The 144179-nt window shown below is 37.2% G+C and overlaps 9 protein-coding genes across 10 annotated transcripts; 6 read left to right on the top strand and 3 right to left on the bottom strand.

The window, feature by feature from the left end:
• Positions 1-59737: 59737 nt before the first annotated feature.
• LOC129251322 (E3 SUMO-protein ligase ZBED1-like) lies at positions 59738-61761 on the bottom strand. The gene is made up of 3 exons (XM_054890688.1): positions 61713-61761; positions 60027-61639; positions 59738-59962 (listed from the first exon to the last, which is right to left on the bottom strand). The coding sequence occupies exons 1-3, from the start codon at positions 61744-61746 to the stop codon at positions 59738-59740; spliced, it is 1872 nt and encodes a 623-aa protein (XP_054746663.1). The 5' UTR covers positions 61747-61761.
• Positions 61762-96489: 34728 nt separating this feature from the next.
• LOC129251261 (ATP synthase subunit beta, mitochondrial-like) lies at positions 96490-98669 on the top strand. Its single transcript, XM_054890623.1, has 4 exons — positions 96490-96655; positions 96935-96990; positions 97051-97309; positions 97370-98669. The coding sequence occupies exons 1-4, from the start codon at positions 96601-96603 to the stop codon at positions 98509-98511; spliced, it is 1512 nt and encodes a 503-aa protein (XP_054746598.1). The 5' UTR covers positions 96490-96600; the 3' UTR covers positions 98512-98669.
• A 130-nt stretch (positions 98670-98799) lies between these two features.
• LOC129251262 (uncharacterized) lies at positions 98800-99901 on the top strand. The gene is made up of 2 exons (XM_054890624.1): positions 98800-99131; positions 99203-99901. The coding sequence occupies exons 1-2, from the start codon at positions 98976-98978 to the stop codon at positions 99500-99502; spliced, it is 456 nt and encodes a 151-aa protein (XP_054746599.1). The 5' UTR covers positions 98800-98975; the 3' UTR covers positions 99503-99901.
• A 618-nt stretch (positions 99902-100519) lies between these two features.
• Positions 100520-101582, bottom strand: LOC129251323 (putative nuclease HARBI1). The gene is made up of 4 exons (XM_054890689.1): positions 101279-101582; positions 100905-101224; positions 100745-100848; positions 100520-100672 (listed from the first exon to the last, which is right to left on the bottom strand). Exons 1-4 carry the CDS (start codon positions 101389-101391, stop codon positions 100520-100522), a joined length of 690 nt encoding a protein of 229 aa, XP_054746664.1. The 5' UTR covers positions 101392-101582.
• Positions 101583-102143: 561 nt separating this feature from the next.
• On the top strand, positions 102144-102670 carry LOC129251324 (putative nuclease HARBI1). Its single transcript, XM_054890690.1, has 3 exons — positions 102144-102285; positions 102342-102445; positions 102518-102670. Exons 1-3 carry the CDS (start codon positions 102144-102146, stop codon positions 102668-102670), a joined length of 399 nt encoding a protein of 132 aa, XP_054746665.1.
• A 60-nt stretch (positions 102671-102730) lies between these two features.
• On the top strand, positions 102731-103173 carry LOC129251386 (uncharacterized). Its single transcript, XM_054890784.1, has 2 exons — positions 102731-102851; positions 102913-103173. Exons 1-2 carry the CDS (start codon positions 102740-102742, stop codon positions 103161-103163), a joined length of 363 nt encoding a protein of 120 aa, XP_054746759.1. The 5' UTR covers positions 102731-102739; the 3' UTR covers positions 103164-103173.
• Positions 103174-103287: 114 nt separating this feature from the next.
• LOC129251335 (uncharacterized) lies at positions 103288-104427 on the bottom strand. Its single transcript, XM_054890699.1, has 3 exons — positions 104307-104427; positions 104059-104248; positions 103288-103987 (listed from the first exon to the last, which is right to left on the bottom strand). Coding segments are annotated over exons 1-3 (492 nt in total). The 5' UTR covers positions 104309-104427; the 3' UTR covers positions 103288-103687.
• Positions 104428-106652: 2225 nt separating this feature from the next.
• Positions 106653-109665, top strand: LOC129251332 (uncharacterized). Of its 2 annotated transcripts, XM_054890696.1 has the most exons (3): positions 106653-106804; positions 108623-108876; positions 109013-109665. In XM_054890696.1, exons 1-3 carry the CDS (start codon positions 106726-106728, stop codon positions 109247-109249), a joined length of 570 nt encoding a protein of 189 aa, XP_054746671.1. In that variant the 5' UTR covers positions 106653-106725; the 3' UTR covers positions 109250-109665. The 2 variants fall into 2 exon arrangements, with proteins under 2 accessions (XP_054746671.1, XP_054746672.1); XM_054890697.1 differs by lacking the exon at positions 106653-106804 and having other exon boundaries at positions 108564-108876.
• Positions 109666-111271: 1606 nt separating this feature from the next.
• LOC129251325 (uncharacterized) lies at positions 111272-119591 on the top strand. The gene is made up of 3 exons (XM_054890691.1): positions 111272-111290; positions 117357-117539; positions 118151-119591. The coding sequence occupies exons 1-3, from the start codon at positions 111272-111274 to the stop codon at positions 118288-118290; spliced, it is 342 nt and encodes a 113-aa protein (XP_054746666.1). The 3' UTR covers positions 118291-119591.
• The last annotated feature ends 24588 nt before the right edge of the window (positions 119592-144179 follow it).

The following is a 144179-nucleotide window of genomic DNA, read 5'->3' on the forward strand; positions in this document are numbered from 1 at the left end:
GCCTTGAGAGTCCGGTTTTTTTGCTACAACCCAAACGGGTGAATTATATGGTGACCTTGAAGGTCGAATAATGCCGTCGTCTAGCATTGTTTTAATTTGGGATTCTACCTCGCCTTTTAATGCCATTGGGTAGGGGTAGTATCTTGTGTAAACTGGGGTATCTTTATTAGTCTTAATTTCGCGTATAACTTTCGTAGTGTAAGTAAGTTTGTCGTTAGGTTCTGCAAAGAGTTTAGAAAAGTTGTTCACTAAATTGTTGATTCTGCTTCGTTGGGTAGATGTCATACGATCTTCTTTAATGTTAACTGCATTCGCTGATTTGGATTCAAGTTGCTTTATTTTAATTTTGGTGTTACCTTTGATTGACATAAAATTGTCTTTGATGTGGATAACAGCTTCGAGAATTTTGAGGCTGTCGTTTCCAAGGATACCATGGAATGAACGTAGAGTTGGGAAAAGGAAAAATTTTAATTTTGAGTCTGTATTAAAAAGCTTTAAGAAAGTATGTTCCTTTATTCCTATGTCCCCCGCTATTGATTTTGCGAAAAAGTTTGATTCATTTTTAATTGGATTAGGGACGATAGAAGGTTGTATATAGTTTTTCGTTGATCACGTGTCAATTAGTCTGTTCATGTAATTAACATGGCGTGTACGTAATGATGGATCTATGTCCATCGGTTCCGGTCGTGGTTGAAGTTTCGGAAACGGAAAAGGACGCGGTGTTAGATTGTTTGGTTGCTGAGATATGTTGGGCTGATAATGCCGTTGAAATTGAAAATATGGCTTATGTGCTCTGTTGGGGATAGCCGGGTTTGGTCGCGACTGGGGCAAATATGCTAATTCAGGGTAGAACTCATTGTTGGACCTTCTTGGTGGAAGGGGTGGACGAAAGTTGTGACGTTTCCTGTTCTGGTCACTGCTTTTCAGTGCGTAGTAAGAACGAAAACTCTGGTTTTCCAACTTTAGGCATAAATGAAGAGCCTGTGGAAGATCTGCTGGTTCTCTCATTCCGAGGAGTCTTGGTAGATCGCCTCTAAGTCCTCGAATGAAGGTGTCAAGGGCCTTAACCCGATAGGTACGCGTAATTAGATGCATGGCTTCTTAACTAACTTCCATGCTTCCGATTTTGTTAAGGATAAGAGACAGGTGGGAATAGACGCGCTGATAAAACTTTTGGATAGTGAGGTTGCCCTGCACTAAGGAGGTCATTTGCTACTCAAGGGTACCGAGGTCGCGTTTGTCCGCGTAGTGTAAAGTAAGGCATCTGGAAATCGCTTTCCAGTCCAAAGGCGTGTTATACGATTCTAGGGCAATGTCGGCGTTGCCCACAATCTTGTTACGTATGACGTTGAGGATTCCATAGTATTTAGGCGTTCCTTTTTGCGGTTCGTAGATCTGCAAAATGTGATCTACACTCTTTTTCCAGGAGTTGGATTCCCCCGGTTTCCCGAAAATTCACGCAAACATCTCACTACGTCTGGAATTGTGTCTAACTCTGTTATATTGTTCGGTAGACTAGAATCGATAGTCACGTTCGAAATGTCAGTAAAGTTCGCATTAGGGTTGAGGGCAGCTTGAACTAAGTTTCGTCCCTCTTGTTTAAGTATGTTATTTACGACTCCTGCTATTACGTTTGTTAATTGCTCCATGTTGAATGCATTTGCATTTGGTAAATTCCACCTAAAACGGCCCTATGCAGAAAAAAATTAATTTAGTTGTTTTTAGTTAAATTCAGTCAAATAATGTCTGCCAGAGAAAATATATGAAAATATAATATATGGGAAATACAAAAACTATATTTTTGCCTTAAGTTTAATAAGTTTGGCAACACTGTGAACTTCGCCTATACTGAAAAGTGAGTTTACATTCTTTTTACGATGTGTCTTTATTTTACATTTTCTTGTTCTTCCTTTATGACTATTGACAAAACCCCGTTATATTTGAATATAATATGCTATTGCTTCCATTCTTCCAAAGTTTCGACATGGTACATTGTAAAATAAAATTTTTATCGATTTTTTAAAACTTTAAAATTTTCGGTCACACCCGTCCCACTAAAAATTGAAAAAGTTCATTTAAATTGGTACTGTACATTATAATCACTTGATACTTTGCAATGATAACAAAGTATGCGTAGTAAATAGTTTGGTGACATTTTACAAATTTTTTATTCGCGTTTTGGCAATTCAGTAATATAAAATACTTGGTCACACCCGTCACATAAACGCGAAGTGCTTGTTTTTTTAATGGATTCGAAAACCAGAAAGCGAGAACAAAGAAAAAAACTTAAAAACAATAAAGAAAAATATGAACTGCATTTGGCTTTAGAGAGAACAAGAGATAAAAAAAGAAGAGATGCCAAAAAAGAAAGCGAAAGAGTAGACAACGCATAAAGGATGAGCAGAAAGTATCAAGTGTTTTGAATACATCTGAAATTGGTAGCTTCAAACCACGTCGTTAATTGAAAAAAAAACAGTCACCAAAATTGAGAAAATCCTGCCTCGTAGTCCATCGAAAAGAATTGCTGTTATTAAGCAACTCGCTAAAGACGTTCCCTTAAAATCTATAATGCCCTCAGTAAGTACAAGAGTGAAAACTCCGATTGACAATATTGACAAAATCAAAAGCTTTTATTTACGGGATGATATCAGTCGACATACACCTGGAATAAGGGACGTAAAAATCGTGAAAAATCCATCAACGGGCCCTAAGCAAAAAGTTCAAAAACGATACCTCAACATGACTGTGGGCGAATGCTATAGTTCATTTAAGGAAGAAAATCCAACAATTAAAATTGGTAAATCTCAATTTTATAATTATCGGCCGCTAAATATGTGCCTAATGGAGGAAACTCTACTCAATATGTGCCTTTGCATCTATCATGAAAACATTAAGTTTATGACAGATGTTGCTCATAAAACTTTTTTCACTATACCGGAGAGTCCTTCAAAAGTTTTGCAGTCAACATGCTGCAATATTCATAGTGAGAAATGTATGAGAAACGAATGCCTCTATTGTGATAATATATATGATCCATTAAACTACAATGAAAATATGATAGTGCCGTGGAAGTATTGGACAAGTCAGGAAGGGCGTTTCCATATAATTGCTAAGGAAGCAGCTGTAGGAGAATTCTTGAAGCTTTTTCAATTAAATCTAGATCAATTTAAAACACATTGGTATGTCAACAATAAGCAAGCACAATGTTTCCAAGACAGGAAAGCGATACCCAACCAAAACGAAGGGTTCTGCAAGTAGATTTCGCTGAAAACTTTTCAATATTTTTCCAAGACGAAATACAAAGTGCACATTGGAAGCATCCACAATTGACTATTTTTACAGCATGCGCCTGGGTTAGATATCAAGACGGTATTTCCACACAATCCTACGCTATTATCAGTGATGATTTAACTCATAACAAACACAGTATTTGGGCATTCTTAAAAATGATTACAAGTGACCTTAAGGAAAAGGTTGATTTGAAAGTTGTACACATTTTGTCAGATGGTTGCGCATCTAAATTTTAAAATAGGAACCACATTTTCAACATATGTCATGCTCCTAAGAATTTTGGGTTAGAAGTGACATGAAATTTTTTCGCTACAGGCCATGGTTGAGGCGCAGTAGATGGTATAGGGGCAACAGTAAAAAGAGCATTATGGACAGCCATTAAAGCTAGAGAATGAATTATGAAAACACCGCTGGACTGTTTCAAATATCTTGTTGCAAAACACAAATTGAATAAAATCAATGTTTTTTACGCATCAAAAGGCGACATCGATCAGAATAGTTCTTTCTTAAACGAAAGATGGGAAAGCGTTAAAATGGTAAAGAACCTAAAAGAGCAGATGCGGTCTTGTATATGCTTCCTATTCATATTTATCTGAATTTAAACAAATTTCCTTGAAAAATACAGGTCTAGAGTATTGTGATGTCAATGATAACGAATAAAAAAATGAAATGTTATTTTATGTGTTTTTATTCATAATTGGATTCAATAAAAAGTTTTAGTTCAGCAAAATTTTTTAATTTTCATACTAGGTCACACCCGTCACATAGAGTGGTCACACCCGTCCCTTTTTTTAAGCTTTTTTTTTAAAGAAAAATATGATTTTTTTAGAAAAGTAAGTATGACATACAACCAGAAAGACTTCAAACAATGTGCTCCTCCAACATTTCTATACGCATTCTTTGGGAAATTTTACAAAAACTTCAATGAAAATAAAGTTTTGTTGAAAGCTTAAATATGTAAGGTCACACCCGTCACAGTCTTCAAATGGCAGCTATGGTCGGAAATGATGCATTTTCAGTATGTACTTGGTATCAAACAACTTTAATATTCACTTGGCAGGGATTAGTGTCCTTTAATTTAAGTAACAGTTTTAAAATCTAAAATTATAACGAAAAATGTCAGTAACACGGTCACACCCATCACAATGGAAAAGACCATTTGAGGAGGAAGGAACAGATTGTAGAGGAAGAGCGCTTAGCACAGGAGGTCTTACCAAGTTATTTGGATTAGACATTATAGTTTTTTTCTTTTTTCCTTAATTTTTTATAATTTATTTTTTATTTAAATTTTTGTAATTTTTTTATTATTGATAAAGGTTGAGAGTAATTAGTTATTGGATGTACAAGCATAACATACGGCTTGGTATTTGGTTACTCCTTCTAGGAAGGAGGGCTTTCGTACCCTGGAGGGTCCCTGGTGTTGGGAATCGCATGGTTAAGCTATATTATCAATTTGCAATTTATTGAGTTATTGGCTGCACGAGCCGTTCTTTATGAATTTAATAATTGTTGTATTTGTTTTACTCCTTCTAGGAAGGAGAGCTTTCTTATCCTGGAGGGTCACTGGTGTTGGAAATCGCAGAATTAAGCTATGTTATTAGTTTTAAATTTATTAAGTTATTGGTTGTACGAGCCGTCCTTTATAAGCTTTATAATTATTATATTTGTTTTACTCCTTCTAGGAAGGAGGGCTTTCCTACTCTGGAGGGTCCCGAAGGATTCGCAGAGTTAAGCAATATTATAGAGTTTTTTATTTTTAATTTATTATTGGCTGTACAAGCCTTTATTTATAGAGTTTGGCAGGAATTAATTATTTTCCCTTTCACAATATATTTATTTTTTAACATTTTCGCATTACTTTTGCGATTTAACATATGAATGCAATTATTTTGTATGAAGGCAAGTAGGTATGTATGTGTGTATGTATGCATGCTAGGACATAAAGTGGGTATATATCGTCCCCTTAGTATTAAAATAGCCTATAAATTTTTTGATGTTTTGAGAAAATGAATTTCAAACTTTTTGTCTAAAGTTGCTCTCACTCAAATCTCGTTATGTCTGTAAATATTTATTATTTTTTGACTGACGTTTTGACCCACTTTGTGGAACTAGAATTTGAGAAAATTTTGACCACATATAAAATCGACGATGGAGAATCCAAAAATTCAATAAAAAAATAATAGCCTATGAGCACATAGGCTATTGTTATACTAAGGGGACGATATAATATACATACACACCTGCATACGCTTTAGAGCAGAATTGTTTTTGCACTTGTTAGGAAGAAACTCGTTCACTAGTGCGTCTGTGAATTTGATTTCTTGTAGGAATGTGATGTGTTGTGACATGTGATTAAATACATACATAAGTCAAGGTTATTTGGACATACATGCATATGTACATATGTATGAAAGGAAGATGATGTTCTTGCGCTTGTGCATTATTGTTTTTCATATACAAATGTACATGCATACATATGTAAATGCTGTCGAATACATAAACTATAAATTGACATACCAAATAGAATAAGTGTTGATTTATCTTTAGCCGATAAAATGTGTCGTTATCTTGCTCATTCGTCGTTATCTTGCTCATGGTCGTTACCTTGCTTGAACTGCAAGCGAAAGTGCGGAACGAACGACAAAGAGCACAATCGGCCCCGCATTCGGCAGCGTTCGACATCTGGCTCTCTCCTACTTGAGTGAGCATATGTATGTATGTATATGTGCATATGTATATAAATTCACATATTTGTATTTGCATATGCCTTCTTATTGATTATTATTAATTTTATTTACTTGAAGAATTTAAAATAAAATCAAGTGTATCATCATCATCCTTACCGAATTTATAATTAGTGATGACTAGTTGTTAATAATACCTGTTTTTTAATGTTTTATTAATTTATTATTATATATGAGGGAAAAAATGTATGGTAATATTTACCACATCCCTTATAAGATATGTTGTATACTAATATATTATATGTATATAAACATGCACACATACATATATGTACTTTGGTGCAATTTTAATAGCCTAATATACATATGTCCCATGCCAAAACATATATAAATTCACATATTTGTATTTGCATATGCCTTCTTCATGTTTGCATGGTAATGAACCATTTCTCTGTTGAGAATAGGACGATGATAGGAAAAGTAGGATATGAAAGGGGGTGTTTCGAGTGTAATATGTCTTGAAAAAGGCAAATCGTTGAGGTTGCCTCTTAGTGTTGTTGACTTATTAACATCTGATGCACAATCGAAATTGAACATATCTTTCAGGAATTTGATAAATGTTTCGTAATTGTTGACGTTTGTGTAAATGTAACTTGATCAATTCCATTGCGATTCCATTTACCTCCTTCTCTCAAAATATCTATCAAAAAAATAAAATTAAAATTTTGTTTGGAAATTGCAACCATTACATCAGTATTTTCTTATGACGTTATCACGTTAAACTATCGTCAGTAAACCTTTTTGTGAATGCAAATACCTCCTATTGACATGTACATACATATTATATTCTCATATACCATCATTTATGTACTTATATAGTATACGTTCATTTATGTATGTATGTAATAAAAAACTTTATGAATTACTTTCAGAACTTTTTTGAAATTTAATCGCGTTGCGCGCATGCACAAAACCTTGGTTCACAACTCAGTCGCAGGAATAAACGCACTGCAGAGAACGTTAAATATAGAGAATTCTCACGAGCTACGAATAGTGTGAATTGTCAAAAATGAAGTCTAACCCAGTGCTGCCGTTTTTACTTCGTTTGGAAGATTTTACTTCGCTTTTTTCCAAATATTCCACCACTTCCTCTTTCGAAAAAATACTTCACTTTTTGCCTCGTTCAAAAAAACATTTCCCTTTTTGCCTGTTTCAACAAAAAAACACTTCACTTTTTAAATACTTTGTTATTTCAATATCCCAATTCATAAATATTTCTATTTCAAATTAATTACCACTCATAGGGTAAACATGAATTTGCTGAACGCTCGAAAACCCTATTAACTATTGTGACTGATTGTCATTTTATTCGCTTTGTTTGCTTGATTTGGCAATGTCAATTAATTAGAAGTAGTGCATTTGTATGCATACATACAAACACATTCGAAAAATACCGCTATGTGGCTTCAACTGATTTTACGTTTTGTCTTCATTTGGTTTGGAGTATTTATTTCTCGGAAAACAAGTGCCTCAGTTTTCATTCAAATTATTGTATTTTCGTTTCAAAAAGTGTGCTTTAATTTTAATAGCAGAGCATATCGTAACTCTCGTTTTCTTGGGTGTAAAATCATGGATCGGTAAGAAAACACATTGTTTAAATGTACGTGTGATACAAATATCTTAAATTGTACGCATTAGTTTTTTAGTCAAAGCAGATGGCACGCAATATAGTGCAATAAGAAAGGAGCCAACAACTCCAGTGTCTAGTAAATCAGTGTAAGTTGTCGTTAATAATTTGATTGCAAAATCTAATATTTCTAATATTATATTAGTATCAGCTCTTCTGACGAATCAGATGGATCAGCCTCCGAAGATGTGTCCAAAAATTCCGTCCACATTGGAAAAATTTACATAGATGGCTTGATACTAAAGAAGGTAAATCGTACTGCGTGGTTTGCAAAAAAATCCTTGCAAATAACATAACCAATATTAAAAGACACGGAGAAGGAGAAAGTCATAAAAAAAGGCAAGCAGCTTTGCGAAATCAAATTAAGCTGAGCGACGTTAAAGAAAGGTGTTATGCTACCAAAAATGCAATCAAGATAGCTGAATTAAAAATTATACTTTTTTTGTGCATTTACGATTTACCGTTTACACTCATATCGCCTTTAATAGAACTAATTAAAAGTGTTGCAGCCAATACAAATGTAATAAAAGGCCTGAAATGTGGTAGAACAAAGGCAAAAGAAACCGTAACAAATGTACTACATAAAAATTTTGTTGAAAAGATAAGCGATTGTTTGAGAAATAACAAATTCTCTCTTATAATAGACGAAGCAACAGATGTAAGTTCAGCAAAGTGTTTGGCTCTAGTGGTTCGCTATTTTGATAAAGAAAACGGGAAAATTCGAGATCATTTTTTAAGTTTAATCGAACTTGATAAGAGTGATTCCAAAACAATTTTTGAATCAATTAAAACCTTTCTTGAACGATTTAAAATTCCCTTAACAAACTTAATTGGCTTTGCAGCTGACAATGCCTCAGTGATGATGGGTCAAATAAATGGAGTGCAGAGGCTCCCCAAAGATATAAATCCTCACTTGTATGTTATTGGATGTATCTGCCACTCTATGCATTTGTGTTCATCGAAAGCTGCTAAGGCCATTCCAAGTAAAATCGAGAATCTTGTGAGGGATATATACCTATTTTTTAATTATAGCAAAAATTAGGCAAAAAGAGTTCATTGAATTTCAAAATTATTTCAATTTAGAAAACCATACAATTTTGAAAGTATCTAATACCCGTTGGTTATCTATGGAAAATGCCGTGTCCAGAGTATTGGAACAATGGAAAGCCTTAGTTCATTATTTTCATTTAACAAATTTTGAACAAAACCATGATATGACAAATAACATACTGACAAATATGAATGATGCAAATAAATGCTATTTGTTTTTTTAGCATACATTTTGAAAGAAATCAATAAAATTAACTTAGAATTTCAGTCAGAGACTCCACGCTTTCACGTAGCTCTGGAAATGTTGACCCTCTATTTCAAAAATATTTTAAATAATTTTGTTGACTTAAACCTGTTAAATTTTGAAATGTTAACAGTCGATAATTTTGATCAGCTAAGTGTATTTAAACCTTTAAAAGATATTTATTTTGGACAAAAAGCTCAGAGTCTTTTACAAAGTCAGAATTTAACAAATTCACAAACTATTGAAATTCAGCAAAATTGTAAACAGTTTTATATAATTCTCTGCAAGCAAATTTTACGTAGAATCGATTTTAAAAACCCAATTCTGAATGCTGTGAAAATTCTAAACCCTCTTTCTTTAGGCTCTAGTTTAATGCCGTTTACCACTTTATTCCCAAATCTTGTAGAAAATGATGAATATCTAGAACTTTTGGAAAGTGAATGGAGGTTGCTTATTCTACAAAATCGGTCCGAAGAAGGTCTTGAGAGTTTCTGGAAACAAATGTTTTGCATGAAAAACAGCTTAGGAGATTTAATGTACCCTAATTTAAAATATTTTGTTAGTGCTATCCTAAGCCTTCCACATAGTAGCGCATCCCCTGAGCGTGTGTTTTCAAAAATGAATAGTATTAAATCGTTTAGAAGAAATTGTTTGGATGTGGGTACAGTGGACTCCTTACTTTTAGTAAGAGAAATGGTGACTGCAAACGAAATCAATAATTGGGTTCCATCCCATAATATTCTAAGGGAATACAAAAAATCTTAAGAATGCTATATCCTTTTTCAGTATAAAATAATCACCATTTAAATGTTTATTTTTTTTACTTGAATAGTCATTAGATAAAATCTAATATAAAAATTAATAATTATTTGTACGTTCATTTTATTTCAGTAGTAATATGAAGTCGAGGGCTATATTCATGTGAATTTATTGGTCTTAAAATTAACTATTTTAATATATATTGTATATGTAAATGCAATTTTTTATAAACTGAATTTGTAAGCCTTTAGTTTAATCAAAAGTCAATAAAATTCATTATATCTAACTATAACTAAAATAAATTTATTTAAGGGGGATCATTGTCCATAAAAAGTTTTAAACACTTCGAAAATTTCGAAAATACTTCACTTTTTTCGACCTTTCACTTCACTTTTTTTTGGTCGTCCGGCAGCACTGGTCTAACCGCCGCCGGGGTGTGGTAAAACTTTTAACAGAGATGTTTTACAGCGATTTCTCCTTTAGCATGTTGGCCCTGCACAGTTTTTGGCTTCTGTAGGAAATCAAATTGACGAATAGCCGACGGCATTTTGCAAAGTATTTGCTTGTGCATTTTTATGTTCCCTTGATAAACGAAAATTTATTCAATTTGTATTTTCAAACAAAGGTGATGAAGAAAAAATGATTGAATTTATTATATGCGCCAACATTTCAAATCAAAGTAACTTTAATATTTTGATTTAATTTAAAAAAATACATTATAAAACGACCTTGGCATGTGCGTTTTAGTAAATTTAAAACTAAACAAATGTGATGAAAATTTTTACTAATTTTTTGAGTCGAAATTAATTCATAGCATACAAGTGTTTTGGTATATCGACATACATACATATGTATGTATTTACATTTGAATATGCATTTATTTGTTCCTTCGGCAAACCAAATTTTTTTCAATTTACATTTTATTACAGGGAATAATAATATACATACATTTGTATGTATGCATTTTCTAGATAGTATAAAACTTTAAAATAAATAAAGGAAAGCTTCAAAGAAACGTATTTGCATACATACATAGGTATATGGGACATCTAAGTTCAATTGCATCTTTATTAAATATAGTGTTGCACGCATACATATGTGTGCACTGAAGCAACATGACCTACCTCACGAGCATCGCCTTATATTTCATGTAAATAACCTAATGATCAATTTCCTGCCTCACAAAAACTAAAACAAATTTCTTTTGAATATTCATGTACATATTTGTATGTGCGTATGTACACTTGGTGCCCATATCCCTTCAAACAAATCAAAAAATTCTGTATACAAAACGCTTCATTACCAGGCACACAGGAAGATGGCATATGCAAATATAAATATGTGAATTGAATTCAAGCAAAACAATGCTTATTAATATACACATATACATGTGCATACAATCGCACACACAGGGCACTCACTTTATTCCTCAAAATGGGTATGTCGTTCAAAGCTAAAATTCTATGCCTAGCGACTACAAGAACAAAATGTAGTCATAGACGCAGGCGTAGCGGCCATCATTCTAGTTGCCATAGCGCTGAACAGTCGCGGCGGCGCCGAACAGTTTCAACTATTGTACTGTGCAATAAAAACTCATCATCAAAAAATTCATTGATAAATTCGAGCTCATAGTTCTAAGAGCAAGTACTTTCATTCATAAAACGAGCCGCCCATATGCCAATTTTCTCGACCATTCGAAAATAGTCAATATTGGAATATTTCGCGTAGAATTATTTGTCAATATTTGATAAATCTTCAATTTTTGTCAAGTCGAGTGCCCGCGGCATCGTACATATGTATGCAAAAATATATGTATGTAAATATGTCTTTCTAAATGCTCGACGGCCGCAGCTGCTGTGCGTCAAGTGCGCGCATGAGCATACAGTAAGTTGCAGAAGAAAACAAGTAGCTTAAAAAAAGGTCTGATTCGGACATTTTAATACTAAGATAAAATTTGGAAACAATTATTTTATGTTAACTGATAGTAGATTACTTTACGCATGTAGTTCTTGAATTGATAAAAAGTGCACAAAACCTATGCATATATCTGCAAAGTTAGAAACTTCTCTGAAATCAGAGCATTTGAAGGTGCCTATAAACTTGTCAAGGTTACTGTACATACAATGCTGTGCCAATGAATGTGCGCTGCGCCTTTGAATGCGCGCTGGATTTCTTGAGAAGTTTTACCGTTTTATTTTGAGCTGTGGCTAGTGAGCATACATACACACAGCATATACATATGCGCATGTGTATGTAAATTCACAAATTTACATTTGCATATGCCATCTTCCTGTGCGCCTGGTAATGAAGCGTTTTCTATAGAGGATTTTGATTCAGTTATATACATATGTATATAATTTTGGATGATTTGAAAAAATTCAAATATATAGGTCATATTAAAAAGCTACCTAACATTATTTACTTCTAATCACCAAGAAATTCTTATCGACTGCTGCTAAATTTACATAATTCAGCCCCTTACTGTTAACTTTTGGTGAAAAATGTGGCTGTGGTGTACCACGCGCGCAAAACGAGTACCCCTCGAAATTCCATACGTTCCTGTCATTGAGACTCAGAGAACGTTAAATATAGAGAAGTCTCAATGACAGGAACGTATGGAATTTCGAGGGGTACTCGTCTCGCGAAGACAATTTCACCATAGACACATTTTTCAACAAAAATTAACAGTAAGGGGCTGAATTATGTAAATTTAGCAGCAGCCGATAAGAATTTCTTGGTGATTAGAAGCAAAGAATTTTAATATGACCTATATATTTGAATTTCTCCAAATCATCCAGAATTATATATTATACATATGTTATGTGTCTGTCTGGTGTCTGTAAAACTTTGTTGAATCCTTCAATTGAATACAAATCCTCTATAGAAAACGCTTCATTACCAGGCGCACGGGAAGATGGCATATGCAAATGTAAATTTGTGAATTTATATACATATGCGCATATGTATATGCTGTGTGTATGTATGCTCACTAGCCACAGCTCAAAATAAAACGGTAAACTTCTCAAGAAATCCAGCGCGCACTCAGAGGCGCAGCGCACATTCATAGGCACAGCATTGTACATATACACATATTTACGTACATATATTGATGCATACATATGTACGAAGCCGCGGGCACTCGACTTGACAAAAATTCAAGATTTATCAAATATTGGCAAATAATTCTACGCGAAATATTCCAATATTGACTATTTTCGAATTGTCGAGAAAATTGGCATATGGGTGGCTCGTTTTATGAATGAAAGTTCTTGCTCTTAGAACTATGAGCTCGAATTTATCAATGAATTTTTTGATGATGAGTTTTTGTTGCACAGTACAATAGTTGAAACTGTACGGCGCCGCCGCGACTGTTCAGCGCTATGGCAACTAGAATGATGGCCGCTACGCCTGCGTCTATGACTGCATTTTGTTCTTGTAGTCGCTAGGCATAGAATTTTAGCTTTGAACGACATACGCATTTTGAGGAATAAAGTGAGTGCCCTGTGTGTGCGGTTGTATGCATATGCATATGTGTATATTAATAAGCATTGGTTTGCTTGAATTGAATTCACATATTTATATTTGCATATGCCATCTTCCTGTGTGCCTGGTAATGAAGCGTTTTGTATACAAAATTTATTGATTTGATCAATTGATATAGATATAGATAGGTATAGTAGGGATGAAGTGTGCATATACGCACATGCACACACGTCGATGCATATGCAGAAGAAGTTGTTGTAGCATTTGCAGGAATTCGATCATTCGAATATTTACTTCCTCATTATTGCATGAAATATGATAAGGCGATGCCCGTGAGGTAGGTCATGTTGCTTCAGTGCATACATATGCGTGCAACACTATATTTATTAAAGATGCAATAGAACTTAGTTGCCCCATATACATATGTATGCAAATATGTTTCTTTGAAGTTTTATTTTATTTATTTTAAATTTCAAAGTTTTATACTATCTATAAAATGCATACATATATGAATTATTCCCTGTAATATACATATGTATGTATATTAAATTGAAAAAAATTTCGTTTGGCAAAGGAACAAAAAATGCATATTCAAAAGTACATAAATATGATAAGGCCATGCGTCGTGAGATAGGTCATTGTTGCTGCAGTGCGTGTGCACATACATACATTTGTAACACTATAAGAATTGAAGATGCAATTGAACTTTTGCACAAATATAACTAACAAAATATATGTATATAAACATACATATATTGATATACATATATATTCATCAATATACCAATATGCTCTTTGAATTCTTGTCTAAAATTAATTTCGACTCGAAAAATTAGTAAAAATTTTCATCAAATTTACTAAAACGCACACAACAAAATGTGAGGTCGTTTTATAATGTATTTTGTTTAAATTCTTCTTTTAAAATTAAAGCAACAAACATTAAAGTTACTCGATTTTAAATGTTGGATTTTAAATCTTTATGGTTTACTTGTTTGAAAATATAGATCGAATAAATTTTCGGTTATCAAGGGAACATAAAAATGCACAAGCAAATGCCTTGCAAAATGCCGTCGGCATTCGTCAATTTGATTTCATACAGAAACCAAAAACTGAGCAGAGCCAATGTACTTGTACATAATTCACTGTAATCAACTCTGTTAAGAACTTCCCCGCTGTCCAGTTAAGCGAGGTGAAATAGTGTTCGCGGTTTCACTTCATTTTTGACAATTCACACTATTCGTAGCTCGTGAGAATTGTCTATATTTAACGTTCTCTGTGAGACTGCTCTATACATTAACGTTCTCTGCGCACTGCGTATTTATCCTCGCCACATGACTCGACATCAATTCCCGGCGCCATGTTTATTTTTTTCTTTGTTGTTTTCCTTTAATTTTTTTTTAATGTAATTGAAAAAAAATGTTTGCAATAAATTTTACGTATTCGCTTATTATATCAAAAGTAACAAAATAGTAAAAAAAAGCAGTCGCACAAATAAACGCACAGCTTTTTTTTTCCACGACACATGTTAGACTCGATATCAATTCCCGGCGCCAATTTTTTTTTAATTTTCTTTTTTTAATTAAGATTTTTTTTTAATGTAATCGAAAAAAAAATTGTGTACTAAACTTTACGTATTCGCTTATTATTTCAAAAATAAGAAAGTAATACAAATTTAATTGGTTTAATGTCGAGGTGAGAAATGTGTTGTGTGCTGAGGTGAAGATGTGTGGTGATTTCAATTTTTGTGTGGGCAAAACTCAGTGTGGTGTCTATAAAGTCGGTGTTCTCAAATCCCTTACTACAAACCTTTCAAATCTCAATTGTACTAAAAATAGTTAACAGTAACATATGCTCCTTCTCATTCCATTAACATTCTCTGCTATGAATCTACAAATTTGTACTCGAAAAAATGTTATTTAACATTTCCTCCTTCTCATTCCATTAACATTCTCTACTTATAATGTGACGCTCTGAAAAAAATTCTAGTGTGAAATTAGGCTATTGTTGTAGTAAGGTCGCTATAACCGAATGATTAGATGCTTGGCTAAATTTGAAAATTCATTGGCTCGAATCTCCGTGTATGGAACATCGAATTGGAGTGTAGAAGTCTTTTAATGAAAGCAAAGAAATATTGAAAATTCGTGAATTCGAATCTCAATGAAAACACAAAAATTTAATTTTCATAATTTCTGCATAAAACAATTTAACGAAACTCCTCAATCTGATTACTTTTTAACGAAAATAAGGAGTTATTGAGGAGTTTTTGCTGATTACTTTTTGATGACTAAACTACTCATTTTCGTCATCAAAAAGTAATCAGCAAAAACTCCTCAATAACTCCTTATTTTCGTTAAAAAGTAATCAGACTGAGGAGTTTCGTTAAATTTTTTTATGCAGAAATTATGAAAATTAAATTTTTGTGTTTTCATTGAGATTCGAATTCACGAATTTTCAATATTTATATATATATATATATATATATATATAGTATTATATTCGTCATCAAAAAGTAATCAGCAAAAACTCCGGGCGGGTCGATTTAAAAATCGCTCATTGCTCTGTGAAAATCGTATTCTAGGGATCAAAATAAGAAACTTTGCCGAAGGAACCATACCCCTAAAACGAATTCTGATGTCCCCCAATTTGGGTCGACTATCAGTCCAATGGCTAGAACAAAAATGTGTAGTTGGATGAGGATAGTGATGATGATAATATGAGTGCTTATATGATAGTCAGCTGTCTTGTAGGGATGCTTATTAATACTCGTATAGACATATGCACGTACGTATAACCGCACACACAGGACACTCACTTTATTGCTCTAAATGCGTATGCCGTCCAAAGCTAAAATTCCATGCCTAGCGACTACAAGAACAATATGCATTAATAGGCGCAGCCGTAGCGGCCATCATTCTAGTTGCCATAGCACTGAACAGTCGCGGCGGCGCACTGTGGGACAGAACCGTGCGTACCGTCTCAAAAATCTGTAACTTTGTTCCTAATTGGAGTAACGAACTGAAAATTTTTATGTAATATCTAGAATGTTTATACTATAGAATAAAAGGACACTTGGTGTATTATTTTATGTTTATAATACTAAAAAAAATGTATATTGTCATACAAACAAATATTTTGCATAACAACATCAGCAAAATCATAATATTTTACCATACTTCACTTCAAATTAAATTCTAAAAGTGAAAATACTTAATACCTATACTTGAAACTTAAAGAAAAAAAAATAATAAAAGAAAATATAATACTGCTATTTACATAAATACTAAGCTCTTGGCTTCATCTAATAATTGTTTTTCAATACTTATAGGTGCTTTTCTAATACTAGAGATATATGGATCTGATGTAAAAAGAAGTCCATTAAATACATCTTCATTTGTTGCTGACCTAGAGCACTTTCTAGCGTGATTCAATCTTCAGATAAATGGCCAATAGGCAAAACAGCAAAATGTTTAATGATACTTTCGCCATGTATTAAAATTTTGTGAATGGAAGATGGCATATTATACCACATATACTTCGTGACGTATAATTCCGCTGTAGCTCGAGTATATGCTCCAAATTTTTCCGGATTAATTGCAAGGCCTGATGCCAAAGTTTGAAGAATTATATAAAATCTTTTAATGAGGTTCTTATCAACTCCTGTAATTTCCGAAGAACAACTGTAGTTTTCAAAAAACCGTCGAGCCTTATTGCCATCATTGCTGTTTCCGGTACCTTGCCGGGGTTTGTCAATATTTAATCCCATCCGGCTTCGAAATAAACTTTGCACAAGTTTCTTCTTGTCTTCCTTACTTTTTTTGTCTTCCGAAGTTCTTGCAGTCCATTTTTCAAATGAGAGATTATATGAAATATGCAAAATTAACTCCATGCATCTAATCCAAGCATGCAATGTAGACAAGCCGTACTCGTATGCATTTATGTTAACTGGCTTTGTATCTATTCTTCCCAAATTATTCATCTCGCTTGGCTTAGAATTACATACCGTGCACACAGCTGCAGAACTTGTGCCAGTTAGAACTTGTGTAACTTTTCCATCCACCATAGTTAAAAATAGTTTGTGACTTATTTCTGTTACCTGGTTCTCTCTGTGTATCTTAGACGTTGTCAAATTATTAATTTGATCACGAATATCAGCAACCACCGAACGGGTTTTCTCCGGGGTTTCTTTCGCAAATTCTATCCAAATTGGTCGGCAATATCGAATTGAAGAGCAAGCTGGATTTTGCCAAAGAACCTCTTCTGTTTCAATATCTGTCAGCTTTATTGGAACCAAAGACGCAATAAATAAGTTTGCATCCGAAACCAAATTTTTTTCATCTGATAAAATTTGTGTATATTCACTTTGTCCCGATGAACCATCACATCCCCATTTGGTAAACAATTGAAGATTTCTTTTTGTTGGCTTGTAAGCATTTTCAATTTTCAGGATACGGGCTGTAGTATGATCCAGTAACTCTTGCAGATTAACTTTAACACCAGTATCTGTCACTTCAATGCTGGAGGGTTGAGGATGACATAGTTTTTTTGCGTCTGTCAATACGTTATAAGATGGAAATATATTAAAGTTCTTCTTAATAAGGCTTAACCGAAGTAATCCATATTGTGCTTTTGAAAGATCTAAATCAGCAAACAAACTTAAAGCTTCATCCGGCGTAAAATAGGTTGCATTGCAAGTTTCACGCAACAATTTTTCCTTTATAATCTTTTTTTCTTTTTTATCGCTCTTTCGCATCATTTCTACAACAGAAGCTTCATCGAACTCTCCTTCAGACCGCAATCCTTGGACATATGCGTTATGTATATACTCGAGTCCATATTCTTGAACCAATTCCATATGCTTCCTTTTTCTAGATTTCTCTGATAGATGATCATAAGACTTTGGTGGCCGTCCACGTTCTCCAGACGCTCTAGGTGTAATATCAATTGGTACTTCCTGGAATTGTACCTTAAATTCACTTTCCAACCAAGTCGAGTTATTAAGAAGAAAACGTTGTTTTGTTCGGCTAGATTTGCTCCAGCGATCGTTGAACTTTGATAAGAGCAGTTTTTGAATACTTTTCAAAACAAATTCGCTTTTAAATGAGTTCAAATTATATTGTTCTTCTAAGTAATTTTTTATAGCATCTGGTGTTGTGCCGTGGTCAATGAAAAATACGCACCATTCTCGTCGAGGCACCACAAATTCACTCATTTGTATTGGCAAAAAAATTTGTTTGAATTTTGTAACTATTTATGTCCTTCAAATATACGCAAAAATTCGTCACTGTTCTTGAGCTGCAAACGCATGATCAAACGTGCGCGTGCATGTTGTATATTCATATGTATGCACTACTTACCAACAATAAGTTTACGCAATCTAGCAGAAGCGCACAGTAAAATCGTTATTCCAAGAATTCGTTAATTAATTATTAAGAACTTTACTTTCAAACAACAGAGATTTAATAACTTCATCGTGCTATAAGATGATCTTTTTGTGATACTTCGCGTGGAAGGGGGTTAATTTGGAGGTCAAAGGTCAAAGGGTTTTAATATGAAAAAATGTGTTGTTTCTATAGATATGTCAACCAAACTAAAAGATTATGTGTTTATTTATTTAGATATATTTTTGATTGATCTTTAATTCAAATTTTACTAAAATTTTTTGAAAATTGTTTTCCTTTTCTTAAAGAGAAATTTGGTGTCTAATTAATTTTGGGGCAGGTTGGGGCAAAATTTTCTTTTTGATTTTACTTCTACATAAGTTACTTTATGTTATGATATTAAAATTACGAGAGAGCCAAACGGAGCTAACTGTCAAAAGTCCATTTGAAGTTTCTAATACGCATACAAAATAAGGTATTCTTTAAAAAAAATGTATGCCTTTCCAAGTTTTCCAAAAAATAAAATTAAAATACTTTTTTAATAGTAAATTGAATGACCTTTCTAACAATATATAACACTTATAGATTTGCATCGAAGATAATCAAAATATGACCATGTAAATTGCTAGTATAATGTGCATCATAATCGACACTATTTTATGCATCAACTTGCAAGTCATGTTTTTTTACAAAAATAATTTAAATAATATTGTTTAAACACAGTATAAAATGTATTGGACATTTAGTCACATATGTACATAAACAAAATATTCAATATCGAAAATTCACAAAACCTATTTTTGAGACGGTTTGGAAATTTCTGTCCCACTGTGCGGCGCCGAACAGTTTCAACTATTGTACTGTACAACAAAAACTCATCATCAAAAAATTCATTGAAAAATTCGAGCTAATAGTTCTAAGAGCAAGGTACTTTCATTCATAAAACGAGCCGCCCATATGCCAATTTTCTCGACCATTCGAAAATAGTCAATATTGGAATATTTCGCATTGAATTATTTGCCAATATTTGGTAACTCTTGAACTTTTGTCAAGTCGAGTGCCCGCGGCTCCGTACATATGTATGCATCAATATATGAATGTAAATATATATTTCTAAATGCTCGACAACCGCAGCTGCTGTGCGTAAAGTGCGCGCATGAGCATAAAGTAACTTGCAGAAAACAACATAAGTAGCTTATAAGAAAGCTCTGTGTCGCGCATTTCAATACTAGGAGTAAATTTCGAAACAATTATTTTATGATAGTAGGTAAATAGTTAAATAGTATAATACTTTACGGATTTAGTTCTTCAATTGATAAAAAGTACACAAAACATATGCATATATCTGCAAGGTTAGAAACTTACTCTGAAATCAGAGTATTTGAAGGTTGCTGTATATATTTGAAGCTTACTGTACATGCAATGCTGTGCCTATGAATATGCGCTGTGCCTATGAATGCGCGCCGGATTTCTTGATAAGTTTTACCGTAATATATTTTGCTGTGACAAATGCACACATCGTAAATATATGCGCATATGTATATAAATTCACATATTTAAATTTGCATATGCCATACTTCTGTGTGCCTGGTGATGAATCAATTCTTCATAAAGGATTTTGATTTGGTTGATCAACAGAAATAATACATATACATATGTATGTGAACATTTTTTGCGATATTTTGTCACAAATTTAAATTAGCATATGCCATCTTCCTGTGTGCCTTGTAATGAAGTGTTTTTTGTAGAGGATTTTGATTCAGTTGAAGAGAATTCAACAAAGTTTTACAGAGCACCAGACAGACTGTTTTTTTTGTTTTCTTTTTTTTTTGTGGGACAACTAGCAAGTGCAGCACTCAGACAATATTTAAGTCTATTGTGCTACACTTGGATTCCCTTTTAATTTTCTTTAAATCTATCCGATCTCCGAAGAAATCTGAGTAGATCTTGTGGTGCCAAGGAGCCAAGATGGTCTCTTCTTAACACATCAGTGCCAAAGACCTCAAACCTGATTCGAGCGAAGGCGGGGCAGACGCACAGGAAGTGGTCCGCCGTCTCATCCTCCTCTTCACACGCTGGGCAGAGTACACTGTCTGAGATGCCCAACCTTTCCATGTGCTTCGCCCACAGAAAGTGGCCCGTCATCAGTCCAATCAGCCGTCTGCACTTCCCTCTGCCTAATGACAGAAGGGTTTGCGACAGTCGATCGGACATGACAGGTAGCATCAGTTTAGTCCATCTGCAGCATCTCTCAGCCTACCTAGCTTGCGTGTGTGCGGTAGTTACCCATTTGCTAAACGTGGCTGTGATGGCTGCAGAATGGAGTGGCAAAACGGGCTCTGGGCCAAAGAAGTTGGCCTCAGAGCCCATCTTAACTAAGGAGTTAGAGGTCTCGTTACTCACGATACCCACGTGTCCTGGGACCCATGTTAGCATCAGGCTATTATGTCTACCGACCTAGTTCAGCCAGGATTTACTGGACTTGACTACCCCTGATGTGGTTGGAGGGCTATCTAAGGCCATAAGCGCAGCTTGGCTGTCGCTGCAGACACATATAGATCTGCCTCTCAATCGCTTTTCCGCAATAAAGTCCATCGCTTCTTGAACTGCATACACCTCCGCTTGAAACACAGACGCATGCATTCCAAGAGCAAAGTGCAGTTTTGTCCCGCTGGATTCCACGTAGACCCCAGAGCCAGAGCCATGCTCGGTCCTGGAGCCATCCGTAAAAATGCGAAAACAGTGTTTGCCGGGCTCATTTTCTAAGTCTTCCCACAACTGAGGCTCTGGTAGCACTACACTGTATCTCTTTTCAAGTACGACTCTTGATGGCATGGAGTCAAGAGGCATGGAGAGAATCGTTGGATCGGCGTACATGGCTTCTCTGCGTTCCTATGCCGGACAGGGGCCGTACCAGTTTCCATTGTGTTTCAGTCTGCAGAGCAGAGCATCTAATGCAGGGCCTGAAGTAGTCGGAAAAGCTCCGGTGCAACAGATGGCCACAGTGCGTTGTAGTCTCGATAAGGTTCTCCGTACTCCCACGCGAGAGAGCCTACTCATCCAGACCACTGATGCATAGGTGATAATTAGTCTTATCATAGCAGTGTAGATCCATAGGACCTTGCTAGGAGAAGGTTACTCCCAGAAAGCTGTCAGTGCTTTGGATGTCTTCGTTTCAACGTGTCATTTCCATAGGAGCTTACTATCGAGGATTACTCCAAGATATTTAATTTCCTTGGATAGCTGGATTGTGACTCCTTTTAGCTTAGGCAGAACGAGTCCATCAAGCCTCCTCCTTCTGCTGAAGAGGACAATACCAGTGTTGGCGGCATATGTCGATAGCCCATTCGCACAGCACCAAGTGTCAATCCGATCCTGAGTTTTCTGCACTTTCCTGCAGATGTTCATAAGCGAAGGGCGTGTTACCAAAAAAACAACATCGTCCGCATATGCTTGTGCGTAGACTCCCGAATCGTTTAAGGTGGTGAGCAGAGGATCGATTACCATGCACCAGAGCAATGGAGACAGCACACCGCCTTGGGGGCAGCCTCTATTAACCCCGGATGACACCAGCAGATCTTCCACCGCTCGTGTCGAAACAATTATTTGGGTCAGCATCGAACGAATCCAATTTACTAGTACCCGGTCTACGCCGTGCCTACTAGCAGAGTTACACATACTATCAAAAGTGGCATTATCAAACGCACCCTCTATGTCTAAAAAGGTGTCCATAGCGTAGACCCTCCTGCCGATGGCCAGCTGTACCCTAGCAACAAGGTTTTGCAGTGCCGACTCGCAGGATTTTCCACTCTGATAGGCATGCTGAAATGGAGACAGAGGGTGAGCCCTCAGTAACTTCTGACGTTTGCGCAATTCCACCAGTCGTTCGAGACTTTTCAGCATGAAGGAGGTCATGCTGATGGGTCTAAAGCTATTGGGGCTGGTCTAGTCGTCTTTTCCAACCTTTGGGATGAAAGCGACCCTCACCATCCTCCAAGAGCGTAGTATGTAAGCCAGTGCCAGGAATGCCGAGAAGATTTTCTTCAGGGCTGCTGTCACAAACTCTGCACCCTCCTTCAGCATGGCAGGATATATGCCATCTGGTCCGGGCGACTTGTAGCCGCCAAAAGATGTGATGGCAAATCGAATGGCGGCCTCATTCACCACAGACCTGGCAACGAACCCGTCATGCCGAGAAGGTGTAACAGCTCTGACAACTGCCTCTATCAATAAGGGCTGTTGTCGGCTGATGCTTATCTGATTACCAGGAAAGTGAGATTTCATCAGCAAGCTGAGTGTCTCAGTTTTCCGCTCCGTGAAGGAGCCATCAGATTTCCTAAGTGACCCCAGCTTTGCAGTTGGGTCCCTTTTCAGGATCCTAACCAATTTCGCCGTGTCACTCAGAGATTCAATACCGCTGCAGAATTACCTAAATGAGGCTATTTTCGATTCCCGAATAAGCCTCTTGTAGTTCTTCTGAACATCACGGTATCGCTCCCAGTCCTCTGCAAGGTTAGTCTTGAGGGCCCGGTTTAGAAGTTTTCTCGACTCACGCCTCAACATCTGGAACTCTCGATTCCACCAAGGAACGGGAGTCCGGTTAGGGAGAGATCGAATTGGCTGACTCAAAACATTCAGTTAATGCAGTGATGAGTTTCGAAGTCTTGGCGGCGCAACGTCAAGGTCCCGCAACACCTCCCCTAGCAACTGCCAGTCTGCTTTTCTGGGGTTTCTAGAGAGCAATGGCACTAGTGCCTCCTCGCCAAACTGAAACTCAATGTACCTGTGGGGCGAGCACGGATCTTCGGCAAGGACTCTCCAGTTCTTGATTGACCACCCAAATTTTGAGTTTGATAGGGTGAGATCAATCAACTCCTGCCTTCTAGCTGTTACAAACGTTGGCTGTGAGCCCTTGTTATGTATGCCTAGGCAAGAGGACGTCATAAATTTGAATAGTCGAGAGCCCCATCCATTGCACTTGCTGCTGCCCCAGATTGTATGCAGACTGCGTCGTTCACAGAACCTCACGAGACTAGTGGTCTTCCCGGGTGGTGGCCCTTTTAGAGCATCGTAAGGAAAATAAGCAGATGCAATCACAAACTTCGGCCAACCGCGTCTACCTTTTGTAACACACCTCAGCCGCTACCAGATGGCCTTCCTGAGGGGTACACTCTCCTCACTGTAGACTGCGAAACGAGTGGTCCCCATAGGGGGCACGTTATTGACCACGGTCCTGATCCACTCGAAGTTGGCCAGAGACGCGCACATCACCTTTATGGTGCCATCCTTTGTCTCATAGCCCTTCGCGTTGGCTTCTGGAGCGGAGGCAATAACCTGACGCATCAGTTGACTTTTGTAGTGTTTTATTTCTGCATCCGTCAGCTGATGGCCAGGCCCCAGTTTACCAATCACAGCCACAGGTCGTGGGCTAGCAGCCTTCTCGCTATAGGATGGCTTGGGCGAAGGTCCAGCACCCCATCCTCCACTGACGAAGATTTCGTTGGGCAGACAGCTGTGCTGCACATTTTGTCGAGGCAGCGATAGAAACGTGGCTCAGCAGAACCGCGCTCGTACCTTGGGGGGTCGCTCCGCTTACCTCGAGAGCGAGGCAGCTCGGGAGCGCCCGTGCCCACCGAGGATTCGGTAGCTTCCGCGGGTGTCACTTCCGCTGACCGAGGTCTTTTGGAAGACACAGACGCAGAAGGGCCGCCAGCGCCATATGAGGGTTTCTCCCGCATGAGCCTTGCCCACCGCTTTCTTCTCTCCCTCCTTGCAGGCATGGAAAGTTACAGTCCCAAAGAAGAGACTCAGACTGTTCCCGTACCGTGAGCCCATGACATTAACACTGGCCTCATCTACTCGCACCACAAGAGCAGCCCCCTCCTTTCCTTCCCGGTTTTTGTTCTTGGTGTACGAGAGGACTCGTCAAAGCCTCGAGTTGATGCCCGGATTCTGGGCACGTAGACAGGATAGGACATCCGCCGCAGACAGGTCTGGATCCGGAAGCCAGCAGATGGCCTTCCTGAGGGGTACACTCTCCTCACTGTAGACTGCGAAGCGAGTGGTCCCCATAGGGGGCACGTTATTGACCACGGTCCTGATCCACTCGAAGTTGGCCAGAGACGCGCACATCACCTTTATGGTGCCATCCTTTGTCTCATAGCCCTTCGCGTTGGCTTCTGGAGCGGAGGCAATAACCTGACGCATCAGTTGACTTTTGTAGTGTTTTATTTCTGCATCCGTCAGCTGATGGCCAGGCCCCAGTTTACCAATCACAGCCACAGGTCGTGGGCTAGCAGCCTTCTCGCTATAGGATGGCTTGGGCGAAGGTCCAGCACCCCATCCTCCACTGACGAAGATTTCGTTGGGCAGACAGCTGTGCTGCACATTTTGTCGAGGCAGCGATAGAAACGTGGCTCAGCAGAACCGCGCTCGTACCTTGGGGGGTCGCTCCGCTTACCTCGAGAGCGAGGCAGCTCGGGAGCGCCCGTGCCCACCGAGGATTCGGTAGCTTCCGCGGGTGTCACTTCCGCTGACCGAGGTCTTTTGGAAGACACAGACGCAGAAGGGCCGCCAGCGCCATATGAGGGTTTCTCCCGCATGAGCCTTGCCCACCGCTTTCTTCTCTCCCTCCTTGCCACACTCTTCGATTTTCCGGCTTCTCTGTGAGGTCGTGCAGCCACCGAAGATACCTCACAACTCAGGCCCTCCGAAACAAGGAAACGTTTTTCAGACTCTGGAGGAGAGGAGATTGCAATAGCAACCATCGTCTCCTCCTGGATGCGCTCACGAGCGTAGAGCTGAGAGACCTGGGTAATGGTTGGGGCCTCCAGAACCAATGCCCCTGCCGCCGAGGCGGGTGGATTGCCACTTGTGTGGATTCCACCTAGAGTAATATCCACTGTGTTGTCCATTACCAAGGATGGTTTTCATTCGGGACTCCTCCCTAGCCAGTTTGGTTCGCGGATGGCACCCTGATTCTATGCCAACTTTGAGCCATCACACGAGTGTTGAACCCACCCCATCAGGGAAAGCCACTCCTGTGATGCCAGGGCTTCCCTATCCCCCACCTGGGACGCGATGGGAGAGATCAGGGAACTCCACACGGGACCAAACAGACAAGACATAATATATGTATATAGTTTTGGATGATTTGGAAAAAATTCAAATATATCGGTCATATTAAAAAGCCTTAACACTATTTGTGTCTGTGGTGATAAGTCTTCGCGAAAAGAGTACCCCTCAAAATTTCATACGTTCCTGTATTTTTTTGAAGCCCCTGTCGGTCAGGGCATAAGTTATATATATAAATAATTGGCGCGTACCCCCTTTTTGGGTGTTTGGCCGAGCTCCTCCATTTTGTGGTGTGCGTCTTGATGTTGCTCCACAAATGGAGGGACCTACAGTTTGAAGCCGGCTCCAAACGGCAGATATTTTTTATGACGAGCTTTTTAATAGCAGAAATACACTCGGAGGTTTGCCATTTCCGAGGGGCGACCGCTATTAGAAAAAACTTTTTCTTAATTTTGGTGCTTCGCCGAGATTCGAACCTACGTTCTCTCTGTGAATTCCGAATGGTAGTCACGCACCAAACCATTCGGTCGCCTAAGCATATTCATTATTATTATTATTTATTAAAATAAAATTAAAATTATAGATTCAACTAATATAAAAGCTTTAGATTTTTATAAGACTAAATAAGTTGAAAGATATTTATAGCTTTGAAAATTGACATTTTTATTATAAAGGGTGGTTAAGCTTCAAGGGCCGATGTTGAATGTAAACCACACCTAAAATTCAAGCTTTTCTGCATTTCATTTCACATTTTTTTATTTCAGACTAATTCATGCACAATTGAGCAACGCATTAAAGTTATTCAGGCTTTTTATGAAAACGGGCGTTTAAATCAAAATGCATTCAGTGAATAGGCACATTTTCACCTCAGTGGATTCGTCAATAAGCAGAATTGCCGCATTTGGGCGAATGATAATCCAAGAGTGATTGCCGAAAAATTAATGCACTCACAAAGAGTGACTGTTTGGTGCGGTTTATGGGCCGGCGGCATCATTGGGCCGTATTTTTTACTGTGAATAGTATACGCTATCGTGAGATGATAACGAACTTTTTATGGCCCGAATTGGAAGATATGGATGTGGACGATATGTGGTTTCAGTAGGACGGTGCCACTTGTCACGCAGCTAACGAGACAATGGCTCTTTTACGCGAAAAGTTTGATGGCCGAATAATCTCACGTCGCGGCAATGTCAATTGGCCGCCAAGATCATGTGATTGGAGAGATAGATGGTGGAGATAGATGTACAATATTGTTGAATGTGGCGTATGGTTAAGCGGTTCGCGTTGCAAAAGTTACTAATTGGCCGGGGACTCTTTGTTAAATGGTATTGGGGTGTTAAAAGGGTATGGCCCAGCCTTAAACGTACAAAACATTGGTTCATCGAAGTAGTAGTCGAAGTTGGCAGTATGGCAGCGAAACCGTGTGGATTTACTTCTTTGTATTCATGCTGGAAGATACACCAATTGGCGGCATAGTTAGCATGATGATTGCCGAGTATGCCCGAATGTCCAGGTATCCACATTAGTTTTATGTTTGGCGCTTTCTTAATTAACAATTGTTGCATGTGATATATTGGGCCTACATCTATTCGAATGTTTCTTGCACCATTGAACACTGATTGGCTATCGGTGCATATTAAAACCTTTTGTTTAATCTTTACAAGATTTTATGCTGAAATTATGCCCTGTAATTCAGCTTCAAAGATTTCGGCGTCCTGCGGTAGTAGTCCATGAGAGAGGGTTTGCCCAGCTTCATTTGTAACAGCAAATGCGATCCCATTGACTTGCTTGGTGCCATCAGTGAAAAGGAGATTCCAAATACTTCGTTTCAGAGGGTGCACAATGCTCCAGAAAATTTGCTGATATGTTGTATTGTTGGTGCACTGTTTTCGTAAAAAACATAAGTGTTCGATAAAGCTATAAGAGTTTAGAGCCCAGGGTGGTAACTTGGTTTGAGGTATTCTCATTGGAGATATTTTCAAGTTTAAATGATCGGCGAGCTCTTTTACCTCGCATAATGTTGATTTATGTGAAAGTGGTCTTCTTCTTTTTTCAGTAATCGAATCTCATGGTGAAAAATATGAGGTCAATCGCAGAATAATTTGTATATTATGCGACTTCTTAGATATTTCGTGCGATCTTAAAGTGTTTGAAAACCACCTTCCATTAGCATATTTTTAGAGGGTGTTGTCCTAAAAGCACGTAAACTCCTCCGAACCGCGCCATGAAATGGTGGTTTGATTTTATTAATGGTAGACTTACTACATTTTCCACATATTATCACACCGTAGTCAATTTTTTGTTCTAAATATAATTAGTTTAGGTACGGTAAGGAGTGTGTTTGTGTGTATACAACTTTTTTTTGATGACATATATTTTACAATATTCAATCTTGTGGCTAGGTTACTTCTTAATTTAATACAATGATACTTAAAACTATGTTTATTATCAAAACTAACACCCAATACTTTCATAAAATTTACATTGATTAGGGTGTGATTGTTTAATGGAGAGCACCCGAATGTTTGACCATTCGTCCAAAGCGCTTGAGCTGTACAAAATGAAGTTTCAATATCAGCTATTTTCTTATTATTGCATATTAAAAATAAGTCGTCAGCGTATATACAATGCTTAATGTTTGGTTGTAGGCTCATTATTTTGCTAAACTTCGTCAAAAGCTATTAAAAGAGTCGCAGAGAGGGGAGATCCTGGGGGGCTTCCATTGTGAAGAGAAAAAATGAGAGAAAATCTATTATTTGCAACGAAATTTGCGATTGCTCTGAAAGGATTTTATGGAATTGAAGATTTTGGGTCCAAATTTCCAGCCTTGAAGCTTTTTGAAAACTAAGTGACATCCGAATTGGTCAAAAGCATTAGCAAAGTCGATTGCAAGAGCAGATGAGTGTTTTTTTTGGAGAAATTTGAAGATAATTTGTGATCCAGAAAAAGTAAGGCATCCAATATGCTGGATCCGGCTTTGAATCCAACTTAGAATGATGATAGCTGCTTTTTGGTCGTTAAAATCATATTAGTCTTTCTGATATAATTTTCTCCATTATTTTGCTCATACATGGTATTTGGGAGATGGGCCGATAACTTGTGATAAGCGATGCATTTTTCTGTGGTTTTAATATAGGTACTATTACGGTTGTCTTAAAACTCTGGGGGATTATGCCAAGATTAAGAATTGAGTTGTAAAGAGTTTTCCAATAAGAGATGTTATTTTGATAAAAGATCAATGGCTTCGTTGCTTGTGTGGCACGTAGTGCTGTCTTGTTGAAAATAAACGTTGTCCACATCAATACCATCCAATGCCGGCCATAAAAAATCGTTAATCATCTCTTGAAAATCGTTAATCATCTAATCATTCTTGAACAAGTAAGGTCCAATGACTCCGCCGAACCATAAACCCCACCAAACAGTCACACGTTGAGGATAGAGAGGCTCTTTAAAAATAACTCTTGGATTTTTTTTCAAAAAATTCATTGAAAAATTCGAGCTAATAGTTCTAAGAGCAAGGTACTTTCATTCATAAAACGAGCCGCCCATATGCCAATTTTCTCGACCATTCGAAAATAGTCAATATTGGAATATTTCGCATTGAATTATTTGCCAATATTTGGTAACTCTTGAACTTTTGTCAAGTCGAGTGCCCGCGGCTCCGTACATATGTATGCATCAATATATGAATGTAAATATATATTTCTAAATGCTCGACAACCGCAGCTGCTGTGCGTAAAGTGCGCGCATGAGCATAAAGTAACTTGCAGAAAACAACATAAGTAGCTTATAAGAAAGCTCTGTGTCGCGCATTTCAATACTAGGAGTAAATTTCGAAACAATTATTTTATGATAGTAGGTAAATAGTTAAATAGTATAATACTTTACGGATTTAGTTCTTCAATTGATAAAAAGTACACAAAACATATGCATATATCTGCAAGGTTAGAAACTTACTCTGAAATCAGAGTATTTGAAGGTTGCTGTATATATTTGAAGCTTACTGTACATGCAATGCTGTGCCTATGAATATGCGCTGTGCCTATGAATGCGCGCCGGATTTCTTGATAAGTTTTACCGTAATATATTTTGCTGTGACAAATGCACACATCGTAAATATATGCGCATATGTATATAAATTCACATATTTAAATTTGCATATGCCATACTTCTGTGTGCCTGGTGATGAATCAATTCTTCATAAAGGATTTTGATTTGGTTGATCAACAGAAATAATACATATACATATGTATGTGAACATTTTTTGCGATATTTTGTCACAAATTTAAATTAGCATATGCCATCTTCCTGTGTGCCTTGTAATGAAGTGTTTTTTGTAGAGGATTTTGATTCAGTTGAAGAGAATTCAACAAAGTTTTACAGAGCACCAGACAGACTGTTTTTTTTGTTTTCTTTTTTTTTTGTGGGACAACTAGCAAGTGCAGCACTCAGACAATATTTAAGTCTATTGTGCTACACTTGGATTCCCTTTTAATTTTCTTTAAATCTATCCGATCTCCGAAGAAATCTGAGTAGATCTTGTGGTGCCAAGGAGCCAAGATGGTCTCTTCTTAACACATCAGTGCCAAAGACCTCAAACCTGATTCGAGCGAAGGCGGGGCAGACGCACAGGAAGTGGTCCGCCGTCTCATCCTCCTCTTCACACGCTGGGCAGAGTACACTGTCTGAGATGCCCAACCTTTCCATGTGCTTCGCCCACAGAAAGTGGCCCGTCATCAGTCCAATCAGCCGTCTGCACTTCCCTCTGCCTAATGACAGAAGGGTTTGCGACAGTCGATCGGACATGACAGGTAGCATCAGTTTAGTCCATCTGCAGCATCTCTCAGCCTACCTAGCTTGCGTGTGTGCGGTAGTTACCCATTTGCTAAACGTGGCTGTGATGGCTGCAGAATGGAGTGGCAAAACGGGCTCTGGGCCAAAGAAGTTGGCCTCAGAGCCCATCTTAACTAAGGAGTTAGAGGTCTCGTTACTCACGATACCCACGTGTCCTGGGACCCATGTTAGCATCAGGCTATTATGTCTACCGACCTAGTTCAGCCAGGATTTACTGGACTTGACTACCCCTGATGTGGTTGGAGGGCTATCTAAGGCCATAAGCGCAGCTTGGCTGTCGCTGCAGACACATATAGATCTGCCTCTCAATCGCTTTTCCGCAATAAAGTCCATCGCTTCTTGAACTGCATACACCTCCGCTTGAAACACAGACGCATGCATTCCAAGAGCAAAGTGCAGTTTTGTCCCGCTGGATTCCACGTAGACCCCAGAGCCAGAGCCATGCTCGGTCCTGGAGCCATCCGTAAAAATGCGAAAACAGTGTTTGCCGGGCTCATTTTCTAAGTCTTCCCACAACTGAGGCTCTGGTAGCACTACACTGTATCTCTTTTCAAGTACGACTCTTGATGGCATGGAGTCAAGAGGCATGGAGAGAATCGTTGGATCGGCGTACATGGCTTCTCTGCGTTCCTATGCCGGACAGGGGCCGTACCAGTTTCCATTGTGTTTCAGTCTGCAGAGCAGAGCATCTAATGCAGGGCCTGAAGTAGTCGGAAAAGCTCCGGTGCAACAGATGGCCACAGTGCGTTGTAGTCTCGATAAGGTTCTCCGTACTCCCACGCGAGAGAGCCTACTCATCCAGACCACTGATGCATAGGTGATAATTAGTCTTATCATAGCAGTGTAGATCCATAGGACCTTGCTAGGAGAAGGTTACTCCCAGAAAGCTGTCAGTGCTTTGGATGTCTTCGTTTCAACGTGTCATTTCCATAGGAGCTTACTATCGAGGATTACTCCAAGATATTTAATTTCCTTGGATAGCTGGATTGTGACTCCTTTTAGCTTAGGCAGAACGAGTCCATCAAGCCTCCTCCTTCTGCTGAAGAGGACAATACCAGTGTTGGCGGCATATGTCGATAGCCCATTCGCACAGCACCAAGTGTCAATCCGATCCTGAGTTTTCTGCACTTTCCTGCAGATGTTCATAAGCGAAGGGCGTGTTACCAAAAAAACAACATCGTCCGCATATGCTTGTGCGTAGACTCCCGAATCGTTTAAGGTGGTGAGCAGAGGATCGATTACCATGCACCAGAGCAATGGAGACAGCACACCGCCTTGGGGGCAGCCTCTATTAACCCCGGATGACACCAGCAGATCTTCCACCGCTCGTGTCGAAACAATTATTTGGGTCAGCATCGAACGAATCCAATTTACTAGTACCCGGTCTACGCCGTGCCTACTAGCAGAGTTACACATACTATCAAAAGTGGCATTATCAAACGCACCCTCTATGTCTAAAAAGGTGTCCATAGCGTAGACCCTCCTGCCGATGGCCAGCTGTACCCTAGCAACAAGGTTTTGCAGTGCCGACTCGCAGGATTTTCCACTCTGATAGGCATGCTGAAATGGAGACAGAGGGTGAGCCCTCAGTAACTTCTGACGTTTGCGCAATTCCACCAGTCGTTCGAGACTTTTCAGCATGAAGGAGGTCATGCTGATGGGTCTAAAGCTATTGGGGCTGGTCTAGTCGTCTTTTCCAACCTTTGGGATGAAAGCGACCCTCACCATCCTCCAAGAGCGTAGTATGTAAGCCAGTGCCAGGAATGCCGAGAAGATTTTCTTCAGGGCTGCTGTCACAAACTCTGCACCCTCCTTCAGCATGGCAGGATATATGCCATCTGGTCCGGGCGACTTGTAGCCGCCAAAAGATGTGATGGCAAATCGAATGGCGGCCTCATTCACCACAGACCTGGCAACGAACCCGTCATGCCGAGAAGGTGTAACAGCTCTGACAACTGCCTCTATCAATAAGGGCTGTTGTCGGCTGATGCTTATCTGATTACCAGGAAAGTGAGATTTCATCAGCAAGCTGAGTGTCTCAGTTTTCCGCTCCGTGAAGGAGCCATCAGATTTCCTAAGTGACCCCAGCTTTGCAGTTGGGTCCCTTTTCAGGATCCTAACCAATTTCGCCGTGTCACTCAGAGATTCAATACCGCTGCAGAATTACCTAAATGAGGCTATTTTCGATTCCCGAATAAGCCTCTTGTAGTTCTTCTGAACATCACGGTATCGCTCCCAGTCCTCTGCAAGGTTAGTCTTGAGGGCCCGGTTTAGAAGTTTTCTCGACTCACGCCTCAACATCTGGAACTCTCGATTCCACCAAGGAACGGGAGTCCGGTTAGGGAGAGATCGAATTGGCTGACTCAAAACATTCAGTTAATGCAGTGATGAGTTTCGAAGTCTTGGCGGCGCAACGTCAAGGTCCCGCAACACCTCCCCTAGCAACTGCCAGTCTGCTTTTCTGGGGTTTCTAGAGAGCAATGGCACTAGTGCCTCCTCGCCAAACTGAAACTCAATGTACCTGTGGGGCGAGCACGGATCTTCGGCAAGGACTCTCCAGTTCTTGATTGACCACCCAAATTTTGAGTTTGATAGGGTGAGATCAATCAACTCCTGCCTTCTAGCTGTTACAAACGTTGGCTGTGAGCCCTTGTTATGTATGCCTAGGCAAGAGGACGTCATAAATTTGAATAGTCGAGAGCCCCATCCATTGCACTTGCTGCTGCCCCAGATTGTATGCAGACTGCGTCGTTCACAGAACCTCACGAGACTAGTGGTCTTCCCGGGTGGTGGCCCTTTTAGAGCATCGTAAGGAAAATAAGCAGATGCAATCACAAACTTCGGCCAACCGCGTCTACCTTTTGTAACACACCTCAGCCGCTACCAGATGGCCTTCCTGAGGGGTACACTCTCCTCACTGTAGACTGCGAAACGAGTGGTCCCCATAGGGGGCACGTTATTGACCACGGTCCTGATCCACTCGAAGTTGGCCAGAGACGCGCACATCACCTTTATGGTGCCATCCTTTGTCTCATAGCCCTTCGCGTTGGCTTCTGGAGCGGAGGCAATAACCTGACGCATCAGTTGACTTTTGTAGTGTTTTATTTCTGCATCCGTCAGCTGATGGCCAGGCCCCAGTTTACCAATCACAGCCACAGGTCGTGGGCTAGCAGCCTTCTCGCTATAGGATGGCTTGGGCGAAGGTCCAGCACCCCATCCTCCACTGACGAAGATTTCGTTGGGCAGACAGCTGTGCTGCACATTTTGTCGAGGCAGCGATAGAAACGTGGCTCAGCAGAACCGCGCTCGTACCTTGGGGGGTCGCTCCGCTTACCTCGAGAGCGAGGCAGCTCGGGAGCGCCCGTGCCCACCGAGGATTCGGTAGCTTCCGCGGGTGTCACTTCCGCTGACCGAGGTCTTTTGGAAGACACAGACGCAGAAGGGCCGCCAGCGCCATATGAGGGTTTCTCCCGCATGAGCCTTGCCCACCGCTTTCTTCTCTCCCTCCTTGCAGGCATGGAAAGTTACAGTCCCAAAGAAGAGACTCAGACTGTTCCCGTACCGTGAGCCCATGACATTAACACTGGCCTCATCTACTCGCACCACAAGAGCAGCCCCCTCCTTTCCTTCCCGGTTTTTGTTCTTGGTGTACGAGAGGACTCGTCAAAGCCTCGAGTTGATGCCCGGATTCTGGGCACGTAGACAGGATAGGACATCCGCCGCAGACAGGTCTGGATCCGGAAGCCAGCAGATGGCCTTCCTGAGGGGTACACTCTCCTCACTGTAGACTGCGAAGCGAGTGGTCCCCATAGGGGGCACGTTATTGACCACGGTCCTGATCCACTCGAAGTTGGCCAGAGACGCGCACATCACCTTTATGGTGCCATCCTTTGTCTCATAGCCCTTCGCGTTGGCTTCTGGAGCGGAGGCAATAACCTGACGCATCAGTTGACTTTTGTAGTGTTTTATTTCTGCATCCGTCAGCTGATGGCCAGGCCCCAGTTTACCAATCACAGCCACAGGTCGTGGGCTAGCAGCCTTCTCGCTATAGGATGGCTTGGGCGAAGGTCCAGCACCCCATCCTCCACTGACGAAGATTTCGTTGGGCAGACAGCTGTGCTGCACATTTTGTCGAGGCAGCGATAGAAACGTGGCTCAGCAGAACCGCGCTCGTACCTTGGGGGGTCGCTCCGCTTACCTCGAGAGCGAGGCAGCTCGGGAGCGCCCGTGCCCACCGAGGATTCGGTAGCTTCCGCGGGTGTCACTTCCGCTGACCGAGGTCTTTTGGAAGACACAGACGCAGAAGGGCCGCCAGCGCCATATGAGGGTTTCTCCCGCATGAGCCTTGCCCACCGCTTTCTTCTCTCCCTCCTTGCCACACTCTTCGATTTTCCGGCTTCTCTGTGAGGTCGTGCAGCCACCGAAGATACCTCACAACTCAGGCCCTCCGAAACAAGGAAACGTTTTTCAGACTCTGGAGGAGAGGAGATTGCAATAGCAACCATCGTCTCCTCCTGGATGCGCTCACGAGCGTAGAGCTGAGAGACCTGGGTAATGGTTGGGGCCTCCAGAACCAATGCCCCTGCCGCCGAGGCGGGTGGATTGCCACTTGTGTGGATTCCACCTAGAGTAATATCCACTGTGTTGTCCATTACCAAGGATGGTTTTCATTCGGGACTCCTCCCTAGCCAGTTTGGTTCGCGGATGGCACCCTGATTCTATGCCAACTTTGAGCCATCACACGAGTGTTGAACCCACCCCATCAGGGAAAGCCACTCCTGTGATGCCAGGGCTTCCCTATCCCCCACCTGGGACGCGATGGGAGAGATCAGGGAACTCCACACGGGACCAAACAGACAAGACATAATATATGTATATAGTTTTGGATGATTTGGAAAAAATTCAAATATATCGGTCATATTAAAAAGCCTTAACACTATTTGTGTCTGTGGTGATAAGTCTTCGCGAAAAGAGTACCCCTCAAAATTTCATACGTTCCTGTATTTTTTTGAAGCCCCTGTCGGTCAGGGCATAAGTTATATATATAAATAATTGGCGCGTACCCCCTTTTTGGGTGTTTGGCCGAGCTCCTCCATTTTGTGGTGTGCGTCTTGATGTTGCTCCACAAATGGAGGGACCTACAGTTTGAAGCCGGCTCCAAACGGCAGATATTTTTTATGACGAGCTTTTTAATAGCAGAAATACACTCGGAGGTTTGCCATTTCCGAGGGGCGACCGCTATTAGAAAAAACTTTTTCTTAATTTTGGTGCTTCGCCGAGATTCGAACCTACGTTCTCTCTGTGAATTCCGAATGGTAGTCACGCACCAAACCATTCGGTCGCCTAAGCATATTCATTATTATTATTATTTATTAAAATAAAATTAAAATTATAGATTCAACTAATATAAAAGCTTTAGATTTTTATAAGACTAAATAAGTTGAAAGATATTTATAGCTTTGAAAATTGACATTTTTATTATAAAGGGTGGTTAAGCTTCAAGGGCCGATGTTGAATGTAAACCACACCTAAAATTCAAGCTTTTCTGCATTTCATTTCACATTTTTTTATTTCAGACTAATTCATGCACAATTGAGCAACGCATTAAAGTTATTCAGGCTTTTTATGAAAACGGGCGTTTAAATCAAAATGCATTCAGTGAATAGGCACATTTTCACCTCAGTGGATTCGTCAATAAGCAGAATTGCCGCATTTGGGCGAATGATAATCCAAGAGTGATTGCCGAAAAATTAATGCACTCACAAAGAGTGACTGTTTGGTGCGGTTTATGGGCCGGCGGCATCATTGGGCCGTATTTTTTACTGTGAATAGTATACGCTATCGTGAGATGATAACGAACTTTTTATGGCCCGAATTGGAAGATATGGATGTGGACGATATGTGGTTTCAGTAGGACGGTGCCACTTGTCACGCAGCTAACGAGACAATGGCTCTTTTACGCGAAAAGTTTGATGGCCGAATAATCTCACGTCGCGGCAATGTCAATTGGCCGCCAAGATCATGTGATTGGAGAGATAGATGGTGGAGATAGATGTACAATATTGTTGAATGTGGCGTATGGTTAAGCGGTTCGCGTTGCAAAAGTTACTAATTGGCCGGGGACTCTTTGTTAAATGGTATTGGGGTGTTAAAAGGGTATGGCCCAGCCTTAAACGTACAAAACATTGGTTCATCGAAGTAGTAGTCGAAGTTGGCAGTATGGCAGCGAAACCGTGTGGATTTACTTCTTTGTATTCATGCTGGAAGATACACCAATTGGCGGCATAGTTAGCATGATGATTGCCGAGTATGCCCGAATGTCCAGGTATCCACATTAGTTTTATGTTTGGCGCTTTCTTAATTAACAATTGTTGCATGTGATATATTGGGCCTACATCTATTCGAATGTTTCTTGCACCATTGAACACTGATTGGCTATCGGTGCATATTAAAACCTTTTGTTTAATCTTTACAAGATTTTATGCTGAAATTATGCCCTGTAATTCAGCTTCAAAGATTTCGGCGTCCTGCGGTAGTAGTCCATGAGAGAGGGTTTGCCCAGCTTCATTTGTAACAGCAAATGCGATCCCATTGACTTGCTTGGTGCCATCAGTGAAAAGGAGATTCCAAATACTTCGTTTCAGAGGGTGCACAATGCTCCAGAAAATTTGCTGATATGTTGTATTGTTGGTGCACTGTTTTCGTAAAAAACATAAGTGTTCGATAAAGCTATAAGAGTTTAGAGCCCAGGGTGGTAACTTGGTTTGAGGTATTCTCATTGGAGATATTTTCAAGTTTAAATGATCGGCGAGCTCTTTTACCTCGCATAATGTTGATTTATGTGAAAGTGGTCTTCTTCTTTTTTCAGTAATCGAATCTCATGGTGAAAAATATGAGGTCAATCGCAGAATAATTTGTATATTATGCGACTTCTTAGATATTTCGTGCGATCTTAAAGTGTTTGAAAACCACCTTCCATTAGCATATTTTTAGAGGGTGTTGTCCTAAAAGCACGTAAACTCCTCCGAACCGCGCCATGAAATGGTGGTTTGATTTTATTAATGGTAGACTTACTACATTTTCCACATATTATCACACCGTAGTCAATTTTTTGTTCTAAATATAATTAGTTTAGGTACGGTAAGGAGTGTGTTTGTGTGTATACAACTTTTTTTTGATGACATATATTTTACAATATTCAATCTTGTGGCTAGGTTACTTCTTAATTTAATACAATGATACTTAAAACTATGTTTATTATCAAAACTAACACCCAATACTTTCATAAAATTTACATTGATTAGGGTGTGATTGTTTAATGGAGAGCACCCGAATGTTTGACCATTCGTCCAAAGCGCTTGAGCTGTACAAAATGAAGTTTCAATATCAGCTATTTTCTTATTATTGCATATTAAAAATAAGTCGTCAGCGTATATACAATGCTTAATGTTTGGTTGTAGGCTCATTATTTTGCTAAACTTCGTCAAAAGCTATTAAAAGAGTCGCAGAGAGGGGAGATCCTGGGGGGCTTCCATTGTGAAGAGAAAAAATGAGAGAAAATCTATTATTTGCAACGAAATTTGCGATTGCTCTGAAAGGATTTTATGGAATTGAAGATTTTGGGTCCAAATTTCCAGCCTTGAAGCTTTTTGAAAACTAAGTGACATCCGAATTGGTCAAAAGCATTAGCAAAGTCGATTGCAAGAGCAGATGAGTGTTTTTTTTGGAGAAATTTGAAGATAATTTGTGATCCAGAAAAAGTAAGGCATCCAATATGCTGGATCCGGCTTTGAATCCAACTTAGAATGATGATAGCTGCTTTTTGGTCGTTAAAATCATATTAGTCTTTCTGATATAATTTTCTCCATTATTTTGCTCATACATGGTATTTGGGAGATGGGCCGATAACTTGTGATAAGCGATGCATTTTTCTGTGGTTTTAATATAGGTACTATTACGGTTGTCTTAAAACTCTGGGGGATTATGCCAAGATTAAGAATTGAGTTGTAAAGAGTTTTCCAATAAGAGATGTTATTTTGATAAAAGATCAATGGCTTCGTTGCTTGTGTGGCACGTAGTGCTGTCTTGTTGAAAATAAACGTTGTCCACATCAATACCATCCAATGCCGGCCATAAAAAATCGTTAATCATCTCTTGAAAATCGTTAATCATCTAATCATTCTTGAACAAGTAAGGTCCAATGACTCCGCCGAACCATAAACCCCACCAAACAGTCACACGTTGAGGATAGAGAGGCTCTTTAAAAATAACTCTTGGATTTTCTGAGCCCCAGCTTCGACAAGATGATGATCGGTCGGCTTGAGTTCTTGTGTTAACTGGACTTTATAAGCCTTAAGACCCAAATCGTTATACAAAATACGGTGTAATGACGTTTGTGGAATGCTTAAATCCAAAGAACGACGAGGAATGGACACACCGGGGTTTCCTTCAACACTTTCGGCTACAACAGCAATATTTTCGGCTGTTCTTGAGCGACGTGCACGGGTTTTATTCTTCACATAACTAACTTGTCTCAACAGCTCGAATTTTTTCACCAATTTCGGTCCGACAAGGTGCTCCATGATGACCCAAAAATGTTCGAGTATTACGAACCGTCTCTGCCAAATTTTCACCATTTTTATAGTGAATTTTAATAATGTATCGTTCCATTTTTATTAATGGCGCAGTTTCTACTTGTCACATATCACAAAATGACAGCTTCAAAAGTGACATCTACCAAAATAGCGGGCTACTCAAAATAACACCAGTCTTTGGAAAACCCTTTAGAGTTGGATTAGTCTATGTTTAACGGATATGGGAATATGTTGTAACATGTCGTAATTTATCTGATCTATTTGATTAAAGCCTGGGACCATACCTTACATAGTTTTAAAGCATAGATTCTGCTCATCATTTCTGATATTATTTTCAAAGGAGAGAGCAAGGTGGTCCGTAGCGTCGGTTGCATGCATGTCAGGCATATTGTTGGAAGAGGCTATGAATCGGGGCGGAAGGTTGGATGTTTTCGAATATTTTGAAATTTTCTGTGCAAATTCTAATTCTTGGTTTGTCTAAGGTTTGGTTTTTTTGGTAAATTCTTCAAAGCTTAGCTTTCTCTTCTCCCTGTTCAAACAGGCTAAAGCTAAAGCTTTACTTTTTTGTAAATTAAAGTGAGGCACCTTTGGTAGTCCCTCCAGGGCACATTTCTTGAGGATTTACGGGGATGGCTACGTGGTATTGCTAGGTTCGCTGCCATCCTCATAATCTTATGAATTGTAGCTGCTTCTTTATTAGGGTTGGTGTTCTCGAAGTAAGGAAAATGCTTGTCACTTAATATATTATTAAATTTCTCCCAGTTAGCTTTGGTAGTGGTGAAGAAGAAATATTACTGCTGGGGGTATTTGGAGTACAGATGGAAAAAAAGCAAGCCATCGGAAAGTGATCACTGTATGTAGGTCCTCAAGCGTGTGCCAGGATGCAATGGGGAATGGTTGTGGTGGACAAATGGTTAGGTAATTATGTGTGAATTATTTGTGGGTGGAGAAGTAAGTTGGGATATTATGGTTGAGAACACACAAGTTCGAGCGAGAATAAAAATTTTTTTCCATCCGTATTTGTCAAATTCTTGTCGAAAATTATACCTGTACAAGTGTTAAGGGCTTCGTGAAGAGTAACAAAGACGGGACATAGGCCGCCAAAGTTTTTGAATTTAATATATTTCTCAGCAACTTTCAGAGATTTTGTTAGAATCAGAAGGCTGCCATCGCGTAATAAGCTTACTGATAAGTATTTGGTGCTAATGCCATCAATAGCCTTCTTTTTAGCAAAAACGCTGTATTATGATAAAGAGTTGGACACATCGGTAGACTTAATGATAATGAAATTTGGATCATATCAATTTTGATTTTGAGTCACGTCTAATAGTGGTAGAAAAGAAGTTTCTTTGGTCACCTTTTACGTTTGGCTTCGGGGAAATTAGCATACCATCGGTGAGTATACTAAATCGATTCCCCGAAGGAATCGTGAGGCTTTCACCCATATAAGACACTCAGTGATATTCTTTTAGTTGTTTTATAAACCAGGTAATTTGTATAACAATAAGAATGTGAAAAAATGGAAATAACGCAAATGCTTGCGGAGTTTGCTCAACTCTGGTAAACACTTGATACGTACAACCGTACGGCAAGAGAGTTAGTCGGTGACTGAGCATATTCATTTGGCAAGACAACTTGGTTAAACCTTGCCTTTTCTCTACTCTTTCAACCTTTTATGAAAAAGATAAGGGTGCATTTGAATTGACGCAATTCATTTAAATTGCATTTATTTTCTGCATTTAATTTATATATATTATATTTAATTGGCGCGTACACCCTTTTTGGGTGTATGGTCGAGCTCCTCCTCCTATTTGTGGTGTGCGTCTTGATGTTGTCCCACAAATGGAGGGACCTACAGTTTCAAGCCGACTCCGAACGGCAGATATTTTTATGACGAGCTTTTTCATGGCAGAAATACACTCGGAGGTTTGCCATTGCCTGCCGAGGGGCGACCGCTATTAGAAAAATGTTTTTCTTAATTTTGGGTTTCACCGAGATTCGAACCAACGTTCTCTCTGCATTTTATTTGATGTAATAAAAAAAATTCGTGAATAAAAATTCGCGCGATACAAAATTGTCCTTCTTTAAGTCGAAAGTTGCCAATTTTAGTGCATTCCGGCATGTGTCACCTTCCACTTAAATACATATAACACTGTGTGACAAAAAGAAAAAAATTAAATATACTTTTATGGAGACCTAGCATAACTTACAGCTATAGAAAAACTAAAAAAAATGGTATAGGAGAAATTTCCAATGCACCCCCAAAATCTCATTTTATGGCCATAAAACCGTTTTTCAGTAGGTTGCACACTGGGCCAGAAGACCCGAGTGAGTGGCCAAAACTCTTTTTTCTTAGGAAAAGGCCATAAAACCGATTAAAACCACGTTTATTATAGTTATTTAACTCTATGAATGCGAATCTGAAGTCAAAATTAAAAAATTCAAAATGGCGGATCCAAAATGGCGGACATGAATTTTAAAAAATCCGTATTTTTGCTTCAAACTCAGAATGTAGGGGTTTAGAACAATGCACATTACGAATATAATGTTATGTATCCGCTTATCATTTCAAAAGTAACAAAATGGTCAAAAAATAAGCAGTCGAAGAAATAAATGCACCGCCTATTTTTCCTCGCCACATGTTAGACTCGATTTCAATTCCCAGTGCAAACCTTTTTTTATTAATTTTTTTTTTTTTTAATTCGTTTTTTTTTTTATGTAAAAAAAATTATGTAATAAATTTTACGTATTCGCTTATTATTTAAAAAAATACGAAAATAATATAGTAAAAATTTAATTAGTTTAATGTATTTATCCTCCCCACGTGACTCGCCATCAATTCTCGGTGGAAATTTTTTTTTTTTCGTTTTTAATTTTTATTTTTTTAATGTAATCGTAAAAAAATTTGTAATAAATTTTATGTATCCGCTTATCATTTCAAAAGTAACAAAATGGTCAAAAAATAAGCAGTCGAAGAAATAAACGCACCGCCTATTTTTCCTCGCCACATGTTAGACTCGAGTTCAATTCCCGGTGCAAACTTTTTTTTATAAATTTTATTTTTTAAAATCGTTTTTTTTTTTTAATGTAATTGAAAAAAAAAAATTATGTAATAAATTTTACGTATTCGCTTATTATTTCAAAAATACGAAAATAGTACAAATTTAATTGGTTTAATGTCGAGGTGAGAAATGTGTTGTGTGTTGAGGTGAAAGATGTGTGGTGTTTCTAATTTTTGTGTGGGCAAAAGTCAGTGAGGTGTCTATAAACTCGGTGTGCTAAATGACCTTATTACAAATCTTTCAGATCTCAATTGTACTAAAAAAACCTTACAGTAACATTTGCACCTTCTCATTGCATTAACATTCTCTGGTTAGAGTCATAGCTTGGAGTCCTAGTTTGACTTGTGCGCTATCAGCTCTACTCTGTAGTTGACAATGTTTAACTACATAGTTAGAGCAGAGCATTATTTGGGGGAGTACTGCTGCTCTGAAGTAGTAAATGCAAACACTGAATTAAACTCGATTTTCCCTCGGTAGTTTTGGCTCAAACATTAATGGGTCACAATTATTTGAGATTTCTCTCACACTAATATCGATATTTCAGACATGTTTATGAAAAGGCGCAAAAAGGCGCATATATACCTTATTTAATACTTCTTTACGAACAATTTGGCATAAAATTTAACTCATTTGATAGGGGAACTTCGGGGAACTTTGTTTTCAAAGTAAGTCATGTATGAATAAAAAACAGATTTTGTTGATTAAATGTTAAAAAAAAAAAAAAACTTATTCAACATAAATACACATGGTTTCAATTATAAATTATTTTTTGATATCCATAAAGAAAAGTTATGGACGATAATAACATCTTGAGTAGTATTTTTCACAACAACTTATTGATAAACATTGTTTGAAAGTGTTAAAAATCGAACTAAAACTTTGACTTTGAACTGTTACATAAAAAAAACTAATTGATAAAAACTAATGAAACTTTATAATTTGGTGTAAAAAATTACTCAAAATAAGATGATGTTATAAATTTCCTGTTTAAATTAAGTCGAAAATTTTTATTTTTGGCCACTCACTCGGGTCTTCTGGCCCAGTGTGGGTTGATGTGAACAATCACTCCTAACTTCGCCAATTTTGATCCGATTTCGAATTTGTTTTTTTAGTTCGAAAGAACAAAAAAACAAGTATTTTTGACAGTTTGTTGACAATTCTTCTGAAATGACAACTGACGAGACTGTAGACGGAAGTATTTGGAATTTTTTTATTTTTTCTCTATTTTTCCCCACTTTGGCATAATTTTTACGATATTATCCGATATTGAGGATTTTTTTTTAGTACACTACTGTCATAGTAAATTTAATTTTTTGTCGAATGAGCTATATTTGACTATAACTGAATTAAAATTAATAGAGTTGTGTGAGTTTTAAGATTTTATTTTTTTTTTTACTAATTTGGTATGTAGGTATAATTTACACTAAATGTGAATAAGGGCGCGTTTCGAAGCATGGAAATGATAACAAGTGTCATTATAAACACATAATATTTATTGGAGTATTGTGCAGTGCAGCACTGTTCGGTATGGTACGGTGCGGTACGGTACACAACGGAACTGGTTCCAAACTTAAGAATGCATTGGAAACGGCCCTTTGGAGTTTAGTATTGTACGGTACATTTGTCATTCTCTTCATCAGTTTTGAATACTTCTCTGTAAGAAATTCGATCATCATCATTCATCTGAAGTCGTCATCAACTACATTCCATTGTTCAAATCGAGAAGCGAGCGTTTCAGATTGTCTTCCCGATAGAAGTAAATCACGAGAAAGATCCTGAAAATCTGAATTTGATACAATGTGTCGTTCTGAAGACTTAGAACCAGACGGAAAGTACTCTTCATCATCAGGTTTATTGTTATCAGTTTGATCATCATCAGCAATGAGTTGAACTTCCTTCAGTTCATGACCTGCAGTTGAGTCAATCTTTATGTTCTTTCGAGTTTTATAATGATGACCGTTTACGTCCGTTTTACAAAAATAACAATCATCTGGTTTATGATAAGGCTGATGATGCCACATCATCGGAGAATATAAAGAAATTCGATTTTTCTGGCAACGTTTTGATTTATATCTCTTGAATTTCAATGAACACTAAGTACAAGCAAATTCCGGTTCATACCAGCGATCAGAAGTAGTATATGCAGAGAACGTAAATTCATAGAGAAGGCGCAGGAACGAATGGACAGGTTAAATGTCAAAACACATCAAAACGAGGGTAGGAAGTTAACAGTAGAGAGTTAACATAGCGGAGAGTAGTCAACATAGCGGAGCGTAGTCAACAGAAATAAATATGTATAGCGTTTGCATTGAAATGTAAAATGCCATGATTTGATGTTAGGGAAAAGAAAATAACAGCAGACTTGTACATTTTTCTTTCATGCTTATTTGCCGTCGGCATTTTGCATGCGCAAATGCATTAGTTCTTGTGAGATGAATAAATTAATTCTAAGTATATGCATGCACGAATGTGAAATTTTAAGTATCTAATTAACTAAATTGTATTGATATTAAGTGCATTATCAAAATAATTTCAAAATATTCACATAAAAAATTGGCTTTGTAAACCATTCATTTGCATCAACGGTTATTATTCAACAATATGTGTCCTTTTTAAATTTTTATATCCATATGTACATATGTACATACATATATTCATATACTATGGTAAATAGATATAACATCTACCATCCATATTCATGTGGGCAGAAAAAAATCTTGACCTGCCTCAAAACACAGCTCATATGTATCTACATATAAAAAATTCAAAAGCAAATAGACAAACGTATGCAAACATATTCCTAACATATGCAAAAAAAACTCATCTAAACGGCATTCGCGTACATAAACATATGTATGTATATATGCATATATGAATACATATGTTGGGACAATGTACATATGTACGTAAATGTTTCTATTCTAAGCAAAACAATGAATATTCGTATATACATATAATATAACCGCACATACTTACTTTATGCCTCTACATGTGTATGCTTCCAAAACTAAAATTCTAAGCCTAGCGACTACAAGAACAAAATGCATTCCTAGGCGTAGCTGCTGCGGCCATGATTATTTACCTGCGACGGCGCTGAACAGTTTCAAATATTAAAAAGCACAACAAAAGCAAATTCATTGATAAGTTCGAGCTCATATTTCCACGAGCAAAGTACTTTCATTCATAAAACGAGCCGCCCATATGCCAATTTTCGCGACCATTCGAAAATAGTCAATATTGGAATATTTCGCGTTGAATTATTTGCCAATATTTAGTAAATCTTGAATTTTTGTCAAGGCGAGTGGCCGCGGCTCCGTATGTATGTAAATACATATGTGTTCTCAATTCTCGACAGCAATAGCAAATCGAAATATTTTTTCTGTCGGAAGTGCTCGCAGCCTCATATGTATGTATGTCTATGGAAGTTTGTAGGCATGTATTTATGTATATGCGTGTTTGCTTTTGCACGTCCATATGAACGATTTTTCATATGCAGATATTCATTTGATTTAGCTGAACGAATATATTGATTTTGTAAGGAAATCCTGTCGAATTAAATTATTGTCGTGATTAAGTGAAAATTGTAGTGGTTTAAAAATCTAGGCTCAGGTGCTACCTGAAAAATAAGATACAAGGAAAACCTGAAAGATAGAGAAAAATCTGAAAGACGGAGAAAACCCTGAAAAATAAAATGTTACTCATTACAATTTGATGTAACTCTGTACCATTAAAACCATTTTTGGAAATATAGTAGGAAAATATATACTTCCACTTAGAGCACAACCCTTTAACCATAAAAAAACAACATTTGTTCCCTATTCTGCTTTGACGTTGACCTTCCCCATGGTCCACAAACCCATCAATTATATCCCTACTTTTATTATAAGTAAGATTCGGCTTGATGCTAATTTCATCAAATAATAAAATGCATATGCGTTCTGTGCCGGACATTTTGCTAGCAATTTTGCTTAAATTGTTAACGACATTGGCATTGAAACCTGGAACAACATACCTGATGGGGCGCCAACGCAAAAGCGATGATTTGTGTGGTAAACAAAAACCTGCTTTAGTGGACATATAGTTCAAATTTTGAGCCAATGTCTTTTCGTCCTCATTATACCAACCTTTTTTGGTACTGACGATCATTTTTGCAAAAGTTGCTACAACTTTCCTCCGCAATTATTGCACGTTTCAGCAACTCAGAATATTTATTTTTTAGGTCATTATTTTCTTTTTCAAGCTCCTCAATACGTTTATTTAATTTGACCGCGTTGCTCTGATAATAGCGAGCAGACTGAGCAAACCTTTTGCGAGTGGTTGGGGTTTCTAAGTCCACGCAGATCTGATTACTATAACTAGCCTGCCTGTTTTCCTCTAATATCGAATATTTGTCAAACTCTTCCAGAGTTAAATCTTCTTCTACTTGCTTAACTACCCTACAATAAGTTGCAGTGACGGGCGGGCAAACCCAATCAGAGCCAGCACTAGGCGAGCGACTTCTATTTACTGGCTCTAAATTGAAGCAAGGAAAAGCCCCTTTCAAGAGTTTATATTTTGGAACCAATGTGGGTTCAAAATGGCGTTGGCAAATAAAAACCCTGTCAGTGCTTGGCACTTGCACGTTGCAAGCCAAGGCCCAATTCTTACGGGTCTCTTCGTCCCTAGGAAACGCAAAAAGTGTAACTTTATCCTTAGGCACGCAGCTCTCGATACATCAGCTCTTTTTTTTCTTTTTTTCGGTCCACTTGTTCGGTGGAACATCCTCATAGCCTAATTAAAATTTTTATTTTAATTTTTACAAAATTTAAATTGAGGTATATTCAGTATAATCATATACATTTATAAAACAAGAAACCGCACCCTCCGGGGATTTATAGTTTTCAAGTAATTAATTGTTAAAATTGTGTAATTTAGCGAAAGGATATTGTTGTTTTGAATACAAGTATAAAAACCAGTAAAAATGCGTTTGTGACCATATATTTTATGAATTGAAGTGAAATTTAGAACAAAATACATACATATTCGTATTATATTGTACCAATTTATAAGTGTATTGTATTAAAATGCGTGTAAATATTGAAAGATATAAAAGTTGTTCATGAGCCACTCCCTTACATCTCAACCAAGTTTCATTAAATAAATCATTATACTTGGCTTCAAATTACCCATACGGCATTATCCTACACCCGATCCTTTAAATTCAAAAGTTTTTTATAAATATGTAAATAAAATAATGAGAATGTGCGCATTCAAGTTCAATTGGTTACAAGCAATCATAAGAGCTTTTCAATATTTGGCGCAATTTTCATATATGTATGTACATATATACATTTATCCAATCAAAATCAAATCTAATGCAATCAAACATTTTTTCCAATATTTGGCGCAATTTTCATATATGTATGTACATATATACATTTATCCAATCAAAATCAAATCTAATGCAATCAAACATTTTTTCCAATATTTGGCGCAATTTTCATATATGTAAACCTAAAATAAATATGTCCTTTGCTAATATATGTATATAAACATGCATACATAAAATTTCGCGCAATTTTCATAACTTAATTACATACATATGTCCTAAATTACGCGCAATTTTTATAAAAAAACCAAAAAGAACAAATCTGTAAACATGCATACAAATCATATGGACATATCAAATGAACAACTCTGTTCTGTACGCAAGCAAATGTAAGCTAATGTAAACTACATTTTTTTACATTGCGTATCACTCTCTCCCTCTCATTTCTCTCCGGCAGCCATATTAATTAATTTCCTACTGTTAACTTGTGCTTTCCTACCCGTATTTTGTTAGGAGGAACGGGCCGGGCGCAGTCCGTATATGCAGAGAACGTTAATGTATAGAGAAGTCTCAATGACAGGAACGTATGGAATTTCGAGGGGTACTCGTTTTGCACGCGTGGTACACTACATCCACATTTTTCACCAAAATTTAAGAGTAAGGGGCAGAATTATGTAAATTTAGCAGCAGTCGATAAGAATTTCTTGGTGATTAGAAGCAAAGAATGTTAGGTAGCTTTTTAATATGACCTATATATTTGAATTTTTCCAAATCATCCAAAATTATATACATATGTATGTTATGTCTGTCTGTCTGGAGTCTGTAAAACTTTGTTGACCCCTTCAACTGAATCAAAATCCTCTATAGAAAACGCTTCATTACCAGGCGCACAGGAAGATGACATATGCAAATGTAAATTTGTGAATTTACATACACATGCGCATATGTATATGCTGTGTGTATGTATGCTCACCAGCCACAGCTCAAAATAAAACGGTAAACTTCTCAAGAAATCCAGCGCGCAATCATAGGCGCAGCGCACATTCATAGGCACAGCATTGTACATATACACATATTTACGTACATATATTGATGCATACAAATGTACGAAGCTGCGGGCACTCGACTTGACAAAAATTCAAGATTTATCAAATATTGGCAAATAATTCTACGCGAAATATTCCAATATTCACTATTTTCGAATTGTCGAGAAAATTGGCATATGGGCGGCTCGTTTTATGAATGAAGCTCTTAAGCTAAATACACACCAGGCAACCGTTGCAGCAACTCGGCCATGTTGAAGCAACCGTTGCCTCGTGCGTATCTGTGTTGCCAAATGATTTTCGTGTTGCTGCAACCGTTACCTGAAATATCAAATAAATTTGATTTTTGGGATAGGTTGCTGCAACCGTTGCTTCGTGTGTATCATTGTTTACTGCTTTTACTCGTTCAGTTCGTTGAACACAAGCAAAGAAGAAGGTTCGTGCGGAGTAAAATAAAGTGAAAAAGAAAAAAATGGCAATTGAAAATAATGAAAATTATGTTAATTTTATTAACGAATATAAAAATTTGAGAGAGCTGTGGGATATATATAAGTAGTGAAAAATATAAAAATAAAAATTTTAGAAAAAAAGCATACGAACAATTAAAAAATGAATACAATAAAATTGATAAAAATTTGAAGTCCGCAAAAGCGTTTCCTATTGCAAGATACCGCAAAATTATTGTCACTCTAATTTCTGCTGATATTGCCTCTCTCATTATGGTATCTTGTTTCGTTATTTTGGCCTTTACGAAGTCCAACAATTTTCTAAACAGGGCTTCGTCCATCCTCATGCAATTTTTATAGTCCGATGGCTCATTTTCCTTCAGTTCTTTCAGCAGCCTCTCGTTCGAAAATTCGATTTTTTTAAAAGCCAATTTTTGGACCAGATTTTTTTTCTCTTCTTTTGTTGTATCTCTTCTTCCTCATTTTCGTACAAAAGTTCGTCAATTATAATAAGAGAAGTAATTTTACACATTTTGTCGATCATTTAAAAAATTTAATTTTACGTATCTTCCGCTTGTACCTTTCCTGCACCACAGTTATACACAATACTGAGATTGAAGCAACGGTTGCAACGTGTTTCTTAAGCAAAGGCAACACGTTGCTGCAACCGTTGCTTCAACGACATACGCATTTTGAGGAATAAAGTGAGTGCCCGGTGTGTGCGGTTGTATGCACATGCATATGTGTATATTAATAAGCATTGTTTTGCTTGAATTCAATTCACATATTTATATTTGCATATGCCATCTTCCTGTGTGCCTGGTAATGAAGCGTTTTGTATACAGAATTTTTTGATTTGTTTGAAGGGATATGGGCACCAAGTGCACATACAAATATGTACAGGAATATTCAAAAGAAATTTGTTTTAGCATTTGTGCGGCAGGAATTTGATCATTAGGTTATTTACATGAAATATAAGGCGATGCTCGTGAGGTAGGTCATGTTGCTTCAGTGCACACATATGCGTGCAACACTATATTTAATAAAGATGCAATTGAACTTATTTGTCCCATATATGCAAATACGTTTCTTTGAAGCTTTCCTTTATTTATTTTAAAGTTTTATACTATCTAGAAAATGCATACATACAAATGTATGTATATTATTATTCCCTGTAATGAAATGTAAATTGAAAAAAATTTGGTTTGCCAAAGGAACAAATAAATGCATATTCAAATGTAAATACATATGTCGATATACCAAAACACTTGTATGCTATGAATTAATTTCGGCCCAAAAAATTAGTAAAAATTTTCATCAAATTTGTTTAGTTTTAAATTTACTAAAACGCACATACCAAAATGTGAGAGGTAAATTAAATGAAAATATTAAAGTTACTTTGATTTGAAATGTTGGCGCATATAATAAATTCAATCATTTTTTCTTCATCACCTTTGTTTGAAAATACAAATTGAATAAATTTTCGTTTATCAAGGGAACATAAAAATGCACAAGCAAATACTTTGCAAAATGCCGTCGGCTATTCGTCAATTTGATTTCCTACAGAAGCCAAAAACTGTGCAGGGCCAACATGCTAAAGGAGAAATCGCTGTAAAACATCTCTGTTAAAAGTTTTACCACACCCCGGCGACGGTTAGACTTCATTTTTTGACAATTCACACTATTCGTAGCTCGTGAGAATTCTCTATATTTAACGTTCTCTGGTATATGTATGTAAGCTTAAAGAAATCGTTGTAGCCATCAACCAGAGCTTTATTACTCTGTAACTTCAAACAATGCTTTTGATCCACAAACCATATATGAAGCGAAACTTATTGCGATTATCGCACATTTCATTCTCACAAATTGAAGCAAAACAATAAAACGTTGACGTTTTAATAAGGTTAAATTATAATAACGAACTTCTTTTGTTAATCAATGTACAGCGTGATCTTTGGTACACTTGGGAGCTTTTTCATATTTCTATTGAAAAAAAAAATGTGCTATAATATGTCAAATATTTTCGTAAGTTCTAACCAGTTCTGTTGTATGCAGTATAGTGTACTCTTATGTATACATATGTATATACTCCAATAAATATTACGTATCTATAATAACGCATCAAAATACGTCCTTATTCCCATTTAGCGTAAGTTATACCTGCATACCAAATCAGTAAAAAAAAAAATAAAATCTTAAAACTCACACAACTCTATTAATTTTAATTCAGTTACAGTCAAATATAGCTCATTCGACGCAAAATTAAATTTACTATGACAGTAGTGTACTAAAAAAATCCTCAATATCGGATAATATCGTAAAAATTATATCAAAGTGGAAAAAATAGAGAAAAAATAAAAAAATGCCAAATACTTCCGTCTACAGTCTCGTCAGTTGTCATTTCAGAAAAATTGTCAATAAACTGTCAAAAAGACTTGTTTTTGTTCTTTCGAACTAAAAAAACAAATTCGAAATCGGATCAAAATTGGCGAAGTTAGGAGTGATTGTTCACATCAACCTACTGAAAAACGGTTTTATGGCCATAAAATGAGATTTTGGGGGTGTATTGGAATTTTCTTCTATACCATATTCCTTAGTTTTACTATACCTACAAGTTGTACTAGGTCTCCATAAAAGTATAATATCACTGTCGCACAGTGTAATCTATTGTGTTGTTAGTCAAATTCGTTGCAATGGACGAAATCAACCCATTTTGACGGGCATCTCAGTACAGTCTTACTGGGTAGCGTCTATGAAACTCGCACCTAGAGCCCAATGCAAATAGAGTGCCTTAGGTGGCGCCATTAAAAAACAGTTACTTTATTTTCCACGATTTTGACTAGTCTGACACCAGCTCTCCTCCTAATACAAAGCAAACAAATAAAAGTAGGAGAAATTACATGTTTGTGAAAATTCAGTGAATAGCTTGGTAATATTGTAAGTTTTGAGATTTAAACTAATCAAGATAATGAAAACGAAAAGCCGTGTGTTAAATTATGAAAGCAGAAATTAATATAAAGCCTCTGTTGAGAGCAGCACCTGATATTATGGAACAATATCATAGTTTAGCATTATAGTTTAATTTTTAATATTGCAATATTTTTGTATTCATTAAATCTGGTCATCTTAATTCTTGCACTTGTACCAGAGAACGTAAATTCATAGAGAAGGAGCAGTCCCGGCCCGTTCCTCATTGTGGGCTCTAACAAAACACGGGAAAGAAATTTAATTCAGAAATTACTTCACCACAAGTTAACAGCAGGAAATTAATTAATATGGGTGCCGGAGACTTATTAGAGGGAGAGAGTGATACGCAAGTGTGAAAAAATGTAAACTACATTTAGCTTACATTTGCTTGCGTACAGAATAGATTTGTTCATTTTATATGTCCATATAATTTGATTTGTTCTTTTTGGTTTATGACCATTGCGCGAAATTGTATGTATGCATGTATATTAGCATACGACATACATATGTATATTAGGTATATGATAAATATTACCATACATTTTATCGTTCATCTATATATTATATATAAAAATTCAGCCGTTTTTCGCGTTGTGATGAACTTTACGGAGAATGGCTCAACCGATTTTAACCAAACTTTGCCACATTGAAGAGACACATGTGGAGAAGGTTTGTGTTTTGTGAAATTTTAAGAATCGGATACCAGAGTCTCGAGGAATAGGCCAAAACGTGGACCCGGGTAACGCTAGGATGTGTTTGTACAATATGGGTAGCAAATGGAAACTGTTGATGAGTTCTATAGTATTGAGTATTTTTCATACCGTTCCGTGACTAGGGTCTCGAGATATAGGCCAAAACGTGGACCCGGGTAACCCTAGGATGTGTTTGTACTATATGGGTAGCAAATGGAAGCTGTTGATGATTTCTATAGTATAGAGTATTTTTCATACCGTTCCGTGACTAGGGTCTCGAGATATAGGCCAAAACGTGGACCCGGGTAACCCTAGGATGTGTTTGTACAATATGGGTAGCAAATGGAAGCTGCTGATGATTGCTATAGTATAGAGTATATTTCATACCGTTCCGAGACTAGGGGCTCGAGATATCGGCCAAAATGTGGACCCCGATAACTTAAGGATGTGTTTGTACAATATGGGTAGCAAATGGAAGCTGTTGATGATTGCTATAGTTTAGAGTATTTTTAATGCCCCTCCGCAACTAGGGTCCCGAGATATAGATCAAAACGTCGACCTGGATAGCCCTAGGATGTGTTTGAACCACATGAGTATCCATTGTAAGTTGTTGATAAATGCTAATGAAAAGAGAACTCTTCTTTTCGCTGGGTAACTAAGGACTCCAGATATAGACCAATTGGGAACTCGCCTTTAGGTTAAGAGATTGCATTCTTATGTACTACAACCAGTTAAAATGGTCCACGAACAGGTAAATAATATTTTCAGCGTGTTGACATTTCATCATTTGTAGAAATTTCCTAAGTCACATTTTCCACTTATTTTCAGGTCTACATGTACAGAAAAAAGTTAGTGCCATGAATTTTTATTCTTATCGATTGATGGTTCGTCCACAAGAACAAAATTATATCTTGAGATGTCGTAAACTATATCAACAGTACATCGTTATGTATGCCAAAATTGAAACAGAACGTCTTAATTTTATTCGTTTCAACCAAGCAAAATTAAGATCTGAACATTATATTCATTTGCAAGATGCGATAGCGAATGATGCTAATATTAATCACATCGGGCGTTTAACTATATTGCCATCTTCGTATATTGGTAGCCCACGGAATATGAACGAATATGCACAAGACGCAATGTGTTATGTACGAAAATACGGTCGACCGGATCTGTTCGTTACATTTACATGTAATCCGCAGTGGGATGACATCAAAAACAATTTATTTGCAGGACAGTCGACAACCGATCGTCATGACATTACTGCGCCTGTTTTTCGGCAAAAATGTAAAGCACTTATGGATTTAATTGTGAAATTATATGTATTTGGGGAGGTGCGTTGCCATATGTACTCCATCGAATGGCAGAAAAGGTGATTTCCGCACGCACATATACTAATTTGGCTGGTACGTAAAATAACTCCGGATCAAATCGATAACCTTATATCAGCTGAAATTCCTAATCCCACTGCTGATCCTGAGTTATTTCAAGTTGTCGATAAAACTATGATACATGGACCGTGCGGTGAACTAAATGTGAACTCACCATGTATGATTGATGAAAAGTGTTCGAAACGATACCCAAGGCAATTTACTTCGGACACAATAACGGGCAATGACGGATATCCGTTGTATCGACGTAGATCACCTAATGATAATGGCAAAACGGCAACCATTAGAATGCATAACCAGGAAGTTGAAGTTGATAATCGTTGGGTGGTTCCGTATTGTCCATTATTATCGAAAATATTCAACGCTCATATAAATGTGGAATATTGTAACTCCGTAAAATACATCAAATACATATGCAAATATATCAATAAAGGAAGTGACATGGCAATATTTGGAGTTGTAAATCGAAATGATGAAATTACTAATTACCAAATGGGAAGATACATTAGTAACAACGAAGCAGTTTGGAGAATATTATCATTTCCGATTCATGATCACCATCCAGCTGTTATTCAATTGTCAGTCGATTTAGGAAATGAACAAAATGTTTATTTCACTGAAAATACTGCTCAACAAATGGCCGAACGACCACCAGCAACACTAACTGCATTTTTCAACTTATGTGAAACAGATTCATTTGCAAGAACATTGTTTTATTCAAATGCTCCTAAATATTATACTTGGAATGCATCATCAAAGTCTTGGGTACGAAGGCAACGAGGAATACCTGTAGATGGATATCCAGGTGTTCATTTGGGTGATGCAATCGGACGACTTTACACTGTGCATCCAAGTAAAGTGGAATGTTTCTATTTACGTTTACTCTTAGTTGATATTCCCGGCCCAAGATCATTCGAAAGTTTGAAATGAATTAATGGTCATCTTTGTTGTACCTAACAGCAAGCATGCAAAGAATTGAATTTGCTTGAAAATGATAATCAGTGGGATGCAACTCTTATGGATGCATGTGCAACAAGTTCTTCACACCAAATAAGAACACTATTTGCCATCATTATTGCTACATGTTTCTCAGCAAACTCAAAAGAATTGTGGAGTACTTACCAAGAATACATGACAGAAGATATCCTACATCAAGTACGTCGCATTACTGCAAATCCAAATTTGAATTATACAGATGAATTACATATATAATGAGGCATTAATTAAAATCGAAGACTTTTGCCTGATGATTGCAAATAAAAGTCTGAGTGAGTTAGGTATGATCGCACCAAATCGTCCGATGCATGATGCATACAATGCAGAATTAAGACATGAAAAAGAATATGATCGAAATGATCTGAACACATTTGTAACAACAAACCTACCAATATTAAACACAGAACAAAGGCAGGCATATGACACAATTATAGACAATGTTGCAAATGAAAGAGGAGGGATATCCTTCTTAGATGCAACAGGTGGGACTGAAAAAACGTTTTTGTTGTCGTTAATTTTGGCCACCCTTCGATCACAGAATAATATTGCATTGGCTTTGGCATCATCTGGAATAGCGGCAACTTTATTGGACGGCGGTCGCACTGCACATTCTGCATTAAAGTTACCATTAAATATGCAAGTAAATGAAGAACCAACTTGCAACATTTCTAAAAGTTCTGGAATGGGAAAGGTTTTACAAACATGTAAAATTATTGTATGGGATGAATGTACGATGGCTCATAAAAAATCACTGGAAGCCTTAAATAGAACACTGAAAGATTTTCGAAATAACACAAACATATTTGGTGGTGCACTAATTCTATTGGCCGGTTATTTTCGACAAACTTTGCCTGTTATTCCCAAATCAACAGCAGCTGATGAATTGAGAGCGTGCCTTAAATCTTCTAATCTGTGGAGATATGCTCAAAAACTCACATTAACTACTAATGTTCGTGTGCAGTTACAGAATGATCCAACAGCTGCTGAATTTTCCGAACATTTGTTGCAAATTAGAAATGGACGAAAGCCAATTGATAAGAATACAGGCATGATCACACTTCCTACTAATTTTAGTACCGTAACAGAATCAAGAGTACAATTAGTGCAAAATGTATTCCCAAATATTGCAAAAAACTATCGAAATCAAGATTGGCTAAGCGAGATAACTATATTAGCTGCCAAAAATGTCGATGTCAATGAAATCAATGCCAGTATTTTGACTCAAATTCCAGGTGAAGTTGTCACCTATAAATCAATTGATTCAATCACTAATCCCGACGATGTAGTGAATTATCCAATTGAATTTTTGAATTAACTTAATTTGCCCGGCTTGCCACCACATCGTTTGCAATTGAAAGTCGGCGCAGTGATTATTATGTTACGAAATATCAATCAGCCGAAACTATGCAATGGGACAAGATTAGCAGTGAAACAGACAATGAACAATGTAATTGAAGCAACTATTTTGAAAGGCAAATTTAAAGGTGAAGATGTTTTGATTCCGCTCATTCCAATGATTTCAACAGATTTGCCTTTTGATTTTAAGCGACTTCAATTTCCCATTCGCCTTGCTTTTGCTATTACAATCAATAAGTCTCAAGGTCAAACACTTCAATTATGTGGAATTGACCTAACTTATCTATGATTTGGACATGGGCAACTGTATGTAGGATGTTCTCGAGTAGGGAAACCATCGTTACTTTATATTTATACACCGCATGAAAATAAAACCAAAAATTTTGTGTATCAGAAGGCTTTAGAATAAGTTGTTAGTTTACAATCATTAGAGTAAGTCACTAAAATAAATAAAACATTGTTATTAGAATAAGTCACACAATAATGGCCGAGCATGAATTAAGTGATGAAACAAGAAAAAAACAAAGAACACTTTTCCTTTACATTTTTCTTTCACCCAGCGAAGCGGGTGAGGGTCCGCTAGTATATAATAATAAATCTATATACCTATATAAAAGAAAGTCATGTTAGTTACACTATTTATAACTCGGGAGCGGCTGAACCGATTTGGCTGAAAATCGCTGGAGAGGTAGTTTAGGACCAGGAGACGGACATAGGATACTTTTTATCCCATTTGAACGCGTTTCCGTGAAGTCGCTATAAAATGTAGTATAGCAAAACGCAAATGACAGCTAAACGTAATTTTGTCTATGGTTAAGTAGAAAATTTGATAATATAAATTTTGTCAGATATATATAATACAGTAATTTGATTTCTCTTTGAATAATCATTATCAATATCGCGACCAACACGATCGAATCTTTCCCGACAGAGCCGTAATGCAAGCAGGATACGGAACATTTGGAATGAAACGCCTGAAGAAGCACAAGGAATTGCACAGATCAACAAGTAGATTTAGTGGTCAAACGAATGTACCACTGTTGAATCGCCAAAAACAAAAAGAAGTTTATGATACATTAAAGAAGGCAATTGCTGATGAAAATGGTGGTTTATATTTGCTTGATGCCCCTGGTGGAACTGGTAAGACATTCCTCATGTCAGTAATTTTAGCCACTGTTCGTGCGAAATCCAACATTGCGCTTGCAGTTGCTTCTTCTGGAATAGCAGCCACATTGTTCGAAAGATGCCGTACGGCTCAGTCAGCATTAAAATTGCCGTTAAATCTTCAAAAAATTGAAGGACCAACATGTAATATTTCAAAAAACTTAGCAATGGCCAAAGATTTATCAGCATCGAAAATCATCATCTGGGACGAATGCACAATGGCGCATAAACGTGCATTAGAAGCACTTAACCGAACATTGAAAGATATACGCAATGACTCGACATGTTTTGGAGGCGCAATGATTTTACTGTCTGGCGACTTCCGCCAAGCACTGCCAGTAATTCCAAGATCAAACGCTTGCCTCAAATCATCGAATCGATGGCGCTATGTGAAGAAACTTCAGCAGATAACAAGCATGAGAGTTTCATTACTTAATGATACATCTACTGAAGATTTCTCTGAGCAATTACTATCGAGTATCTATCGACGAATCGAGCGGATTGATTTCATTTCCTCAGAATTTCTGTAACTTTGTCTCATCGAAAGACGAACTTATCAATAAAGTATTCCCAAACATCATTAATAACTACAAAAATAATGAATGATTGAGAGAGCGAGCAATTTTAGCGGCTCAGAATACAGATGTAGATGACTACATAATTCAAAATGATATCATTGGAACAATGAATTCATTCAAATCCATTGACTGTGTAACAAATGAAGATGAAGCCACCAACTATCCAATTGAATTTTTAAACTCTTTGGATGTGCCTGGCTTACCACCACACAATTTACGCCTAAAAGTTGCCTCCGTAGTAATCATACTTCGAAACATAAGCCCACCAAAACTTTGCAACGGTACGCGTTTGGTGGTAAATAAATTGATGAATAATGTGATTTACGCGACGATACTCAAAGGAAAATTCGAAGGTGAAGAATTTCTCATTCCGAGGATCCCAACCGATCTTCCGTTTGAGTTTAAAATACTTCAATTTCCGATCTGTCTTGCATTCGGCATGACCATTAACAAATCAAAAAGGCAATCCTTGAAAGTTTGTGGTCTGAATCTAGAAAATCAATGTTTCTCACATGGTCAATTATATGTGGCATGTTCACGGATCGGAAAACCATCTGCGTTGTTGGTTCTTGCCCTGGTAATAAAACAAAAAATGTCGTGTATGGCAAGGTGCTTAACTGAAGAGTACAATCTATTAAAGCTTCATTGAAATACTTGATTAATAAAAAATAAACTTAATAAAATCCCAAATCTGCTTTTTTATTGCCTCTTGGGCGGAACAAAGTTCGTCGGGTCAGCTAGTTAATGATAAATATCTTAAAATAACTGGTATTATTTACAACTTGTCGTCACTAATTATAAATTCGGTCAGGATGATGATGATACATTGGTGATTGATGATTGATTTATTTTCAATTCTTCAAGCATATCAAATTAATAATCCTCATAGAGAAATGATTCAGGCACACAGGAAGATGGCAAATGCAAATACAAATATGTGAATTTAAATGTATTCATATGCGCATATACATGCATATGTATATATGATATGTGTATGTAAGTACCTTGCCACAGCAAAAATATTATGATTCCCTAAAACTTCTCAAGAAATCCAGCGCACATTCATAGGCACAGCATTCTATGCACAGTAACCTTCAAATATGTACAGTAACCTTCAAATACTCTAATTTCAGAGTAAGTCTCTAACCTTGCAGATATATGCATATGTTTTTGCGCGCTTTTTACCAATTGAAGAACTACATACGTAAAGTAATAAACTAATTACCTATTTGCCTACTATCAGATAACATAAAATAATTGTTTCGAGATTTTCTCTTAGTATTGAAATGTCCGACACGGAACTTTTCTATGAGCTACTTGTGCTGTTTTCTGCAACTTACTGTACCTATTAGTGCTGTTGAAACATCGATGTTTGACCACATCGATGTTTCGATGTTTTTCAGAAAAAAACATCGATGTATCGATACTGCATCGAAGTAATATAGTACATTTTTTGATTCTCTATATAATATATATATCTTTATTAAGGATAACATCCTTTTTCCAAACTTAAAACTATAAAACAGAAGTTCAATCATTCAACTTAATACTATAAAACAGAAATTCAATCTTTTAAACTTAATACTATAAAACAGAAATTAAATCTTTCAAACTTAATACTATAAAGCATAATTCAATCTTTTTCAAACTTAAAACTATAAAACAATAATTGCTGTTCAGAGATCCACTTGTTCCGATTGATAAAAAGTAGCATGTCAACATGTTTAAACTGAAGCGAACTTCTTTTTTCGCTTACAACGATTCCAGCCTTACTGAACATACGTTCGCTTTCTGTCGAAGTTGCTGGAACGCAGAAATATTTTTTGCAGCAATGCTGAAATGATTTATCTGATGAGATCTGTAATAATAAAATTTAATTAATACACATATTTAAACGCTGGAATTGACAAGTAAAATACAACCTTCCAATAATCTAAAGGGTTGGAGTTTGATTCCAAATTGTCTAGATTAAAATATTGACGAATTGACAATATGGAATCCACTGTATTAGTTTTATGTTTCAAACTTTTGTTTTTTTCCAAAAATTGAAAAAGGGATGTCTGCGATGTGGAGGTTGATGTTGGCAGGCGTGGTTCGTCGCAAGGGCGAGACTTCTGTGCGTTGAAAAAAGAAAGCTCGTTTTCCAAGAGTTTTTGAGCCTCAGTGATGTTAAATGGTGAGTGAAACGCTTCTTTTTTAAACCGAGGATCTAGCAAAGTTGCCACTCGAGGAACATTGCGAATTTCATATTGCAGTAGTCTGGACGATATGCCCTCCAATAAGCAATTGCAGCTTTCGCGACCTTCAACTATTTTTAGGTCATTTTTTAACAATTGCAAATTATGCAGAAGTCCGCAAGTTATAGGAATTATTAATGATACCGTGACCAACGTTCGCGAAGAAGTTTGCAATGTTGCACATTCAAAAGGTTGCAATAAAATTTTTATGTCTTTTAAAATTAAAATTTCGTCAGCCGAAAACGGGGCAAGTCCCTTTGGGGTTGAAAGAAGAACACTGCTTATAGCATCATTTGCTTTAAGAATTCTTTCAATCATATGAAATGCGCTATTCCATCTTGTAGGACATTCTTGCTTTAAACTGTATGGCTTCTCTGTATTTTGAGCTTCTTTAAACTTGGCGTAAGCTACTGTGCTTTTCTTAAAAAATCCCACAATACTTTTGCATTTCCCCATAATAACTTTTATTTTCTCTTGATTCAGGCATTGTTGAACTATTAAATTAATAACATGCGCAAAGCATGGCACATGTCTTTTTTGCAATATCTCACATGCTTTTATCATTGTTCTTGCGCTATCGGTAACAATGGCTGCAACTTTGTCCATAACTTCCCATTCAATTAGCACTGCACATAGAGAGTTCGCAATGTTTTCTGCAGAATGATTTTTCTCATTCTGTAACTTACTAGTCGAAAGTACTGCTGTGCGAAGTTTAAAATCTAGATCTATAAAATGGCAAGTTACGGTCAAATAAGCCTCGTTGGCTCGAGATGTCCAACAGTCGGTTGTCACAGCGCAATATTCCACTTCTTGCAAAATGCTTTTCAGTTTCATTCTCATGTTCATGAATAAATTATTATAACATGTTGAAAGCATTGTTGATCGTGAAGGCAATTCGTATCGGGGATTCAAAGCATTTATAAATTGCTTAAATCCCTCGTTTTCTACAATGTAAAATGGACGTAAATCGGAGCAAATGAAATTTAACAATGCGCTGTCCAAATCTCTCTTCCGTTTCGATGAGGCTTCATATTTTTTATCCAAATAAGCCGCCATATGTCCTGAAGCCTTTGGCAACTCACTCACCGTTAACGTTGGGTGTACCCGCTTTAAATGTCCCGCCATGTTGGTGGTGTTTCCGCTGGTTTGATAAATTTTACCACATTTTAAACATTTGGCAGTCTTGCCATCCGAGGACTTATTAAAAAAATTCCACACATTGGACTGACCATATCGCGCCTTTTTGGCTTGCGGCTCTTCCTCTTGCTCTTTTTCTTCAATGGTTGCCGCACTACAACCTATATACAAATGAGACAAAACACAGAGGTTAACTTGTAAAGAAGGCATCAGTTAATATATATATGTACATACCTTGCCCATTTGAAGCTCTAAGATATTTATCCATTATAACCACTGCCTGCCAACAGCAATAACTCTAAAAATAACGCTCTAGCTTTTACTGCGTTTTTTTCTCAGTGATGGAAAAACTGGCAAAAACATCGAACATCGGAGAAAAAACATCGATGTTTTTTACGAAAGGAGAAACATCGATGTATCGATACTACATCGATGTTTCGCACAACTCTAGTACCTATGCTCATGCGCGCACTTGACGCACAGCAGCTGCGGTTGTCGAGCATATAGAAGACGTATTTTCATACATATGTATATTGATGCAAACATATGTACGGAGCCGCGACCACTCGATATGACAAAATATCAAGATTTAGAAATACACCTAATTCTATTTTTACACGGTAGATTGATTTCAGAAAAAAACGTGTAAAATAAGACATTGATCGAATGCAAAAATAGGTGATTGGTTCCTAATCTCTAAAAGCTATTAAAATTAGTGCAAAGCAAGGATTTTTTAAGAACAAGTATTCATGTTTATTTAATTAAATCACATATACAAAGTCTATTTTTACAAGTATAATATAGTTATGAAAGATAAAAAATATATGCACTCTAATCTTAAAAATGACTCGAATTAAATATATGGCAAGTTCAGGAACTGAAAATAATTATGTTAAACAGCTATGTTGTTAACGAAAAGAAAAGGTTATTCAATTTTTTAGGAAAAAAAAAATAAAAAAAACACAAGTGATAATCATAAATACAGGAAAATAAATTTAATTGCTGTCATCATCAATCACTCGCATTCGATTGCTTCGAACGCGTATGCATGTGGGCAAAAAGTAAGGTGAATTTGGTTGTAAAATGAAAAATCTTTATTTATTCTTGTAAATCAATTTCATCCCCTTCAAAATAATCCCCTCTCGATGAAATACACTTATGCCAACGATTTTTCCAATCCCCGAAACATGCCAAATAGTCCATTTCCGGTATAGCCATCTGTACCTTCTTCGAATCAGCTTTTATCTCCTCAATCGACTCGAAACGCGTTCCCCGGAGTGGTCTCTTGAGTTTTGGGAATAGCCAGAAGTCACACGGAGCCAAATCAGGCGAATACGGTAGTTGCGGAACGATATGCGAGGAATTTTTGGTGAAATGGTCACGAAGAACGAGTGCAGTGTGAGACGGTGCATATCGTGATGCAAAAACCAAGAGTTGTTGGCCCATAATTCTGGTCTTTTTAGACGAATTGCTTCACGTAAACGACGCATAACGCTCAAATGATATTCCTTATTAACAGTTTGGCCAGGTGGAAGGAATTCATAGTGTACCACACCACGAAAATCGAAAAAAACTGTCATCATGACCTTTATTTTTTAACGACTTTGATGTGCTCTTTTCGGTCTGGCCTCGCCTTTAGCACGATATTCGCTTGATTGGTCGGTTGTTTCAGGGTCGTAAGCATAAATCCAAGTCTCACCTCCCGTAATGATGCATTTGAGCTTGTCCTGATAGTCTGAAAGCATTGTTTCACACACATCAACGCGACGACTTTTTTTCCAATAAATTGAGAGTTTTCGGTACCAAACGAGATTTGACTTTTCGTAGGCCCAAATGATCATTCAAAATGGTTTTCACAGATCCTTCTGATATTCCGATCATATCAGTAAGGTCTTTAACAGTCAACCGACGATTTTTGAGCACTAACTCCTTCACTTTATTGACGTGTTGGTCATCTGTTGACGTCGATGGTCGTCCGGAGCGCTCCAAGTCATCAACACGTTCTCGACCCTCTTTGAAGTCTTTGTATCACTTATAAACATTTTTCTGCGACATGGTCGAATCACCAAATGCCTTCTGCAACATGCTAAACGTTTCCGCAGCCGAAATTTTATTCCGTAAACTAAATTTGATGGCACTTCTCTGCTCAATCAAATCAGACATTGTAAAAATCGAAAAATGCACTCTTGGTCGTTTGGTAAACACAAGCGTAATTGTTTACTGATAATGACATTCACATGAAAGTTGGCCCAGATGTTATTAACAGTGCTGCCAACTCATGAAAAAAATAGCTAGAGCGAAATTTTAATCCCGCGAAGTTTGACAAATAAATTCACCTTACTTTTTGCCCACAGTACAATCACTATCATCCCTGAAATAATTTTGAACTAGATTCGTTCAGCAGCTACGTTTTTAACAATGGAGTCTGATATGAGCCGTTGTTCGCCAATTCTTGCTACCTCTTTGTATAATTCTTTGTAAGAAGCCATACAAGAATTCAGCTCATGTTGGAATATGCATTGGGATATTGTATTGTATTTGGATCCATAGCATTTTTACTTTTTACACATCCTGGCCAAATTGCTCTCCAACATCCGTTTAAGGTTGATGGTCGTAAATCTTATAATGCTAAAGTAGCATGATTAACGCAATCTTTAATAGAAAACTTTTTCCAAGCATCAATTACTGTACGAGTTTTATCCTTATTCAAAGTATCCAAAATGTACTGGAGTGTTCTTTTGGTGTAGTAAGTTTTAAATGTTGCGATAATTCCTTGGTCCAGGGATTGGTATTCGGGATGTGGTATTCGGTGGCAGGAACAAAAATTGTACATTTTCGTGTTCCAGCTGAGGATGCCCGGGTGCATTGTCTACCAACAGAAGAGCTTTAAATTCTAAGCCTTTTCCATTCATATATTTTCTAGTTTCTGGTACAAAATATTTACTGAACCATTCTGGGAAAATTTTTTTCCAAAAAATACCAGCTTCGTCGGCATTAAAAACCCGATCTGGACTGTATGCCCAATCGGCTATTATATTAGGTTTTAGTGGAAATACTTTGGCGTCTTTCTGATCTCCAGAAGCAATCTCGCCCTTGATTTTTATGTTAAGATTTTTATATTATGTGCTTGCAGAAATTACGTAGCTTTTCTCATGAGTTGATTGTATGGATGTAGACGGTTGTTCGTCTTTTATCATTTTATAAAACCTTAATGCTTGCTGTTTGATATTGTTTCCGTCTACGGGAATTTGTTTTTGTGTATTGTCCTCAAGCCATATTATGTATTTTTCTTAAGTAGCATCTCTAATGTATGATGAAGACTTAACAGACAGTTTCGTTTCAAAAATCACCGATTGCCTAATTGAAATTTCAGTTTTTTTATAGTTCTTATTGGGGCTTCATTTAAACCGAACATTTTGCCAAGAAATGTTGAGCCTTGTCCATTTCGAAGGAAGTTTTGCATTTGACATTTTCTTTTAGAGATATATAAAATATTTAACAAAATTAAAAAACATAAACAACTGAATAAATATAAAATATTTTTTGGCTTACCTTTTAACTTAATGCGTTAAATTTAATGAAATTTTGGAAAAACTAATTTCCTAATAAAAAATGTCTCTACCCAAAACGTCTGATTGCATTGATAATTCACAAAATATTAACACATTTCAATTGTTTTGACCAGTAAATTTGCTTGTATGCACAAAAAGGGAATTCCCCAAAATTTTTGATATGAACATATTTCGCAAAAATTAAATTTGACACAAAAAAATTTAAGCACGAAAAATTTTATATCGTGCTAAATGGAATAAAATCGTGTAAAAAAATTAAAAATATTTTATTATCAAACCGTTTTATCAAAACCGTTTAAAAAAGACCGTGTAAAAACAGAATTTGGTGTATGAGTTCGAACTTATCAATGTATTTGTTTTTGTTGTGCTTTTTAATATTTGAAACTGTTCAGCGCCGTCACGGGTAAATAATCATGGCCGCTACAGCTGCGCCTATTAATGCATTTTGTTCTTGTAGTCGCTAGGCTTCGAATTTTAGTTTTGGAAACATACGCATGTAGAGGCATAAAGTGAGTGAGTGCGGTTATATGTACATACATATGTAAATACGAATATGCATTGTTTTGCTTAGAATAGAAACATCTACGTATTGCAGTCGTAGCATTTTACATTTTAATGCAAACGCCATATTTAATTCTGTTGACTACGCTCCGCTATGTTAACTCTCTTCTGTTAACTTTTCCAAGGTCGTGGTGAAATAATAAAAATTTCTTACCCGCGTTTTGTTAGCATTTGACATTTAACCTGCTCATTCGTTCCTGAGTCTTCTCTATGAATTTACGTTCCCTGCTTCTACTTGCATTGAATTAATATACATTATCACTTGTTTGACATTTTCTAACATTCGTATCGACTTACATTCTCATATACATACATATATTATATACTAGCGGACCCTCTGCCTGCTTCGCTAGGCATATCAAAATTAAGAATGAATAATGAACACTCGATTTAAATTTACTCTATGTGTATTTATTCTTTTTTTACAATATAAAATTAATGTTAATTTTAAACTTAAACTAACGCAAAGCCTTTTCGTAAACTACATTTTTTGTTTTGCCCTGAGTTGTGGTATAAATAAACAGAACTGATGGTTTTCCTACACGTTGTGCTTTGTTTATTGTGTTTGTTATATATATGTTTATACGTTCTTCACGTGAATGGCCTGAACGTGATCTGGCCATACGTTCCCTTTGATTTTGGTTTTGACTTTCTCGCTCTTCTTGTGATTGATTTTGCCTTTCATTTGATCTATTTTGCGTTCTACGCGAAAAGTAATGAATTTAATCAAAAAAACATGAAAAACTCACAATGTGCATTACAATCGCTAACAACAACAACGAAACCACCGTTTTTTTATTTTCACTGATTATTAAAATTTTACGCACAATATATTTTATTTTTATAAATTTTTTCCCAAAAAAAAAAAACAACAATGAAAAACGCACTTTGAAATTGTTGACCACTCATCAAATGGTTTTGATACAGCTGATTATGTTGACCTCAGTATATCCAGTAAACAAACCACAAGTTTATAGTGGTGAAGTTTTAAGTACAACACAATTTTCTGTACGCAAGGTTGCTCTTTGGCAAAAATAAAGTAATCTTTAGAAAGCATAAAAAAAAAGTTGCAAATTTTAGAGAAATTCCTTAAAGAAAAACTAATACATGCATTTACTTGAATAAGTAAACACCAAAAGTATACTAAAATGACTATTTAATGCGTTGTTTGATACAAATTTATATTATTGCTCAAAACCCTCTGCGCGCTGTCGCTGTCTTTTTGTTTCTGTATCGCATCGCGATGAATTCACGTTTTTCAGAAAGTTGGCAACAGAAGAAAATTGAAGAAAGTACATATTTTGCTCATATTTGCTATTTTAGTTGTTAAATGAAAATATGTTTCAGGTATTTTTTAATGTTGCAACTATTCTTTGGCTTTGAAACTGCTTACACTCACAAAATAATCCAACTCTTTTAAACACACATACAAATATAATTATTTATTTTGGTTTTTCCACTCGTCAAAGCAGCACATAAGGTTGCATTATTTAATTATTACCTAATACAAACTTGTTCTCTTTTAACATACTATGAGAAATCAAGTAAATATGCATTTTTGTATTATATCCTGAGCATTTGTCTTCAGCGCTATACCAATGCTCGAACACTTGGAGCATGAAATTTACAGAAGTATTGTAACAGAAATCCCTCAGAGCGCTATTTTAGTTATACCTGCTTTTAGGCATTTATCTCGTAAACGTACGTTTGCCCATATAAAATTGTCTACCTAAATGCATGAAAAAAGTGTTAGCATAACTTTTTCGAGTATATATACATACAGGAGGATTTATTTTTAACATTTTGCTCGTCGGCTTTCGCGTTTTCTTTTCTTGGTTTTAGACTTTCACCACAAAAAAATTACGCAAACCCATGAACAAAGTTATACTAATAGAAACATGATCTTAATACTCGAGCTACCATCAAATTAACACATTTTATTTTTTAAAAGAACATTTATGGCGACTGTCGATCCATATTGATGGATTTCAAAAAATGTATGGATTCAACCGCTGAATAATTTCGTATATTTTAAATCCATCTAAACTTTTACATTTGCGCATTTATATATATGTATTTAACATTTAATTTAAGTAAACGTTTCAATATTTGTCCAAAAACTTTGAACTTCGAAAAATACAGGCTTATGGTTATTAATGGAATCAAATATATTTAACGAATTTTTATTTTATCTAAATCATAAAACGTTCAAATGAAGCTCAAAATATTTTTCCAGTTTAAAAAAAAGCAATGTGTTTTGATGCCGTGTCACGCATGCATAAAAGGGAAACAAAAGAGAGGACAACTATTGCCTTACGAATAATACAGTCCCATACGTCACTCGACATCGAAACAATGTTATTCATGTCTGTGTATATTCTATTCATTTGCGTGTATTCTCATTCCGTATACGTAATGTCCGTATAAGAGAAACACGCAAATATTGCATTTTTCACACTTACACAACGCACGCATACTTTTACCGATTTCTTTAAAACTTCACATAAATTATCTATGGACTAATACCAATGATCTGTGAAAGTTTGATTGAAATCGGTGAATGCGTTTAGGCGTGAATCGGCGACTAACGAACACAAAAAAACGTCTCCATTTTTATATATAAGATGAGTTGTGCAAAGGCTCTTATTATGAGCAACATTCGATCTTCGACTGTAGTCGAAAGTGCTGATCGAACAAATTTTCATTTGGTATTGTGGTGCTCATTCGTACTATTTTGAATCTCGATCGCTTTTTAATTTTTTCTCAGCTGATACAACAAATCAAAATAAAAGAAAAAGCGATTTATTGAAATTCTTTGCTAACAACATTTTTAAAAGTTAAAAAAAAAGTATTTTTTGTGAATATCGCATTTAGAGGAGCAACATCTCAATGGCCATCGCAATTCTTGCCTCCTCCTCCTTCTATTGAAATTCCGTTTTTAATAATTTTTGTCTGTCTCAGGTGATGCTGGATACGCTCTAAGACCATATTTAATGACGCCGTTCAGAAACTCTGAGGAAGGGTCTCCACAAAGGACATACAACAAACAACATGCTAAAGCGAGAAGTATCATTGAGAGAACAATTGGAGTCTTGAAAAACCGATTTATATGTTTGTTGCAGGCAAAAGCTCTCCGCTATTCTCCACAACATTTGTCTGTTTTACAATATTCAACTTTCGGATGAAGAGTTATCCGATGAGACCCTCAACGATGATGCTGGAGATAATGAAGTGGAGTCAAATAACGGAGAAGCAGAAAACAAAAAAAAATGATATTCCTAGAATATTATAGAATAAACTAAAAAGCATTAAATAGAAACCCTTATAGTTTCTTTTTTATTTTTTTTATAAACTTTCTTTATTCAATTCGTCATTCGAAAATAAAATATGTATTTCAGTTCCTCTACGTATTTTAATTTGCTATTTAGTTCAAAATCAATCTCATTTATTTAATAAAAACATGAATTCATTTGTTTAACCTACTTTAAATACATATACATATACAGTCTTTTCCTAATACTAATATAAAACACAAAATATCACTTCAGTTTCTTTAAGGCACATAGCTTAAAGCTATATAAATATAAAAATTACCAGTCATCGACTAACACTCGCTTCGTTCGGACTCGTTCCCAAAGTGCTCGTGCGGTTTATAATTTTCTCGTGTGTTAAGTGCTATACGCGTTTATTAAACTTATTCATAAAATCAAATACCTTTTTTTCACTTGACCGTTCAATAACCTACATTTAATTACTGTAGTATTTATCAATGAACTTTCCACCCCCCCCCCCCTGGTGGGGAACAGATTTAGTGTATTGCAAGACTGTGATACGCTGACCAGCCCCAAAACTAAACGTAAAAAAAATCAAACAAAAGAAAAGAATTTTACTTATTTGGATTTCTCTTAATGGCCAACCATAAATGTCAACCACCTACAGCCCAAATTTATTCCCATAAAATCCACGGAAAATGACAAGCCATTAGCTAACTTCAGTGTATTTGCTAAAAAAAAGGCATTGGACTTGATCAGTACTGAGGTCCAATCGGTAAATATTCTCCGTGATGGCAATCTCCTTGTTTTAACTAAAAATCAAAAAGTGGCTGAGAAATGTATTCATACGACGGTTTTTGGTGGCTTGTGCAAAGTTTCAATCTCATATCATCAAAACCTTAACTGCACTAAAGGCACTATATTTGATAAAAATCTAATTCCCACTCCAGAATCAGAAATACTAGAAGAATTAAAAAGTCAGGGTGCAGTTAGCGTATATAAATTCGCAAAGAAAACTAATAACAAATTAGTATATACGGGGTCTATTTTGCTTACTTTTAACCTTTATACGGTTCCCAAGGTCACTGCTATAGCATGGTACAAACTCGGAGTGAGGGAATATTTTCCTAATCCCATGCGATGCAAAAGTTGCCAAAAGCTAGGCCATACACTCAAGCATTGCAACAACAACCCTATTTGTTCGGTTTGTAATCTCCCCCCACACACTCCTTCCAGCTGCACTCGCACTATGTGTGCCAACTGTCTGGGGCCGCACCCCTTCATCCGCCAACTGATGTCCAACAACAAAAAGAGATTTTGAGAATTAAAACACAGAATCAGTGCAGTATGCTTGAAGCACGACGCACATTTAAGCAAAATAACCCTCTCATTTGTGAAATTTCTTACGCCACTGTTACTGCTCTAAACTCTAATTTAAACAACAAAGAAACTAACAATTTAGACTACAGAACCAGTTCTGTGCCCACTCTTTCCCTTCCCTCTAATCTATCCCAACCCTATGCTAATCACACTCCAACTACTGACCTTAAACGTACGCCTGACTTACACGCTTCACTAGAAGACAACAACACTGATACTAACGCTACTGATACCACTGTTAATTCTATTCATCAACACTTCTCAGAAACCTCCTCTAATCCCTCCTCCCCAGTTTCAACTATCAACCCTCAAACCAACAAATAAATACTGCTACTGTTATACATAATTCGTTTTCACTTAATAAAAACAACAACACTGTACTGTCAAACACATCTCCACCACATTTCTCATCTAATCCACTTTCTCATATTTTCTCTCAACTTACCGAAGATCAACCAACAACACTGAATACACATTCTACAAATCTCACTCAAAATTCAACTTCAATCAACTCTTAAGGGGCTCAACCAGTGTGAAACTTTGAAAAATTCAAAAAAAATTTTTTCATATTTTTCAGCAAGCAAGCAGCAACTTTTTGAAGAAGAAGAAGGTGAATTATATGGGCCTGGAATAGCAGATTAGGATTAGGTATGATATTTATCGTTTTATAAATGTGAGATCGGTATTTTTTCTTTAAAAACGTTTTTCTCAAAATAGCGTTTTCTTAATTTGCTGCCACTGTAACTTAAAAACTAATTTTACGATCGACTTGAATCTTGTTTCCTCATTTTAAGTATTCATTTTTACATTGAATGACCCTCCGATATTTCAATCTAATAAAAATTGTAAATTTGCGATGTGAAATACTATCACATTTTCAAGCTAAATTTTTATACTTTTTTCAAAACTGCGGGATTTTTTTGGATTTCGTTTTTTCACCACAATCCTGCGTTAATCAACGCGTGATACCATCATCTTTAATGACTTTTTTGTTTTTTTTTATTTCAGGCACTCTGAAGACCGTAACAAAGGCAGCAGTGGGGAAACTTTTTTTTTTTGGACCTTCGAGAGATGCCCTATTATTAGAAGAAAAGTCCAGATTTTCCTTTGAAAAAATTTGTACTTGAAGTTTAATTATATATTAATATACTTACAAAGTTTTAAAACAATCAATGTAAAACTTTTTTAAAAATAAATTTTCAAAAACCACCTGTTTTTTTGTCAGTCACACTGGTTGAGCCCCTTAACTCACTATTCAGAGTACATTAAGTGTACTTTTTGAATTAGTGTCTTAGCTAATTTCTCTTCCAATAACATTGATGCTGAACATTCTTCAATGGAATATTCATGGCTATTATAATAACTACTCAAATTTAGAAATATTAATTAAAGAGCAATCCCCTAAGATAATTTGTCTCCAAGAGACTCACTGCAAATACGGCTCAACTCCAATATTACCTAAGCAATATAATGGACATTTTCACAATTTTAGTTATAACACTACTGCTAAGCAGGGTACAGCTTTGTTGATACACAAAAGCATTCCATATAATCTTATAAACTTCAATTCAAACTTATCTATTGTCGCCGCCGAAATTAAATTAAAACTCAAATTCACCATTATTTCCATTTACATTGCTCCACAACAAAATATCTTAGCGTCTGATCTTCGAAACATACTAAATGTAGTTAATGGCCCAGTGATAATAGTTGGTGATCTGAATGCTTGGAGCCCTCTTTGGGGCTCACCAAATCATAACACAAAAGGCATAGTCATTGAAGACTTTATCTTATCATCTAATCTCTCTGTTCTTAATGATGGATCGCCCACTCACCACAGTACCCACAACTCCCTAACGCACATTGATGTATGTCTATATTCCTCTCAAATTGTTCCTATGTGCAATTGGTACATCATTAACGACTTACACAACAGTGACCATTTCCCTACCATAATTTCTGTCACAGTAGATCTTTATACTTCTCATCGTACTATTCCACTGTTCAACACAAAACGGTCTAATTGGCCACTATTTCAGAATAAAATTCTAGACTTATCTATTTTATACCCCCCTAATGTTAATATTAACTGCGAAGCTGCTCTCATTAAAACGATAATACGCACAGCAGCCAACGAATCGATTCCCTGTACCACTCGCAAAAAATTTATGAGGACTGTTCCATGGTGGTCACCCGAGTTAAAATCTTTAAGAAACGCTAAACAGAGTGCTTGGAGAGCCTACAGGAAAACCTCCTCTTATAATGACCTAATATCATATAAAAAAGCAAATTCTTTATTTACTAAAGCCAAAAAAACTGCTAAACTGCAGAGTTTTGCAGATTTCACCAAAAAAATCAACCCTAGTACTTCCATATCACTGATTTGGCAAAGCGTTCTTAAATTAGTTGGTACGTACAGACCTATTATTCATCTAGTGGAATCATCTTCTACTATAGTCACTGACCCAAAAGACATCACAGAAACTTTTACTAAGCACTGGTCCTCTACTTCTAACGATTTAAATTTCTCATCAGCTTTCCGTTCAGCTAAAAACACAATTCTTAGTCAACCTCCAAATTTTATTTCTAATCGCAAATCCAATATGATCGACTCTCCTTTCCTACTTACGGAACTAGAAAGCTGCCTAAAGTCATTTACCGGAACTACCCCAGGCCATGACAAAATTTCCTACCCAATGTTAGTTAATTTGCCAACTGTCTTTAAAAAACGTTTTCTTAATCTTTTCAACAACATTTTTGATACGGGTTTTATCCACACTCCTTTAAAATGGCGACTATCATTCCAGTAAAAAACCCAAATAAAGATGCTAATCAGCTAGATTCCTATCGTCCTATATCCCTGCTCCCCTGCATCAGTAAACTTCAAGAAAAAATGGTTTCCAAAAGGCTAATTTGGTTGTTAACTTCTACAAAGTAACTTTCTCCTAATCAATTCGGTTTCCGTTCAGGGTCAAGCACAATGGGACCACTATATTACATTGATCATTTAATTTCAAAAAACTTTTAATCTAAAAATCATCTCTCTATACTGTCAATTGACTTTGAGAAAGCGTTCGATAGAGTGGGAATACACATTGTGCTTAATAAGCTACTTGAACTCAAAATAGGCCCTAAAATGTACAATTACATTAAATCTTTTCTAACGGCACGGTAATATGTAACCGAGTTAACAATATACAGTCTTCTATCCATCCACTTTCTAATGGTATACTGCAGGGCCCCCCCCCCCCCCCCCCCCTTTCAACAACATTATTCTTGATTGCTTTCATAGACCTCAGCAAAATACTTCGCGCCCAAAAGGAGCGAAACTCTCACTTGAAAAGTGCAGGCATCTACACGTGTGTCGGAAACGTTTTTGTGACCCCATCTCAATAAATATGAACAACTTTTCAATAGAAAATATTAATCATCTTAAAATACTAGGTTTAATTTTTGATTCTAAGCATAATGTCTCCTGATCGAAAAACGCGAAACCAGATCGATCATGTTGTGATAGATGGAAGACACACTTCTAGTGTATTAGATGTACGTACGATCCGAGGACCCAACATCGACTCGGATCATTACCTTGTTGCAGCCAAGCTGCGCACCCGCCTCTATGCAGCAAAAAACGTACATCTACCTACGCAAAGAATGTTCGACATCGAAAAGCTGCAATCACAACAGAGAGCCAGGAGATTCGCCAATCGACTCTAACTCCTGCTCTCGGAGAGCACTGCCCAACAAACCGGCATGCGCGAGCAATGGAGCAACATTTCTCGTTCTCTACGTACCGCCGCCGAAGAAGAAATCGGATTCCGGCGAGCCTGAAAAAACAATTGATACGACGAGGAATGACATGCTGCCGCAGAAAGAAAGGATGCCGCCTATAGAGCCACGCTGCGATCGGGCGCAACGCGAGCCATGTGGGATCGCTACAGAGAGCTGAAAAAGGAAGAGAGACGTATTATCCGACAGAAGAAACCGGAGACCGAAATACGTGAGTGCGAGGAGCTTGAGATGCTGGCCAATAGGAACAACGCCCGAAAATTTTACGAGAAAGTTCGGCGGCTTACAGAAGGTTTTAAGACCGGGGCGTTCTCCTGTAAGAACAAAGACGGCGAACTGATGACTGACGTACAGAGCAATCTTAAATTATGGAGGGAACACTTCTCGAACCTGTTAAACGGTGACAGCTACGCATGTCATAGAGAATGTGAAGATCCCGATACCCCAATCGTCGACGACGGAATTGTCGTTCCGTTACCCGACCATGACGAGGTGAGAATAGCAATATCACGGCTAAAGAACAACAAAGCCGCGGGCGCCGACGGACTGCCGGCTGAGCTATTCAAACATGGCGGCGAGGAGCTGGTAAGGTGCATGCATCAGCTCCTATGCAAAATATGGTCGGATGAAAGCATGCCTGCCGATTGGAATTTAAGTGTGCTCTGCCCAATCCATAAGAAGAGCGATCCTGCAATTTGTGCCAATTACCGCGGGAATAGTCTTCTAAATATCGCCTATAAGGTTCTGGCGAGCGTATTGTGTGAAAGGCTGAAGCCCACCGTCAACCAACTGATTGGACCTTATCAGTGTGGCTTCAGACCTGGAAAGTCTACCATCGACCAAATATTCACGATACGCCAAATCTTGGAAAAGACCCATGAAAGGAGAATCGACACACACCATCTTTTCGCCGACTTCAAAGCTGCATTCGACAGTACGGAAAGGAGTTACCTGTATGCCGCTATGTCTGAATTTGGTATCCCCGCAAAACTAATACGGCTATGTAAGATGACGTTGCTCAACACCAGCAGCGCCGTCAGAATTGGAAAGGACCTCTCCGAGCCGTTTGATACCAAACGAGGTTTCAGACAGGGTGACTCGCTGTCGTGTGACTTCTTTAACCTCATGTTGGAGAGCATCGTACGAGCCGCAGAACTTAATCGCTCAGGCACAATTTTTTATAAGAGCGTACAATTGCTGGCGTATGCCGATGATATTGACATCATCGGCCTTAACAACCGCGCTGTTAGTTCTGCCCTCTCCAAACTGGATAAAGAGGCAAAGCGAATGGGTTTGGTGGTGAACGAGGACAAAACGAAGTACCTCCTGTCTTCAAACAAACAGTCGGCGCACTCTCGTATCGGCACCCATGTCACTGTTGACAGTTATAATTTTGAGGTTGTAAAAGACTTCGTGTATTTAGGAACCAGCATTAACACCGATAACAATGTCAGCCTTGAAATCCAACGTAGAATCTCTCTTGCCAACAAGTGCTACTTTGGACTAAGTAGGCAATTGAACAGTAAAGTCCCCTCTCGAAGAACAAAACTAACACTCTACAAGACTCTCATCATGCCCGTCCTAACGTATGGCGCAGAAGCTTGGACGATGACAACATCCGATGAAGCGACGCTTGGAATGCTCGAGAGAAAGATTCTGCGTAAGATTTTTGGACCTTTGCACGTTGGCAACGGCGAATATCGTAGACGATGGAACGATGAGCTGTATGAGCTTTACGACGACATAGACATAGCGCAGCGAATAAAGATCCAGCGGATTCGTTGGCTGGGTCATGTCGTCCGAATGGATACAAACGCTCCGGCTTTGAAAGTATTCGATGCGGTACCAGCTGGTGGCAGCAGAGGAAGAGGGCGGCCTCCTCTGCGTTGGAAAGATCAGGTGGAGAAGGACTTGGCTTCACTTGGTGTGTCCAATTGGCGCCGGTTAGCAGGAGAAAGAAACGACTGGCGCGCTTTGTTAATCTCGGCCAAAATCGCGTAAGCGGTTATCGCGCCAATTAAGAAGAAGAAGAAGCATAATTTTAAGGAACATTGTAGTTATTTAAGGGGGGGTAGAGTCACAAAATCGAAATTTTTTTTCTTCACTCATCTTATAGTAAATCATTTCAAGAATGTTGTGTCAAAATTTTAAGTGGATCGGAGCAGAACTCTCAAAGTTATAGCCTTTGTAGGCACTCTACCTCGAATGCGGAGCATAGATAATTTTTCAAAGTCATTTTTTCAAACGCGTTTTTCCCGAAACGACTTCTTAAAAGTCGGTGCCAATCACAACTCCGAAACTATTCAACCGATTCTTTTCAAATTTGGCACACGTTTTCTAAATCAAAAATACCTCCCCCCCACACTGTTTTTTTTTATTTTTTTTTTAAGGTTGTTTTTCACTTACAAATATGGCGAAATTTTTCGCCAAAAATGCTCGTTTTACGTTTTTTTGCCACCAAAAGTACAAAAATGAAAAAAAAAAGAATTTATTCATGTGGGGGGGGGGGAGCATTACGTCATACTTTAACTGAAAAATTCGACTTTTTTGGTTTCAGATGATTCTACGACGAATGCCGATTGGCACCGCAGAGCACCTCTCGAAAAACATATCTCCAAAAAAACTCTGTCATGGGCTTATTTGTCAATATTTTATTATTAATATTTTTTAAAAACTTATTGAAAAGATGTACAATAACATGCAACTGATTTTATTAAAGTATCTTAAGCCATATTTCTGTAAAAAATTCAAAAAAAAAGTGTTTTTTTTTAGCGCTAAACCCTACCACCCCCTTAAGAAGTAGTCTAGCTGCCCGACTTAACCTCATAAAATACCTTTCCTCTAACAAAAGCCAGATACATACTAATACCCTCCTCAATTTAACCCAACTAACCTTAATTTCAAAAATTGACTATGGCAATTTATGGCAACTGCGCAAAATCACATTTATCACTCATCAAAGGTCATTATCAAGCAGCTATAAAATCAAGTCTCAGAGCGTTCAGGACTACACCCATCAAAAATTTGTTGGCGGAAAGTGGTTTTCTCACTATTGATGATCGGATTGATTACATTACATGCCGTCAACTTCCAGTTATCTATTCAACAAGCAACTAAATTTTATCCAAAGAGATAACCTTATTAAAACAACGGAAACGCAGCATGAAACTCTCATCCGCTCTGACTTGTATACTTGATGTGGTTTCTAAATCAAACATCACACCTTTATCTTCTCCTACCTGGAAGCACCCTCCGTGGTGGTTAATGCAAGACAAATCTTTCCTCAACGGTCTCACACTTCATCCGAAACAAAGCACTAACGTAGTATTCTATAGACAGTTATACTGGCAAATTACTGATCTATTTTTACAGCAAGCTTGGCAAATATTATTCACTGATGGATCTAAATCTATTCGTGGTACATCTTTCGCAGTTGTTGACGTCATTGGAAAAATACTAGCGCAGGGCATCTTACCCACAGTTCCAACGGCTTTTGACGCAGAAGTGCAAGGCATTTTGTCTGCTCTGCATCTAGTTAAATCATCAAAAGATAAATCCATTGTATGCATTCATCTGAACCAATTTCTACCATAAAAGAGCTCATCATCCAACTAGACAAAAGAGTAAAAGATGTGGATTCCTGGACACGCTGGCATTAAAGGAAATGAGCACGCAGATAAAGCAGCCAAATTAGCTTCAAAAGCCCCATTAGTAACTTTTATGCCTTTTTCGAGGAAAGATGTGGCAAAAATAATTTTTAAATTTGTATACCAACGATGCGCTATACAATGGGCAAATTATTCTCACCCTTACAAGTCATACAACCCTAACAGAAGTGCAGTCAGACTCCTAACCACTACAACCACAGCCATGAACAAATGCTTTATTCGCCTTAGATTGGGTCACACTAATCTAACACACGCTCATTTGTTAAATAAGGAATCTCAGCCAACATGTAAATTTTGCCTCAATGCTTACTTAACTATTCCCCATATTCTCAAAGATTGCCCCCTCCTCGCTAAGTCCAGAACTATTTCCTTTTCCAATCTCAACCCCTTTGAACTATTAACATACCCACAAGAAAAAAATATTAAACTAATATTTGAGTTTTGTAAAAACATACATATTCATAAGTTAATTTAATCTTTCCTGTAATATATATACATTCTAAGCCGATAGCCCTGGCAGCTAGTGCTTAATTAATTATAATTTTATAATAATTGTAATTAATTTAAATTATAAATAAATAAATAAATAGAAATTACCTATAAATAACGTTCTTTAAATATATACAGTCTTTTTTCCTAATACTAATATAAAACAGAAAATATAAATATAAAAATTATTTTGATAGTAATTTCTTTTTGGTCTCTAAAATCGCTACTTTTAGTTGTAGTTTTGATCTGCGGCCTTGTTGTTTTTTCAGGACTTCTACTTTATATATGCGCAATTTCTCCCGTTTTAGTTGCAAGAGCTCATCGGTTGCGTTTTTTTTAACTCGTAATTTTTTTTTTGTGTTTTCCGCTGTTTCTGCAGCACATTGCTTTATTTTGTAAAAGGTAGAAATCATTTCTTCATAAAATTGTTTTTGGCCATCAGTCTGCAACTCCAGTAACCTCAATCTCTCTGCTTTTTGAGGGATTTTATTTGTTCTCGTTTTTCCTGCTGGTTCCTCGTGAACATTTAAATTTAAATCCGCTTCACTTTTCTCAGAGTTTTGCACCAGAAGATCTGGGCTGGGATTTGACGGGGACAAAACTGTGAACTGGTCACTGGTAGTTGTATCCAAGCCAAATTCCACCCCAGGCGGATTTATGCAGACATCAAATTGCAGTAAACCAATTATACTTTCTTCGGTATTTGAAAGTCCCTGAAGTTTGTTAGGGCCCCCACCTGTTGCTCGGAGTTCAGCTTTGTTTAGCGAAATTTTTTTTTTGCTTTTGACTTCATGTCAGCTCATAACTGCCAACGGAAAATAAATATGTATTTCTACAAACATCACAAAAAAATCATTATTAACCTTAATCCATTTTGCTGCCGTTTTAACTGGTGGTCTCAAGCAGTTCAGCTCCGTTGTGAATTCCTCCCATTTTTTTGCTGCTTGTACTTTGGTACAAATCCCTTTTGCGAATTGTGGATGCGCTCCCATTAATGCAACCAGCCTTTCTAGTTGCTCTTTGGTACTCACGACTTTCAACCTAATATACATAAAATTAACAAAATAGTATATGTTTATTATTTGGTTACTATAAAACAATAAATAATCGCAAACAATTTACATTTTAACTAATGTGTTTGGTAGTTTCTATTGCTATCACCTACTATTCTTCTTCACAAACAAGAAATTTCTCTTCCTTTGTTTGTTTATTCATGGAGCCTGAGGACACAGCGAATTCGGAAGGGTAGCGAAAGCGATACACTTTTTGCCACTTTCTTATAAACTTTGTAATTATTAGTTACTTACACTGACATAAATTAACAAACAAGTGTAATATGGCAGTACACCGAGTGGTTATATATTTGAAATAAGAAAAAGAATATTTAATAAACATGAATATGGAGTTGAATAATGAATATCGTGACGCAGCTCTCGTACACCGTCCGTACGCTTACGCAGTCTCTTTCCAACTAACTCCTCTGTGCCGTTGACAGCTCGGCCTCTCCTGACTCCTCGTCGTTCCAGGACGAGTCTTCTTCGTCATCATGAATGTCTAATTCTGGACTATTAGTGCACCATGGTTTGAGATTATCGGCGGACAGCACATTGCAATAGCGGCGCTGAGTGACCATCGTATCCAGTAAATCTTCCACGATATAGCGGTCGTAGTTTAATACCTTCGTCAACTGGTATGGACCCTTGTACATAGGATCAAGTTTGTGGGATTCACCCGTATCTGTAAACACATTGTCAATTACCACCAAGTCGCCAACTTCGTACTTGTGCGGTTTCTGATGTCGTTTGTCGTATCTCTCTTTCCATTTAGTACGTTCGGTCATAATATTGGACGCTGCTATGTCGCGTTTTTCCTCCATGTCTGACACATGGACAACTTCATCATGCATAGCTTGGATCATTCGGTTGTGACTAACATCCCTTGGATCGAAGTAGAACACAAGTTCGTTTGGGCTGTATTTCGTTACCTCATTCTTCTGCGAATTTATACTCCATTGGATGGCCATAAATGACTCATCCCATACCTTGTTATTTTCCACTGTACTTCTTAGAGCGTTCAATAGAGTTTTATTCGCGCGCTCAACCTGCCCATTGGCTCTTGGAGTTCTGATAGCGGTTTTGACATGCTGGATGCCCTTTTGGTTGAGAAAGCTCTCGAACAGCTTCGACGTGAAGGCTGTACCACGATCCGATGTAACACGCAGTGGTTGCCCGAAAATAGCCATTACTTCTTCGATTGCTTTGATTACTGGCTCGCTCTTAGTATTTCTGACAGCTTTGAGCAGCACATATTTGCTGAATCCGCAGACAATAACCAACACGTAGACGTTTCCCGATTTACTCCTGGGAAATGGACCCACATGATCGATGTGCAAACGTCTGAATGGTATCGGTAGTACATCGGCAACATGATGTTCACTCTCCCTCTTACCTCCCTTGACCATATTCACCAGAAGTGCTTTCTAAGACGGTCTAATGTTTTCTCCAGTGCAAAATGTCCTGCATCGTCATGACTTGCTTTCACTACCCGCCATTGCACTGACTGTGGGACAACGAGTTTGTAATGCTCCTCCACCTTTCGGAATAACCGTGAATTTCGCATGGCATAATCTTCTTTCAGCTGCTTTAGCTCATCTTCGTCTGTCTCCTCTTCGCCTATGATAAGTGCGCATATGCGTCGTATTTTTTTATCTTGTAGTTGTATGGTGGATACCCAATCCTTCGGTCCCATAGTTTTACTGATGGATAATACCTTATCCTCGACTGTTGATGGACATGATGGTCCTTCTACTGGCAATCTACTTAGCGTATCGACATGCTGCATTTTAGTACCTGGTCGATGCTCACAAGAGAAGTCAAACTCCTGCAGACGTAGCCACCACCTGGCTATTCGTGGCCTCAATGGTGTAACCTTTTTGGTCGCCACTACAGCATTACAATCAGTCCGCACCACGAAGGTTGTGCCGAGAAGATACACCCTGAATCTTTCCAACGATTCCACAATCGCGAGGACCTCCAACTCATGACTTGGATATTGTGACTCGGCTGCGCTACACTGGCGACAATAGTATTGGACCGGCTTCCAATTCTTGTTATCGGACTGTAACAAGATTTCTGATACTCCAATGGCGCTTGCGTCAGTGTGCACCTCGTGGTTTTTCATAGGGTCAAACACAACTAAAACAGGCTGGGTTATTAAGATGTCTTTAAGCTTCGTGAACGATTCCTCTTGCTCTTTGGACCACTGGTATTTTGCATTTACTTTCAGCAAACTTGCTAATGGTTTCGCTATGGTGCTGTACCCTTCGACGAATTTCCGGAAATATCCAGTCAAACCCAGAAATTGTCTAACTTCGGTCGTTGTACGTGGTTGAGAAAATTCTTTAATGCATTTGGTTTTCTCTTCACCTGGTTAGATACCTTCTTCACTTACGATGTGTCCCAAGAATTGTATTCTGGTAGCCATAAAATTACACTTTGATGGTCTCAATGTGAGCCCTGATTCTTTCACGGCTTGGAGAAATTCAACTAATACTTCGATGTTTTGTGCTACACTCTTCGTTGCGATGATGACTTCATCTACATAGCTAACAATTCGGTTTCGATGCTTTAGACCTCTTATCAATTTCGTTACCATTTCTTGGAAGACCATTGGTGCGCTTCGTAGACCGAACGGCATTACGTTATGTTCAAATAAGCCATCTGGTGTTAGAAATGCCGTATAATGTTTACTTCCTTCCGTCAATGGAATCTGGTAATATCCTGCCGTCATGTCTAACGTTGTGAAGACTGTGCTTCCAACTAGCTTGGATAATTGTTCTTCGACGATCGGCATCGGAAAATGCTTTTTCGCCGTTACAGCGTTAAGTGCCCTGTAGTCGACACACATTCTATCCTCTCCATTGGACTTCTTAACTAGAATCACCGGTGCTGCATGCACTGACGAGCTCGGCCTGATAATGCCACGTTCAAGTAACTCATTCACGATTTTGGATAACGTTGTATACTGTATTTTCACCGTTGATACTGTATTTTCACCGTCGTCTTCAACTTCGTCCACATCTATTTCATCACCTGGATATATTTCAGCCAGCTTTGCTAATTTAGCCGCTCTATTCCCCACAACACTAATGTTCTGATTTTGTAGCAATTTATTAGGGTCCACGTTTTGGTCTCTATCTCGAGACCCTAGCCACGGAGCGGCATGAAAAATACTCTGAACTAAAGCATTCACCAACAGCTTCCATTTGATACCCATATTGTACATACACATCCGAAGGTTACCCGGGTCCACGTTTTGACCTATATCTCGAGCCCTATCCACCAATAGGCATCCAAACTATACGTAAACCATCTTCAATACCTACTTAACAATGTGTGTAAGTTTGGTTTAATTCGAGAGTGTCGGAAATTGTGGGAAACCAAACTTTTTATTGAACAACGTCACGGTTTTAATGTATAAAATAACATTTTTACTTAAATTATGTAAAATCTCTCGATTTTTTTCATATATTATAAATATATATGATTCGAGCGACAAAAACTGTTATTTTGAGAATTACTTATCAAACAATGTCGATTCATGATAATTGTTGTAATTAGTAGTTTGTTTGCAATTCAATCTTCAGAAACCTTCGTGCACACAGAAATAATCGTTATTTATTGTTATACTAGCAAACCCGGCCCGCTTCGCTGGGCAAAGACATGGTGGGTCCACGTTTTGGCATATATTTCGAGACCCTAGTCATCAATAGGTATGAAAATTACCCCACATTAAAGCACTTATCGACAGCTTTCATTTGATGCCCATATTGCACATCCACAACCAAAGGTTACCCGGGCCCACGTTTTGACCTATATCTCGGGACCCTAGTCACGGAGCGGCATGAAAAATACTCTGAACTAAAGCATTCACCAACTCCTTCCATTTGATACCCATATTGTACAAACACATTCTAGGGTCCACGTGTTGGTCTCTATCTCGGGACCCTAGTCACGGAGCCGCATGAAAAATACTCTGAACTAAAGCATTCACCAACAGCTTCCATTTGATACCCATATTGTATATACACATCCGAAGGTTACCCAGGCCCACATTTTGACCTATATCTCGAGACCCCAGTCACGGAGCGGCATGAGAAATACTCTGTACTAAAGCATTCACCAACAGCTTCCATTTGATATCCATATTGTACAAACACATTCTAGGGTCCACGTGTTGGTCTCTATCTCGGGACCCTAGTCACGGAGCGGCATGAAAAATACTCTGAACTAAAGCATTCACCAACAGCTTCCATTTGATACCCATATTGTATATACACATCCGAAGGTTACCCGGGCCCACGTTTTGACCTATATCTCGAGACCCCAGTCTCGGAGCGGCATGAAAAATACTCTGTACTAAAGCATTCACCAACAGCTTCAATTTGACATTCATATTGTACAAACACATTCTAGGGTCCACGTTTTGGTCTCTATCTCGAGACCCTAGTCACGGAGCGGCATGAAAAATACTCTGAACTAAAGCATTCACCAACAGCTTTCATTTGATACCCATATTGTATATACACATCCGAAGGTTACCCGGGTCCACGTTTTGACCATTTTCCCGGCAATTATTCGAATTTTTCTCACCTTTAAAACCTTCCCTAGACCTCCACGAATAATTCAAGACCAAGATAAGATAAATCCGTTCAGCCATTCTCGAGTTATAAGCGAACATAGGGACAGATTTTCACATTTATATATGTACTAGCAAACCCGACCCGCTTCGCTGGGCAAAGACACGGTGGGTCCACGTTTTGGCATATATTTCGAGACCCTAGTCATCAATAGGTATGAAAATTACCCCACGTTAAAGCACTTATCGACAGCTTTCATTTGATGCCCATATTGCACATCCACAACCAAAGGTTACCCGGGCCCACGTTTTGACCTATATCTTGAGACCCCAGTCATGGAGCGGCAAGAGAAATACTCTGTACTAAAGCATTCACCAACAGCTTCCAATTGATATCCATATTGTACAAACACATTCTAGGGTCCACGTGTTGGTCTCTATCTCGGGACCCTAGTCACGGAGCGGCATGAGAAATACTCTGTACTAAAGCATTCACCAACAGCTTCCAATTGATATCCATATTGTACAAACACATTCTAGGGTCCACGTGTTGGTCTCTATCTCGGGACCCTAGTCACGGAGCGGCATGAAAAATACTCTGAACTAAAGCATTCACCAACAGCTTCCATTTGATACCCATATTGTATATACACATCCGAAGGTTACCCGGGCCCACATTTTGACCTATATCTCGAGACCCTAGTCACGGAGCGGCATGAGAAATACTCTGTACTAAAGCATTCACCAACAGCTTCCAATTGATATCCATATTGTACAAACACATTCTAGGGTCCACGTGTTGGTCTCTATCTCGGGACCCTAGTCACGGAGCGGCATGAAAAATACTCTGAACTAAAGCATTCACCAACAGCTTCCATTTGATACCCATATTGTATATACACATTCGAAGGTTACCCGGGCCCACATTTTGACCTATATCTCGAGACCCCAGTCACGGAGCGGCATGAGAAATACTCTGTACTAAAGCATTCACCAACAGCTTCCAATTGATATCCATATTGTACAAACACATTCTAGGGTCCACGTGTTGGTCTCTATCTCGGGACCCTAGTCACGGAGCGGCATGAAAAATACTCTGAACTAAAGCATTCACCAACAGCTTCCATTTGCTACCCATATTGTACAAACACATCCTAGGGTTACCCGGGTTCACGTTTTGGCCTATTTCTCGAGACCCTGGTATCCGATTCTTAAAATTTGTGAATCTAAACCATTCTCGAATCCCATTGAACACACACAAAAAATTTCATCAAAATCGGTTCAGTCGTTTAGGAGGAGTTCAGTGACAAACACACGAACATAAGAAATATATATATAAAGATATAGATAATACGTGGCCTACAATACCCGCCAGAGCGATTTTATTCACTGACTTCATAAAAATCATTTGATTTTGTATATTAAATTGTTAAAATCCGACAGTCCTTCTAAAACAAGTTTAGAAAGCAGGTGCACACAGTAAAAGCATTCAAATACTTTTTTTAAACATATGTTCTTAATAATATATAGATAACCGTATTGATGTAACCAAATATTTTGTCAATGATTTCCATTTTATAAAACACTAGCTGACACGGCGAACGTTGTTCCGCCCTAGAGGCAATAAAAAAGCAGATTTTTGATTTTATTAAGTTAATTTTTTTATTAATCAAGTATTTCAATGAAGCTTTAATAGATTGCACTCTTCAGTTAAGCACCTTGTGATACACGACATTTTTTGTTTTATTATCAGATGCAAGAACAAACAACGCAGATGGATTTCCGACCCGTGAACATGCCACATATAATCGACCATGTGAGAAACATTGATTTTCTAGATTCAGACCACAAACTTTCAAGGATTGGCCTTGTGATTTGTTAATGGTCATGGCGAATGCAAGACAGATCGGAAATTGAAGTATTTTAAACTCAAACGGAAGATCGGTTGGGATCATCGGGATCCTCGGAATGAGAACTTCTTCACCTTCGAATTTTCCTTTGAGTATCGTCCCGTAAATCACATTGTTCATCATTTTATTTACCACCAAACGCGTACCGTTGCAAAGTTTTGGTGGGCTTATGTTTCGAAGTATGATTACTACGGAGCCAACTTTTAGGCGTAAATTGTGTGGTGGTAAGCCAGGCACATCCAAGGAGTTTACAAATTCAATTGGATAGTTGGTGGCTTCATCTTCATTTGCTGGATTTGAATGAATGCATTGTTCAAATGACATCATTTTGAATTATGTAGTTTAGGTCATCTACATCTTTATTCTTAGCCGCTAAAATAGCTTATTTTTGTAGTTATTAATGATGTTTGGGAATACTTTATTGATAAGTTCGTCTTTCGATGAGACAAAGTTACAGAAATTCTGAGGAAATGAAATCAATCCGCTCGATTCGTCGACAGGTACTCGACCATTACCGATAGTCAGTAATTGCTCAGAGAAATCTTAAGTAGATGTATCATTAAGTAATGCAACTCTCATGTTTGTTGTCAGCTGAAGTTTCTTCACATAGCGGGAAGTCGCCAGACAGTAAAATCATTGCGTCTCCAAAAAAGTCAATAATGGCAATTTCACTCTTTCACTAAGGCAGCACAATCCGGGCGTTTGTCCGGAAAACTTCAATGCGCCAAAATACTCGCAAGCAACGTTCATTGGCCCAATACAAACGCTAGGATGCAAGAAGTAATGAGTGTTGCAATCATATCGAAACGCTGCTCGATTCAAATCACTACTTGATAATTCTCTTCTTGTGCGTCGAATATGATCTACTTGTTGATCTCTGTTATTCGCTCGACGATTTCACATTACCAACCGAGCCGTTTCACGGGCTTCCTCGCTTTGCTCTTGTGATTGAGAAGCACGAAGTCGAGCCATACTAACGCGGCGCTCTTCACGGGCAATTCCTTGTGCTTCTTCAGTCGTTTAATTCGCAATGTTTCGTATCCTGCTTGCATTACGGCTTTGTCGGGAAAGATTCGATCGTCTTGGTCGCGGCATTGATAATGATGATTCAAAGAGAATACAAATTACTGTGATTATATATTTCTGACAAAATTTATATTATCAAATTTTCTACTTAACCATAGACAAAATTACGTTTAGCTGTCATTTGCGTTTTGTTATTCCATATCAGATGCGTTTTTGTTATATATATAGTGACTTCACGGAAACGCGTTCGAATGGGATAAAAAGTATCCTTTGTCCGTCTCCTGGTTCTAAGATACCTCTCCACCATTTTTCAGCCAAATCGGTTCAGCCGTTCTCGAGAATAGTGTAACTAACATGACTTTCTTTTATACAATATAGCGTTTGCTTTTTGAATCACCTATTTTTTTGAGAATGGTAACACAAATGACATGTCTAATGTGTTCATAATTTACTTAAAGGTTTGACATTTACGAAATGGGACAAAGCGGGATCTCGAGAAAAATAATAAGGAAAAGGAAGTTTTGAACAAGACTCCAAAATTACATAATTATTTCACGAAAAAAGGTGGCAGAAGAGAAAGCTGGTCCGGAAAAGGATTGTTTAGTCTTAGAGAACAAAGGTACGTCTCATAAGGATTAATATCAACTGCATGTCCAGAGTAAAATATGTATTTTCACCACTCGCGTATCGAAAATTCGATTTTCGACGTCTACCAAGCATTGCGAATCTCGATCTTTTCACGTTGGTCTATTTTCTCAACTCGATTTCATTTACTCAATTCATATGAGTGGAGTAAGTAAAACAGCTGTTCAATATCGATACTCTCACTGATATATATATGATACTATCGATAGCCGGGACTACTCTCGCGCGAACTGCACATGACGCATATGTTCTCGCTCCTAAAAACGATATTGATGAACAGCTGTTGAATGATTGCTTTAATTCTTCGTTTGCAGATGACAACGATGTGACTGTTAAATTTTTAAGTAACATATCACTATTTCAACCTGATGGTATGGGCTCATTTCCGACAACGAATAATGATTTCGATGTTCTCAGTACGACTTCTTGTTTTCTACCTTCTACAAAAGAGAATGAAGAAATTAAAAATTTAGCTAATAGCGACGAAACAACAGAGATCAAGTCGAACGAGAAAATCATAAATGATGATCAAGGAACCTAGATAACTAGTGACTTTATCAGAGATTACGTAGCGGAAAATGGATGCAGTCAGAACAAAAACCTCGATTTTTCTGTCATAGAAAGAGTTTATAGCGATGGAAAGGCTCGCAAGTTAACGGAAACATTATTCGAGAGAAAACTGCTCAATGGTGAAAAAGTCCAACGCCCTTGGCTTAGTTATTCAGCAAGTAAGAAGTCTGTATATTGCGTCTCCTGTCTTCTGTTTGATGCAGACTGTTCGTTCAATGGAAAGGGAGGTTTCAACGATTGGAGGCATGGAGGAGTTCGTGTAGCAGAGCATGGGAATTTGAAAAATCACATAAAAATATGACGATCCTCAAGGAAAGATCGAGCATCAAACAAAGAATAGATAATGATTTAATGATCCAATTTGACAACGAAATCACTTATTGGGAAAACGTATTAAAAAGAGTTGTTGCTGCTACGAAAGCTCTAGTCTCACGTGGGCGTCGATTCCGCGGAAGAAATGAAAAATTCGGCTCACCAAATAATGGCAATTTTGTGATGCTCATCGAATTGCTGGCATTATTTGATCCATTTTTAGAAGAACATATAAGAAGATATGGCAACAAAGGATCGGGAAGTACAAGCTATCTGTCAAAAATCATCTATGAAGAGTTTATACAATTGTTGGCAGATGAAGTACCAAGGCATATCTATACAAGGTAATAGCAGTTGTACAAAAACAAAAAGTTACATGTATTTTGTTCTTGCTTCTTTGGCACAAGTGTCAAAATAATTATTTCCAAGGCGAATTGGATTGTGAATAGTAAATAAACGCAAACAACTTTTTTCATAATAACAAAGTGTTCGATTTTGTTATTAAATGAATAAGCAGAGCAGATAAAAAGAAATTTGCGGAGAGATAAGTGTAGAATTATATTTTGAATATTATTAATATATTGCAGACAGAAATTATACATGTGAATCATCATCAACATTTGTGGGTCTGCGTTGGGGTGATATGCATGTAAATGCAAGTAAGCAAGGAAATACTTCCTATATGCAGCACCTGCTATGAGGATTTCATAACTAGAAATTGAAAAGCTGCCGAAAAGCTAGTGAATAAAGGGATACTATAAAAATTCTCGACAAATGTTATTTGAATAAATTAAAGATGAAAAACTAAATCGATTTTTTTTTCAGTTGTGAAATTCTTTATTACGTTATAAAATATCGTTAAACTAATAACTTATTACAGACTGTGTATATATAAAGGAAAATAAAATGGTATTCTTAAAATACAAAAGAAGCACATAATTTATTTCTGAACAGTTTTTCGAATTAGCCATATATTATTTAAGCTTAAAGGTTTACAAACAACTTTTGTCTTTTTTATTACAATTTCTTTACTTAACTTATAGAATTGATGTTGACTATGATGAACTATATGTACTATGATAACTATGTATATGAATTACATTCGTTTTGTACTACACAAAGCTAGCGTTATAATAATATAACTACATGTACACATACATATATATATATGTACCAAATAGACACGTGGGTATGAGGAGAACACATATGTATGTATAATATATAAATTGGTTTACATGCAGGGGAAAACTGTTTGCTAATTTACGAATTAAAAGTGGATTTGTTCGCATATAAAAAATTAGTTTATTTCAAACTAATAACTATTTGGATTTTGGAGGTAATGATTTGCGCTTCATGCTATCCTTACAATCGAGCACTGAATGGGGCCGTCTTTCGCAGAAAATGTGTCCTACTCGCAAATGCGGATATATTCTTTAGTGCCATAACATTGCGAAAAGATATTCAATATTTTTACCACCAAATATATCCATACCGTCATCGTAAGCACCAATCTATTTGAAACAGTGTCCATTTACCGCAAATAAGCAACCAGCCATTATTAGTGTTTTAAATTGACATTTAAATTGTTCATCTTCATTCGGTTGATTCATTTGTAATGTAACCCCCAATCGAAGTCACTACACACCAAAGGACTTGCGTTTTATTCAAACGTATTGGGACTAATGAAATCCATAACCTTCACTGGACAAGAGGCTCAGCCTGCTGTTCATATTTTAGTATAGGAAAACAAGCACATCGCCTTCTGCAGCATAAGCGTCTACCATACCGAGATCTGAAACATAAATTGAAACACATAAGACAAAAAGAAAGGAAAGGAAAAAAGAACCCATTTTGCTTACCATCGTTTTGCGCACAATACACATTTCACCATATTTGCATTCAACAATGCAATAATACTATGATATTATGTACGGATAATCTTTATTTTTTGTGTTTCAATATAACTGCTACACATACTTTGAGTAACAATGTAGAAACAAAGAAATATGTAAACAAAGCAAATTCGCCTTGGCACAAATTTTTGACAGAAATGCCAATTCGCTCAAGGCGAATTAATTAGCTCTTCTAATGATACTACCTTGTATAGATATGCCTTGTGAAGTACTATCTATTATAGTTGAAGAAGCCAAAACAGCCAAGTATTTTGGTGTAATTGTAGACTCACCGCCGGATATATGACACGTTAATCAACTGACATTTTTCCTCAGATATGTACAAAAAGATGGAACACCTGTAGAAAGGTTTCTAATGTTTATTGTCAACACTGGACACAAAGCTGAAGATTTGTTAATAGCCGTAACATATGCTTTAGAATTTTTGGACCTTGATATAGCAGACTGTAGAAGTCAGTCGTACGATAACGTAAACAACCTTTCTAGCATTTATTCGGGCTTACAAGCAAGAGTTAAAGAAATCTACGACCCAGCAGAACACGCTCCTTGTGCAGCCCATTCGCTGAATTTAGTTGGAGTTTACGCAGTCGAAAGTTGCACAGAAGCCGCTTCTTTTTTTAATACAGTGACGATTCTACAAGCCCAATGTGTAAAAAAAATTGTATTGAAATCTTTGTCAGCAACAAGATGGTCGGCTCGTCAGGATGCGGTAAAAATACTCTATGAAGACTATGGAAAAATCATTGAAACTCTGATCTTATTCGAGGAAGATGTAACTGAGAATGCTATAACGAGACAAGAAGCTAGAGGACTGAGGATTCAACTAGAGAGACTTGAGATAACATTCATGCACATTCTTTGGCATTTCTTACTATCGCGATTCCACGCTGTTAGTAAAAGATTACAGAAAGTTGAAATCAACATTACTGATGTAATTAATGACTATCGTGGATTGATAAAAGTAGTAGCAGATACACGAATGCAATTTGAAGTTTATGAAAAAGAAGCGTTGAACATGTCAGAGAGTCAAGAATACCAAACGACTGTTTCGAGAAAAAGAAGAAGAAAGTTACAAGCTGACGAATCAAGAGATGGGGAAGCTCAGTTGACAGGAAGGGATAATTTTCGAGTAAATACCTTCAATATCATACTAGCAACGTTGATTCAGCATTGAGAAAGAGAAGTCAAGCATATGATAAGATATACGAGAAATTTTCAGTGATTACTGATTTTGGAGGTTTGAATTTCAAAGAGGTTCGTGAAAGATCGGAATATTTGAGAAAAGCTTATACTTCAGACCTTGAGATTTCATTCACTGACGAAATGATTCATTCTCACGCGTACTGTTCTGAACGAAAAATAGAACGTAACTCGCCATCTGACCTTCTGAAACATTTGCGGACGACCGAGTTATACACTGAGTTTCCAAATATGGAGATAGTATATCGAATACATAACACATTAGCGTCAAGAAACTGCAGCTGAATGTTCATTTTCATGTCTGGATAGAGTAAAAAATCATTTGCGTTCAACAATGTCTGGAAACCGAATAGTCTGGCTCTACTGTGCATTGAGTCTGATTTACTTGCGCTTGAATTGTGACAATTTAATACACCAGTTTGCAGTACGAAAAGTCAGACGTGTTCGGATTTAAGGTGATGCGTAAAAACTTGATCTCACAAAAGCAATCATTCCTTTTTTTTGCTCATCTAATAAAGATTGAGAATATGTTTAAGTAATATGCTGTTCTATAGGTTCAATTGGATTCTATTTATTAAGATTTACTACTATATTTTATGCTATTTATTACATTTTCTTAACACTTAATTTATAATTAAACAATAAAAATTTTACTCAACAATAAAAATAGAAATATATCAAATATTAGTCTATAATCTGTTGATTGATGGATAAAACTACCCAAAATTTGTTTTGTTACACCTGTTTATTGTGTAGTCGACGATTTTCTATGCTACAATACAAAAACGCACATGGTGCACAGGGCGGCATTTTGTGTAAATCTGGCACTGAACACAGGGTTGTATGTTGTTGTTGTTGTAGCAGCGTAAACATTCCCTATATTTACATATGAGGAATGCTGCTGTAGTGACAGTCCTTGGCAGGATATAAATCCGAGTCGTTTCTGTAACATAGAACCGACTGTCGTGGAAACGCAGGGTTGTATGTCAAAGAGTATGGTTATTATCTAGGATTATTTTAAAATCTCAGATTTTGAGAGAGAAATTTTGTATGGGAAATCTCGCTATTTAATTATGGATTAGGAGTTAAGCACGAAAAAGTGGATCATCTACTTATATGTGTACGTATTATAAGTCTGTTCCAGCATTTAGTCAGAAATAGTCAGGAAAATTTTACTAGAATAGTGAAACAAAACTTTTGTGTGATGCGACAGGAGCAACTGGTTAATTTGTTAATTGGTATTACATGCAGTGTTGCCAGTCTATTACAATTGTAATAGATCTATTACATTTGTTCTCAGTTTATTATGATATCACACTTCATATGAAATCTATTACAATTTCCAATTCTAAGAGGAAACAGGAAAAAATTGTTCATGTTTTAAATTACAATTTCAGCCAAATTTTGAAAAAAATGTTTTATAAAAGACGTATTGGGAAACCTTCTTTATCCATCGCTGCTTATGTAAGTCCCATTGTTAACGAGAGAGGGCGAGCAGCAGCCATAAGAGTAAACATGATGTATACTAAAAGGACATATGTATGGAGATATTTTTGTTTCATTCGCCCTTTTGACAATAATTTCTCCGCTACTGCACATCGTCAATTTTGAATAAGTATAACAACACGATACAACACGTTGCAACTTGCAACGTGCGCATTGGCCTAAAGGCTTAAAATATTAAACCCGCTAATGTTGGAAGAATATATGTTAATTAGTGATATCCTGTGTTACTGACTGTGTTATGACGTTTATTTGACTCTGCCTTTCTGAATGAGCTTTACTGCTTTGTTAGAAGTTTATTCAGTTCGAGAATTGTCACTGTGATGAGCATGTCAGTGTGATAGTGAGTGTTTTGTTTTCGTTTTAGTCAATTAAATCCTGTTGATACATCAGTATGGAAAGGTGAGTGTTTCTGAACATTTTCTCACGTGAAATAATTGCGGATTATTTTTTCAACGGACCATGAACAAGAATTTAATATAAAAGAATATCTACATGTATGTATAAGAAGGAACCCGTATTTTATCTTGCAGATTTATTATTAAACGAAAATTAGACGATACTCAAAGTGTGCATAATGACATAGAGGCTAAAATACTAAGAACAAGTGATGCGGAAACTATGTCGGCGTGTGAAGATCGTGCAAATGAAGAAGTGATATTTACTGAGGTTTTCGATGACAAAGAAAATAATAACAAACCAAAAACAAAAAGCTACAAACAAAAGTTCAAAGATGAATGGAAAAAAAAATTTCTTTGGCTGGAGGAACGGAATGGTGGAGCGTTTTCAAAGGCATGCAGTAAATCTCTTCACAATGGAATCACACACTTACAGCGGCATGAAAAATCTGAGAATCATCCCGAGAATTTGAATTAAATAAAATGTATTTTGGCGTCAAAACATAAGTCCTACTAACAACCGTTGACTTGGATAAACAAGAAGTTCACAAATTTCGTATTAATGCTTTGAATTTTTACGTTGAATAAGCCTCGCAAATTAGACTGCGTATTGATTTCTCTGATCCAACGTTGACATTTGTTAGTTACTTCGATCCTAAAAAGGCTTTGAGCGGTGAAATACAAAGCATAGCTGTTGATAGCATGAAATTATATCCTCATTTAGTCGATGATGTCGAGAAATTAGACGCTGAATGGCGTCTATTGCCTGATACGACTGAATGCAAACAGTGGACGAATGATAACTTCGTTGACTTTTGGACAAAAGTTATTGTTTGTAAAAACTTCATGGATCAGACACTTTTTCCGAATCTTTCTGTTTTAGTGAATGCTCTTATATCTTTACCGCACTCTTCTGCAGCCGCCGAACGAATATTTTCTCAATTAACATTGTTAAAAACGAAACAAAGAAATAGACTACAAATAAAAACAATTGATAGTATAATGCATGCGAAACCACTTTTGCACGATGAGACACATTATGGTAATTGTTATTCATGGAAACCAAGAGCTTCATTGCTTAAAAGAAAGCCACTTTACGAATAACTTACTAACGTAGGACAACTATCTAATCAAAAAATTCGATCTCAAAATAATATATAAAATATATATACATATATATATATATATTTATTTATACATATATTTATGTATGTTCAACGGTTATTAAAAAATATATAATACTCTAAAAATTCGCTCTAAATAATTTGTTTTGTTTTCATTACATATTTTGATTAAGTTTAACTGTGAATAACGAATACGTATTTAAACCTAAGCGCCTGATAGAACTCTATGAGCCGCCACTTATTGCGCATGTAAAAATTTCAACTTTCTCCGCTAGAGTACACCCTATTACGGAGTACAGCAATCTATTACTTTTTTGATCATCGCTTTAGTACGCTGCTGCGATTGGTTCTGGCAACACTGATCACATGGTGGTGCATAACAAAAATATTGGCCCTTATCAAGGCGAATTTATTACAGGTGACAGCAAACACATATAAGTAAAACCCTACATGTATTGTTGTTGCGTTTGGTGCAAGCATCACGTCAAAATCAGTAATCAAATGTAAACATACGAATGTAAACATACCATTACATACAAACAAAGCATATCATTTTGACGTAAGCCATACCTACGGCGAAAAATTCAGCTGGGTGAATGCTGTCACCTTAATAAATCCACCTTGGCCCTTATTATGAGCAACATTCGATCTTCGACTGTAGTCCAAAGTGCTGATCGAACGAATTTTCATTTGGTATTATGGTGCTCATTCGTTGAAGAATAGGACTATTGTGAATTTCGAACGCTCGACGCATGTACAATAGATAATTTTTTCTCAGCTGATACAGCAAATCAAAATAAAAGAACAACCGATTGTGTTGAAATTCTTTGCTAACAACATTTTTAAAAGTTAAAAAAAGTATTTTTTGTGAAAATGAGTACAACGGAGTTGTGGTTCCACGATTCATCGGACGATGAAAGATTAGTGGAACTAGCTAGAAGTAGTAAACAGTTGAGGGGCGCATCCAACCCCCTAGAAATGGCTTTCACTAAGTTTAGAATTTTCAAAATGTGTTGACGTACTTAATATTACAGAAATTTCCTTACAGATTTTTATAGAACTTTAGATTATCTAAAGAGGCGTTTATGAACCTACTGTCCAGTACAGAAATCCAGTTGCAGCAGTGCACCCGAGCCAAATCCATTCCAAATATGTTAAAGCTAGCCACAGTTCTGCGATTTTGTGCTCAGGGATCGTACCAATTGAGTATTGGTAATGAAGGTATGCTAGGACTTGCTCAACCCACTGTGTACGATGATGCTGAAGATATTGAAGTGGAGTCAAATAACGGAGAAGTAGAAAACATAAGAAATGAAATTTTGAGAATATTATAGAAAAATTTAAAAAGTATTAAATAGAAACCTTTACGCCACAGTTTCTGTTTTATTTTTGTTATAAATTTTCTTTATTCAATTATTCGTCATTCGAATACCTACCAAGGGAAAATAAAAATGTATTTCTATAAACATCACAAAAAAAAACCATTATTAAGCTTAATCCATTTTGCTGCCGTTCTCACTGGTGATCCCAAGCAATTCAGCTCCGTTGTAAATTCCTCCCATTTTTTTGCTGCTTGAACTTTGGTGCAAATCCCTTTTGCGAATTGTGGATTCGCCTTTCTAATTGTTGTTTGGTACTCACGACTTTCGACCTGCATAAAATTAACAAAATTAGTATATATTTATTATTTGGTTACTATAAAACCATAAATAATCGCAAACAACTTACACTTTAACAAGTTTTCCCACAATACGCTACAAGATCGAAAGCAAAATTGCATTCGACTCTAAATTCGGTAAACAACGAAAATTTCGATAGGGTTGCACCGCTCATAATACCAAATTGGCATTCGATTTTCGATCTTCGACAACCAGGGAATATCGAAGATCGAATGTACCTCATAATAGGGGCCATTGTGTTTGACCATGAACTAATAAAATTGTCGTACTTGATCCAGAATGTGTTCCACACATTAAAGGGTGTAAAATATGTGTTTAATCTATTACTAAAAATGTTATTGTAATAGAACAGAAGTATCCATAGAGTCTTTGACAAACTTCCTCGCTTGGTGAATTCAGTACTTGCTTGTATAATTTTTTATATTCGGTGCATTTGTGTATCATCTTCTTGGAAGAGCGTGCTGGGTTAGGAAAATGATCGGTATAAGGAGCGCTGCTAAATTGGACAAAAATGTCTGGTCGTTTTTATGTAAGTTCTGTCCGTAGTTTATTTACAAAGTAGTAATTTATTAAATGAGACCTTAAGATTATATAACAAAAGTAATGGAAGTTTCTCAACCAGCAATAAAAAGACTCGAGCATATTACGTAATGTACGGAAAATTTATACGCGTGATATTCATAAAAATAATTAGATGTTGCATTTTTTTAAGTGAATACTACATTCAAAAATCTATGAATGCATACATTTATCGAGTTCTTTGGTAAAAAGTAAATATTAATTGAAATAAATATTGATTTGATTTTAGCACGGGGAGTTGCTGCAAAAGCAGCAAGCCAAGCCGCTGCTGGTGTTAATGGCAAAGTATATACTATATATGATGTTGAATAAGTATTTATTAATTATTTGTTACATAACAAACAGATTGTTGCTGTTATTGGTGCTGTCGTTGATGTGCAATTCGACGACGACTTGCCACCAATTTTAAACGCTCTGGAAGTGGAAAACAGGGCCCCTCGTCTTGTATTGGAAGTTGCCCAGCATTTGGGTGAAAATACTGTGCGTACTATTGCTATGGATGGTACAGAGGGTTTGGTCCGTGGACAAAATGTTTTGGATACTGGATACCCGATTCGTATTCCTGTGGGCGCAGAGACTTTGGGTCGCATTATTAATGTTATCGGTAAATTAAATTTGTACCACACGTTTCAAAGGGCATAAAATAATTTAAATTGTTTGACAGGTGAGCCTATTGATGAGCGCGGTCCCATTCCAACGAATAAGACAGCCCCAATACATGCAGAGGCTCCAGAATTCGTTGACATGTCGGTAGAGCAAGAAATTTTGGTGACGGGAATCAAAGTTGTCGACTTGCTAGCTCCCTATGCTAAGGGTGGTAAGATTGGCTTGTTTGGTGGCGCTGGTGTCGGCAAGACTGTATTAATCATGGAACTGATTAATAATGTAGCTAAGGCTCATGGTGGCTATTCAGTGTTCGCTGGTGTTGGGGAGCGCACGCGCGAAGGCAATGACTTATATAATGAAATGATTGAGTCTGGTGTAATATCTCTAAAGGATAAAACCTCAAAGGTCGCTTTGGTATATGGTCAAATGAACGAGCCCCCAGGTGCTCGTGCTCGTGTTGCGTTGACTGGGTTAACTGTTGCTGAATATTTCCGTGATCAAGAAGGCCAAGATGTATTGCTTTTCATCGATAATATTTTCCGATTCACTCAAGCAGGTTCTGAGGTATCTGCTTTGTTAGGCCGTATCCCTTCTGCTGTGGGTTATCAACCAACTCTAGCTACTGATATGGGTTCTATGCAAGAGCGTATTACTACCACAAAAAAAGGTTCAATCACCTCTGTACAGGCTATTTATGTGCCAGCTGATGATTTAACTGATCCTGCTCCTGCAACAACATTTGCTCACTTGGACGCCACAACAGTGCTATCGCGTGCCATCGCAGAACTAGGAATTTATCCAGCTGTGGATCCTTTGGATTCTACTTCCCGTATCATGGATCCCAACATCATTGGTCAAGAACATTACAACGTAGCACGTGGCGTTCAGAAAATATTGCAAGACTACAAGTCGCTGCAAGATATCATTGCCATTCTGGGAATGGATGAGTTGTCCGAAGAGGACAAACTTACTGTTGCACGCGCTCGAAAGATTCAACGCTTCTTGTCACAGCCATTCCAGGTCGCTGAAGTGTTTACGGGTCACGCTGGAAAATTGGTTCCATTGGAGGAAACTATTAAGGGATTCAATCAGATTTTGGCGGGAGAATATGATCATCTTCCTGAAGTTGCATTCTATATGGTTGGTCCAATTGAAGAAGTTGTTCATAAGGCTGAACGTTTAGCTAAAGAAGCTGCCTAAAATCGAAATATTTGTATTTCATTTAGGGTATAAAGATGCACATGTAATAAAGAATGTTAAATGCTCACTAATTATAACGTTTGATAATAGTGTTCAGCATCTTACAAAATTAATAAATATATAATAATAGGAAAAATATAAATGGATAACAATGTTAATATGTTTGTTCACGCCTACTTTAATATATTTAAACCCCTTTTACCTGGGGTGGCTTTCTGTAATTCGATATTGAGCAAGAACGAGAGTCGAAGTATCGTTTTTGCTTTCTCTAACAAAAAATGTCGTAGCGTCACATCGAACGTTCGATAGATACAGCTCGACATCACTTTTGCTCTCGTTTTCATTTTCTCAGCTGGTTATTTCTTCAAAATGTAAGTTAAAAATTAAAATTTTTTTTTTAATTTTAAGTTTTATATAGTTGTTTGCATAGGTCTCAACAAACAAACGCTGCTCAACTAAAAATAATGGTGGAATATATGGAGAAGCACGACACATTAGCTAAAAATAGCTTACAGAGTGCAGCTAATGGCCGTTCGAAAAGGAAAGAGTTATGGGATAAGCTGACGGAACTGTTAAACAGTAACGGACCTCCCATGAAGCCAACAAAAGCATGGCAGAAAGTTTGTATTAACACTTACCATTACTTTTAAACATTTTCATTTGTGGTAATACATTCTTGTAATACCCCTAGGTATGGACTGACTACAAATATAATGCAAAACGCAAGCTTACCCAGCGCATGAAAAGTATAACAAAAACGGGTGGTGGTCCATATGATGCGGTTTCATTGAACCATATGGAGGAACGAATAGTTGCCGCAGCCAAAATAGGCGAGCACATATCGGGAGTACCAGGCGCAACATCATATGGTTGCCATACAGATGGACCCAGCTGTTCTACTGCGGCTCCTCAGGCAGACGATAATTTCGTTTGTGAATATTTGGCCCAAATCTCGAGCGCCGATAATACTTCTAGTGACGACGAGGGCTAAACATCAAGGAAGTCTGAGCCCCCAAAAATTAGTATACGCCAGGAAGGGGAAATCGACGAAGTACAACCTGCTAAAACAAAAAGATGTTCAGACCCCAAAATCCAAATCATTGAAAAAGAGATTGAAAAGCAAGAAAAATTTCAAAATGAAGTGCTGAGGCTTTTCGAAGAGAGCAATGAAATCGCAAAGAGGAAACTGCAACTAAAGGAGACACAAATTGCAACTGAACTGCAATATAAAAAAATGAAGATTCAAGTCTTAGAGCTAGACTTGGAAAAACTGAAATGTGAAATCGCATTGCTAAAACGTAAAATGAATAATTAATGAGTTACTTTATGTATGTGATAACTTTAAGCTTAGTTTTTTACCTTTTATAAAAAGAAAGACTGATACCTGAGAAATGAAGTACAATTTTTTGTTATACTTAAGAAATTTTATTTAATTTATCAAATGATAAAATGAAGTACAATTTTTAGTTTTACTTAAGAAATTATATTTAATTTACCAGTAATAAAATGAAATATTTACATTGCTGATTGAGAAAGATGGTCTCTTATTCTACTTCTTATCCTCTCTGATAATCGATTGTTTATGTCCAATGGTGTACATTCTAACAGTCCTTCTTGTCTTTGAGTTAGATTTTCGATGCTGAATTGATATGGAATATTCCTATCGATGCATACATTGTGAAGAGCGGCGCACACGTTTGCAATTTTTGCAACCAATGTTGGGTTGTACCTTGGCTTTCTATCATCCGATAATATTCTCCAGCGGCCTAAAGTGAACAATGCAATTAATGTTAGTGTATTTATATTGGATTCAATGAATGCAGGAACCTTTGTATACGCCAATGCTTCTTTCGACAATGCTTCTAGCCTTACTGTGAATGTCGTTGAAAATACATTTGCCTACGTCGGTCTCATTTTCGCGTAATCGATACGGGGTCATAAGCCATGGCTCAAGAATCCCCTAAAAATATACATATTTATTCCCGTATCTTAATTTTTTCCTATTTAATCACTCACCTAATAGCCACGAACTTGTATCTCCATTATTATAGCGCCGCTCCATCACCTTCCTCTCATTGGAGGCTTTCCAAACAAAGGAATCGTGCGCAGCTCCTCCGTACTGTGGGCATATAGCTTTTATTCTTAATTTATGGTCACATATCTGCAATAAAAAATGTAGAGTACGATAACTCCAAGAAAAAAGGATTAAGAGCTAGTGTAAGTATATATTTACAATCATCGCGTTTATGCTATGCTTTCCTTTCCTGTTGAAGTATATATGCTCGTTCTCAATAGGCCTCAACAGCATTAAATGAGTACCATCTACGGCACCAACAACTGCAATGAATTAAAATAGTACAAAATTTAAATTTCGTTAATATTACACTACTTACTTCCCGGAAAGTTATATTTTTCATGGAACCACTCTTTGCACGGCTGGAAGCTTTTTTCGAAAGATATCCATTGGTTGCATAGAGTTTCTTCCATCGACGATAATGTGCTGCGAAATATCTTCGACAGAGTACTATGCCCCATTGCTGCTGTGTGTGCGCCACCAGTTTGCCACTGGTAACCGCCACCTGCTAATATCTCCAGCGTTGCAGCTAGCCTCAAAATTGGAGGTATATATGTACTCCTAAGTCCTTCTCTAAGGTTTATTTCACAAAGGACGTACATAAAAACCTCCTTGGTCAGTCGGTATTTTGTTTGGAAGCTGTGCAAAAGAAATACTTTGATATTTACTTTATGAAATTTGTATTCATCTTACTATAAATCGGGCAATTCCATTGGATTCGACGCATCGCGTATTCTCCTTCTATTTATTGAAGAGTTTTCTTCATTAAAATCTTCCAATATTAAAAAATAGCGCCAATTGTACATATTTACTTTTAATTTTTATTGCTTTCGTGCACTTTTTGACAACTATAAACCACTTTCCAAACACTTCCGAAAATATGAAAACGATAGTACAAGTATCGAAATACGGGAACCAAAATGGGATCGTCGCGCATTCGATATCGAATTAAAGTGTCGAGCAAACGAGTGTCGACTATCGAATTACAGAAAGCCACCCCTGGTCGTTCAGGTTACGGAGAACCGACTGTCGTGGGAACACTGCGATAATCGGTTGTTGTTGTAGCAGCCTAATGCATATACGGGGAATGCTGCTGAAGGGACAGTCCTTGGCCTGGGGTGGCTTTCTGTAATTCGATAGTCGACACTCGTTTGCTCGACACTTTAATTCGATATCGAATGCGCGACGATCCCATTTTGGTTCCCGTATTTCGATACTTGTACTATCGTTTTCATATTTTCGGAAGTGTTTGGAAAGTGGTTTATAGTTGTCAAAAAGTGCACGAATACGCGATGCGTCGAATCCAATGGAATTGCCCGATTTATAGTAAGATGAATACAAATTTCATAAAGTAAATATCAAAGTATTTCTTTTGCACAGCTTCCAAACAAAATACCGACTGACCAAGGAGGTTTTTATGTACGTCCTTTGTGAAATAAACCTTAGAGAAGGACTTAGGAGTACATATATACCTCCAATTTTGAGGCTAGCTGCAACGCTGGAGATATTAGCAGGTGGCGGTTACCAGTGGCAAACTGGTGGCGCACACACAGCAGCAATGGGGCATAGTACTCTGTCGAAGATTTTTCGCAGCACATTATCGTCGATGGAAGAAACTCTATGCAACCAATGGATATCTTTCGAAAAAAGCTTCCAGCCGTGCAAAGAGTGGTTCCATGAAAAATATAACTTTCCGGGAAGTAAGTAGTGTAATATTAACGAAATTTAAATTTTGTACTATTTTAATTCATTGCAGTTGTTGGTGCCGTAGATGGTACTCATTTAATGCTGTTGAGGCCTATTGAGAACGAGCATATATACTTCAACAGGAAAGGAAAGCATAGCATAAACGCGATGATTGTAAATATATACTTACACTAGCTCTTAATCCTTTTTTCTTGGAGTTATCGTACTCTACATTTTTTATTGCAGATATGTGACCATAAATTAAGAATAAAAGCTATATGCCCACAGTACGGAGGAGCTGCGCACGATTCCTTTGTTTGGAAAGCCTCCAATGAGAGGAAGGTGATGGAGCGGCGCTATAATAATGGAGATACAAGTTCGTGGCTATTAGGTGAGTGATTAAATAGGAAAAAATTAAGATACGGGAATAAATATGTATATTTTTAGGGGATTCTTGAGCCATGGCTTATGACCCCGTATCGATTACGCGAAAATGAGACCGACGTAGGCAAATGTATTTTCAACGACATTCACAGTAAGGCTAGAAGCATTGTCGAAAGAAGCATTGGCGTATACAAAGGTTCCTGCATTCATTGAATCCAATATAAATACACTAACATTAATTGCATTGTTCACTTTAGGCCGCTGGAGAATATTATCGGATGATAGAAAGCCAAGGTACAACCCAACATTGGTTGCAAAAATTGCAAACGTGTGCGCCGCTCTTCACAATGTATGCATCGATAGGAATATTCCATATCAATTCAGCAACGAAAATCTAACTCAAAGACAAGAAGGACTGTTAGAATGTACACCATTGGACATAAACAATCGATTATCAGAGAGGATAAGAAGTAGAATAAGAGACCATCTTTCTCAATCAGCAATGTAAATATTTCATTTTATTACTGGTAAATTAAATATAATTTCTTAAGTAAAACTAAAAATTGTACTTCATTTTATCATTTGATAAATTAAATAAAATTTCTTAAGTATAACAAAAAATTGTACTTCATTTCTCAGGTATCAGTCTTTCTTTTTATAAAAGGTAAAAAACTAAGCTTAAAGTTATCACATACATAAAGTAACTCATTAATTATTCATTTTACGTTTTAGCAATGCGATTTCACATTTCAGTTTTTCCAAGTCTAGCTCTAAGACTTGAATCTTCATTTTTTTATATTGCAGTTCAGTTGCAATTTGTGTCTCCTTTAGTTGCAGTTTCCTCTTTGCGATTTCATTGCTCTCTTCGAAAAGCCTCAGCACTTCATTTTGAAATTTTTCTTGCTTTTCAATCTCTTTTTCAATGATTTGGATTTTGGGGTCTGAACATCTTTTTGTTTTAGCAGGTTGTACTTCGTCGATTTCCCCTTCCTGGCGTATACTAATTTTTGGGGGCTCAGACTTCCTTGATGTTTAGCCTTCGTCGTCACTAGAAGTATTATCGGCGCTCGAGATTTGGGCCAAATATTCACAAACGAAATTATCGTCTGCCTGAGGAGCCGCAGTAGAACAGCTGGGTCCATCTGTATGGCAACCATATGATTTTGCGCCTGGTACTCCCGATATGTGCTCGCCTATTTTGGCTGCGGCAACTATTCGTTCCTCCATATGGTTCAATGAAACCGCATCATATGGACCACCACCCGTTTTTGTTATACTTTTCATGCGCTGGGTAAGCTTGCGTTTTGCATTATATTTGTAGTCAGTCCATACCTAGGGGTATTACAAGAATGTATTACCACAAATGAAAATGTTTAAAATTAATGGTAAGTGTTAATACAAACTTTCTGCCATGCTTTTGTTGGCTTCATGGGAGGTCCGTTACTGTTTAACAGTTCCGTCAGCTTATCCCATAACTCTTTCCTTTTCGAACGGCCATTAGCTGCACTCTGTAAGCTATTTTTAGCTAATGTGTCGTGCTTCTCCATATATTCCACCATTATTTTTAGCTGAGCAGCGTTTGTTTGTTGAGACCTATGCAAACAACTATATAAAACTTAAAATTAAAAAAAAAATTTAATTTTTAACTAACATTTTGAAGAAATAAACAGCTGAGAAAATGAAATCGAGAGCAAAAGTGATGTCGAGCTGTATCTATCGAACGTTCGATGTGACGCTACGACATTTTTTGTTAGAGAAAGCAAAAACGATACTTCGACTCTCGTTCTTGTTCGATATCGAATTACAGAAAGCCACCCCTGATATAAATCCGGGTTGTTTTTGTTGTTAACAGCATAGGTAGCGCTGTCAGTGTAGGCATATCATCGTTCGTCTTCGTCTAGCTCATCTAAGGGTAGGCCCAGGAAACATGCTGTTTCGACAGGTTGGGTCCAAAGGGAGAGGGGGGTTAGATGAGTCGGTTTGAGGGGGCATGTGAAGAGGTGGTTAGTGTCGTGCGGGGTACCTTCACATGCCGGACATGTGTTTGGTATGTCGGGGTCGATTCTGGATATGTAGGAGTTTAACCTGCTACAGTATCCAGAACGTAGTTGTGCCAGTGTTACACGGGTCTCACGGGGAAGCTGGAGCTCTTCATCTGCGGTGGGTGGTGGTTGGACTCCGATTACGGCATTCACAGGACGGGAGTTCAAGAAGGTGGTAACGGTCTCCCGGTGAATGTCGTTTATAGACTGTCTAAATACTGTCCGGTCCAGTAGGTTACGGTCGGTCTTGTCCTGGATATCGCCAGCGTAGTCAAGGAGGTGTCTCCTGACGTGCCTGGGAGGCGGCTCGGGCTCAAGCAGGTGCCTGCAGGGATGAGACCTACGGTAACATCCGAGCAGGAACTGCTTGCTGAGCAATTTGTTGTGCTCCGCAACTGGGAGCATTTGTGCCTCGTTATGAAGGTGTTGGATAGGTGACATCAGGAGGCACCCGGTCGCTGTCCGAATGGCGGTATTTTGACAGGTCTGTAGCTTAGTCCACTGCGAATCACTAGTTCCAGGCGACCAGACAGGCGCAGCATAGTTGAGAACCGGCCGGCCAATTGCCTTAAATGTCGAAAGCAACAGTTCTTTGTCTTTGCCCCAAGTGCTGCCGGCCAGCGATTTGAGGACCTTGTTGCGATTTTGGGCTTTAGTGGCAATTGCGGTTGTATGCGCAGAGAAGGAGAGCAAGCTGTCGAAGGTTACACCCAAAATGTTGGGGTTATTCACAGTCGGAATTGGTGTGTCATCGACTTTTACCTTAAGGGACAGCTTGACCTCCTTTGTCCAGGTGGTGAATAGGGTCGCCGTGGACTTGGTGGGGAAAGTTGGAGATTCCTCGCAGTGAAAAAGCGAGAAAGGTCGGTGAGGTAGTTGTTCACTTTGGAACACAGGCCATTGATGTCATTGCCCGAAGCCATTATCGTGCAGTCGTCAGCGTATGAGATCAGGGAAACTAACGCTGGTGGTTGGGGGAGCTTCGAGATGTAGAAGTTGAACAGCAAGGGAGAAAGGACACCACCCTGCGGTACGCCTTGCTTAATCTTCCTCTGCTTTGATGTTTGATCTCGAAAAATCACTGACGAGTTCCGACCGCTCAGGTAGTTTGCGGACCACCTCTTCAGCCCTGGCGGGAGTGTCGACTGATAAATATCATCTAGTAGCGTGGAATGGCTGACTGTGTCGAAAGCCTTCTTCAGGTCCAACGCTACTAAGACAGTCCTCTCGCAGGTTCGGTTTTGGTTAAGCCCGCGGTTTATCTGGGCGTTTATGGCGGTGAGTGCAGTGGTGGTGCTATGCACTCGTCGGAAGCCGAGTTGATGTTCGGCTGGAGCCAGGTGTTTCGTGAAGAGTGGGAGTAGGAGGGCTTCAAGTGTCTTCACTACTGGGGAAAGGAGAGTTATCGGCCGATAAGATTCCCCTTGGTTGGCGGGTTTCCCAGGTTTCAGTAGTGGGACCACTCTCCCTGCTTTCCACTTGTCAGGGATGATGAGAGTGGCCATGGACAGATTGAAAACCCTTGTGAGAAATCCTACTCCCAGGGGTCCCAGATGCTTCAGCATCAGCGCGTTTAAGCAGTCAGGGCCAATGGCTTTCGATGATTTCGAATTGTTGATGGCCCCCTGAACCTCATCACCGGAGAAAGTAAGTGGCGCACTGTTGTTTGTCAGTTTGTGCAGCCTTCTGGTAGCACGACGCTTGGTTCTGTCGCCCGGAGGATGCAATATGAAAAGCCGGCTAAAATAGCTCGCACATCTCTTCGGGTCCGACGAAGTGCAACCATTGAAGGTGATAGCCACCTTGTCGTTGTGCTTCGTCGGGTTTGACAGAGACCTAACGGTGGACCAGAGCTTACTCACCCCAGAGGTGAGGTTGCAGGTCTTCAGGTGCTCAACCCATTTAGTCCGCTTATGCTGGTTTACCAGTCCGGGTCGTTCCGGTTACGTAGAACCGACTGTCGTGGGAACGAAACTGAGCTAAGCGGTAGATAACCTTGGTGACAGAGTAAAATGTTTCCGATCTGGGATGGTCTTAGTAATGGTGCCAGAACAACAACAACATCTTAAGCATACTTGTCGCATCGTGGAGTCAGCAAGAAGTCATGGTAGTATACTGTTCGATTATGATTTTGTTTTAATTTTTCTTATTGTACGGGTGAATGAATTAAACCTAATCAATGTGATTTAAGCACTAGTTACAAGGCGATGGCTTTCTAAAATGAATAATATTTATCAACTACTTATATAAAGTACATAAGGGAGTATCACACTTCAAAATATATATAGGGTTTTCCAATAACAGGTGTTACAGGTGAACGGATAGCGCTATCGAGAGACGATTAACGATTTTTTATGGCCGGAATTGGACATTATTGATCTGGACAACTTTTATTTTCAACAAGACGGCGCTACGCGCCACACAGGCAGCGAAACCATTGATCTTTTACGAGAAAAGTTCCGCACCATGCTATCTCTCGAAGAGGTGATCACAATTGGCCACCGAGATCTTGTGAAACAGAAGGTCTACGCCAACAGCCCAGAGTCTATTCAAGACCTTAAAGATGGAATTCGTGAGACTATCCAGGACATAGAGCAGCCACTTTGCAATTCGGTTATGGAAAATTTCATGAAAAGGAAATTGTGTAAGCGTGGTCGTGGTGGTCATTTGTCTGATGTTATTTTCCAGTATTAACGGCATACCTTCCTCTTTATAATGAAATAAATATCCGATCATTTATATTATATTAAAAAATAGCATTTTTTTTTATTTAAATATCCACCTCTTATTGAAAAACCCTTTATTGAGTTTATATAGAAATTCACTAATAAGGGGGCGTCCATAAATTACGTGAGATGTTTAAGGGGGGAAGGGGCGACTCAAATCTCATCTAATCTTACGTTGGAGAGAGTGGGGTCTCGGCAAATATCTCGCAATTTTTTTTCTGATTGAAACAAAAAAAAATTATACTATTTTGGTCCATTATCCAGATTGTATCTTAAGCGTAATCGTAGTATGATTAAGATCATTCATTAATTCATTCGAAAGAAAATAATTTCATTCAACGTTAATACTAATTTCAACGACGTTATACATTACTACTGTCAAACCACCATATTTGTTTCACACCAAATATCTTAATTTAATCTGAATTTACGGTACAGTGTAGCCCGTCCTTTGTTTTCGCGCCACTATCAGCCGAATGCGCGACTCGATGAACAAGAGCGTACGAGCTGAGTGGCCGCGACACACGGACAGGTTCCAACCTTCTTTGTTTATTCTTGTTAATGTTTTACTCGACTCAGTTCGTGCCTTTACTAATTTAAAATGAATTATCACGATTTTTATAACGCATACGTCAAAAGATACGTCTATACGACGAAGAAGTCCTGCCAGGACGATGTGATACAATTATGGTATACTGCGAAGCAAAAATTCCCGAAGAAAGAAGAATTAATACATCACATTAAACATGAGATTGAACGGCTTCTCAGGGAATCCACTGAGAGAAAAGTTCGGTCTACTTTGGCATTCTTACAAAAGGTAGGTTAAATATATTTTTTTAAGAAAATACTTGTTTTTTTTATAATTTCATATAGTGGGCCAACTTATATAGCAATACGAAGTGGCAAGCACTCTTCGTCAACTGCAACTAGTGACGCTCAAGACTTGGACACTCTTTTAACAATTGATTCTTTTTCCAAATTTATAAAGAATATAGACGGCAAAGTTAAACCTGTTCTTATAATTTCAAGTGATGGTGGGCCTGACGAGAGGCCACGATACCGAAAAGTGATCACACACGCCATAGAGCATTTTAAACAATATGATTTGGACGCAGTATTTATTGTGACTAATGCCCCTGGCAGGAGCGCATTCAACAGAGTAGAGAGACGCATGGCTCCACTCAGTCGAGAGCTAACAGGCGTTGTTCTTCCCCATGATTCTTTTGGGACACATCTTGACTCCAGCGGCAGAATATTAGGCGAAAGTCTGGAAAAGGATAATTTCAGAAAGGCAGGGGATATTTTGGCTGAAATATGGTCTGCAGTGTGCATTGACGGACACGAAGTAGTCGCTAAATATATAGGCCCGAATAATGACACTTCCAGCGTTCCAGACCTGCCAGCCGAAGAATGGTACACTGAGCACGTTAGAGAAAGCCAATATTTACTCCAGGTACAGTACAGTTGATTCATATCAAATTTTTATGCGTGCTTATTTTATTTTTTTTTTTTAGTTTTTTAACGAGCGCGAATGTCAACAAATTTTCATTAAGTGTTACAAAGGGAAATTGTTTTTAATTTTTTTTTAGGTTGTGAAATGCGATGACCAGAAGTGTTGCAGCCCACGCTGGAGTGATCTGCATATGATTATTCACCACCGTTTTCTGCCACCTCTATACCCTATCACTCAGGTTGATGGACGCTTGACAATTCCGGACTTTAAAGAACTCGACGGAAAGTCATTTGCTCCATTTCTAATACGCCTATCCATTCAACCGCTGAATGCCTTCATGATCTCTATTGCCCAAGTATACGTGATAATTTAGAGAAAAGATGCTGCAGTACATGCGGTATTTACTTTGCATCTATCACAAGAGCTGCAGAGCACAGGCGAGCAGCTCACATTGCACCAGCTAAGCAAGCGCATATGTTGTGCAAAGTGCGACCCTCACAGATTGTCACAAGACGAGCTAATGAGTTACTGTGCGCAAGCGTCAACGGCTTAGAGTGGCTAGATCAGAACGAAGTTGACGGAGCAGATGATTTTACTGAAAATCATATGGACATGTTGGTCATAATAGTCTCTCTTGAAACCGCGCATGATTCTCCATGGACTGAATTAGAGTAGATATTCGAGTAGTTACGATTTAAGTCTTCCATTGTTAAATTTTTATTACACTTATAACTCTCAGCAATATTGATTGCTAGTCTTAACTAGTCATAAATAAAAGCACGAAGCACATTTTTTTTCTTTTTACAACCTTTACAATCCAACGCGTTTACATAAGAAACCCACATTTTGAAAAATCTCACGTGAGATTGGGGGATGGGGGAGGGGGTTGAATAAAATCTCACGATATCTCACCAGGGGGGGAGGGAGGTACAGAAAATTAAAAAAAACACCTCACGTAATTTATGGACGTCCCCTAAGTGGTATATACATTTTTAAGTGTTTGCTCTAAATCGTTATTGCTTACTTCTTAGCGAATACATTCAAGTTTTCATTATATGGATTATGGTAAGATCATAGGTGGGATAAGTGGATGGCTGAGATTTGTCGAAGAGATACTTATGTCTTAAGCGGGTGTGACCGAGATCGAAATCTGCCTTGTCGATAGCTTAACGGGAAACTTAGGTGCCGACCAACCAAGGTTTATTATTTTGTATCTATTGGTGTAATTTTGCCAGTATAGATTTTAAGTTTTGGAGTAAGAGGGCTGCCCGTTATCCCAATATGGCTAGGTACCGAGAGTAGCTTGATAATGTGTGGATTTGTTGTTAAAGTGTCCCTTATTTCTGAAACTATTGAGTTGGAGTCATTCACTTTTAAAACTGATGTAATTTGGTGCTTATTTTTGGCATGCATGGAGGATGACTGTTGCCTCGGCCTCACCCATGCAGCCACCTGCTCGAGCCTGAGCCGCCTTCCAGGCACATCAGGAGGCATTTCCTCAACTACGCGGACGAGATCTTACACAACACAGATAGACAGCTACTGGACTGGACAGTGTACAAACAGGCCATAAACGACATTCATCGGGAGACTCTCACCGCCTTCTTAAGCTCCCGACCCCCGACCCCCGAATGCCGTTATCGGAGTCCTACCAGCACCAATCGCAGACGAAGAGCTCCAACTTTCCCGCGTAAACGCACAATTACGTTCTGGATACTGTAGCAGAATCGACCCCTACTTATCCAAAATCGACTCCGACATACTAACCATATGTCTAGGATGTGAAAGCACCCCGCACGACACTAACCACCTTTTCCCATGCCCCATTAAATCCACTCATCTAACACCCCTCTCCCTCTGGACACAATCCGTCGAAGCAGCTAGTTTCCTGGGCCTACCGTTAGATGAGCTAGACCAAGACGACCGGTGACTACGCTACACTGACAGGGCAAAGGTACTGCTACAACAACAAAAACAACTGTTGTCTCGGCAATAAAAACAGAGGTCTGCGGAGGTAGTAAGCCGCTTGATGCTGGATTCCTTGTGGAAAACACTAACCGATTTTTCATTCTCTCTCGATGCATCAGTATATAAAAATCTCCAATTCAAGACGTATCTATACACGGTGATAGCAGTTGTACAAAAACAAAAAGTTACATTTATTTTGGTTTTGTTTTTTTTGGCACAAGAGCCAAAATAATTATTTCCAAGGCGAATTGGATTGTGAATAGTAAATAAACGCAAACAAAGCGTTTGAGTGTCGCGTTAAATTGTTCGAAGTACATTTGTGTTATTAATAGCAAAAATATTTAACAACTAGGATTATTTTTTACTCCTGAGCAAGAAGTTACAGCACTCATCATTACAAAGTGTTCAATTTTATTATTAAATAAAAATGGAATGCGAAGACATAGGTATAAAAGTACATTTTGAATGTTATTAATATCTTGCAGACACAAATTATACATGTGAACCATCATCATCTACATTTGTGTGTCTGCGTTGTGGTGATGCATTTACATGCAAGCAAGCAAGGGAATACTTACCTCTGCTTCCATTTAGCTAATATTTCCACCTATATGCAGCTCCTGCTATAAGGATTTCACAACTACCAATTGGAAAACTGCCGAAGAGCTAGTGAATAAAAGGATGCTATAAAAATTCCCGGCAAATTTATATAAATTAAAGACTAAGAATTAAATAGATTTGGTTTTCTATATTTAAATTCAAGCGGTGAAATTCTTTATTATGTTATAATATATCGTTAATCCTATAATTTAGTATATACTATGTATATGAAAAAGAAAACAGGATATAAAATGGTACTCTTAAAATACAAAAGAAATAAATAATTTCTTTCTGAACAGCTTAGAAAAATGATATTATAAAAAATGTTGAATTTGCAAATTTTATTTAAGGTTAAAGGTTTAAAAACTAGATTTGTTTTGTTCATTTCTTTACTTAGCGGACTTGGTACTGACTATGACTACCTATGAAGTTGTTGGATATAATGATATAACTACATATATACCCTCTTCTTAATTGGCGCGATAGCCGCTTACGCGATTTTCGCCGAGCTTAACAAAGCGCGTCAGTCGTTTCTTTCTCGAGCTAATCCGCGCTAATTGGACACACCAAGTGTAGCCAAGTCCTTCTCCACCTGTTCTCTCCAAGGCAAAAGAGGCCTTCCTCGTCCTCTGCTACCATCAGCTGGTACCGCATATAACACTTTCAAACGCTCCGGCGTCTGTATGCATTCGGACGACATGACCCATCCAGCGCAGCCGCTGGATTTTTATTCGCTGCGCTATGTCTATGTCGTCGTAAAGCTCATACAGGTCATCGTTTCATTGTCTGCGATATTCGCTGTTGCCAACATGCAAAGGTCCAAAAACTTCCGCAGAATCTCTCTCTCAAACACTCCAAGCGTCGCTTCATCGGATGTTGTCATCGTCCACGCGTTTACGTCATACGTTAGGACGGGCATGATGAGAGCCTTGTAGAGTGTTAGTTTTGTTCGTCGAGAGAAGACTTTAATGCTCAATTGCCTACTTAGTCCAAAGTAGCACTTGTTGGCAAGAGAGATTCTACGTTGGATTTCCAGGCTGACATTGTTGTCGGTGTTAATGCTGGTTCCTGGTACTTCGTTTTGTCCTCGTTCACCACCAAACCCATTCGCTTTGCCTCCTTATCCAGTTTGGTGAAGGCAGAACTAACAGCGCGGTTGTTAATACATTCGCATCGGGCTATTTTTCCTTAAGGAGGGAAACCGGTTTAGGAGGCCGAAATTTTGGTATTTTTCGTAAACTTTTTGAACAAGGAAGGAATTATCAGAAATTGCTTAAACTTGGACGGTATTTCACTCATATTTTTAGGTAGACTTTGAAATTTTTTCAAGCCATTGCCCCCGGGAATAGTGACGGTAGAGCTTGCTGCCCATGGGCGATCACCATCCGAGTATCTTGCTGGTGGGCATTTCTGAAATTCCAATTTTTCTCTGTAATCAACAAAAATTGTTATTTTTTTAACAACATGTTTCCTAAGAATATGAACCTAATTGTGATAAAATAATATTGAAAATTGCATATTTTTGTAGCGCTTGAACACAATAACTTATTTTCATACCATATTTTCTCATCTATTTTGCTTAAAAAAATATTTTTAATGATGGTATAATCCCGGAATTAGCTTCGTATGAATACGAATTGAATAAAAAATACTCAAAAAAAAAATGCATAACGATTGGTCAATAACTTTTTGAGCTAGAGTGCCCACCAGTTGAAAAAAAGGCGTTTTGAGAAAAACGCGTTTGAAATAAGCATCGCACCGTAAGCGCTACGGTGCCGCACCGACGGGCGGTCATTTAAGTGAACATAGAATCGGGAATAATGCGAATTTCGCTTTAAAATTTTTTACCACATTTTCTTGAGTAGTTATACCAACAATTTATGCAATAAAAAAACCCGATTTTTTATCAGTCTAAACTGGTTTCCCCCCTTAAATTTTCATAGAAAGCAAACATATATGTATAAAAACTGCGATAATTATAATATTTTTGTAACTATTATATTTTAAAGAAGTTACCAGAAGTTGTAGGTACATAAAGAATTAGTACTTTTTTTAGAATGGTGGTCGGTGAAACAGCTTCCTTTGTGTAACGTGTGTTGTGTTTCGCTCATTACCCCATGTGTTTTACATACTAGACATATTCTTGTGGGATATTTTTTATTCTTTGTTGACTTTATTGTCTCCAGGGGGTGTATTTTCATATCACCAGACAATCTACTAGGTGGTGTTGAAGTTGAACCAGTAGCTCGTGATGTTGTGGGCTGCATTTCATCAACTTTTTTAGTTAACCAGGCCCTCGCAACTGCTAATAAATATTTTTAATACAGAATTTTTTTATTTATATTTATCGCTTTGTATATTACAAAGCTGTTAAATAGTGCAATATTATTTATATATATAATGCTGCCTTTTTGGTCCATTTGGTTGTTTTTCTTATGATAGAATAATAGGAAAGGTATTGATCTGCACGATCAACACAGTTCATGAATTTGTTGTATTCTATGATGCATAGTGGTTTCATAATATTCTCTTTGGTTTTTCTATTATGGTTTCCGGTCGGTACTATTTCAGCAATATGAATTGTACTTATAATTTTAATGTCTCTTTTATCTTTAAATATCAACAATAGACAGTCACCTTTTCGGCGAAATACTATATCATCTTTTTTCACTTTTTTTATGTCAATTTTCATATCTATCGGTAATCCTCTGTTTTCTCTTATAGTACCGCAAACTCTAGTTTTATGTTTTAATAATAATAACATTCCTGGACTAACACACTTCTTACAAAACGAGAACTCTCGTTTCCCGACGACAACGTTTTTCTTTTGTAAACGAGAATTCTCGTTTCCCGATGCAAATGTGTTAAGGCCGATGATGTCAATATCATCGGCATACGCTAAAAATTGTACGTTCTTATAAAATATTGCGCCTTAGCGATTAAGTTCTGCGGCTCGGACGATGGCTCTCCAACATCAGGTTTAAGAAGTCACCCAACAGCGAGTCACCCTGTCTGAAACCTTGCTTGGAAACAAACGGCTCGGAGAGGTCTTTCCCAATTATGACGGTGCCGCTGGTGTTGACCAACGTCATCTTTCAAAGCCGCATTAGTTTTGTGGGGACACCAAATTCAGACATCGCGGCATACAAATAACTCCTTTTCCTACTGTCGAATGCAGCTTTAAAGTCTACCAAAAGATGGTGTGTGTCGATTCTCCTTTCATGAGTCTTTTACAAGATTTGGCGTATTTTAAATATTTGGTAGACTTTCCAGGTCTAAAGCCACACTGATAAGGTCCAATCAGTTGGTTTACGGTGGGCTTCAGCCTTTCTCACAATACGCTGGCTAGAACCTTCTAGGCGATATTTAGAGAGCAAATCCCGCGGTAATTGGCACAAATTGCAGAATCACCCTTCTTATGGATTGGGCAGAGCACACTTAAATTCCAATCGGCAGGGATGCTTTCATCCGACCATAATTTGCATGGGAGCTGATGCATGCACCTTACCAGCTCCTCGCCACCATGTTTGAATAGCTCAGCCGGCAGTCCGTCGGCGCCCGCGGCTCTGTTGTTCTTAGCCGCGTCATCGCTATTCTCACCTCGTCATGGTCGGGTAGCGCAACGGCAATTCCGTCGTTGACGATTGGGGTACCGTGATCTTCACATTCTCTATGACATGCGCAGCTATCACTATTTAACAGGTTCGTATGCCCATAATTTAAGTATGCTCTGGATGTCAGTCACCACATCGCCGTCTTTGTTCTTTCAGGAAAATGCCCTGGTTTTGAAACCTTCTGTAAACCGCCGATCTTTCTGGTAGAATTTTCGGGCGTTGTTCCTATTGGCCAGCATCTCAAGCTCCTCGCACCCACGTAATTCGGCCTCTCGTTTCTTTTGTCGGATAATATGTCTGGCTTCCTTTCTTAGTTCTCTGTAGCGATCCCACATGGCTCGCGTTGCGCCCGATCGCAGCGTGGCTCTATAGGCAACATCTTTTCTTTCTGCGGCCGCATGACATTACTCGTCGTACTAACTGTTTTTTCGGGCTCTCCGGAATCCGATTTCTTGTTCGGCGGTGGTACGTAGAGAACGGCAAATGTTGCTCTATTGCTCGTGCATGCTGGTTTGTTGGGCACTACTCCCTGAGAGCAGGAGTCAGACTCGAGTGGCGAATCTTTTGGCTGACTGTTGTGATTGCAGCTTTTCGACGTTGAAAATTCTTTGCGTCGGTAGATGTACGTGTTTTGCTACACTCACACAGGTGCGCAATTTGGCTGCAATAAGGTAATGATCCGAGTCGAAGTTTTCAGATCGTACGTAAATCTAATACACTAGAAGCCTGTCTTCCATCTATTACAACATGATCGATTTGGTTTCGCGTTTTTCGATCAGGAAACAGCCAGGTAGCTTGGTGTATCTTCTTACGCTGGAATCTGGTGCTGCAGACTACCATGTTTCGGGCCCCGGCGAACTCAATCAGCCTCTGTCCGTTTCCGGATGTTTCGTTGTGCAGTCTGAAATTTCCGACTGTTGTACCAAAAATTCAATCCTTGCCCACCCTGGCGTTGAAGTCGCCAAGCACGATTTTTATGGCGTGGCGGAGGCAGCGCTCATAGGCGCTCACAGATGGTCACATCATCCTTCTCTTCCTTCGAGGCGTGGGCTCTGATGCGAATTATTGCGAGACGCTCGTCCACCGGAATGATCGACAGTACTTGGCGACGAAGTTTCTCCCCAAGCACACATCCAACATTGAACGAGAGTGGCTGTTATACAATGTGCGAAAACAGCTGAAAACACCGCCACAGTCCCCGGACACCAACCCAATCGAACATTTATGGGAGCATTTAAAGCGGCAAATACGTAAACATCCGATTATAAATAAGGAGCAACTGAAAAACGTCCTTCAAGAGGAATGGAAAAAAATACCACCAGCTGTAACTGAAAACTTGGTGAAGTCAATGCCATCACGACTTAAAGCGATTGTAAAGTCTAATGGTTATCCTACCAAATACCAGGATTTAATTTTAATTATGTTTTTGATTTCACAAATTAATAATATGATGAACTGTATACTTACGTTTGAGACATGATTTTTTATAAAGTTTAATATAAAAGGCTATAATTTTGTTCCTTTTTAAAATTTTGTCATTATTTGGATTAAATATTGTATGATTTTTGTATTTCATTCATGTAAATAAAACACAATTTTGTTATAACTTAGGTTGTTTGAAGGACTCGATTGGGGGAAAATTGAAAACGTGCCCGGTGTATACTTACTTCTGTTACTAACTGTATGTATTTACACATGCCACAGCACATCACAAGAAGTCAAATATAAATACGCACTAGTGAGCGAATTTCTGCTTAACAAATGCAAAACATATTCTGCTCTAATACTTATGCTGGTGTGTATGTATATGTATATTTCCACTTTATGTCTAAGCATACATACATAAATACGTACTTGCCTTCTTAACTTCCTACAAAATAATTGTATTCATCACCAGTGATGGTAAATGTAGGGAAAATTCCCTACATGTAGGGATTTTTGTCGAAAAATGTGGGTGTAGGGAAAAGAAGGACAGATTTTTTTAAATTCTGTAAATGTAGGGAATTTTCAAGAAGGACAGAAAAAATTTTAAAATTGCGGAAAAAATTAAAAAAGTTCACTTAAAATAGAAATTCGCAGAAAGATTTCATGCCAGACTTTTTCCTTATGGCAGCATACTTTTAAAAGCGTTAATACGGCAGCATTGCCATTTTTTTCTTCGTTAACGCTAACGGAATTTTTTCTTCGCGCGATAATTGTTAGTTGTCCTACGTTTTCTGCTGCTTTTCACTTTTAAGGTAAGTTTGCAATTATTTTAGTTTTAGCTATTTTTATATTTAAAATTCATATATTTTACAGAAATTAGCTCCTTCTCTTCGACTGACTCTTCGGAGGAACACCAAGAAAAACAATGCAAATATAGAAAACAAAAATTCAATAACAAATGGCTTGACGACGACAATTTCAGTGGCTGGCTGGAAGCTGTGGCTAACGATGTATTTAAATGCAAATGCGCTGCGTGCGACAAAGTTTTGAACTGCGGTAAGTCTGATTTGCAGAAGCACGCTGAAACAAAAATGCACAAAAATAATATAAAGGCAACAAAAAAGACGCCTAAAATAAACAGTTTTTTTAAGAAAAATCCGTGTAAACCAAATGGTGCAAAAAATTTCGAAATAAGACTTAGCATGTTCTTCGCTGAGTATAATGTCGCGTTGCAAGTGGTGGACCATTTAATCCCCCTATTAAAAGAAATCGTGCCGGATTCGGAAATAATAAAAAATTGTGAGCTCGGAAGAAAGAAGTGTACCAGCATAGTAAAAAATGTATTGGCAAAAGAAGAAAAAGACAATTTAGTTCAAAAATTAAAAGTAAACAAATTTTCCATAATGATCGATGAGAGCACAGACATCGGATTGAATAAGCATATGTGTCTCCTGGTGAGATTTTTCGACGAGGAAAGCGAGCGGGTTGTGGTTAAGCTGCTGGATCTAAATCCAATAAGAACTGATTGCACTGCAGAAGCTCTGTACGGAATTTTTAAAGAATCCATTTTAGCTCTTGGAATTCCATTCAACAACATAATAGGCAATTAAAATACATTTTTTCAGCATATGCAAAAATTTCTAATGAAATATTTTATTACATTTAAGGTATGTGCAGCGATGGTGCCAGTGTAATGATCGGACAGCATAATTCCTTTGCATCAAGATTAATTGGGGACATACCAAATGCTATAGTTGTAAAGTGCATCTGTCATTCTGCAGCAATTATTGCAAGTAAGGCTTGTTAGCGCTACCCAGAGGACTTGAGGATCTTTTGCGGCAAATCGGTTCGTACGTTTCGGGAAGTTCCAAAAGATGCGCGCAATTAGAAGCTCTGCAGGAAATGCTAAACGAGAAGAAAAAGAAAATCCTTCGGACTTGTACAACCAGGTGGCTTCTCATCACAAATGCGTCGAAAGTGTATTACAAAACTGGGATGTGTTATTGGCATTTTTCAACCAAGCTGTCACGCAGGACAAATTAAAATCAACAGAGGCGATTTTATTTGAGCTCAACAACCAATGCAATAAGATTTATTTATTTTTTCTCAAGTATGTACTCAATTACTTCAATACTCTAAACGCACTTTTTCAGTCGAAAGCACCTTTAATACAGGTACTCCAACGAGAATCAATCAAAATATTTTTAGGCTTAGGTCAAAATTTTATTAAAAAGTCTGAGCTTAACATTACTTGTGCTGTTAGATCGCCACATATTTCTCTACCGCTTGAGGAAGTTTTTCTCGGATTTGAATGCAACGAGCTCCTAAAAACTGTTCCAAAAACGGCTGCAAACAAAATTAGAACAGATTGTCTACAGTTTTATATTACTGCTTTGGAAGAGATACAAAGGAGATTACCGCTCAAAACTGAGCTATTCAAAGAAATTGAGTCTTTAAATCCAGAAGTTGCAATGGCAGTAAAGGGAAACAAAAATGATCTCACATTTGAGAACATTTGTAAAATAGTATGTGTGGATGCCAATTCTCTCCTACAAGAGTGGAGAACGTTTGAGTTCAATTTCTCTGAAGACGAAAAATCTAACCTTTTAAAGATGGGAGTTGAAAAGTTTTGGAGCGAAGTCTGTAAACTCAAAAATTTCAATGACAATTTTGTTTTTCCTATTTTGGCTAAAGTAGCGAAGTTCGTTTTATCTTTACCTCATGGTATTGCAGACTCCGAGAGAATTTTTTCTATCGTAACAGATGTTCGCACCAAAAAGAGGAATAAGCTCAGTCATCAAGTTTTAACTTCGGTTTGCATTATTCGTTCTTTTTTCCAAGACGAAAGTCAAGATTGCTGCAAATTTCAATGCAATGAATCTCATTTCAAGAAAATGGTATCTGCAGAACTCTATGATCACGTGCAGTAACTCAGAAATTCTTAATATTGACACTATGTTCCTTAGCCAAACGCAAATGAGTACAAAATACAAACCTTTGTATTGTTTTTATTAGTAACTTAGCTTTAGAAAATGAACTGAAAGTAATTTTTGTGATCTTAGTTTAAAAACTCTGTTATGTTTTCTTTTTAGGTTTGTCTTATTTTAAACAGAACTAAATGTAATGAAAAAGTCTAATTTTTAGTCTTTTTGCTGAATTTTTTTTATATGTATATGTGTTTATAATATAATAAATATGTGTATTTATATATATTTGAATTAGAATTTGTTTTTATTATAAAGAGGCAAATCAGCACCAAGTCCAAAACTTATGCAAATAATTCAATTTTGACGTTGCGAGTGTCTGATTATAGAGTAAACACAAGAGAAAAAAATGTAGGGAATTTTGTAGGGAAAATTTTTTGTAAGCGTAGGGAAAAGTAGGGAATTTTTTTGGGCTGTGTAGGGGTTTTTCAAAAAATCATTTACCATCACTGTTCATCACAGTCATCGACTAGCACTCTTGGCGTTCGGTTGTGTTTCCTCTTCTCGCAGTCTAGTGATTACAATCTGAGTTCATCGCAGTGTTTTTATTTCTTCTATTCTCTAATTATTCATCTCTTTTCGTGCACCGGTTTGTTTATTTGTTTACGACATTATATTGCTTCTCACCTTGCGGACTTCGGTAAGAAATAATGCCTCCCCCTCTCGGGGATAACCGGTTTGCCTTGCTTTCGGCAAGCCCCAAACGCAAAAGAAAGAAAGCACAAACAATTACTAAGGAGTTGTTCCCAGCACTGCCGGCAGTGATAAAAGAAAACCCCAAATACTTAATTGCAAGTGCACTTGATACATCCAAACCCCTTAGCAAATACTCTTGCTTTGCTGTTCACAAGGCACTTAAAAATGTAAGTACCGACATTTTAAACATTTCAGAGCTAAGAGACGGAAATTTACTTCTGTTTGTTAAAAATATGAATATAGCTAACAAATTTCTGCAAACTAAAGTCCTTCTTGGCATCTGCCCAGTTAAGTTTGAACTTCATAACAACCTTAACTCTACTAAAGGCACTATATTTGCACCGTGTTTAAATAACGTCTCTGAAAATGAAATAGTTGACAATCTAAAGGATCAAGGAGTTACTTCTGTATACAAGTTTCTAAAATTCGTTGACGGCAAATCCGCACCTTCTGGAGTCATTCTATTAACCTTTGATCTCTACCACTTGCCTGAAAAAATTGAAGTGTCATGGTATACAACAAAAGTAAAACAGTTCTATCCTAATCCCATGCGGTGTAAGAGTTGTCAACTACTTGGCCACACACTCACTTCCCTCTCACGGCGATTTGTCATGTTCCCGCACCTTTTGTGCTAACTGCTCGGGTGCTCACTCATCCTCAAGCAGAGATTGCCCAAAATTCATCCAAATGAAACAAATCATCTCAATTAAAACTGATAAAAAATGCACTATGCGCGAAGCCATAGCTCTACACAAACAACAAATTCCACCCCAATTAAATGATAACTCGACTCCTTTCTCCAATATAATAAAACAATCCGCAACCAACCAACAACAAAACATTATTTCAAACCAAACTAATTTCTCAAAACCAAATCAAATTAACAATAACAATAACGAAAATCCAACAAATAATTCTAATACTCCCACAACAAACAACATAATATCAACAAATAGCCCAAGCACTATCGCTTCAGGCAACAACTCACTTGAAATGAACTCAGATGATAATCAAACACAACAAAGAATGCTAATCGATAACTTTCTCGCCCAAATGATTTCTATTCCACACGAATTCACCTCTTCTCTTTCTTCTCTTCCAACAAACTCTTCAAATCTCTCTCTTAATCCTGACTCTTCAAATTTCGCTCTTAATCCTGACTCTCAAGCTACTACCTCAGAAACAAACACTCTTAAGGAGAATTAAATCATGAAGATAGTACAATGGAATATTAATGGTCTTCTCAACAACTATGTTGACCTTGATTTAATTTTACATGAGTACTCGCCTGAAATAGTTTGCCTACAAGAAACACACATTCCACATAGTAAAACAGCTCACGCTCCAAACAAATACCTTAGTTACTTTAGCAATAACCCCAACAACAAAACATGCAAACAAGGTGTGGCTATGTTTGTAAAAAAATCCCTCAGCCATAAATTTATCCCAATAGCTTCTAATATTCGGTCTGTTGCTGTAGAAGTAGATATAGGTTTTAAAATTACAATTATTACATGTTACATTCCACCTGAGCAACCATTTAGTAGTACAGAAATCCTAAATTTAATAAACCCCTTTTTGGATCCTATCATCCTTCTGGGTGATTTTAATGGGTGGAGTCCTCTTTGGGGGTCACCTACAACAAATAACAGAGGCAAAATAATCGAGGATGTCACCCTTGCAAAAAATTTAGTTATTCTTAACGATGGTTTCCCTACACATTTTTCGACACATAGGAGCTTTTCGCACCCAGATATTTCTATTTCCTCTTCCTCTATAGCCCCAAAACTAGAATCCAAAACGTTGAGTGATCTTCACAATAGTGATCACTACCCTATTATTACATCTCTCTCCATGCCACAATTTTACAGAGTTAAACCTAAACCTAAATTTATAACAGAAAGAGCTCATTGGGAAACTTTCTGTACTAACATAATACACCTATCAAGTAAAAAACCTGAATCACATAATGTAAACAAAGAAGCTTTTACTATCAAGTCCCTCATACGTTCAGCGGCGAATATTTCTATCCCACAGACTTGCACCAAAAAGTTCTCTGCAAAACTTCCATATTGGTCAAACTTGCTCTCCATTCTGAGGAGAACTAAACAATCTTCTTGGGCGGAGTACAAGCGAACTAGGTCTAACGAGAATCTTGTAAAATACAAAAAAGCCAACGCATGCTTCAGACGCGAATTAAAAGCGTCGAAAAGGCAAGCTCTAGAAACTCTTACCGCCAGCATAACACCCTCCTCTAGCCCAAAAAAGATCTGGTCAGATATAAAATATCTTACTTCTTCCTGTCAGCGTAACCACATCCCTTTTATACACTCACCAGAAGGTCCAATATATTCTCCCAAGGAAATCGCCGACAAATTTGCAATAACTTGGTCAAACTATTCACATAGTTCAAACTTTCATCCAGATTTTAGCTGTAAAAAGTCAAATATAGTTCCTAAATGTTATCACAATTCCTCACCCTCTTACGAAGCTCTCTGTTTAGATTCTCGCATAACATTAGAAGAATTTAACTTAACTCTTTCTTCGTTGTCAGGCAAAACACCAGGTTCTGATAGAATAACGTACAATATCTTAAAAAATTTGCCATTCGCCTTAAAATCGCGCATTGTTAATTTGTACAATTCGATATTAGAACAAGGAACATTTCCACAATCATGGAAAATTGCTGCAATAATCCCGATTCCCAAACCAAACAAACCAAACTCCCTCATTTCCAATTTCAGGCCTATATCCCTGTTGCCTTGCATCTCGAAAGTTTTGGAGAAGATCATTGCTCGACGCTTTGCATGGTTTGCCCAGCAAAATAACCTTCTAAGTCCAAATCAGTTTGCATTCCAAAAAAACTTAGGGGTTATAGATCCACTGCTTATCTTTGAAAACTTTGCCTCAACAGCCTTAGCAAACAGAAACCATGTTTCAGTACTTAGTATAGACTTTGAAAAGGCGTATGATAGAATTGGCTCGCACGTTGTCTTGGAAGAGCTTAGTCGCTAGAAAGTCGGAGAAAAAATATACAATGTTATAAGATCATACTTATGTAATCGCAAATTCTTCGTGCGTGTAAACAACAATGATTCTAACATTCTCCCACTTTTCAACGGAATACCCCAAGGGTCTCCTCTTTCTGTAATCTTGTTCATAATAGCGTTCAAAGAAGTCAGCTCTATCATATCCTTAAACTCAAATATCGAACACTTTGCTTATGCAGACGACGTGCTGATTTTCTCCAAAACTTCTGACAACGGTCAAACAACGGTCAAAAACTCATTCACTGACATCCTCTCTAAACTCGAGCTTTGGTCGAAATCATCAGGAGCAAGTATGTCTATTAACAAAAGCTCCACTTTTCACATTTGTCGTAAACATAAGTGTACTTTCCCCTCAATATCCTTTTCTAACGTCACTCTTCCTCACACTAACACCCTAAAAATACTCGGAATTATATTTGATAAAAAATTAACTTATAAGCATCATTGTGAACATATTAGAATAAGCTTATTATCAAGACTAAATATAATTAAGTACTTGCCTTCAAAACACTGTCTAGTTTATACACAAACGTTGGTAAATATAACTAGAGCTTTGATGTTATCTAAGATAGACTTCGGATTAGCTATTTACGGACATTGCGCATACACCCATCTGAAACGCCTAGAAGCGCCTTATCACGCAGCAGCTAGAAGGAGCATTAGAGCCTTTCCTACTTCTCCCATTTATGCCATATTAGCGGAAGCTGGTCTACCTATCCTTGTGGAAAGGGTATCAAATAACACGCTGATGTGTATCCCTCGAGTTCTATATTGCAGAAACAAGCTTTTGTTTGAATGCGTTTCTTCATGTCAACACAATACAAGAAAAAATGGCAGAAAATCAACGATCTCAGAAATTTTAAATCAAGCCAAAGAACTGAACATACTCATATCACCAATTCTCGTCGAAAAACCGTCTCATCCAGAATGGATCGTACCAAACTATTTAGCCATAAATAATTTAATGCATCATCAAAAAAATATCACTGGCCCCGATGAATTCAAACAATTATATCTTGAAACTGTTTCTCCTTTGAAATCAGACTGGGACCTGTTATTTACTGACGGATCTAAAACCGATACCTGTACTTCATTTGCCGTAACAAACGAAATAGGTACCACTATAACCGTTGGAGTTTTACCAAGTTACTGCTCAATTTTCACAGCCGAAGCTGCTGCGTTACTTGAGGCGGTACACTTTGCGTCCCAAAAAAACCATCAATATATAATATGCAGTGACAGCAAATCAACAATCGAGGCTATTCTGAACCCAGCTAATAACTCTCCAGTAATAACAAAAATGCGCAACATGCTCACACAAAAAAAAAAGGATCAATCAAACTTATGTGTGTTCCGGGTCACAGTGGCATCAAAGGTAACGAACAGGCCGATAGTAGAGCTAAGGAGGCAACCAAAGAGCCATTGTACATGTTCGAATACACTCATCCAGAAGATATAAAAAAGTTGGTAAGGCGTACCAATTATGAAAGTTCCCTGAACAAATGGAACCAGTACCAACATCACTACAAATCCTTCAATCTCTCCAGATCGAAAAACCAATACCCGTCAAATTCTTCATGCCGGAATATTAAGACCGTTGTTCGTCTGAGAATTGGCCATACAATTTCAACCCACTCGTATTTGCTAAATGGTTTGCCGAAACCCCCGTGCCCGTTTTGTGGATTTAGCGAATTCACCGTATCGAACTTCATGGATATATGTTCAGGAATCCAAAATATTAGATCATCGGTGTTTAGAAATATCAAACCATCTGAACTTCTGAAGCAGACAACGGACTATAATATTAGTATCATAAACCAATTCGTTTCTTGCTGTAAATTAAAAATTTAACTTCATAGGCTTCTAAGTTATCTGGTGTGTATAGTAGTGGTTAACTCCACATACCTTCTATTGTACTATCTTCATCTTCTCCAGTGTAGATATAATATATTTCTATCTCGAATCTAGCGTATAATAAACCTAGTATAATATAATTATTTCATTTTCTCGTCTTGATATATAGTATTAACCATTTAAAACAATAGCCGAAGGCCTTAGCAGCCAGTGCTTGTTCCTTTTTTTTTTCTTACCTTTAAGTGGAATAATTATTTATAATTATTACTCTTTTCAATAAATAAATAAATAAAATTGTATTCATATGTAACTATATACATGCACGTTCATACATACATATATATCATACTAGCAACCCGCCCGGCTTCGCACGGTTATAAAATATATACCCTATGTCACTCACTGAAAAAATGATTAAAATCGATCCAGTAGTTTTGGCTTATTCATTACTGCCCGTGGCCCGCACGAGTTACATATGCACATAGACAGGTAAAGGAAAATGATAAGTTTGCAGAATTTATCAGTCAAATAAACCAAACAACAGGAAAGTAATATGATATCATTCCCGTTGATTTCCCAATATTTCATTGAACTCAAAAATAAGCATTTTTGATAAATAAGCATTTTTGATAAATAAGCATTTTAATCAATAAGCATAAGCATTTTAATAAATAAGCATTTTAATAAAATAAGCATTTTAATAAATAAGCATTTTTGTTATTGAGCAATATAATATGTTGAATAAGCAATTATGTATACAGTTGTAAGCTTTCGTTAAACCTAAAATTAATTAATAAAGTTAGTCTGTGACTGAAACCTTAGAGTCAAACAACTGTCTTGCATTTTTTAAAAACCCCTTTTCTTAAATCAATTATAAAATTGGCGCAGTCGGTTGTCCTTTCAAAAAAAAAGTAATGAAAGGATAGTGATACGAAATTACGGGATAAAGTAGTGAACAAAAAATTACAAACACTATAATACCCATACTAATCCTGCGAATCCGTAGCCAACTCAGGAGTTGACCGGACCCTCCAGGGTATAAATTAAGAAAATAGTGCAGTGAACACTTACAAAGTGAACGCCACTATAAATTAATACTACAGTGCAGTGAACACTTACAAAGTGAACGCCACTATAAATTAATACTACAGTGCAGTGAATACTTATAAAGTAGACACCACCAAGATAAAAACAAAGGGAGCCATCAGCTTAGCAAACAAGCTAGCTGATACACCAACAATCAAAAAAATTAGCAAAAGGCAGCAAAGTTTTGACGAAAGAAGGAAGATGGAGCAGGCTCAAGGATACCGCCAGAGGATATAGTGGAAGAACTGGCGAGGAGAGAACATCAATTGGAACAGCTAAGACAGGCGTACATCGAACTACAACAACGGCACGCAACCAATGACAACGACCTACAGAGAATAATGAAGAACATTACTCACCTTCCGACATTTACGGGAACCGGCGAAGTAACAGTCAACTCCTTCATGAGCAGTGTCGAATATGTGCTATCAACTATTCAAGACGAAGGAACGCGAAGAGAAGCGACAAAAGCAATATTCTACAGAGTGATTCAAGGTGAAGCAAAGGACGTAGTCATCAACATTCCTCAACCGGACAATTGGAGTCAAATAAAGAAGGCGCTTAAACTTCGTTACAAGCCAGATGTGGAGCCTTACGAAATATACCGAAAAATCTGCAACCTGCGAGCAAACACGGTAAGTGAATTGGCAACAGAAGCCCAAAAAATTAAGTATAAGGCAGATGAAATTAATGTCTATTATAAAGGAGATGCAGGTATAGATTTAAGTAATATAAATAGTGTACTGGTGAACAACTTAAAAGAAATCACTCAGGGGACATTGTTGGACAAGATATATGAGGAACATGACTTATATACAATATTAGAAATAATGACAAAACGACGATATGAAGACAGTTGCATCCGGACAGAATTCAAAAAGTTTAGAAGAACAGACGAACAGTTTAAACAGAATAAAACATATCACCAATATAAACAGCGTGAAAAATATTCCCACGAAGGTAATAAAGACAATCACTCAGGCCAAAAGAGGTGGAATAACCAAAATTTTACAAATCATTGGGGAAATAGGGAGAACAATTCAGGCCAAAGGAGATGGAATAATCAAAATTTTACACCAAACTGGGGAAGTAGAGACAATTATTCAGGTCAAGTAAGGCGAAATAATCAACATTTTTATAAAGATAACAATTCAGGTCAAGGAAGAAGGAATCAACAATTTTATAGAGGCAATAACTTAGAGCAAATAAGGGAAAATCGAGGAGAACCAATGGAAATAGATAATGTGGAAAGAGATTACGATAGATCGCCAAATGCAGGACACCCTAACCATAATTGCAGCCAAAATCGCTTGCAATTATCTAGGCAAAGCTATGGAGAATCTGAAAATCAAGGAGAAATCAACAATTCAATTTTTTTTATGAAACAGCCTCGGAATGCTTACCAAAAATAGAAATGAGAATAGAAAATAAAAATTATAATGCATTGATAGATACAGGAGCTAACCTAAGTTTAGTTAATAGTGAAATAAAAGACTTTCCTAAAATAAAATTAAAAGACCCAATACGATTCAGCACAATTACTAACAAAGATGTGATAAATTATGAAATATGCACAGTGGCACCAACAGAATTTAATCTTCCCAGCAACGCAAGAGTGAGATGGAAAGCAACTCCACTCAAAGGAAGAAAATACGATTTTATAATTGGCATGGATATACTAAACTTTCTAAATGCACAAATAGATATTGAAGAAAAGAAAATAATTCTAAACCAAAAGGAATGCAGTTTTTTAAATGACCCATTCAATTTTACCCAAATTTATAGCCTTGAAACTACTGACTTAAGTTTAGACAGATTATCATTAGACCATCTTAATGCAGAAGAGCATAGAGAAATCACAAAATTACTAAAACGATTTAATAATTTATTATTCAAAGAAGGCGATAAATTAACTAACACTACGGAAATTCAACATGAAATCAAAACTACAACTCAACAACAGATCAATTCAAAATTATACCGATATCCACCCCAACATGAATTAGAAGTAAGAAAACAAATTAAAGATATGGAAGAACAAGGTATAATTCAAAAAAGTCACTCCAGATATTCAAGCCCTCTAATAGTAGTACCAAAAAAACTAGATAATTCAGGTGAAAAGAAATACCGTTTGGTAATAGATTACAGAAAACTAAACGAAGTTACAATAGACGATAAATACCCACTTCCAAATATTGACTCAATTTTAGATAAATTAGGAAGAGCTCAATACTTTACCACGTTAGATTTGGCAAAAGGATATCACCAAATTTTAGTAAAAACTGAAGATCGTGAAAAAACGGCATTTGTAACTCCACATGGGTTATATGAATTCATAAGAATGCCATTTGGTTTAAAGAACGCACCAGCCACATTTCAGAGGCTAATGAACGAAATTTTAAGAGACTATATAAACAAAACTTGCGTCGTATATTTGGACGATATCTTAATATTTAGTACATCATTAAGTGAACACATCAATGCAATACAGGACATATTTAAAGTTCTTGAATATAAAAATTTGAAAATACAAATAGACAAATGTAATTTTTTAAAGAAAGAAACGGAATTTCTAGGGCATATCTTGACAAAAGACGGCATGAAGCCGAACCCAAATAAAATTAAAGTAATTGAAAATCTTGTATTACCTAAAACTGAGAAGCAAATAAAAAGTTTTTTAGGACTTACTGGCTACTATCGGAAATTCATTAAAGATTATGCCAAGGTAGCACAGCCAATTACAAAATATTTAAAAAAGAGCGTAAAAATTAATGTAAAAGATCCCACATATATAGAGGCTTTTGAAAAACTTAAACTATTGATCAGTTCGCATCCAATTTTGCGATACCCAAATTTTGAAAAAGAATTTACACTTACCACAGATGCATCAAATTATGCAATTGGCGCATTTATATCACAAGAAGGACATCCAGTATGCTTCGCGTCAAGAACACTTAACAAACATGAGCAAAACTACTCAGCAACTGACAAAGAATTTTTAGCTATTATGTGGAGCGTGAATTATTTTAGACCATACTTGTATGGAAGGAAATTCAAAATAGTAACAGACCATCAACCAATAAAATATTTACATTCAAAATATAGAGGTAAAGATATGTCACCGAGACATCAAAGATGGCTATTAAAATTAGGAGAATATCAGTTTAATATAGAATATATTAAAGGAAAGGAAAATAGAGTAGCAGACTTTTTAAGCAGAATAGAGAATAACGAGGACGTTATTAAAGATAAGGAGGAGGGTGAAAATACCAGCAAAGCACAGTCATTACAAAATTTAGAAGATTATGAATGTAACGTAAATATAATCGACAATTTAGATGACGATGTGTCGATGGAAACGGTCCATTCAGCTGAAGAAAACTTAAATAATCATTTCTATATTAAAGACGAGATAGTTAACAAATATAAAACACAAATTATTCTAACAAACAACAAGATAGAGGAATTAAAAAGGCTACATGGAAAAAGAATAATTTTTGTATCCGAATACGATTTCAACAGGATGAGTGAAATCTTCAGGAAATACATAACAAAAGGAAAAGTAGGAATATTCTCGGAAATATCGGAACGAAAATATAACATAGTTCAGGAAAAGTTAATAGAAATGTATTCCAACGATAAACAAATAGAGTTTATAAAGTGCACAATAAGAGCACAAGATATCGAAACCGAAGTTGAAGCGGTTAAACAAATTTCGCTATATCATGTTAGAGAAAGCATACACTCAGGTATCCAAGAAACATATAACCAGCTCAAAAATAAAATTTACTACCCAAAATTATTGGAACTAATACAAATAGTTATTAATCAATGTGAGACATGTCAGGAAATTAAATATGATAGAAGACCAATCAAACCAAAGTTCTTTCACACGGAAACACCCACAAATAAGGGAGAAATTATTCATATAGATACCTATGTCATGAAGAGTTGCCACTTTCTAACAGTTATAGACAAATTTTCAAAGTATGGAGTAGCATATTCTTTAAACGACAGAAATCATATTACTATCATTGAACAACTGGAAGACTATTTCACTAAAATAGGTAAACCGAAAAAGATAATAGCTGACAACGAATTTAATGTGACAAGGATTAAGGAATTTCTAAGCAATGAAGACATAGAACTTCATTTAACCAAGCCTAACAGTCACACTGGCAATGCGGACATTGAGAGATTCCATAATACCATTTCTGAAAAGTTCAGAATGTTACATAAATTAAACAAGGGCATATCAGTTAAACAGTTAATACAAAAAGCTATTAGAAACTATAATGATAGGTTTCATTCTACTATAAAATTCACTCCTTACGAGGTACATAATAATAAAGTGAATCAAGATGTTGTAAGAAGAAATTTGGAACAGATAAAGGAAAAAACAATTGACAAACTAAATAGAAACAGAGAAGAGTATACAGAACAAAGAACAGAAGGATTTATAAAGAATTACAAGGCAGTTAGACACAAGGAACAACCCAAATACAGAAAACACAAATTAGATAAAGTCCATCCAAGCAATATTAAACGACCTTTAAAATTTACAGACATGGATCATGATGATAGCAATAATACTAACGATACGACAATGTAAAGGTATAATGACTTTGACGGAATTAACGGAACAAACCGGATTTATAGATTTACAAATTAGAAACCAAGAAATACCCAAGGATAGTGACATAGTACTACACATGATTGACGTTTACAAACTAGAAACTATTATCAACGAAATGACGGACAATATAATATTAATGAAATTAGAAAATAAAGAGACACTACAACGAGAGTTGTTAGACATAAGGAATAAGTTACTAACGCTCATGCCAGTAAAAACTAGAAATAAACGCGGACTAATTAATGCAATAGGTAGTATGTCAAAATGGTTTTTTGGTACAATGGACGAAGACGATAGACAAAATATACAAACGCACTTTTTACAGACGAATGACACAATGAACCAACAAATCAAAATAAACAATTATTTCAGTTCAGCTATAGAGCATCTCAAAGAAATTGTTAAAAGTGATAGAGTAAAAATTGAAAAAGAACTTAATTCTATTAATAAATTTATGTATGGCGAATATAAACAAAATTTATACTTAGACCAGTATACAAAGATTCAGTTATTAAAAAGTAAAATTGAGCAAATACAAGAAAATGTTGTATCAGCCAAATATGGAATATTACACCCAAATATTTTAACTAGTGAAGAAATAGTAAAATATAATATTGATTATAATAAGCTTAAGTATCTACAATTAGGCACAGCCATTTTAAATAACACCTATCTAATATTCGGCATTAAGATACCTAAAAACTTTGAATATGTAAAAATAAGAAAGGTTATTCCAATACCTAACAAAGAAAATAACGAAATAGAAGCAAAAATAGAAGAAATATTCATTTATGCAAATAAAACTTTATTATTTGAAGAAAATAAATCTTTAAAAAGAATGAAACCAAGTAAACACTGTATATTAAAACAAAACTGTCACCTCACCAGAAATAAGGATCTTGAAATTCTAGCCATAGACGTAAAAACGATTATTGTTAAAAATGCTGTAAATTTACAAATGAATCAAACATGTAATAAAGAGAAACCAATTATGAATGGAAACTATATCATAAGATATAATAATTGTTCAATTAAAATTAGTGACTACTATTTTTCAAATTATATCGAAAACATAGAAGAAAATATGGAAAGTGTAAAATATGAAGACATTCGGAACTTTACAAAAAAAATTACATTCGATGAAATATTGGAGGAAAATAGATCAAATATAGAAAACATTTTTAAATTGAAAATTCATAGTAAAATCTCACATATCTGCAATGTACTAAGCATTATCATAATTCTAATAACTGTCATTGTTGTTATCAATAAACACAAACGTATAACTATTAAATTAAATACCCGAATTCAGGAGAATTCTAATCTAAAAGGGGGAGTAGTTACATATGCACATAGACAGGTAAAGGAAAATGATAAGTTTGCAGAATTTATCAGTCAAATAAACCAAACAACAGGAAAGTAATATGATATCATTCCCGTTGATTTCCCAATATTTCATTGAACTCAAAAATAAGCATTTTTGATAAATAAGCATTTTTGATAAATAAGCATTTTAATCAATAAGCATAAGCATTTTAATAAATAAGCATTTTAATAAAATAAGCATTTTAATAAATAAGCATTTTTGTTATTGAGCAATATAATATGTTGAATAAGCAATTATGTATACAGTTGTAAGCTTTCGTTAAACCTAAAATTAATTAATAAAGTTAGTCTGTGACTGAAACCTTAGAGTCAAACAACTGTCTTGCATTTTTTAAAAACCCCTTTTCTTAAATCAATTATAAAATTCACGCGTTAAATTTGGAGTAAAACAATTCCCTTTTCTTTATAGCATGAAGATTTCCTGCTATCTTTGGAATATCTAAATTCATACCCTACACTTTTGCATATTTACTTTTTGCATTTTTACATATGTATTTATTTTATTTTTACTACAATTAATATATTACAGAATGTCTTTATATACAACGTTCATAGCTTTCTTGTCATTAGACAATACAAACATGTTTTCTCTAGAGGTTACTCTTGAAAGAGCGACATACAGTTGGTCATGTGGAAAACAGTCAACGCTCAAATCTAAGCCTGCAACGTTGAAGGTTTGACCCTGAGATTTATTAATGGTCGTTGACAAAGATGTCTTTACCGGAAATTGTAAGCGTTTAAATTGGAATGGTAGATCCGATGGTATCAGAGGGATTCGGGGAATCAATACATCTTCTCCGGTACCACATCCTGTGAGTATTGTGCACTCTATTATGAAAGTTTTCAGTGATTTTACCAGCAAACGCGTGCCATTGCAAGGTTTAGGTGGATTTAGGTTTCTTAATAAAATAACAGGACAACCTATTTTCAGCTCCATTTCGTGAGAAGGGTTCAAAGAATTTAGAAATTCTGTAGGAAAATGAACAGCTTCTTCCAAATCGAGAACAGTATCGACCGAGTAGTATATTTTCATCGGCGCATCAATCTTTGAAATAATCAAGTTATTTACTTTATCTACTTGTTCATTAGTTGGTGACAGAATAGCTCTTTCTTTAAACCAAGATATTGTCTTATAACTTATGTTATCAATGTCAGGATAGACATTGTTGACTAACTCTTGGATGTTGTCTATCAAAACACAAAGGTTTTCTAGGTTAATCCTTCCCTCACTTTGTGTTAATTCTCCATTGCCAACTTTTAGCAGCATCTCTGGAAATAGCCTGTTCTCACGTGAAGATGACGAAACCCTCATATTAGCTCTAATTTATAGACATGCGACCAAAGGTGGGATCTTTCTAGCGAAGCATTTATTTCGTCAGCACATGTTCCTCGAGTCCCAACTGGTAGGATTTGACGGAGATCTCCTGAGAACAGAATTGTACATCCACCCACAGGTGAATTTTTGTTGCGCAAATCGCGCATTGTCCTATCCAGTGCTTCCACAGACGTCTTGTTTGACATGGTAGCTTCGTCCCAGGCTATTAATGAGCAGTCACGCATCAATTTTCCTGTATTGCTCTGTTTAGAAACACTACAGACGCTGTTATCATCATCGGTGGCGATTTTCAGCGGGAGCTTGATTGTAGAGTGTGCGGTTCGGCCTCCTTCCAAAAGAGTAGCGGCAATGCCGGATGACGCAACAGCTAACGCAATTTTTCCGGTAGATCTCAATTACTAATTAATTACTGATGTAATATCTTGAAAAATATTATTTTCAATTATATGCTGTAAAGAGCCATATACATAGATCTATATTAAAACAACAATGTATTTAAGGTATTTAATTGGATAAGGATTTGTTGAAATCGCTTCGAAAATGAGCTATTAGTTGTCGTAAAAAGTAAATAAAAACTATTCAAAAACTGTATTTAATTATGTGCAATTTACTAATATAGAAACGTGAAACGTGCAAATAGCGGTTTATTTCGCTGTAAAATTGTATGTACATATAATTACATGGAATTCAGTACATACATACATACATATGTACATACGTCCGAAATGAAATAATGCGAGCGATTCGTAAATACATACATACATACGTCACCATACGATGTAATTCAACATTAATGAGGTGTGGTGAGATTATCGCTTAACGCCTGTTGTTTCATTCGGTTGACAGCGAACAAACACACAAACAGCTTTTTTTGGAAAGAGAGCTGCTTTTATTTGAACACTTTTGGTTAACCCTTAACTGGTCCGGTACTCCATGAGTAACATAACTGGTCCGGCGTAGTCTGTGAGACGAGTACGTTTTGAAGCTCAATAATAAAACACAACATAAAGTTATTATTATTTTTTAATAAACATCGATATTATGAACACAAATGAACTATATTTAGTAAAAATACATGCAATTGGGGCAAAGTCTAACAAATTATAAACACAAGAAGGAATAATGTACCACACATCTACAAAAAAAATGCGTATTCTTTCCGAAAATCATAAAAAAGTGAGAACAAGCTAGTTAACTATTTTTTTTTTAAGAATTGATTTATAAATCATTATATAACCATAAAACTCATAAATATATGGAAAGTTGAAGGTGGTTTTGTATCCAGCAAGGCCCAAAGTTCACAAGTTTTAGATACAGTTTTTGCAGATTGGATCTGTGCACCCTAAGCAGACTGGATTCTTGCAATAAACGCATAGGTATTTCCTGTGTTTGTTGCTAGGACATATATGGCAAATCTTACGTTTTTGGAGAATAAGATTTGTTTCATCATTAGTTGGTTGTTCTTCTGGAACTCTAAGTATCCTTCTAATCATGGTTCGTATTTCACGTGGTATATTCATCATTGTTATGCGCCGTTTCATATGATCTTCCACCAATTGCTTAGCTAGCTGTTTTCCAAAAACATTTTTTTCTTTTATTATTGGATTGTTTTTGTAACACTGATGAAGAATATAAGAATTTACCGCAGAAATATCCAAGACACGGAAAAAGATTGTCAATGGCCACCTTCGACTACGACGACTGGATGTACTTTTTGAACACTTTTCGTCAATGGAATCAACTCCTCCTTTGTTTTCGTTATAAAAGGTGATTATTTCTGGTTTACTAGTTAATTGGTCAGTGTATTCTCTGTCGTGAATGGAAGATATCAGAATTGTGGCTTTTCCAACTTTTCCAACGTGGGAAATTATTGTGCATTCCTCCCTAAATCCATAGAATGTTGATCCAGCAGCTCTTTTGCGATTGGGTAGGAAGGTCTGTGGTATTTCGGGTTTATTTTTTTTTAGGGTGCCTACATACGTTAAATTTTTCTTTAGAAGGGCGTCCACTAACTTTATTGAAGAATACCAGTTATCAGCTGTTATGTTGCGATTGCTGTTGAAGAGCGGCGTTGCTAGGCGTAATACTGCTTGCGTAGGTTTTAAAAGTTTCTTATCTTCGTCACTGAGACCAAAACCATCCGAGTCCTTTCCGCAATAGATATAAGCATTATAAAGATAGCTGTTTCTCGCGTCTGTTAAGCACTGAATTTTAAGGCCATATTTTGCTGGCTTGTTTGGCATCTACATCTTAAAGCGGCATCTCCCACGGAAACTCACCAGCATTTCGTCTACAGTAGCAGATTGCCCTAATCCATATAAACTTTGGCAATTCTCTATAAAACTGTTAAACACGAAGGATATAGCTGCAGTAGGGTCATCCTTTTTGCGTTCTTCTCTATCTTCTCGATTATCAAATCTTATCGCAGCCAAAAGGACAGCAAATCTTTTCTTACTGAGAACTGCTCTGAATATGTCCCTTCCAGTTCCATCTGTTGCAAATAGGTGGTGTTTTGAAACAGCAGAATATTTTTCACTCATCGAATTTAGCTTTTTGTTAGTGCACTGCATAATATGTTCAAATATATTGTCACTAAAAAGTAAGCCCCAAATAGCTAGCGGATCTGCAGACTCACCAAGCATCCTTGCCTTTGATTTCAGTATGGGAACTTTCATCACAATGTTATGTTTTCGGACTTTAGATGATGGATGAACTTCTGAAGTACACCACCTATACCGATTTTTGCCATATATATATTTCTTTTCACTTTCCGTTGAGTCCACTTCATCACTGTCATTGTCCTCCTCATATTCAGATAATTCCGAGTTAGTGTCATGCTCTGACTCAATATTATAGTCGTCTGACACATCGTCTATATCGCTACCACTATCAGTGTCTTCGTTATTCCACTTAGAGAGAGTTTCTTCATAATCACAATCGCCCAAACGCACCCGTTTAGATGGCCCAGCCATAACTCACTATATTTGAAACACGCACTAAAGTAACGTAAAGGGTCCGGCGTAGTCTGACAGACTACCGCGCAAATATAATCGTTCCTAACTTAGAGTATAACTGAACAAAATCGACAGAAATGTGACTATTTTTTAACGACCAATAGGGGAAGGAATAGGCGGAGCGACCCGTATGTAGGTGGTTCCAGTAGCAAATAAACAGGATTTGTTTATATGACGTAGTCTCTCAGACGACGCCGGACCAGTTAAGGGTTAAATAACAAATAAATAAATTTTCCTTTTGATGCAGAACGAAAGTAAATATTTCAAAGTTAAACATCAAGAAAGTTTCATTTTAATTGGTTGATTCGTTTATGATTTATGGACGTGAAAACAAAATATTTATGTTTTTTGCCACATTTTGACCGATTGCCACGCCCCCTTTATATATTTCTTCACATTATATTGATATAAACCTTCCTCTTGAATCAATCTATCTTTAAAAAAAAGCCGCATCGAAATCCGTTGCATAGTTTAAGATTGAAGCATTCAAGGGGACATAGGGACAGAAAAAGCGACTTTGTTTTATAATATGTAGTGATGTGCGCGAGCACAGCTCTCCCTTCTCGCGATGGCCGCTTTGCCACTACGCATTCTAAAATATTCTAGAACACAACAAAAACACAGCGCACTCACGTCATGCCTCAATATGCGTATGTCGCCCAGAGCCAAAATCTAAGCCTACCGACTACAAAACCACAATACATTCGTAGACACAGGCGCGGCGGCCATGATTCTGAACAGTCTGAACAGTGTATATCACAACAAAAATATTTTCATTCATAAGTTTGTGTTCATATTTCTAAGAGCAAAGTTCATTCATAAAACGTGCCGCCCATATGCCAATTTTCAACCATTCCTGTTGTACAGTACAATGTATGGAACTGTTCGGTGCCGCCGCGACTATTTCAGACTGTTTAGCACTATGGCAACTAGAATGATGGCCGCTACGGCTGCGCATATTAGTGCATTTTGTTCTTGTAGTCGTTAGGCTTACAATTTTAGTTTTGGAAACATATGTACGCATATAGAGGCATAAAGTGAGTGTGTGCGGTTATATGTACAGGGTGAACGATATGAAGTGTTACCAGTTTCACACTGCTTATATCTGTAGCTCATGCCATCAACGTCAAAATTGTTCTAATGACAGTTCAATATATTGTTTATAAGCCAACAAAAGCATGTGCGTCTCAGTTTTTTTGAATTTTGTTTTTCTGTGGTAGAATTCAAACGTAATAGTGTGATTGCGTTATATTTGGCTGGAAAATCACAACCAGCCATTGTTCGTGAGCTCAGTCAACAACGCCAGAAATGGTTCGGAAAGTGAAGGCTCCACTTGCACGAAATCCACGTCGAAGTGGAAGAAAAATGGTCAAAGTACTGAAAATATCGCAAGACAGCATTCGACGCATTTTGAAAAATGAGCTCAAGGTCAAGGCTTATGGTCAATGGTTTGAGCCGCAGTGACCGCTGATGGACGCTCTCCAATCGTTTTTATCTAGCCTGGTGTCAAAGTGAATGCGACTTATTATCGGGAAAATGTTTTAGAAGCTGCTTTAGAACCGTGGACACGCAAACATTTCGGTCGTAGGCCATGGACGTTCCAACAGGCCTCGGCACCGTCTCATTAAGCTCGTGTGAACCAAGAATGGTTAAAAAATCATGTTTCACACTTAATTTCGTCCACACAATTCGCCAGACGCAAATCCGTTGGACTATTCCATCTGGTCCATTTTGGAGAGCAAGGTGACGACTAAAAAATATGCCAGTATGGATGCGCTGAAAAAAGCGATTATATCAGAATGGGCCAAAATACCTCACGATCACATTCGTGTAGCATGCAACTCATTTTTTTACCGTTTGAAGGCTATAGTCAAGGCAAAAGGTGGTTATATCGAGCTAAAGTGAATATATGTTCAAATTGCAATCATTTCTGAACAATTTTTTGAAATCAATAAAAACTAATTTCACACAAAAAAGTTAACGTTAAAGCCTACGTTAACAGTAGGAAATTAATTAATATGGCTGCCGGAGAGAAATGAGAGGGAGAGAGTGATACGCAAGTGTGAAAAAATGTAGTTTACATTAGCTTACATTTGCTGGCGTACAGAACAGATTTGTTCATTTGATATGTCCATATGATTTGTATGCATGTTTACAGATTTGTTCTTTTTGGTCCTTTTATGAAAGTTGCGCGTAATTGTATGTATGCATGTTTATATACATATATTAGCATACGACATATGTATATTAGCTTTACATATATGAAAATTGGGCCAAATATTGGAAAAAATGTATGATTGCATTAGATTTGATTTTGATTGGATAAATGTATATATGTACATATATGAAAATTGCGCCAAATATTGAAAAGCTCTTATGATTGCTTGTAACCAATTGAACTTTGGTTTCAATTCTAATTCGAAAAGAAATGCATGTATGTATGCATGTTTATATACATATTATATATTAGCATAGGACATATGTATGTAATTAAGTTATGAAAATTGCGCGAAATATTATGTATGCAAGTGAATACCCTACTCTGGTAAGCCGCATAACGGCAAATATATACAAAAACTTAGAGTAAGCAATACTTCTTAAAGCTTGCATAAGCACTAATTGGATGATGAAATAAGCTCATCCAATAGTGAAATATTTACTGTAAATATAAACAATTATTTGTTAAGGATAGAATTACAATAAGCAATACTTTTTAAAGCTAGCATAAGCACAAATTAGAGGATGATGAAATAAGCTCATCCAGTAGTGAAAGATTTATTGTAAACACAAACAATTATTTGTTAAGTATAGAGTAAGCAAAAATTTGGTATAAAAGAAATAACGTAAGAATAAAAGATTCACTTCAAGTTTGACTTTGAAAGCAATCGTGTTGTTTTATTTTTTTAACGCTCACCCGCGTTATAACTTTAATTTGCATGTTTATATACGTATATTAGCAAAGGACATAATATTGGAAAGCTCTTGTGATTGCTTGTAACCAATTGAACTTTGGTTTGAATTTTAATTCGAAAAGAAAGTCAATTGAAGTGCACGTGCGCGGTGAAGCAAACATTTTGAAATTGTTAATAAGCAATTAATAAAAGAAAAAAAATGCCTAAAGCTTCGGAATGTCGTGTTCGGGAGTGTTCTAGTGAACAAAATGTTCGTTCGTTTGCATTTCCCAAAAATCGGGAATTATTAAATTTTTGGAAGCAGAATTTGAGGATCTCACCCTCAATGCAAATGCCAATGCACAATTCATTTGTATGCATTAAGCATTTTGAGGAGGATGCCGTGGGACCAAAATATCTCAAGAATGGAGCGGTCCCAACTTTAAACTTGGGTAAGTAAATTAATTTATTATTATGTCTCCATATATGTATGTACAGTGAAAAAAAATAAACGGAGTTACCGTCAATATTATTATTTCTTATAAATTTGTGAATATTTTTTTAAATATTAGTGTCTCAGTTTCTTTTTGGTTCACTGTACATACATAAACTGATAATCGTATGCTTGGATGTCGTTTTCAATACTTCGTGCCTTTTGAAAAGCTTAATATACACATCCATGCATGCATGCAAGAAATAGAAAGCAGAGAAGGGATTTATTTATTTAGAATGCGCACTTTCTCATTATTTTATTTACATATTTATAAAAAACTTTTGAATTTAAAAGATCGGGTTTAGGATAATGCCGTATGGGCAATTTTAGGCCAAGTATAATGATTTATTTAATGAAACTTGGTTGAGATGTTAGATGAAAACTATAAATCCCCGGAGGGTGCGGGTTCTAGTTTTATATATGTATATGATTATACTAAATATACCTCAATTTAAATTTTGTAAAAATTAAAATAAAAATTTTAATTAGGCTATGATGATGTTCCACCGAACAAGTGGACCGAAAAAAAGAAAAAAAGGAGCTGCTGTATCGAGAGCTGCGTGCCTAAGGATAAAGTTATACTTTTTGCGTTTCCTAGGGACGAAGAGACCCGTAAGAATTGGGCCTTGGCTTGCAACGTGCAAGTGTCAAGCACTGACAGGGTTTTTCTTTGCCAACGCCATTTTGAACCCACATTGGTTACAAAATATAAACTCCTTGCTTCAATTTAGAGCCAGTAAATAGAAGTCGCTCGCCTAGTGCTGGCTCTGATTGGGTTTGCCCGCCCGTCACTGCAACTTATACATAGTAAGGTAGTTAAGCAAGTAGAAGAAGATTTAACTCTGGAAGAGTTTGAGAAATATTCGATATTAGAGGAAAACAGGCAGGCTAGTTATAGTAATCAAATCTGCGTGGACTTAGAAACCACAACCACTCGCGAACGGTTTGCTCAGTCTGCTCGCTATTATCAGAGCAACGCGGCCAAATTAAATAAACGTATTGAGGAGCTTGAAAAAGAAAATATTGACCTAAAAAATAAATATTCTGAGTTGTTGAAACGTGCAATAATTGCGGAAGAAAGTTGTAGCAGCGATGCTTTAACTTTTGCAAAAATGATCGTCAGTACCAAAAAAGGTTGGTATAATGAGGACGAAAAGGCATTGGCACAAAATTTGAACTATATGTCCACTAAAACATATTCTTTTATGCGTGACGATCTAGGTTTTTGTTTACCACACAAATCATCTCTTTTGCGTTGGCACCCCATCAGGTATGTTGTTCCAGGTTTCGATGCCAATGTCGTTAACAATTTAAGCAAAATTGCTAGCAAAATGTTCGGCACAGAACGCATATGCATTTTATTATTTGATGAAATTAGCAACAAGCCGGATCTTACTTATAATAAAAGTAGGGATATAATTGATGGGTTTGTGGACCATGGGGAAGGTCAACGTCAAAGCAGAATAGGTACAGATGTTGTTTTTTTATGGTTAAAGGGTTGTGCTCTAAGTGGAAGTATATATTTTCCTACTATATTTCCAAAAATGTTTTTAATGGTACAGAGTTACATCAAATTGTGATGAGTAACATTTCCGCAATTACGAAAATTGGACTGAATATAAAAGTTATGATTTGCGATCAAGGGCCCGCGAATATAACTTTATTTAATCAATTGAAGATTTCTGAAATTAACACTTTTTTCATGCACGAAAACAATAAAATTTTTTGTATGTTTGACTATTGCCATCTCATAAAGTCCATCCGTAATGTATTTATGAAATATGATATTCCAACCGCCCATGGCACTGCAAGCTTTAAGGTCATTAGGAAGTTATTTGATATTGATCAAAAGAATTCCAATTTTAAAATTTGCCCAAAATTGACGGAGGCTCATATTTATCCAAGCATTTTCGAAAAAATGTGCGTTTCACGCGCTACACAAGTATTGAGCAATTCGGTAGCGTCAGGTATTGACATGAGTCAAAATTTATTTGGTAATGACGAAAACTTGATAAATTTTGCCAAGCCCACGCAGATATTTGTTAAAGAAATGAACGATCTTTTTGATGAACTCGATGCAAAGCATTTCCAGTCAACAAATCCATTAAGGCCTCCCCTGAAGCGGGATGATAGGGGCAAAGTTGAAAGACTATTAAGTTACTTCGAGTTCTTTAGTCCGATGTCTACAATGCGTGCATATTCCACTATTAAATGTATCCAAGGCTTTCGTACTACCATAAAATCGATGCTGGAATTGTGCGAGGAACTTTTTCAACAGCATCAAAATTTAAAATTTATTTTCCTTGGAAAGTTAAACCAAGATTGTCTAGAAAATTTCTTTTATCGGGTCCGAGCTAGTCAGGGTATTAATACTCATCCCACAGCACACGAAGTATAGTACATAGTAGCGCGATTGATATCTATGAAAATTTTACGACAGCGGTTCGAAAACAAAGGCAATAATTGCGAAGATGATGATGATATTAATTTAGACTGGAATTTAGGGACTGAGGATCATCATCTGGAGGAAGAAGTAGGAGAACCGCTAAATGAGCAACTCGTTTTAGAAAATATAGAGGTAGCAGACGAGAATTTTGCCGAAGAACAAAATATAGCTGAGGTACAGGTGCAGCGTTATTACACTGGCTATGGTATTTACCAAAAATTACTGTGTAAGCTAAAATGCGACAAATGCGCCCACATTATGATGAAAACACAAGGAGACTTAAAATTGCATTCCGAAGCCCTGATAAGGTCTAAAAATTTCACGGATGACACCGATTTGAGACTGGTGAATCATGAAGACAGGGTATTCGTCAGCTTTTTGCAAAATATGCTCACGTAGGTAATATTCGCAATCTAATGTTGCCAGTTATAAAACAAAAAACCGAAGAAGTATTTCCCCATTGGTTCGCAATATCTGGCGAATGTCAAGATCATCGCATCAAGCTACTCGATTTTTTGATATATGTACTGCTATTCAAAAATGCGAAATGGCTTTTACGGCAAGAAAATACCCAAGTTAGGTGTCAGAAGCGCAACGATAAACTAAAAAAGTTGTCGTACGTTGTAGGTCAGGGTCCAACAAGGTGAGTTCCGCAGGTCCTTAGGGTAAGTAAAACCAGCGTTTATTTATTGTTTATTCTTATATGTATTTATTTATATTTATTTTTCCTATTTCCCAGATTTTTTTATTTTTCAGGGTTTTCTCCATCTTTCAGATTTTTCTCTATCTTTCAGGTTTTCCTTTTATCTTCTTTTTCAGGTAGCACTTGAGCCTAGATTTTTAAACCACTACAATTGTCACTTAATCACGATGGATTGAGAGTAGTGTTTTAAAAATCAGGTAAATCGCAATGACTTAATCGATGTCAATATCGAAGTCGTGTGAGAAATTGTTATAGAATGAGAATAATTTCGTAATTCGTGCTTTCACAATTTTATATTTTTTTTTTTCATTTCAGGAAATGTAAATACCATTTATTTATAGTATTGTAATATATATACATATACATATTAGAGTACTTAAATTACTTGTGAATAAAAATAAAAAATTAAAATTAAAAAAACTAGTATTTCATTTTCTTAAGGATAATAATATTTATTTGGTAATAAGAACTTAAATGAACATATACCAATAATTTAATTCAATCCTGTCGAAAATCAATATATTACAAAATCAATATATTCGTTCAGCTAAATCAAATGAATATCTGCATATGAAAAATCGTTCATATGGACGTGCAAAAGCAAACACGCATACACATAAATACATGCCTACAAACTTCCATAGACATACATACATATGAGGCTGCGAGCACTTACGACAGAAAAAATATTTCGATTTGCTATTGCTGTCGAGAATTGAGAACACATATTTACATACATATATTGATGCATACATATGTACGGAGCCGCGGCCACTCGACTTGAAAAAAATTCAAGATTTACCAAATATTGGCAAATAATTCAACGCGAAATATTCCAATATTGACTATTTTCGAATTGTCGAGAAAATTGGCACATGGGCGGCTCGTTTTATGAATGAAAGTACTTTGCTCGTAGAAATATGAGCTCGAACTTATCAATGAATTTGTTTTTGTTGTGCTTTTTAATATTTGAAACTGTTCAGCGCCGTCGCGGGTAAATAATCATGGCCGCACCAGCTACACCTAGGAATGCATTTTGTTCTTGTAGTCGCCAGGCTTAGAATTTTAGTTTTGGAAGCATACAAGTTAACAGCCAAGTCATCGAACTTCCCTCGCAATGA

The sequence above is a fragment of the Anastrepha obliqua genome, unplaced genomic scaffold (assembly GCF_027943255.1).
Source record: "Anastrepha obliqua isolate idAnaObli1 unplaced genomic scaffold, idAnaObli1_1.0 ptg000012l, whole genome shotgun sequence".
Classification (NCBI taxonomy): domain Eukaryota; kingdom Metazoa; phylum Arthropoda; class Insecta; order Diptera; family Tephritidae; genus Anastrepha; species Anastrepha obliqua.

Coding starts and splice junctions, on each gene's coding strand:
- LOC129251323 (XM_054890689.1), bottom strand. CDS start 101,391: ATGTACAATTGGCGCTATTTTTTAATATTGGAAGATTTTAATGAAGAA. Junction 101,225..101,278: donor ATGGAATTGCCCGATTTATA/GTAAGATGAATA, acceptor TCTTTTGCACAG/CTTCCAAACAAAATACCGAC. Junction 100,849..100,904: donor AAAATATAACTTTCCGGGAA/GTAAGTAGTGTA, acceptor AATTCATTGCAG/TTGTTGGTGCCGTAGATGGT.
- LOC129251332 (XM_054890696.1), top strand. CDS start 106,726: ATGGTCTTAGTAATGGTGCCAGAACAACAACAACATCTTAAGCATACT. Junction 106,805..108,622: donor GGAGTCAGCAAGAAGTCATG/GTAGTATACTGT, acceptor GAGAGCTAACAG/GCGTTGTTCTTCCCCATGAT. Junction 108,877..109,012: donor AAAGCCAATATTTACTCCAG/GTACAGTACAGT, acceptor ATTTTTTTTTAG/GTTGTGAAATGCGATGACCA.
- LOC129251262 (XM_054890624.1), top strand. CDS start 98,976: ATGGTGGAATATATGGAGAAGCACGACACATTAGCTAAAAATAGCTTA. Junction 99,132..99,202: donor CAACAAAAGCATGGCAGAAA/GTTTGTATTAAC, acceptor TAATACCCCTAG/GTATGGACTGACTACAAATA.
- LOC129251386 (XM_054890784.1), top strand. CDS start 102,740: ATGACCCCGTATCGATTACGCGAAAATGAGACCGACGTAGGCAAATGT. Junction 102,852..102,912: donor AAGCATTGGCGTATACAAAG/GTTCCTGCATTC, acceptor TGTTCACTTTAG/GCCGCTGGAGAATATTATCG.
- LOC129251335 (XM_054890699.1), bottom strand. Junction 103,988..104,058: donor CAACAAAAGCATGGCAGAAA/GTTTGTATTAAC, acceptor TAATACCCCTAG/GTATGGACTGACTACAAATA.
- LOC129251322 (XM_054890688.1), bottom strand. CDS start 61,746: ATGGATAAATATCTTAGAGCTTCAAATGGGCAAG. Junction 61,640..61,712: donor TAGAGCTTCAAATGGGCAAG/GTATGTACATAT, acceptor ATTTGTATATAG/GTTGTAGTGCGGCAACCATT. Junction 59,963..60,026: donor ACCCTTTAGATTATTGGAAG/GTTGTATTTTAC, acceptor TTATTATTACAG/ATCTCATCAGATAAATCATT.
- LOC129251324 (XM_054890690.1), top strand. CDS start 102,144: ATGGGGCATAGTACTCTGTCGAAGATTTTTCGCAGCACATTATCGTCG. Junction 102,286..102,341: donor AAAATATAACTTTCCGGGAA/GTAAGTAGTGTA, acceptor AATTCATTGCAG/TTGTTGGTGCCGTAGATGGT. Junction 102,446..102,517: donor ATAGCATAAACGCGATGATT/GTAAATATATAC, acceptor TTTTTATTGCAG/ATATGTGACCATAAATTAAG.
- LOC129251325 (XM_054890691.1), top strand. Junction 117,540..118,150: donor CGACAAAGTTTTGAACTGCG/GTAAGTCTGATT, acceptor ATTACATTTAAG/GTATGTGCAGCGATGGTGCC.
- LOC129251261 (XM_054890623.1), top strand. CDS start 96,601: ATGATCGGTATAAGGAGCGCTGCTAAATTGGACAAAAATGTCTGGTCG. Junction 96,656..96,934: donor AAATGTCTGGTCGTTTTTAT/GTAAGTTCTGTC, acceptor ATTTGATTTTAG/CACGGGGAGTTGCTGCAAAA. Junction 97,310..97,369: donor TCGCATTATTAATGTTATCG/GTAAATTAAATT, acceptor ATTGTTTGACAG/GTGAGCCTATTGATGAGCGC.